Source organism: Magnolia sinica, chromosome 13 (assembly GCF_029962835.1).
Source record: "Magnolia sinica isolate HGM2019 chromosome 13, MsV1, whole genome shotgun sequence".
Classification (NCBI taxonomy): domain Eukaryota; kingdom Viridiplantae; phylum Streptophyta; class Magnoliopsida; order Magnoliales; family Magnoliaceae; genus Magnolia; species Magnolia sinica.
The window spans coordinates 42,752,181-42,896,359 of NC_080585.1; the positions used below are offsets into that span (position 1 = coordinate 42,752,181).

At 40.0% G+C, this 144,179-nt stretch overlaps 3 protein-coding genes and 2 long non-coding RNA genes across 7 annotated transcripts in view; 4 read left to right on the forward strand and 1 right to left on the reverse strand.

Moving 5' to 3' along the window:
- The window catches only part of LOC131223673 (glucan endo-1,3-beta-glucosidase 9), a 10,713-nt gene extending 4,340 nt beyond the window's left edge, over positions 1–6,373 (forward strand). The window contains exon 2 of the mRNA XM_058219129.1: positions 5,044–6,373. Coding sequence (XP_058075112.1) covers positions 5,044–6,157 — 1,114 coding nt within the window. The 3' untranslated portion in view covers positions 6,158–6,373. The remainder of the gene's footprint in view (positions 1–5,043) is intronic.
- Positions 6,374–9,024: 2,651 nt separating this feature from the next.
- On the forward strand, positions 9,025–10,511 carry LOC131224251 (transcription initiation factor TFIID subunit 15b-like). The gene is made up of 3 exons (XM_058219786.1): positions 9,025–9,154; positions 9,273–9,417; positions 9,845–10,511. Exons 1-3 carry the CDS (start codon positions 9,025–9,027, stop codon positions 10,302–10,304), a joined length of 735 nt encoding a protein of 244 aa, XP_058075769.1. The 3' UTR covers positions 10,305–10,511.
- Positions 10,512–32,379: 21,868 nt separating this feature from the next.
- LOC131223674 (uncharacterized) lies at positions 32,380–33,410 on the forward strand. The gene is made up of 3 exons (XR_009160621.1): positions 32,380–32,614; positions 32,748–32,793; positions 33,173–33,410. It is a non-coding gene; the product is annotated as an uncharacterized LOC131223674 (long non-coding RNA).
- A 13,610-nt stretch (positions 33,411–47,020) lies between these two features.
- Positions 47,021–98,542, reverse strand: LOC131223675 (protein FLX-like 1). Of its 3 annotated transcripts, none has more exons than XM_058219132.1 (4): positions 97,910–98,542; positions 86,470–86,642; positions 86,133–86,215; positions 47,021–47,398 (listed from the first exon to the last, which is right to left on the reverse strand). In XM_058219132.1, the coding sequence occupies exons 1-4, from the start codon at positions 98,458–98,460 to the stop codon at positions 47,393–47,395; spliced, it is 813 nt and encodes a 270-aa protein (XP_058075115.1). In that variant the 5' UTR covers positions 98,461–98,542; the 3' UTR covers positions 47,021–47,392. The 3 variants fall into 3 exon arrangements, with proteins under 3 accessions (XP_058075115.1, XP_058075113.1, XP_058075114.1); XM_058219130.1 differs by lacking the exon at positions 47,021–47,398 and adding an exon at positions 51,780–52,218; XM_058219131.1 differs by lacking the exon at positions 47,021–47,398 and adding an exon at positions 58,399–58,837.
- LOC131223676 (uncharacterized) lies at positions 50,351–58,382 on the forward strand. The gene is made up of 2 exons (XR_009160623.1): positions 50,351–51,610; positions 58,258–58,382. It is a non-coding gene; the product is annotated as an uncharacterized LOC131223676 (long non-coding RNA).
- Positions 98,543–144,179: the final 45,637 nt, after the last annotated feature.

Sequence of the window (144,179 nt, forward strand, 5' to 3'; positions counted from 1 at the left end):
CGGGTTTCAGGTATGTGGAAGGCGATTGCATTGATATCCACTAAGTTCAGCGAGGGGGTTTCCTTCTCACCGAGAGATTGAAGGCACGTTTGCTTTTGGGAGGATGTGTGGTGTGGAGGTAGATCACTATTAGAAGAGTTTATAAGGTTGGCTTGCTTTTTCCCAAAGAGGAACATTATAGTAGCTCATTGTTTTTCCACTTGTGGAGGTTCTTTGGTTTGGTCTCCACCTTGCCATAAGGATCTGTTGGACAAGGAAGTGGGTAATTTTGTTAGGGTTTTGGACCAGTTGTAGGGTTATTACCCCTTCTTGGGTGAGGACTTGATGGTGTGGCATATGCATAGTTCAAGTCGTTACATTGTTCCATATTTCTATAGCTTGATTCAAGAGGTACCTTTGGAAGCAAAATCGGATCACCATTTCTACTCATGGTCCTATGACGTCCCCATTAAGTTGCAGCGTTTGTTTGGTTGGTGGGTAGGAAAATGGTGTTGACCATAGATAACCTCCAAAAGAAATCCATGATCCTCCCCAACATTTGTCTTACATGCATGAACAATGCTGAGTAGATTAATCATGTTTTCATCCATTGCGCTTTCGCTCAGGTGTGGGAAGCTTCCTTGAAATCTTCGACATTTTGTAGGTGATGTCGAAGTCCTCCTTTGGGCTTGACATGGTGGAGGGATAGGAAAGAAGGGCAATATGGCGGCTCGTCTTAATTGCAGTGTTGTGGGTTATGTGGGGGGAACATAATAATTGTTGTTTTCATAATAGGAGTGGATCTGTGGAAGAGGTGGTGGAAGTGGTAGGATGAGCATCCAGCTTGAAGGTTATGGATGTTTGTAATCTTTTATCTTTCTTTGGATTGTATTCTTTTCCCGCCTAGCTTTTGCTTTAGCAGGTTCTTTTAATAAAATTTCGTTACCTTTCACAAAAAAAAGGAGCCTAAGAGAGTAAGAGATGGTAGACTAGATTGACCTCTTATTGCATCTTGAAGGAACCAATATTATCCAAGAGTTGTTGTTTTCATAATATAAGTGGATCTGTCGAAGAGGTGGTGTGGAATTTTAAGGTGGAATAGGTAGGATGGGTGTCCAGCTTGAAAACTGTGGATGTTTGGAATCTTTTATCTTTCTTTGGGTTGTATTCTTTCCCCACCTAGCTTTTGCTTTGGCGGGTTTTTTTTTTTTTTTTTTTTTTTTTTTTTTTTTTTTTTTTTTAAGAGACAACAAACTAGATTGACCTATTAGAGCATCTTGAAGGAACCAATATTGTCCAAGAGCTACAAGATAGAATGATTTGGAGATGCACAGATTAGAAGCTTCTTTGTCAAATCATTTTATGATTTAGGAAGGAGGGAAAGAAAGGAGCATTTGAGGTCTGCGCCCACCGGATGAGATAAGGTCCATCCCCCAATCACCCCATAACAGAGAAAATCATTATAAATGGGTGATGCATGCGTTTAAAGAATGGTGGATCTGTGGATCACTTAATCATACATTGTGCTTTTGCATCAACGGTGTGGTTCTTCGTTTGCAATTTGGTGTGCCATGTGTGGGAAAAGGACACATAATTTGTGTACATGTTGGTTACTGTATTCTATTACCATATTTATACGTGTACCATACATTTTACTTCTTTCCTTCCTTTCATTTCTTACATCAAGTAAGGACGCATTGGAAACAATGGCACACACTAGTGACCCATGCTCCTACCACAGGGTCATAAATACTAAATAGTAATCTTTGATGAAAATACTTTGTTTAAAGTTCAAAACACGAATTAAAATACCGTATCTTAAAGATGACATGAATGTAATATTGGAATCGTAAAGATGCTCTGAATGTCAAACTTTCCATGAATTTCATAAATAACAAAATTAAATAACCATCATCTCTTACAACACCATACCCAAGTGGATGGCCACGTTGCATTAACGCTCATGCACCGGTACCTCGTGGCGAGGTACCCATTTATAAGTTAGCTAGTCAGACTACTGCTCCAGTTGAACCCATGATGTATGTCCGCAGACACAATTGTACTCATACGTCGTATACAAAGGAGACTCCAAATAATCTAACGAGTTTTGGGATCTTTCATCCAATGGATACGATTGCTATACTTATTGGCTTAATGATTAGTATAAACTTTGATTTAGAAGTTAATCAAAGTATTTAGCTTGGAATTTTAAATATGATATTAAATTAAAACTTTAAAATTTTACACTAATGCAACTCTAGTATAAATAAATAAAATTATTTAAATATAAAGTGAAGATAAACATTTTCTATAAATTATTAAATGGAAATCGAAATTTAGAATAAAATAATCAATTTATATTCACAAATAATTAAATAAATTTAAAAATAAGATTTTTGGGACAAAAATGGTATTTCAGTATTGTCTAGGGGTTACGTTGAAAAATTCCAGCACCGTTACAGAAAACAACTTGATATTTTAGCAAATTTCATGGATTGAATTTTAACCATAGTGAATTTCTTCAAATTTTGTATAGAACTTGCATTATTGTATGGAAATCATGTCCCTTGGGTGAAAGACCCTAGAACCCGTTGAATCCTACGAAGTCTTCTTTGTGTATGGTGTATGGGTACAATTGTGGACATATGTCAAGGGGTATAGCTAGAGCAGTAGTTTAACCAGCTAACATATAAATGGGTCCCTCACCATGAGGTATCGGTGTGGGGGCATTAATGCAACGTGACCATTCACTTGGGTACGTTTTTGTAAGAGATGCTGGTTATTTAATTTTGTTATTTATGAAATTAATGGAAAGTTTGACATTCACAACATTTTTACGATTCCAGCATTGCATTCATGTCATCTTTAAGGTACAATATTTTAATTCATGTTTTGAACTTTAAACAAAGTATTTTCATCATTTACACATTCAATATAATTCTAGAATCTCATATTTGGGTTGAATATGATCCCACGAGCTGTTATGCTCACACCCACATTAACGATGTTTCAGGGCTCAGAGTTTAGTCAAGGGTGGCGGAGCGAAGATCTAGCTGCGCCTCTAGCTTTAATTACCTTTTTATTTGTACCCGATGGAAAAAATGTATAATGGAAAACTCAAAAGTTAAGACTGTTGTAATTAAACTCTGTGTTAAATGAATGTTTGGTTTATTGTAGTGAATTTTTTTTATTAAATTATGGTTGTGAATGATTGAAATTTAATCATGACTTGAAATTCAGAGTCGGGTCTAGCCAACTCAGGCACCAAATTTCGGGGCGTGACACTATTTGTATGAATCCTAACCCTTGAGTGACAAAACTAACGTAAAATGAATGGAACTAATGGAAAATGGACATATAACATGGGTTACATTCTTGCATGCAACACATGCGTGTACAACCACATGCTAAGTGGAACCTTGCCTTTTGCCCTAGTCCAGCCAGACATTGTGTGGTTGGTAGCTGTGATATCCCTTTCCATTCAAGAGTAATCATAGGGTCTTGAACAGTATCTAATTTACTGTTTGCTGAGGCTCCCAATTTCAAACATGTTGAGCCCATAGTTTGGCGATGAGAACATTGATCTGATGAACCCACCTTGGATTAGGGATCCCCCCCAAAAATTTACTAGATTGGAAGTTCCTATCCCTTCAATCTTTGGCCTTTTCTCCCAGTCCAGCTAGACATTGTGTGGTTGGTAGCTGTGATATCCCTTTCCATTCAGAGGAATTTTTGGGTCCTGAATAGTATCTAATTTACAGTTTGCCAAGGCTCCCAATTTCAAACATGTTGAGCCCTTAGTTTGGCGATGAGAACATTGATCTGATGGACCCACCTTGGATTGGGGATCCCCCCCAAAAATTTACTAGATTGGAAGTTCCTATCCCTTCAATCTTTGGCCTTTTCTCTAGTGAACGTGGATTGTTGTTGTATTGTTTCTTTGCTTTCTATTCATAGGCTGCAGGGACAGAGGCTAGGATCCTCCAATCAGGGTGCTTCTTGTGCAGCACCCATTCATGATGGCATCAGTCGATGGTCTGATCATCAAACCATAGACTCAACTTGTCAGGCATCTCCCTCTGTTATTATATTTTCATCAAGTTGGATGTAATTGATTATGGAATAAGCTTGAATTAAGGACATTACTAAAAACTAGATAGAAGTTACAGATCCCTGACACATTAGTATTGTTCATACTGGTGGGGCCAGTTGTTTGGTGATCTAACGCATTGACCTGATGGACCGTTACAAACAGGAGATTTCCCAAAACTCTCTATTGTTTTTCTGTTTTCGGCACTTGATTTATTTTTACTTTTCTTAACTGTCAACTTTAGGACAGAAATTAATCGAAGGGTTAGCTTCCAATGCGAGAGATATTTTGGGGTATCCACCTACCGTGGTGGGCCTCATCATATCAATTGTTTGAATAAATGAACCCCAGTCCCCACTTTTATGGCGTTTGGGCTGATCTCTTGAGAACATTATACATGTCCTGATGCATCAGAACCTGATTATTCCTTGAAAGTAGAACAGGGAATCACTTAATTATATTAGATATAGTCTTCAAGTTGAACTGGTTGGACCACAAGGAATGGTCCACCCACTGGATAACTTCCAACATTAAGTGCATGTGAAATAAATTGTCATCCTTAAATAATAATAAAAGCGAATGTGAAATCCAACCAGTCACCAGGAGGATCACCTGAAAAAATTAGTCCTATCCATCAGATGGGCCACACCATAGAAAACAGTGCTTGACCATGATAAATAGCATCATGCAATGTGGTGCACTTGATTAGTGGATATGGCTTCTTCATTATAAGTCCAACCTATTGAACGGGTTGGATGTCTCACACACATGAAAGGTTGAAGTGATCCCCTTTGGGTGAACCATAACTTATTGTCCAACTGTTTGGACTTTAGACCATCTCTTAGATACATAGTTTTTCTTTTCCTTCACACAAGACAAGGATGCTAATGTTCATTTCATTTTCCATGTTAATAAAGATAATGGCAATTATATTTTGAAATCTATGTATCTTCTACTAACAGAACAATTTACAGGTATATTGCTGTTGGAGATGAACCATTACTCCAAAGCTATGGAGAACAGTTCAAGCCCTTCATCGTTGGCGCAGCAACAAATATCCAGTTGGCTTTGATTGGAGCCAAATTAGCAAACAAGGTGAAAGTGGTCATTCCTTGCAATTCCGACATTTACCTTTCAAATTCTACCCTGCCATCGAAAGGGCACTTCAGGCCCGATCTCAACAAAACCATGACCCAGCTCCTCTCATTCCTCAGCAAGCACGGATCCCCTTTCGTTATCAATATCTACCCTTTCTTGAGTCTTCACCACAATAAGAACTTCTCCTTAGGCTATGCCCTCTTCCGCCCTACTGCACATCCACTGATAGATGGTCATAACACATACAAAAATAGCTTTGACGCAAGCATTGACACCCTGGTTGCAGCTTTGTCGAGGGTTGGGTTTGCTGATATGGATATCATTGTCGGGCAGATAGGATGGCCCACAGATGGAGCAATGAATGCTTCGTCTATTGTTGCTCAGAGCTTCATGAAAGGCCTAATGAGCCATCTACAGAGCAGAGCGGGGACACCACTTAGGCCTCGGAGACCACCGATCGATACATACATTTTTAGCCTCTTAGATGAAGATCGGAGAAGCATAGCCAATGGAAACTTTGAGAGACATTGGGGCGTATTCACTTTCGATGGTCAAGCCAAGTACCATGTGGATTTAGGCCAAGGTTCAAGAGATCTCGCAAACGCTCAGAATGTAGAATACCTTGCATCCAAATGGTGTGTGGTGGACAACAACAAGGACTTATCAAATGCCTCAGCCAGTGCTGTTGAGGCATGCTCCGTTGCTGACTGTACGACCTTATCTCTCGGAGGCTCCTGTTACACCATCGATTGGCCTGGGAATGTATCATATGCCTTTAATAGTTACTATCAGCAGCACGACCAACGGGCAGATAGCTGTGACTTTGGTGGGTTGGCTCTGATCACCATTGTTGATCCTTCAGTTGGAGAGTGCAGGTTCCCCGTCGGCCTCCGTACATCGTTGTCCACTTCCCTGCATGGGACACTTCATGCCTGGTGGACACTCTTTATAACTGCCTGCATTTCAGTATGGTCGCTTGGTTTCACATAGTATGCTAGCATGTTGGTATTTGTTTTTGATTGTTAGGTTGGATGTTGTTAGAGAGCCATATTGTGCAGTGATCTCTGATGACATGTTTGCCTCGGCCAAATCTGCTTATGCAAAGTTGTAGTTTTTTCCTTGTTGTACAAGGTTTAAGGTTCCTTTCAAAGCCTTTTTTTGTGCCATTGATAGTGATTGGATTTCAATGAGTTGCTACTTGTTTTAGAGCCTTCCAAAGCCTTTTTGATGAGTTATTGCCATTTGGGGGGTGCATGGACGAAAATACAAACTGTTGTAATTTATTTTTTTATCCACCAGTTTTCTTTTCATGCATGTATTTACCACCTAATGCATGGACCAATCTGATTTTGGGCCATGTGACATGCGTCTGGAGCCTATAGAGATGTGAAGAACCATGTTACACTTTTATTGTTCTGGCAATATCATTATATATATATATCTATCTATCTATCTATATATATATATATATATATATTTTAAATCACCTTTGTATCATACCAAGTATTGGATCCCTAAGTGACGTGTCATGTGTAATACTGAATTTATAGGGGATTTAACCTTCAAAATCCTATGCGATTGGAATGCTTCTTGCAGGGTGGCTCATTATTATTATTGTTTTTAAATTTTAGTTCTTTTCCCTGTTAGAGGGGGGTTGTTTTTGTATTTGGGATGATTTCTCATCATCTCTCTCTCTCTCTCTCTCTCTCTCTGTTTTTTTTTTTTCTTTTTTCTTTTTTGCCTTGTTTTCATTTAAATTGAGTAAAGAGGGTCTGTGGAACCTTGTAATACAAAAAGTAGTCTATCATTTTTATTTGTTTGTTGACTTTCATGATATCATGGCTTTAGATCCTCAACCCTTTTTTTCTTTCAGGGCCACCACTGTGGAGAAATTGGATATCGCACCAAAATCAGTTGTTGGAGTTCGAGTTGAGCTCCCTTCGACTAGTCGAGGGAGCCCAAATTTTTGTTTTATCATTCCGCTCTTAAGACCGCCTGGGAGCCCAAAATCTTGTTTTATCATTCCGCTCTTAAGACCGCCTGTAATTTTTTTTAGTTGTAAACACATTACACTTGAAAAGAGTTTCAAATGTAATCGATTTATATGCTATTCCATTTGGCTTTTAAGTGGTAATCTATTTACAGGTAAATAAATTATGTGTTTGGCTACTTGTAAAGTGTTTACAATGAATAAGTAGGTGTTTGTATCATATATCTTGGGTGATGAACCTTTCAAAGTCTGTAAATCACATAAAAAATGCTTGATTTTTTGAGGGCTCTAAGAGAGCATTAAAGTGTGAACACACTAAATGGATTGGATGTCTTTCACCTATCACAATGGCCCCAAATGTAATCTAGAAGTTTTTAATGGTGAATGTCCCATCTTTCCCTCGCGTGGTCCATTTTATAATGGACGAGTTTTTTTTTTTTTTTTTTTAGCCACAAGAGAGCATCAAGGGAAGTACATGATAGATAAATCGGATGTACCATACACATTATGGCAGGCCCCACATATCATGAGTGTATATTAATCATTGTGTTCTAACATACATAACGACTTTTTAGTTGAAAAGACTTTACCAATAATATGAAACATGATTTTTTATCTGATTTTAGATTACAGCTAAAAGATATTATTTATTTACAATCTATAAAAGCTTTATAGATAAATACATGCATCCAAATAATCCCTACAATTAGATTAATTTTAATCCTTTTACAATGACTTTATAGGCATCCAAACAACTCCTGACAGAACGTCCTAACATAAAGGTTTGGAATGTTATATTATTCGCATTCATGATAGGTGGAAAACTCAGACAACTCAACTCGACTAGACGAGATTTCAGGCTGAGTGTAGAATCTGTGATTCGGTCGGGACTCAACAAGAGTTGTGGCTTGAAAAACTCAATCAACCTAAAACAAGTCAGTGTGACTCAACCGAGTCAGTCACCCGTCCAATTGTTTAAGCTACCAAAGTTAAAAATTGAGTGAGGCTACAATCGACCTATCAAACTGGCTTGATTTTGGTTCAAGGGTGGCCCACACCTGATGAATGTTTTGGACCCCACACGGTGCTGATGAATAGCTTTGACTGGACCCCACACGGCTCTATCACTTTGGCATGTGTTATGCCAATCTCATGAGTAAAAAACCATAAGATGGGGATGCATCCAGCCAATAGTGTTCTGATTCATCTCTTCGTTGTTCTTTCTTCCCAGCCGTTTGGTAGCTGGCCACTGATCCAATGGTTATAGTAGTCTGGTCAGAGATATGTTTTTAGGAATTAGCCATCCATTGTAGGGCCGTTTAACGGTCTAGATCTACCAACCCATGGTCCCTCCATTAACAAAGTCATGGATAATGATAATTTTCTCCTTGAGGCTGGATCCATTACAAAGCCTTACAGGTTCAGCAAAAACTACCTTGTATTGGAGATTTGGAGTCCATCGTGATATTGCCATGAAATCCAATCTGTCCATCGTGTCCACACTCTCAGGTTCTCCTTATATCCCCAAAATCAGGGAGATCCAAAACACAGGAGCCTCTGATTTCTCATCCCAACCGTTCTTTGGGGTGTGGCCTGCTTGAATTTTGGATCGGACTGATTTTTGAGCATCAAGGAGAGAACGGTTGGGTGAAATTGATGGACGGATTCGATGCCATTAATAAACTAGGGCAGGCCCCACACATTCCATTTTTCTCATCCCAACCGTTCACTTTTGATGCCCTACCGCCCTGCTTTCCTCTTTTTGTTTTTCCCCCTTCTCTCTCTCTCTCTTTCTCTCTCTCTCTCTCTCGGAGAAAAGAAGCTATTTTCTTTTGAAAGAGGAGAAAAATCTCCTAATATCAAAGCCATGTCTGGGATGTACGGTTCCGGCGGAGCGGGCGACCTGCTCCGCCTCCCCATGGTGGCGGTGACTATGGTAGAGCCGGAGGCGGAGGCAGAGGCAAAGGATATGGTGGAAATTCTCAGAATCAAGGTCAGTATTGGGGTTAGGGTTTCTCTCTTTATCTCTCCATCTCTTTCTAGGGTTAGGGTTTCAGTAACAGTTCCTTTTCAATTCGCCAGGCGGCGGAGGATACGGAGGAGGAGGTTATTAAGGTGGCAGTGGAGGATATGGAGGAGGAGGAGGGTATCAAGGTGGTGGCGATCGAGGGAACCGAGGCGGTGGAGGAAATCGGGGTGGCGGTCGTGGCGGCGGCAACGACAGCGGTAGAGATGACGATTGGCTATGCCCTAACTCTAGGTGTGTTCCTTTACTTCTGCATATTTGTTTTTTTTTTTTTTTTTTTTTCTTTTGATGGCCTGCCTGTTGGAGATCTAGACTATCCATCTTGTGGGCTCTGCCATGGATGGAATATGACTCATAGAGCCCCACCTATCTTACTATCCTACCTGTCTGATAGTTGTCATGTAAATTGATGGTGAGGAAGTATGGTTGGCAGTCTACATGCTGTGATAGAAACCCACCAATTGGATGGTTTGGGATTGTTTTTGAATTCTGCATCCGCTATAAGGCCCACCAGAGGTAGGATCTGGATTGTTGGAAGATATGCCCACTTGTACAGAATGCTGGGCTGAGAAAAAGTCAGTATTTTGGTGTGGGGTTGTTTTTGTTTCTGCTCTTCTTTGTGTGGAAAACGAGTTCTTGAAACCTAAGTTTGTGGCTGCAGCTGTGGGAATCTGAACTTTGCGGGAAGAACTGAATGTAATAAATGTGGTACTCCGAGTCCTGCTGGAGCAGGAGATCAGGGCGGCGGCGGCGGCTATAATAGAGGAGGAGGAGGTAGTGGTGGGAACTGTGGCGGAAGAGGTGGCAGTTACAGCAGCGGCAGCGGAGGAAGGGGTAGTTCTTATGGCAGGGAAGATAGTGGATATGCTCAGGTTCCTCCCCCTCAACCGGCTTCTTATGGTGGTGCAGGTGCAGATGGAAATTACCCCCCACCCCCAAATTCTTATGGTGGAAATAGTAATTATGGTTCCGAGCCAGTTCTTCCGCCGAGCTATGCTGGTGGTGGGCCCAATTCATACCCTCCGAGCTGTGGCGCTCCTCCAAATAGTTATGGTGGAGATGGGTCAGGTGATATGTGGGGGAGCGGTCGAGGAGGGCCACTGGTTGTAGCTCCTGGCTGAGATGGTGGCGCCCCCCCTCGACCACCAGTTGGTGGCTATGGTGGTGCTCGGTTGGATCCTCCTGCGAAGATTAAGCAATGTGATGGGAATTGTGATGATACATGTGACAACTTTCGAATTTACATATCGAATTTGCCGCCGGATGTTAATTTGGACGAATTGAGAGAACTTTTTGGAGGGATTGGGCAGGTGAGACCTGTTTGTTTCTTTTTGTTTGTTGTCTTAAGTGCATGCTATATTATTATTTGCAGCTCTGAATTTAGAGATGAAGGGCTTTACATGTTACCATCAGCTGTACCCAATACATTTCTTCGGATTATGTTGATCTATCTGGTTATGCATAGTAGTTGCTCTATTAGAAATACAGCTTACCGTAGCACATTGCTGTTATGATGTATACTGAGTCTGTAATTCCATTTTGTTACAGCGTAGCTGTATTTGATACATTTTGTAACACTATCTCTTGATTCTAGAGAAGATGGATATTCTGCTGATATTTCTGGGTTTGAAGAAGTCCATTTTTGTTTTCTACTACCTTGAGAGTTAGAAGCACAATGGTGAAGCAGCAGTATATGAGAACCTGCTAACCGATAGCAATTAGCAAAGGAATTCATTAAGAATGCATAAACAAGTGACCATGTGAACTGGCAATGTATAAACAAGTGCTCCAGTGGTTCACATTCCAGAGGCAAAGGATGCAAACTTTAATCATAACTAATTTCCTGCTCTTTGCACATACTGATCGTAGGACCCGTTTGGTTACTATCAAAGTTCTACTCAGATAGGCTAATCTTGAACACATTTGTCCAGCTATAAGGCCAATCTGAATAGGTTTGCATGGATAGATTATTCTGCCATATTGACTGTTGTTCGTCGAACACTTTGTTTGGACAAACATATGTGGCTCTTGTAAAAATTTGGCACACCAGCAGGTGTGGACATGTGGCATGCTTGTATATCAGTATTGGCACGTGTGGCATGTGTCACCTGAAATCTGAAGATGCACAGTGGTACATGTGGGTCACTTGAATATGCACGGTGGCACGTGGGACAAGTAAAGTTTGGATGTGGCAGATGTGCTTAAGGATCGGTGGCTTTGCTTGTGGCACATTGACACTTGTGGCTCATATGACATGTGCGACGTATATGTACAACGAATAGCTAGTTATTCATGTAATTTATGAAAACTAGGTTAAAACTTGCTTTCGATCCAATCTAAAAAGAAGAAACCTTGCCTTCCATCCAGATAGCCTTGTGCAATGTAATGGTTGGTTTTTTAGACCCTTTTTTTTGGGTATTGGAATTGTTGCCACTATCTGAACAATGGTGGTTGACAAACCATGGATGGTATCCTTTTTTTTAATAAAAAAAGACAACGGATGGTGCCGCTATGAAAGGCTATCTTAATCAAACTTTTAGGGTAAGCAAAAGATCCATTGTAGTTACTTGAAAAGCTGACACATCATGGGGGCCTTCACTTTTATGAAGAACAATTCATGGTTGCCAAAAACTGTCCAGACTTGATGGGCTGAATATGCGTATAATTAGGATTTTCCATATGATTTCATTACCCAGAAATTATACTTAAATTCGAGTTTATCCTTATCTGTATAAAAAAGTTATTCATGAATTTCATATTTACGTCATCGATTGTACATTTGTACTTCATTCTCTCTTTGTTGGCTGCATTATTTTAGATGTAATTCTGGTTGGGTTGAGGTTGATATGCTTTCTTTAGATTATTTTTTTTAAAATTTTATTTTAATAATTAATTTTAATGGTTTTTCAAGAGCTTTCATTGAACTTTGCATTGCTTTGTTAAGACATACAAAATTTTAGAAAAAAAAACTCGAAAAAAGAGAATATGTTATCAATTCAAAAAACAGCGTAATCCTCTGTTTCCTCTGTAACTATGTGGGCAAATGGGTTGAGGGGGCGTCGGATTGATGGACCAAAGGTGCTAATGGGTTGGATCAAATTGGGTCAAGGAGGCCTCGGACTGATGGACCAGACCCATTTAGTAATTTGGTTGAATTGTTGGATCCATACCACCCATTAATTTTTTATTTTTTTTTAAAATTATTATTATTATTATTATTATTATTATTTTTAAACATTAAAGCCATTAAAATTTTGGTTGTGTCCATGGCTTTAAGACTCGTTTGAGTCTGCTCGGATCTGATACTACTTGATCTGGTTCGATTCTAGGAGTTGCCCTCCTGATGCTCCCCCAACTTGGGCGAGTCACAACTCGACTTGAAGACCTAACATGTTGATCCTAGTCACCTAGTCTTGAAACCATGTTTGGGTCTGTGTCGGGTCCAAGTTAATAAAGTTGACCCATTTATTTAATGGGTTGGGTTAGGTATAGGAGGACCTAGGCCCAACCCATTCATCTTATTTTGGATTTGAGTTGGGACTAGGTCAGGTATAAAAATTACAAGTGGTTCTGATGGCGTACACAACGTCATTACAAGGCGGAGCCCACATTCCATCTAGAAGTTCCTATGGTGGCATCACCCTCTCCAATGTCACCATGGTTCCCTTGGGAGTGTCCCATCTAAGTCATGGATTTGGTGATCTAGGACAATCCTTTTTCTTTTTTCTTTTTTGGTGTTGGTGGGCCCTTCATAGCTCAAAAAGATGGTAATTACCATGTGTACATGTGTGATGATTCCTGTTTTCACTCTTGAGATACCTGGTTGCTTTCACACACACACACACACACACACACACACACTTTTCTTGGGTCTGGGTTGGGTTTGGCCATGGGTCGGGTCCACTTTAGCATGACCCAAATTGGACCCATTTTAGAAACTGGTATTGGTTTGGATTGTTTTTAAGAGGACCTGAACTAACCCTTTTTACTAATTTGTTTTGAACTTTGGACCTAGACCCAACTATTATTAAGTTAGGTAACAGGTTTGACCTGACCCCTTTGCACCCCTATTTTTGATAGAAAGAAACCAAAACATGGACACAAAAAAACTGTGATTGCAACGGTAAATTCCGTTGTTTAGAAGTTCAATGGTCAAATTCCAAGAGCTGTTATCTTTCTAATAAAAAAATAAAGAATTCCAAGAGCCGTCTTTGTAATGTGGAAATTGACATTTAACATGTTTTTTTTTTTTTTTTCCTTTCTTGGAAGAGATAGATCATCTTCATCATCTAAGCCTTATCTCAATTAATTGGGATTGGCTAGATGAATCCTGTTCTGCCATTCAACTTTATCAAGGGCCATTACATTTAGTTTGACCATAGGTGATCAAGTCTTTTTGTACTACCTCGGTACATGTCCTTTTAGGCCTTCCCCATGCCCTTTTAGAACCTTCAACCTGCACCATTTCACTCCTAACCAGCGTGGCTCTTGGTCTTTGTTGCACATGACCAAACCATTTACCCATAGGTGATACTTCTAAGTTCCTTCGAATGCATTCATTTCTAATTCTATCCTTGTTGTGTCGCTTATCCATCTCATCATCCCAATTTCAGCTACACATCCGTATGAACACATTGTTCCTTAACTGCCTAACATTCTGTTCTATATAGCATGGCTGGTCTTATAGCTATCCTATAAAATTTCCCTTTCAGTTTGAGTGGCACATGACAATCACATAAAACTCTAGAGGACATGTCTATTTCTTCCACACAGCTTGAATTCTATGGGCAACATCCATTTCAATCTCTCCACTCATGAATTATTGACCCAAGGTGTCGAAAGTGGTCATTTTAGGGAAATTCTTGGTCAGCCATCTTAATTTCTCGTTTTCACTCCTATTATTACTAAAATTGCACTCCATGATAGTCTGTTTTAGTCCAGTTAATTTTAAATCCTATAGATTCGAAAGCATCTCTCCATAAATTTAGCTTTGTATTTTATGCTCTCTCTCCTCTTGTCAATCAAAACTATGTCATCGACAAAAAAACATACACCATGGGATGGCTTCCTGCAAATGCCCTTGTTAAATCGTCCATAACCAATGCGAAAAGGCACAGGCTTAATGCCTATCCCTGGTGTAAGCCTATAGTAATTTGGAAGAAATAGACATCCATGTACTTGAACAGGGAAAAGTTGATAATACCCATGGAAATCACGTCTTTTCCAAAGCTTTCAACATTCCCAAACAGTCCTCTCTGAGCAAGATTAGTTTTGCTCTATTTAAAAATGGTGGTGGCTATTAAATACAGCCCTTCCAAATTGCTGACATAGCAGTTCTGTAATGAATTATTCAGTTAGTCATTTTCTTTATCATTTTGCTTTCTGTTTTTGTTTTCTCCTCAATGCTTGAATGCGTTATTGCAGTATATTACCTTGGATACACACACACACACACACACACACACAGAGAGAGAGAGAGAGAGAGAGAGAGAGAGAGAGAGAGAGAGAGAGAGAGAGAGAGAGAGTACTATTTGCACCTTACAAAGATCAGTGGCCTTGGAATATAAAGATATACACAGATGATGGTGGAAAGAGCAAAGGAGATGCTGTTATGTCTTATGAAGATCCCTCTGCAGCCCATTCTGCAGGTGGATTTTATAACAGTAAGTCATGACATGGAACTTTTCAGTACCTGATCTGAGTATATTAATAATTTTCACTGGAAACTGTCTTAGCTTTTTTCTCTGCATCAGATTATGACTTGAGGGGCTACAAGATTAACGTTGCAATGGCCGAGAAGTCTGCGCCCAGGGCTCCACCTGCCTATGGCCATGGGTATATCTCTCTTTCAATACTTCTGTTTCTATCAGTCAATCTATCTATTATATAGCAATAATGACCATGAAGGATGTTGGGTGGACATGTTTGATATTGGTTGGAACTGTGGAAGTTGTTGGGACTTGAAGCTTATGGTTACCATTGATATTACTTCCAACTAAAGTTTCTCTGGGGGTTCAAAGATCCTGGGGATTCTTTACTGAAAATGAGAGTAATATGCCCATATGTTGTGGAATACACACCTTTATTACTCCCACTGATGTCTCTAAGGGGGTTGAAAGATCTTGGTGAATCTTTACTGAAAATGTGAGTAATATGCCCATGTATTGTGGAAAACAGGCCTGTTTGTAGATCAAGCCACTGGTGTTTCGCCTGCATTGGTTTTTCTATGATTGCATGCTCATCACCTCGTTATAGTTAGTTCTCTCATGCATGCAGCAACACCATGTAATTGCAAAGTACCGCCATCACAACCATTATTATTATTTATCATTGTTACTTTTAATATTTCAATGAGTATTGTTGATGCAAAAATTTGGATCACCCTCCGCCGAGCACTGCGTGCTCAGAGCAAACCCTGGTCTTGCACAGAACAGTAAACAAAGGAGACCCTAGCTCAAGCAGGGGACCCTCCGATGCCAAAGTCGGGCTAGGAAATCTGGGTCTATGTAGCGTAGAGTAGAGTGAGGGTGTGAGATATTGCATACCTATATCTGTAGAAATGATCTGTATTTATACCTGAGGGTTGCGATGGATGTGTCCGATAATCTCGGCACGGTCATCGCCACTACGCGAAGGCTACGCGTGCGCGGTCGTTGGCAGTTACCCGTAGATTGTGCTATGAGCATTACTCTAGTCATGCGTTACTGCTCTCGCTGATCACAACTTCACATCTGAGCCGATCTCATGGCTCGGATCTTACTCGACGACCCGAGCCCATGGGTAAGGAGATTATTGATATGCTAAGTAGAGAGGCTCGACTCAAAGGAATGTTGGATGCGTAGGTGAAGCTCTCCTACATTCTAAGTTGACATCATCGAGTCGGCGGGCCGCTGTACCTCGGAGATACTGCTTGTAGGATGTGCGATGACTCATTCCGAGTCTCGGGTCGGTGCCATAACTCTGCAAGAGCCCTCGGGTCGGACACTTACCTCAGGTTGGAGGCTTATCAGTCCGAGGCCTTGTTCATAAGTGCCAAAGTCGACCTTGATGCGGCTCGGTTCGGATTTACCCATAACAAGTATCACTATTATTAAATGCAGAAATTGATTAACATCAATGAGTTGGAAGTTATGATTTGGTTGTTTTGTACCTTGCTATCTTTTTGCTTTGAGCATTGTCCTTCCCTCTCTAGTACTCAGATCCAATCACTCTCCATTTCATGCAAACTATGATCGTAAATCATTTAGAACTATCATTACTAGGATTTGATTTGAATGGGTGTTTTGTAGTCATTAAATGCCTCAAGGTTTCACTGTATGGAGTGACATAGAGAAAGTGTTGTGCCTTGAAACATAAGTGTTTATATCATAACGGTTACAAAGGCTTATGCTTTATCTAGGCCTTCTATAAAACCTATCTTAGAGAATACCCACATTGTTGGTTTTGGGTCTTGTTGCATGGTTGCTTTTAGAAATCCGGTCTCTTTGGTTTGTTAACTCAAACTAATAATATGCACAAGATCCTTCGTTGTCCTGAGGAAATTTCTGGCAAGAAGTCAACATTCAAAAAAGTGAATTGTTGGGTGTTCAGCTTAATGAAGAAGAAATTAATGTTTATGCTCAGGTTTTTGGTTGCAAATCAATCGAACTTCTATGTATCTTGGTTCCCCATTGTGAATTGCATGTATGTGATGTGGTGGTGGAATGGTTTGAGCATAAATTATTCGGTTGGAAGAGCTGTTATTTGTCCTATGCAATTGTTGGGCATCAGAGTCTTGTCCTTCCCCATGGAAGCCTTCTTTTATACTTGATGAGCATGGTTACTTTTTCACTTTAGGGAGATTTGTTTCAATCATATTAGTTGTGATTTAAATTGTATCATCAGCTCCTTGGCTCTGGATCCATAGGCTCTTTTTGAGGGGACTCGTATCCATTGCCTCAATCATTTTGCTTTGTCTGCTGTACCCTTTGAGTTTTCTTATGAAGTATTGTTATTGATAAACAAGTTGTTTGTCCTTTGGTGGTCGCATTGCCTTAATTAAGGGCGTGTTGTCTGAACCGTTGTACTTTATATCAATGTTTAGGGTCAAGCTGGAGAGGATCTAGATGGTGGGTAAGAACCCCTAAAAAAGTTTCATCTAGTTGATTGGGGAGGAGTGTGCGAGGTGAAGGAGTTTGGACAGTTAGTTATAAGAGCGACTCTTACGAATCATACTCTTTTGGGAAAACGGTTGTGGAGATTTGGGGAGGAAGAGGATAGTCATTTGAAATGTGACTGCTAGTAAATATGGTATGGATGGAAGGGGGTTGGTTTACATTGCAGTCGTCTTAGCGTGGAGCTTTTGGGTTTTGGAAAACAGTGTTTTGGATGGCATACTTCTTCAAAAGGGAGATCTTTTGTTCTTGGGGATTATTCTCGTATTAGATTTTGAGAAGATAGGCGGCGTGGGGAGTACCCCCTTAATATTGCTTACCCTCACGTATATAGAATAGTCAGAGAGAGTGCAGTGCACAGATCTTAGTGTGTGTCCCAAGTTGGGGATCATTTTATTTGGGCTCCTCTCTTCTTGAATGAATCCATTGTTGCCCAATGAAACCGACCTGATGGCAAGGTGGTGCATTATTATAATGCACTGTGGCCTAACATCCAACAAGAATTGATGACTGTCTGATTAAACATTGTGGATGAGGTGTACTAAATGACACGAAGAAAACTGTAGGAGCACAAGTTAATGGCAAGGGGTAGGTGCTTTCAAGTCGGGAGGTATACACCCGCTCACGCTACTATTAGCAACCCCATAGCGCGTCCTATTGCCTTCCAACCAATCAATTCTTGAGGTAACTTGGGATAACAAAGTTGGCCAAAACTCTACCAGTAACAATAATGGTGTTAATCCACACCCCCACCCCGTTTTCAAAACGTTGATGCAAAAGGAAAGTCTATTATGTGAAATCAAGGGTGATCAACCAACACTTGCTTCAAGTGTGGTAGTCATGAACATTATGCAATGGAGTGACATTGCTCTCTCCAATTCTGCGAAGGACAAGAAAGAAGACTTTTACGAACATGATGATGTCCACAGAGGGGAAGATAGATAAGAATAGAGGAAGTTATGGATGGCCTAAGAGGGAATAAGTTGTCAGTTGTCACTGGTAGTTAGGAGAATCCTCATAGCGCCAAAACAAGAAGTCAAAGAAGATTGATTGAGGACCAATGTTTTCTATTCACAAGTATTATCTAGTGGTTGTCAAGGACATTATTGACAGAGGCAACAATATAAATGTGGCTTCACAAAGCGTGGTGCACAACCCCTGCAAGATCACAGACCACCCTTAGCCCTATAAGGTCACACGGGTTTAATTATATTCATTCCTGTGACCAAAAGGTGCTTAGTGAACTTTTCTTTGGGTCCTTGAGAAGAATCAATTTAGTGTACATCATCCCGATGAAAGTCATACATATATTTCTGGGATGCCCATGGATGTACGTCAAAGATGTGATTCATCAAGGCCACACGAATATGTACAACTTCATGTACAAAGGGAAGCTTGTCATTCTCAAACCTATGAGAGAAGAAACCAAAGGAGACAAGCTGTTTCGACAACATTCAATATGGCTTATTTTGTAGAAGAAAGTAAAGAGCAGGGGATCATCTATGCGTTTGTGGGACGCAGAGGCACGGTTAATTTAATTGATGAGGATTCTACACAACATCCTGAGATTCAGGAGTTACTGTCCCAATTTTAGGATTTAGTCCTTGATGAATAGTCAAGTGGGTTACCACCAATGTGTGATATTGAGCTTGGTCGAAGGGCGGAGGAATTATTCACCAAGGGCTTAGTTCATGAAAGCCTCAACCTATCTGTGGTGCCAACAATGTTGATGCCAAAGAAGGATGCTAGCTGCTGGATGCATGTTATAGCTGCCGTATCATCAATAAGATTATTGTAAAGTGCCTTTTTTGGTCCCATGTCTAGACAACATGTTAGATATGATGTCAAATGGTACAATCTTTTCGAAGATTGATTTGCTAAGTGGGTATAACCAAATAAGAACTCGCCTCGAGGACGAATGGAAGATCACATTCAAGGCAAATAGGTTGTATCAATGGCTAGTCATGCATTCAACCTGATATTCACCCACGACATTTGTGCAAGTGATGATGGAAATGCTACAACAGTATGGCCATTCATAGGTAAGTTTGTCATTGTATACTTTGATGACATTCTCTTCTACCTCTGTTCACGAGAGGAATATTTGATCCATCATGGCCCTAATTAATGAATGGAATGAAATAGACACTGTAGCCTTAAAAGAAATTAAGAAGATGACCAAAGTTTTATGCCCAACAGACTTTGACAAAGTCTTTGCTATGGTGTGTAAAGCTTCTCCTATGGGCATTGGTGGTTGCCTTTGTTATGAAGGGCACCTAGTTGCATATTCAGTGAGAAGCTCAACAATGCATGAAAATGGTATTCTACCCATGACGTTGAGTTCTACATTGGTAAAAACCCTAAAGCATTGGAGACATTATTTAGTGCATCAAGAATTCCTACTCTATTTTGACCGTGAAGCATTGATGTAATTGAACTCCCAGAAGAAGTTAAGTGTGTGATATGCAAGTGGAGCGTATGCATATGGAAATTTACCTTTAATCTCAAGCATCTAGTGAGCATAATGAACAAGGTAGCAAACACTCTTAGAAAGAAGATATCTTGACTACAAGATCAGTGTCCACAATGAGACTCAAGGTCAGATGACATGGTTTGCTCTCCATGATGCTTCTGTTTTACAGTACAAGATTGTGCATTGCAATGGGCTCTTTATAGGAGCTAGTGGCGTTGAGTTGCATTCTAGAGGCCTTGGTAGTCACTTTGGGATTGACATGAACATGATCATGGTTGAAGACCATTTCCATTGAAAGGGAATTATGAAAGACGAACAACCCTGGTCTAGCAATGCTGAGCATGTCAACTTGGCAAAGGGTGTATTAAAAACAAGGTGTCCCGTATCGGTATCGGTTGGCGTAACGGTGACCTCCAAAACCGATACGGATACGAGGGCGTAACGGTGATACGGGGGCGTAACGGCCCGTAACGGCGCAAAATTTTTTTTTTGCCAAAAAAATATGAAAAAATATGGATTAAATCCGGAATATTCTAAGCATTCCAAATATGCATTCATTTATAAATTGGAACATGTTTATGGTGGTGTAACGGTCCGCTCTTTAGTGAGAAGTTGTATCGGACTGTCTGATGAATTTATGAACCAGATAACCTGAATTTGACTACAAAATTCATATATTTAATTATCTAACTATCTACTATCAATGATAGATATATTAGAATGAATGTAATATGAAAATATCTTACATTTAGGTGTTTGCAATTATTTTTGAGGGCCAAAATTCATGCGTAAATAGAAAAAAATATAAAATGGCACCCCAAATATGTAAAATGCACATTAACATGTTCTACTATGATTAACACATCATATGGCATCATTAAAACAGCAAAAGAATCATTAAAAAATGATTTTTCGAATTTTCAAAAAAAGGGCCGAAAAAAATGCGTAAATAGAAAAAAATAAAAAATATATATAAAATGGCACCCCAAATATGTAAAATGCACATTAACATGTTCTACTATGATTAACACATCATATGGCATCATTAAAACAGCAAAAGAATCGTTAAAAAATGATTTTTCGAATTTTCAAAAAAAGGGCCGAAATAAATGCGTAAATATAAAAAAAAAAAAAATATATAAAATGGCACCCCAAATCTGTAAAATGCATATTAACATGTTCTACTATGATTAACACATCATATGGCATCATTAAAACAGCAAAAGAATCATTAAAAAATGATTTTTCGAATTTTCAAAAAAAGGGCCAAAATAAATGCGTAAATAGAAAAAAATATAAAAAATATATAAAATGGAACCCCAAATCTGTAAAATGCACATTAACATGTTCTACTATGATTAACACATCATATGACATCATTAAAACAGCAAAAGAATCATTTAAAAATGGTTTTTCGAATTTTCAAAAAAAGGGCCAAAATAAATGCGTAAATAGAAAAAAATATTAAAAAAATATAAAATGGCACCCCAAATCTGTAAAATGCACATTAACATGTTCTACTATGATTAATACATCAAATGGCATGATTAAAACAGCAAAACAACCATTAAAAACTGATTTTTCGAATTTTAAAAAAGGGGCCAAAATTCATGCGTAAATAGAAAAAAATATTAAAAAATTATTAAATGGCACCCCAAATCTGTAAAATGCACATTAACATGTTCTACTATGATTAACACATCATATGACATGATTAAAACAGCAAAATATATTAAAAAAAGTATAAATACCTATTTTTGACGAATTTCTGAAAAATGGCCCACCGAGCTTTGATTCAAAAAAATCTATAATATAATGTGTTTTTCTATCAAATACCTAGCTAAGGTTGGTCGAAATTAGTAGTAGAAGGACTTAGAAACAGTTTGAAAGCAAGAGGTTTCAAAAAAACGGCAAAAACAGAGCTAAAAAAAAAGTTACTGTTTCGGGCCCGTTTCGGGCCCGTAACGGCCCGTTAGGCCCGTATCGGTCCCGTATCGGCCGATACGGGTACAAAAAATCGAATCGGCCGTTTCGGCCCCGAAACGGGTAACGGTTCGCACCGTTACCGTTACGTATCGGCCGATACGGCCGATACGTAACCGATTTGGCATACCATGATTAAAAACACTCATTTGTGCACTTTGTTTTCAGTACCAAAGGGACCATGGGAAGATCTTAGCATGGACTTTGTCTTGAGATTATTAAGGACAAAATGATCCATTCTCCATGATGGCTCATTTCTTTCAATACAAGAACACGTCAGATGCCTCTCATTTCTCAGTCCGACAATATTGGGTGGTCTCTGGACTACATTTCATTCACCTAAATGATGAAGAAGTCAAGGAATTTACGGACCTTCAAGACTGCATTTCAAAGACTATGCCTCTCATTTCTCAGTTCAACAATATTGGGTGGTCTCTGGACAAATCGGGCTCTTTCTCCGTGAAGTCCCTATACACTCTCATATATCCTGCAGCGCATACTTATTGTGACGCCAATCCCTTCATCTGGAAATACCTGGTTCCTCCTAAATTCATCTGCTTCGGATGGCTCACGGGTCGCAATAGAATCCTTACGGTAGACAACTTGGCTAAGAGAGGCATGCAGATCGTAAATATCCGTTTGTGTTGTATGCAGGAGGCTGAATCTGTTAATCATCTGCTGGTTCGTTGCTCTTTCTTTTCTCCAATTTGAACTGATCTCTGTCAGAGGTTTTCGGTTTCTTGGTGCACCCTTGAATCTGCTGCCGAGTTCCTATCTTCTTGGAATGGCCTTAAGCTTGGGAAGCTCCAATCTGTCATTTGGTGCATGGCAATCCTTGCCATTTGGTGGGCTATTTGGACTGAAAGGAACGAGAGATGTTTTAACGATAATTCTTCCTCTGTTACATCTGTGGGTTCTAGGGCAAAGAAGATGGTTATCGAATGGGCTGTTAATGTTCAGGATCTGATAAGTTTTGATTTTAGCTTTTTAGGTAGCTAGGGCTCTTCTGCTATCTCAGTAGTTTCGCCTCTTTTTCTGTTTGCTTTTCTCTTTTTCTTTCCTTTGTATCCTCTTTCCTTTTTTAATGCATTTTTCAGTTTGTTGCCTTAAAATAATAAAAAAAAATAAAAAAATAAAAAAAAAGAACACGTCAGATGTGATGTACATTGCAGACCTTTTCTCAGAGAAGTGGTCCGATTGCACACTATTCCCAAAACCATTGTCTGATTAAGATATTAAGTTCATGAGACGGAAGTTGCAAATCAAAGCCTCAGAATTTTTTGCAATGTCTTGTCAGTGAGCACATTCACATGTGGAACGGTCTTTTCCAAGGTGTGTTTGTTTATAAACTGTACGATAGGATTATCTCTTTTTGAGTTTGTCATTGTTTAAACCTCGACAACCTATCAATCAGCCACCTCTCTCGATAACTACTATCAAGATGCTGGGGATTTTGTGCAACACGTCTAGGAGATGCATAAAGATATCATCTATAAGATTGTGACAAGCAATGAAAACTACTAAGGATACTGTGACATGAGGTAATTGTTTGCATAGTTCAACGAAGGCAATAAATTATGGTCCATCTTAGGCCTGAACTCATTCCTCATGGATCATATCACAAGCTACATCTGAGGAATGTGGGTCCCTACTTTGTCAAGAAACAACTTGAGAAAATAAATATCTTGTTAAACATTCCACCTAAACTGAAAATCAGTCATGTCTTCAATATGGAGGGTTTGATTGCTTACTTTGGAAACCACAAAGTTCATAATGAAGAAGAACAAGCAATTGAGATACCTAAAGTATTGCGGTAGTTTGATGAAGTAATCAAGGATGTAATCGATGATAAGATTGAGTCGACATGTTGAGGTGGGTATTTGAAGTTTTTGGTGAAATGGAAAGGTCATCCAAAATTTGGGCGTTGGTGGTTTTCCAATGAAGAGTTTCAACATATCAACCCTGAGCCATACAAGCAATAAATTATGATGAAGTTGACGGAGCCAAGTTCTTCAACGAAGGACGTTACACACAAGAGATCAAGAATGGGCCTCATTTGATCACACATTTGGAACATGTGCCCCCAACATGTTCACACATGCAAGCCATGATCACACGTGTGGGTAGTTTTTTTAGTTTTTAGTTTTTTTCCCCTTTCATTGTCCAGTTCTGATAATAAATGGAATAGCTAAAATACCATCACTTAAAAGTGGTAATAAATTAAGCAAGGAGGTTATTTTAGTACTTTCCCATAATAAGGGTTTCTCTCTTTGTTTAAGCCTATATAAGGCATAGCTTTGGGTGTGTGAAGGCGCTTTTGGCCTTTACTAACAAAGAAAATTTAGCTTCTAGCTCTATGCTTGCGCTGGAAGAGACGGGAAAACCTGTGATATCTAGTCAAACTTGAGAGCCTACAACCATATTTCTTGTTCTTGATTCGATGGCATCCCTTTTGGGATTTGCGTTAATGCTTATGCTAATTTGTGGTTTGCTGACCCGACAAAATCCCTTCTCATACATCTATATACACAGATGTGCCATTATTTGTTTCTTGAGTTTATTCAGTTGCTTTGATCATGAACCAAATTCACGGCATCTCTTTGGTTCTCTCCCTCTCTCTCAAGAAGAAGAAGAAGAAGAAGGCCTGAAGGGGATGTGATGCATTATGTAACTGGTACTCTCCGTATAGCGACTAAGGTACAAGGTTGATATGATCATAAAGGCCCCCTTTGACATGTTTATTTTCAAAATCTCTCCCTTTTCCACTTCTTTCTTCATTTCAACCATGGAGGAAGGTTAGGAACTACTTTTAGACTTGATTTAGACCTGTTTTTATGATAAAACACAACATTTGAGTGAGATTGACAAATCAAAGCAGAATGGACAATTTGGAAAACTATTGGAAGGGATCAACCATCACTCCTTTTTAAAAAATCTTCTTTTTGTTGTATTCATATGTATTGGGCCATGGTCCACCAGACCATGCTTGATTGTGCTCAATTAGGACATCGTTGGTTGACTTTCAGCAGGTGAAGCTAACAGACAACATTCTTAACAAGAATGGTTTTGATACACCATTAAATGCATGCTAAAACCACACAAAATGATAGATTCTGATGTTCTACGTTTTTCTATATTTCATTTTTTTATTTTTTTATTTTTTTATTTTTTGGTGCCAAGAAAATCCATCCGCTGTGTGTCCAATATGCTCTGTGTTGCATGGTTTGTAGGCGTGGCTGATATTCTCACTGATATCATTATCCAAAACCATGATGGAAATGTTTCTTGGATGTAAAAACTTGTTTAGGTTGTGTTATATGGTAAATCCATTTTCCAAATGAAAATACTCATTAGTAGGTAGTAGTAGGGTTATGAAATCATAAAAAAATAAATAAATACTAATCGTCAACATAACCTTGTCCTAACCATGTTGACTTTAAAAATCCTCTTTCCCTCGATGCAAGTGTCTTCACATGTCCAAAGCTGTCTTCTCCATGCCTCTTAAACAAAGAGAGAATCCCTAATAATGGAAAAAGACTAAAACACACCCTTGCTTAAGTTACTACAACCTTACGTGAGGGTATTTTGGTCATTGCACTCAAAAGAAATAAATTACCAAATAAAAAACTAGGCGCTAAAATATTGATGAGACCAAACGCGTCTGATCATTATGGGTCCACAAGTTCCAAACACATGATCAGGTGGGAGTGACTCTTGATCTCTTGCATGTAACATGCTTGGGTGCACATCATAGGGCTGTCTCTAGTTTCTTAGTACATGGACAAACTCTCACAGTCGGTCCATTATATTCCTATTGGGGATTTTGTTGGATTACTTTCAATGACCTCATTCTTGATCCCATCTTTCCTAGTCTTCCCACACATCCATCTCAACAACCTTATCTCTGCAACACCAATTTGTCCTCTCTCTTCTTTGTTTTTTTTCTTGCCTCCATGGTATTCCGTAACTGTAACAGTGGCCGTAATGGCCACCACTGTTACTGTTGTGATATGGACCGTACCTGTTACGGTCTTTAGAAAAGAAGAAGAAGAAGAAGCTGTATTGGCCCCATAATGCGTAACCTTTATGTAATGGTAGTTATTGTCCCGTAACGGCTGTTACGGCACACCTTGCTCTGCACCCAACACTTTCCCCTATATAGATTAGTTGATCAAACAGCTTTCTAGTAAAATTTCCTTTTGTTTCAATTGCATGAGGCGATACAAAACACAGCATTTTGGAGGCCGCACGCTCTACTTCATCCACCTAGTTACAATTTATCAGAAACATCCCATATATCTCCATTTGTTTTAATTATAGAGTCATGGTAACAATACAAACTGCTTCAAGAAATCTTTTGGCCATAAATTTTAATGGAAGTCTCATCTTTATATTTTCATACTAAATTAAACCAAATAATGTCTAGATTGCATTAACTATTTAACCTTTGGACTATAGAGCCTCTCTCCAGACATCCAACTTAGCATTTGATCCCTCTAGTCTTGTGAACAACTCAGAAACCACCATTTCATTCACAAACAATATACACCGAGGGATCTCATCTTTGGATGCTAGTGTGTAATTCATCTGTAAGTAGTATGAAATTGAAAATGGCTTAATGGCTGACCCCTATGAAAACTGGATGCTACAGGGAATTCATTCACCTCATCACAAGCCATTCTCACTCAATTAACGAGACCCATATACATTACTCTAGTCATTCATCATGGCTTTATTACTGCTATTTGAGATGGGTTTCTTCTACTCATGATTACTGGGCAAAAGTTTAATGACTGACAGTCTAACAACCATCAACTCTCTACTGGGCATGAGACCGGTTGGTGCATCACTACCAGATGAGTTTTTCCTACGAGTTTTTTCTACTGCATCCCTTAACATGCCTTTAAGAAATGATGAAGTCTTTTAAGATTTTGATGTGGGCCCCCCCATCTTTCACATGCAAGTTTTTCGGACTGGTTGGCACGTTACTACTGGTGGAGTTTTTTTTTTCTACGTTAGCCCTTATTATTCTTGTAAGATATTATGAAATCTACAAGTTTCTAAGTGGCCAAGTATGCGCCACTTGTAGTGATACAATGGCCAATTGCCAACGAAGAAACCACAATGCAAAAAAAAATTGGCTAGGATTGAGTTGTGGGTGGTGGGCTACCCTTAGTGCGAGTGTGGGACTAACCAAGGTATTCCAATACAGTTACATAATGGTAATGGTGGTAACTGTTACGCGTTATGAGACATAATGGTTGTAATGCCGTTATGGAAAAATTAACTTGTAACACTCAGTTATGGGGCCAAAATAGGGTTTTTTTTAAAAAAAAAAATTAATTTTAATTTTAATTTTATTTGTAAGGGCATCATAGTGTGAATTGTAACAGTAATGACAGTGGCCATTACGGACACCATTGCTGTTATGGAATACGTTGGGACTAACATATTTGATGGTGTTACCTTGGAGCCCAAAAGGGCAATTCGTGGGATTGTAAATGGGTTTCCAAGTTTGAAAAGTTTCAATTTTTTGATGTTCCAGAAGTTCCTAAAGTTAGTAGAGATTTTGGTTTGCTTTCTTATTAAATCAAAGTTGGTTTCTACATGTGCTTGATTAGCAAGTTAGTGTAAAGAGACGAGGAAAATCTTATACAAGTTTGGTCAGTAGGAGAAATATTATACAATGCTCAGGCCAAAAGTTTGCACAATACCATCGGGTTTCAATTTGTATGAGCATTCAATGTTGTCGATATATCCTGGGGCACCATCAGCATAACTAACTAGTTATGCTCTTCCCTCTATACTTCTTAATCAATTGTTCAAGACATTAAATAGCTTCCATAATCGGTTTACTTGGCTTGAAGCTAAAATGATTGTCGGCATCCTTTTTCTTGTCTGTCTTTGCTCTACCAGAGCTACATCGTGGTGTGACTCGTAAGGCAATCCCTACTATCGATGCAACTTACTGCATCTCCTTTATTCTTGTCAATGTGTATTCATGTTGCCCCTCATCTAGCATTTTCTGTCTCCATTGATATGTCATTGGTCCCCCACATACTTTTCTTTCTTTTCTTTGCTAGGGCTGCATTTACTAGATGTCCTCCTAATCACTGTGTCTGAATCTTCACATGTGCTCCTAATCCCCAAGGGTCTTGGTTGGTGGGAAGGAAGAGGGTGCTTACTATAGATAAATCTTCAAAGGAGGATGATGGTGCTTCCCAATATCTGTATTGTGTATGCAAAATGCGGAATCAGTTGACCGCTTTTGTTTATTCATTTGCCCTTTTGCTCATAGTTTGTGGGAGAGGTTCTTGCTTTTGTTTCACATGCCGTGGGCAATGCCAGGTTCTACTGAAATGCTTCGTTCGGCTTGGCATGGAGGTGGCATCGGGAAAGGAGGAAGGGTGGTGTGGCTTCTAGTGTTGCTAGTAGTTCTTTGGGCCATTTGGGGGAAAGAAACAGATGATGCTTTCAGAATAGATGTGGGATGGTGTTGGAGGTGTTCAAAAGGGCAAAGCTAGATGTAGCGGGCTAGGCCTCTTGTTCTAGGGTCTGTGACGATTGTTCCTTGTCTTCCTAGCTTGGGTTGTAGCTGCTTTCTGTTTTTTATTGGTCAGGTTGTTGCTGTTCGGTGTTTTTCTTGAATACTTTCTGAAAAAAACAAAAATAGAGGTAGTCATTTGCTACAAAATTAGACATTAAGAGTTCATAAGCCAAGATGGATGAAGTTATTGGAATATGTGTTTTTTGATACCTTCTACCTAGTACCACTCTCGCTTTAAATTGCACTGTCATTTTGAAGCAGCTGTTCCTGCTCCTGCACCCCAGTTGTTGTTGCAGTCCATTGCACTTTAGGCAACTATGTTTGAGGAGGAAAATATTGGTGACTGCTTTTTGACCCAGGTAGAAAGTGAGCCTAGTTTCATGATGGGGAGCTGATGGGTTTATTTAGGGAATCCATAATGACACCTAGATTAAGGAGTAAATTCTACTTTTGCTACTCTAGTGCTCAAAATAGATGGTGTCAGTTGATGATAGTGTCGGATGGTCACCTGATAGTAAGTATCAGAGTTGAAGTTCCATATTTATGTTTATGAGTGGAGGTAATGTGGACAATTAAACATATTTGTTTGGCAATGTGAACATTAAAAAGAAGAAGAATTGTATTAGGATGTGATGTTGAAGCTTAAAGAAGGTAAATCGATGATTCTCTGTGAGGTTGAAATGGAGACAGCACCTGATGATGCAGATTATGATGTTTTGGATTACATTGTGGGATGGGTTTTGGAGGATGGGGCTGTCAAATTGTGAATAGGCCTGGCCTGTCAGGTCTGGCCTGAACAGTTCAAAATCCGAGCTGAAGCCAACCCTGGCCCGGCCCAGCCCGGCCTGTTGACAGCCCTACTTGGAGATGGTGATGGGAACTTCGGCAGGAAACTTGAGGTCAAAGATGGCTCAAACTGTATTGCATGTCGTGATTCAAGTGAAGCAGAGGTAAACAAACACTTTTAAGTGTTGCAGTTTTTTCTTTTCGTCTTTTTCAGGAAGGTTAATTATTATAGGGGGTTTGACAAGTGTTATTAGATGTGCAACAAAAGTTAATTCCAATCCCTGGATGTTAAGCTGTCATTTTTTATTTTATTTTTCCAATTTTCTGAGTAGAGGCGACTATAGGTGCTTCATTTATTTTGTGAGTAGCGCAGCGAGGAAGATTATAGACACCTTAATCAAGTGTAGGAGGACTCAGTTTAGGAATCTTCTCCACTCTCCATAAGGGTTGCACTCGCGCTATGAAGTTTCACACTCGCATAAGTGCATCTTATTTTTGCCTTCGTGCTCTGAAGTTTTACATGCTTCTGCCAATTCAACATTAAAATCACATCTTGAAGGAGTGTGGCACTCTTGTGATATTCAAGTTTTAATGCTCACAGGTGTTGACTGAAATTCTACTCTGGCAAATAGTGCAACACTCTTAGCATGCCCCTTAGGGCTGTCGATGGGCTGGGCTTCAGGCTGCGTTTTAAACTCTTTGGCCAGGCTTTTGAGCCGGGCCTATTCAAATATTTGCATTTGCTAAGCCCAGGCCCAGTCCATTAGCAGCCCTAATACGCTTTTTCTTCATAAAACTCCCCTTTATTTGTTTCTTTTCATCTCTACTTTCATCTCGGCATATATACCCCCACCTCATCCCTTCATCAGGGGGCATTAACAAATCACACAACATTTTCCTTTTATGTTGCTGGGGAACTCTGTACTTGCGGCTGTCACTGGGCTGGATTGGCTTGTCGGGCTTCAGGCTAGGCTTGGGGTTGTGTCTTGAACCCAGCCTGTCCTATCCTGGCCTGGCCTGTTTAAGCTTTTGTCAATACCATGCGTAGTGGGCATGCCATGCACAAAAGTGGGTGTCTAGACGTGGACTTGGGCTTGAGATGGACTCAAACTCAGGCCATGTGTAATCATCACGGGCCCGGCTTTGGCCCGTCGCAAGCCCTGGCCAGACTCGGGCCAGGGTTTTACTTTGCAATCCAAGCTTGGACAGATCTCGCAAGGTATTTTGTATCGATAACGGTGGCCGTAATGGTCACCATCATTACCAATACGGGTATCAACCGTAACAGCTGATACAGGTGCATAATGACCGTTATGACCCTCTGTAACGGTTGATTATTATTATTATTTTTATTTTTTTGCCCCAAAATTTTTGGAAAAATATTTAGAAAATCCCGAATAATGTAAATATTCCAAATATGTATTCATTTTTAGTTTTGAACATGTTTATAGTAGCGTAATGGTCAAGTTTTTGGTTAGAGTGTTGCATATGGTTGTCTGGTGAATTTATGAACATGGTTAGGTGTCTCTAATATTTACACACCACAATCAAGCATTAGAACTAGAAACCGGAAAAAGGCATGGACGTCATAGATTCCATCCATCCAAATTGTTTTAATCTACAGTTTTAATACAAACTATAGTTAGAGTGGTTGAAGTTTGTTGTGATGTGCATGGTGTGCCGTATAGGCCATTACGTAAAGGTAACGGTAGCAACCATTACCCGTTACGGGGTCGTAACAATTGTCATAGCCTTATGGTAAAAATGACTTGTAACCATCATCAATTGCCCGTTATGCCCCCTTATAAAAGCTGTAACATCCTCGTAATGGTTTGTTATGGCGTAAATACAAGTTTCTTGGATTTTATTTTATTTTTCAACGTTACGAGCCAGATATAGGTTTTTCAACCACTCTTATTAAAACTATTAGTAAGAGTGGTTGAAGTTTGTTGTGCATGGTGTGCCGTAAAGGCCGTTACGGGATCATAATAGTTATCCATAGCCGTTATGGAAAAAATGACTTTTAACCATCATTAACTGCCTGTTACGCCCCCTTATAACGGTTGTAACATCCTCATAATGGTCTGTTATGGCGAAAATACAAGTTTCTTGGATTTTTTTTTTCAACGTTACGGGGCATAGTAAGAGTTGTTGAAGTCTACTGTGCATGGTGTGCTGTAAAGGCCGTCACGTAAAGGTAACGGTAGCAACCGTTACCCGTTACGGGGTCGTAACAATCGTCATAGCCGTTTTGGAAAAAATGACTCGTAACCATCATTAACTGCCTGTTACGCCCCCATATAAAGGCTGTAACATCCTCGTAATGGTTTGTTATGGTGCAAATACAAGTTTCTTGGATATATTTTTTTTTTTCAACATTACAGGGCAGATATAGGTTTTTGAGATTTTTCTTTTCAATCAAAAAGAGATCCGTAACAGCCATTACGACCCGTATCATAAAGGTAAAATTAGTGGCCGTTATGGCCACCATTACCGTTAGGAATACCTTGTTGCTGTGGAATAATCTAAGAAAGTTTTTGGAATGAGAAAATTGAAAAACGAGAAAAATGGATTTAAATAGAAAAAAGTAACCGTTTTTAAACCGTTACGGGTGTAACGGTTGTTACCTCCATAACGGCCGATATGGTCCCAAAAAACAAATGCCCTGTTTCACCCTCGTATTGTGTAACTGTCGCAACCGTTACCTATACTTGTCGGTCTTTACGACCGTATCATTACAGATACGGAACACCTTGAGACCTTGGCCCGTCCCGTTAACAACCCCATCTGTAGCAGTCTTTATTTATCTCCTGCAATCATTTTTCTATGTTTGCACTCTTGAATCTGGATCTTTTGGCATAAAAGAGAAGGCTGAGTTAATTATAAAGAAAACAAAGAAAATGCTAAGAGATTCAAATGCCAATGTTATCTGCCTGTTTCTTGTCCTGCCCTTGCATGTGATGCTAATGAACATGTTCCACAATTGTCAGTTATTCATTTATTTTTTTTTCGCCATATCATCATCAGGGGGCCTGGCTAGGATCAATCTAAGCCTGGTCTGTAACAGTTACTAAATCTAGGCCTGGGCTGGCCTATCTTGAGCCCATGTGCCAAGCCCTCAGGCCTGGGAGTTAGATTTAAGCTGATCATGGCAAGCTGTGCCCAAATGCTTGGCAGGCGAGCCCAGCCTGCTGATTGCAGCCCGTCAGAGAGTAGACAAACCTCTGATTTTATTTATTTATTTATCTTGTGGAACACTGGGGGAGGTAGAGGTGGTTATGGTGGGGACAGGCGCAGAGACAATTACGGGGATGGTGGAGGTTCTGGCCCTGACAGGCATCACCACGGGGGGCAAAGGTCACGTCCGTACTGAAGAATCCATGTTGAAGAGTTGCAGTGACAAGCATTTCATGTTAACTAAGAGTGTCAAAGGAGGGAATTCTCTCAATTGGTATTTGCAAGGTTGTACCAGAGCCAGAGACTTAAAAGGTAGGTTACGTGCTCTTCCGAGCAAGAACACCCCCTATTCTTCTCCTTTGCTTTGCTCTTTTCTTCTACAAGTTGGAGGGTTTTGATAGATTGGCTTGAGAAATTAATTTGAACTACGTGAATGTTTTTGTAGAGACAAGTGGATAATCTACAAATTGCTGGTAGGTTGAGATTTTCAGGTGAGTGCCACCCTTTTTTTAAATTGGATCTTCTCTGCCTGTATTGCCTGGGATTTTGTGTGGCAGATGATTGTGCATGTCATGCATGCATTTTCATGCGGGCATGGATGCGTATTAAACATTTGTTTGTGTGCATTCATGTTATGCATGCATGGATGCATACTAAGCATGCGTTCATGTGCTTGCATGCATGCATACTGAGCATTTGTTCATGTGCGTTCGTGTGCTTGTATGCAAGGTGATTTTTACAGTATGCTTGCATGCATCTCTACATTTTCTTTCTCGACCTCCAAAGTACTAAGGCATGTGGAAATGTATTTTCATTATGTATGTTGTTTCCATCTTGTAATTTGTAGCATATTTCTTTCCTCGTTAACAGAATGATGGGGCGGGAGATGCGATGCTATGCTCATCCCTGGCCATCATCATGTCTTCTTCATGGACGGATTCTCTCATCATATGAAGATGTGTTTACTAGAATATATACCACGCACATCTATATATAAGTGAGAATGGTGGCCACTCATCAGGTGAGGTCCATAAACCTTCTGCAGGCTGGAAAAATCAACATCAGTTATCAGGTGGGCTGTATGCTTCAACAAATATACTGTTGGTCATCCTGTCTACCGTTCATTTCTCTCATGCATGTATGAACATCCTGACAAGTGAATGGGCCTGGTATCTTTTACTGAATTTGTTCAGTGTGCCCCTTTGATGAATGACCCAAATCTCTACCTATCACCTCTTTGCCTGTGAGGTGTGCAACCGATGCTAAACTCTGGCAAGCACTATCAGATGCTTGAAAAAGGCTCACTTTGACAGGTAACTGAGCTGGTTTAGCTACTCACTTTGGATCAAGTGGGGGGCGCTTGTTGAGGGAAGTGCCACCTTCTCCATTTAGTTGAAGAAAAAGAAATAGGCCCTCTGGGGATTTTGCTTTGTTTTTATTATAAAAATCATCTCCCCACATTTAGTGCTGTCATTGAGATAGGTCTATATGCTAAGCCAAACCAAAATTTTGAACAAGGGTCAGCCCTCAGTTTGAAATATGGGCCAAAGACATTATCAGGTGGGAGGCTCGACAGCCCTGTGATACAGGGGAGACGTTCAAGTCCTAATGGGGTATTTTTATATTCTGTTAATAAGTTGGGAGAAGTGAGCTGCTGTGAGGTGGTGAAGATGTGGGCTACATATGGGGGGTTTTGGCCTAACAATGAACTTGTGCAAAACAGTCATGCTTGCTTTGTGGAATGCTTATGGATCATCAATCTGTGACGTATTCATGAGATGCAGACTTTGACTTGATAGGCATTGAGTTGCTGCTACTTGCTCATAGTGGGGGTAAATCAGCCTGATGGTGACATGGTGTGTCAAAATAGATCCGAGTCTGGTTAGCCCAAGGTGTCATAAAAAATTGTATTGAGTCCGACAAAAGTCTATGAGCTAACAGGAGCGGAGTGTCTGAAAACCATGAGCTAATCGGACATGGATCCTGCTCTCAGAATCTATGTGGTACCCACTCGGACATGGATCCTGCTCTCAGAATCTCCCACCCTGATGTTTGTGAAAAATCCACTCTGCCTCTGCTTTTTTTTTTTTTTTTTTTTTAATTTTATAAAAGATCATGTCAAGTCATGAACTCCAAAATGAGGGGGTTTCAAAACTCAATATAGCCGTATGACAGGAAACTGTGAGGATAGAATGTTCACCACTAAAACATCTGGTTGTTGATGAGGTGAATTTCTCACAAACAGCATCTAGCTTTTCAACTCTCTCTCTCTCTCTCTCTCTCTCTCTCTCTCTCTCTATCTCTGTTGTTTTGTTAATAATGAGGGTTGTATATTCAACATGATGGTTTGGGTTTCGAGAGGGTACATGGTGCATTTCCAACACGGAATGGATGGCTTGTGTACGAAGATTATTATTTAATGGTCCATATTGAAATCAACGATTTAAAGGTCAGGGTTATCAATGAAGCATGATTGATAGTAATGAGAACATGAATGGTTCAGATCAATCAATCCAGGTGGGAAAAGGCCACCATAAGGTATTGCTGTATGTACCTGATTGTCTTTTGCCCAGTTGTTACCCAAGTAGGGTTGTTGACAAAAGAAACTGTCCGCTCTAAGATTTCGTTACCACAAATGGTGTTAGAAGGATTTTAGAATACAAATGCATATCCGCTGGTTATTGACTGTGTGCGCCTCTTGCATGTGAGGGCATACTCTCAAAAGCTCATTCGAGTCTTTACCACTTGAGGCATGGGAACAGGTGCTTACGGCAATACTCTCAGTGGGCCCTACAACTGCCGTTTGTTGGATGCAAACATCAAGTTTCTTGTAATATGAGGGAGAAGAAGATTAGGTGTGGCGCTGACCATGGGCCCCACCTCGATGTGTAGTATATCCACCCACTCCATCCGTTTTTCCATATCATTTTTTTTTTTTGTGGGGGGGCGTGTATCTCAGGAAGACCACGCTACTGGAAATAGTGTTGATTGACCATTAAAAATTTTATTGTGCGACACAAGTTTTTGATCAAGCTGTTATTTTGTTTTTATATATCAACAGGTTGGATGGCAAACAAACATTACAGTGGGTCCTAGGAAGTGGTCCACCTGAGATTTGGATCTGTTTCATTTTTGGTCTCATGCCCTAAAATGTTAGGGGAAAACGGACGAATGGTGTAGATGTCTTACACATACATCAAGGTGGGAGTATCTTAGTTGATCGCTACCAGGCACACCGCATGTCGGTTTGAAGCTTTTGGCTGTTCTCTATATTGTGGGACGTGATGATTTGAATGGTCTGATGTTTGGTCAGTTTTTTTTTTAAAAGGTTAGCTTGTTAGTACACACCCATGTCAGTACACACCCCCATGATTGAATCTTTCTCTGGGATGTGTTGGATGGCATAGGGCATCATGGTGGTCCCTAAGTAGATATTTGTTGAGACATTCAGGTGTCTGCTATCCAAACCGTACATCAGATTCATCCAATATAGTGATTGTATGCTTTCTAAACTGCTGATCAGCTGCTACCATGAATACGTGACACCCCAAATTTCAGGTGCACCATACCATAGGATAAATAAATAAATAAATAAATAAATAAATCAAGTGATATGACTCAAGTAATGATTGTATTGGATTACATTGAAAGTCCCAATTTTATGCTGGGTTTGCATTTGGACAAATTATATCCCATAAAAAAATAAAAAAAAATAAATAAATAAAATCAGTTGGCCCCCACACAGTTTGGAACTTTTGGGTAGCTGTCAATTATTCTATGTGGTGTGTGTTGGACGTAGGCCAGTGGAGCCCACTTGTGAGCAATCACTAGTGGGTACGTCCCATGTTTTCTCCGGTCTCTTTCTTTGAATTAAATTTCAAATTCAAATATGAATTTGATTTTTAATTAAAGATAGAGATTTGATCGGATTATTTGGTCTTATCCCAATCCCACCCAAACTTTCCTTCCTCTGTTATAAAAAGGAATGTGTTTCTTTCGTGTAAAACAATTGAGTCATACGATAAACCGAGAGTATACAGAGAGATATTGTGTGCGCTATAGTCTATCCATTTTAGCTTGTCCTTGGGACGATCTGATCCATAGATCGCAATCCGGGGCCACTATATACCGTAAGATCAGAGGTGTGAATAGTTCCATCTGCTCCAGTAATAGATAGGCGGGCTGTTGAAGCACCGTTCTTCTGCTTTGTAAAGGTTCCAAACTTCGTGTAGACCGTTAGATCTTGAGGGCTCACCTTCCGCGCTTCTCAACAGTGGTATCAGAGCATTTAATGGCGAATCTCCGATTATTTTCATCTAAAAAGGTAAGTGGCCTATCCTTTCTTTTTAGATTGGAATCCAAGGCTTTCAAATGGTATTGGTTCATGTATACCATTTTGTTGATTTAAGGATTGATCCAAGTAATGTATCACATGTGTGTACATCACAATAGAAATATAATACATGCGTGTACATCACAAATATATGTTATACCATAACTTTTGTACATGTGGGGGGTCATAATGGCTAGTCTATATTATGCCATATATTAAGCATACGTAGAGATCGGTTTGACTGATGTTGTTATATTGAAATACAACATAGCTATTAGTGGCTAATGTTGTTGTATTGAAATACACCACTAGCTGATGTATTTGAAAAACGGAATGACTAAGTACACGCATTCTTATTCTGATAAGTGGGTCCATATATGATTACCGTACAATAAAGAATCCACGTGATGTACCCCATGAATATACATTACAACAGATATATACCCCCTCTTTAATGTTGAATGTGGACTGTTGTAGTGTTTTTCTATAATCGACCGTCCATTGGTAGACCACAGATGGAAAGGTTAAGATTGTCCCATGAAGGAAAGTTTGTAGGGTATAGTCCATCCATGGTGCAACTCAATCTACCAGCGGTGTGGATTACCAAACCATGAAAGTATGTAGCATATACCCCATACGTGTGCATCATACCAACTAAATAGTTGTTGAATTAAAGTCAACTGTTAGGAAGCGCGGAAGGTGAGCCCTTAAGATTTGACTGTCTATACGAAGTTTGGAACCTTCACAAAGCAGAAGAACGGTGCTTCAACAGCCCGCCTATCTACTACTGGAGCAAATGAAACTATTCACACCTCTGATCCTACGGTATATAGTGGTCCCGGATTGCGATCTATGGATAAGATCGTCCCAAGGACAAGCTAAAATGGACAGACTATAGCGCACACAATATCTCTCTGTATACTCTTGGTTTATCGTATGACTCAATTGCTTTACACGAGAGAAGCGCATTCCTTTTTATAACAGAGGAAGGAAAGTTTGGGTGGGATTGGGATAAGGTCAAATAATTTGATCAAATCCCCATCTTCAATTAAAAATCAAATTCATATTTGAATTTGAAATTTAATTCAAAGGAAGAGACCGGAGAAAACATAGGACGTACCCACTAATGATTGCTCATAAGTGGGCCCCACTGGCTTACGTCCAACATCTCTCATTCAATCACATTGTAGGATAGGCACATAAATTTGTCCATCTAACTTGCCTAATAACAATCAAAGAACCAAATATCGCGATCAAAAGAATCAGAGGCATGGGACCAGCTGGATCATCATAATCTTCTCACAGGTGCTTAAGCACTAAGTGACCACCTGACTAGTACTCAATAACTCAAGCTTTGCAATGCATGTCCTAATCCGCATGACCACACTGGATGAAGTTAACTCCCGATCTGGAGTACTCGGCCAACACACGCACTTATCCAACTTATTGAGTTATTCTGAAAATTTGATTTTTCACAAACTTCGACTAAAACCAATTCAAAGCAATACTTATATATATATATATATATATATATATATATATATATATATATATATTATTTTTAAGAAAAATACTGTTTGCAAAAGTCTAATAAAAAACAACTCGATACTATCGGCGGATAAGTCTTCAAGTGCGTATTTATAGTTCTAGAAACTTCGTGTAGTTGTCACGGGATCTTCCCCATGCAGATGTGTAATTTGGAATTCATCAAGCTGCTTTCCTAGCGTAACTGAGTCTGGCCAATCAAGGACCTTTCGTCATAGTACACTAAAGTAGCAATACTCAATCTCATCCTCATATACACAAGAGGAGGGTAGCTGAGGACACAAAGAGTCACCTACGGGACTGGCTACTCGCACGTTGTAGTGATTAGATCGAATCAAAGCAATCTGTAGGTAAAAGGTCCCAGCACGTGGCTGCAATCCACATCGTAAAGTAGACAATACTAGGTGAATGTCGGGTCTACAATACGCAGGTCATTCCACATGAGGTACGACTCATCTCATAAGCTCATAACCTGGCTTTAATTTCAGGCCATAACATTGATCGCATGTAACAGAATGGTGCGATTATGTTATTCGACTGTACCAGTCTCATCTACAATCTTTATAAGATTGTAGGTGGATACAACTCACTCATATCCTCATCCTCTATTATTCACAATAAAGGGAAGTCCATACCTCAATGTATGAACATAGCCCCAAATGTACCTCTCTTGTACATTCAAGGTTCGTCAATCGTGCGAGTGGGTGACCGGCCTGTCGATAAAAAATAGAAATCCTACATGATCTCAAGGTAAATGCTGATGATCTACATACCTAGTTTATATTAGTGTTCAATACTGAATAAAAGGAATATATTATTCATAAAAGATCGAATGTCTTATAAAACAAGTATAGCATTCAAACTTTCCTCAATCCCATCTGCCTGACGTGAACCTGAAATAGATCTCTAGCTATAGGTTTCGTCATGGGATCATTCATCATCTCCTTAGTAGGAATGTAGCTGAGGGCGACCTTTTTATCTCTCACTTGATCACGGACGTAATGATACTTGATTTCAATGTGCTTAGATTTCTGGTGGTGTTTAGGGTCCTTTGCCAAGTCAATGGCAGAAGTATTGTCTATCTTCAGCGATATAGGCTGACGAAAACTCGGTACAACACCCAGACTCAATAGAAATCTGTGAACCCATACACACTCTTGAACTGCAGCACAACATGCAATATACTTGGCCTCCATAGATGAAAGAGCTGTGGATGTCTGTTTCTTACTCGACCATGAGATAGCTCCTCCTCCGAGTAAGAATACATACCCTGAAGTAGACTTTTCCTCGTCAGCATCATTACCCCAAGCAGCATCTGAATATCCTTTGAGCTCGAGATTTATGCCTTCATAACACAACATTAGGCCTTTTGTTCCTCTGAGATAGCTGAATATATGTTTGATGGCTTGCCAATGAGACTGTCCCGGGTTACTTTGATAACGGCTGACTATGCCAACTGCATAGCTAATATCCGGTCTGGTGCAAAGCATAACATACATTAAGCTCCCTACTGCACTTGCATAAGGTACTGAGGATATAGCCAATTTCTCGGCTTCAGTCTGGGGACAAGATTTCCTGTCTAGCTTGGTAGCTTTATCCATAGGGGTTTCAACAACTTTTGAATTTTTTATCCTGAACCGCTCTAAAATCTTTTGTATATAGGTTGCTTGAGACAAGCCTAAAAATTTCTTAAGGCGATCCCTGATGATTTTTATCTCAAGAATAAAGTTGGCTTCACCGAGGTCTTTCATCTCAAAGTTCGAGAATAGCCAATTTTTAGTCGATATCAACAATTGCATGTCATTACCAGCTAACAGGATATCGTCTACATATAAAGATAGTATTAGAAAAGATCTTCCAGACCGTTTCATGTATACACAATGATTTTCTTCACTCATCGTGAATCTAAAAGTGGTGATGGCCAAGTGGAACCTCATGTACCATTATCTTAAAGATTGCTTCAGCCCATAGATAGATTTCAACAACTTGCAGACTTTCTTTGGATGCTTTTTGTCCACATAACCCATGGGCTGTTGCATGTATATCTCTTCATCCAAGTCACCATTTAAGAATGCGGTCTTTACATCCATCTGATATAACTCTAAGTTTAAACTTATGACAATGGACAAGATCATGCGGATTGAAGAGAACTTTGTAACAGGTGAAAAGGTCTCCTCGTAATCAATGCCTTTTTGTTATGTAAAACTTTTAGCAACTAATCATGCTTTATACTTGTCCACCGTACCATCTGTTTTTCTTTTGATCTTAAGTACCAATTTATTACCTATCGCTTTGCGATTGGAAAGCAGATTAACAAGTTCCCAGACTTTATTTTTTTCCATGGAAGCGATCTCTTCGTCCATAGCATTTACCCAATCGGCCGAGTAAGAAGATAATAATGCATCCGGTGTGGTCATGCGGACTAAGACAGGCATTGCAAAGCTTGGGTTATTGAGTACTAGTCAGGTGGTCACTTAGTACTTAAGCACCTGTGAGAAGATTATGGTGATCCAGCTGGTCCCACGCCTCTGATTCTTTTGATCGCGATGTTTGGTTCTTTGATTGTTATTAAGAAAGTTAGATGGAGAAATTTATGTGCCTATCCCATAATGTGATTGAGTGGGAGATGTTGGACGTAGGCCAGTGGGGTCCACTTGTGAGCAATCACTAGTGGGTACGTCCCATGTTTTCTCCGGTCTCTTCCTTTGAATTAAATTTCAAATTCAAATATGAATTTGATTTTTAATTGAAGATAGGGATTTGATCGGATTATTTAGCTTTATCCCAATCCCACCCAAACTTTCCTTCATCTGTTATAAAAAGGAATGTGCTTCTCTCGTGTAAAGCAATTGAGTCATACAATAAACCGAGAATATACAGAGAGATATTGTGTGCGCTATAGTCTGTCCATTTTAGCTTGTCCTTGGGACGATCTGATCCATAGATCGCAATCCGGGGCCACTATATACCGTAGGATCAGAGGTGTGAATAGTTCCATCTGCTCCAGTAGTAGATAGGCGGACCATTGAAGCACCGTTCTTCTGCTTTGTGAAGGTTCCAAACTTCGTGTAGACCATCAGATCTTGAGGACTCACCTTCTGCGCTTTCCAACAGTGTGGCCCATGTTATGATTAGAATAATCCTGATTTTTGAGAATCCAGACTGATAATTGGATCCTTCTGTTGGATGGGTTGGACGGAGCACACATAATGGCAGGCCCCCTAAAAAACGCCTCTTTTAAACTTGGGCGTACCGTCCCAAACTTTAAATTGTCTGTCATCAACCAATAAGATATACCATGCATACCAGTTTTGACGCCAACCAAATTGAACCAATATAATAAATCAAAACTGATTCTTAAACCTCAGAAGCCAAGACAGACTATCAATTAACAAATGAAAGAAATGAATGGTTAAGTGAGATTGACGACTAATGATCATTTTACATACATGCATTCCTGACTTGCTGACCAGAACATCCTTGGGCATCTAAAAAGCAGGGAATTTGGTAGGGAACATGTACATCTCATGCAAGTGCCTTTGACACTCCCAGGACGTGTTTAGTGGTCCTCATTGTCTATATAGCTTGGACAAATGGGGGCCTGTGATTTTTGTTGAATTGGGGATCCAATGTTCTTCATATATCTAAAAGTTGAAGTTAAATCTCTCTTTCTCAATATTTTGAGTTGAATGTCATTGAGGGGACATTACCAAGAGGTCCAAGGCCCACCAATTTTGGCTCCTCATGGACTAAGAGGCTTGTAAATAATTTAAACAGAGAGTCCTTAATACTTCTACAGAATAGTATAAACAATATGTATAATGGTGTGGATATCTTTGGAAGTTTCTAAAGTTTTAGAAAATGGTAATGGAACCCTGACTCCCAATGGTTGGAGATTATTGTGGCAGATAGAGTCAATTGGCAACAACATAGACACATTTTAAAAAAATGGTACAAGCATAGCATATGTATTGTGGTGTTGAGATCTTTGAAAGTTTCTAGATTTTTTATTTTAAAAAGTTTATTTAGAATAATCTAAATAAGTTGTAGAATATTCATGGTTGCTGGGCTATCCCATATGGCTTCATCTCAGGCTTCCTTATACAGCAACTGGAAGGTTCTTGTGCCTATATGAGATGGGAGATCTCATTTGGGAAGCACTTCATAAACCTGTACGCTGAGACTATAAAAGCATTTCGTTCAACTTGTTTCTTTGCATCCCATAGCATGTTTTGGTGCATAACACTTGGGGCCCGTTTGGCCGGTCGGATTGGAAGGGACTGGATGGTATTGGAAGGGATTGGAAGTTAAATCCTGGGATTGGCCAGGCGCGCCAAACAGAGTTGGTGATCTGATCCCAATCCCATGGATCTTAAGACAATACACTGAGGACACCATCATTACCTTTAAATCCCATCCAATCCACCCTAATCCGTTCAAATTTGCATGGGATGTGTTTGGTTGGAGGGATTGGAAGGGATGGGAAGGTTTAATCCCGAGATTGGCCGGGCATGCCAAACAGACTGGATATAGCAATCCAGGGATATAGCAATTCCATGGATCTCAAGACAATCCACTGACAACACCATCATTACCTAGAAATCCATGCCATCCACCCTAATACCATTCAATCCCTTCAGATCCACCCGGCCAAACGGGCCCTTGGTGTTTGCATTTGGGAGTTAGGCTGTCTCATCCAAAACGGGAGTGTGAGTGTCACACCATATATGCTTGAGGAAGCATTCAATCCATGATAAGTACCAGAGTGACATTTCGAGGGGGAGGTCGTGATGCTCTTGGAACACGAGAAATGCAACATCGATGAAAATGGCCAAGTCTATGAGAGAGAAGTCCAAGGATATGCAGTGATGGTAATGGAGCTATGACTCCCATTTCAAGGATTCGCCCAATGTTAATGGAGTTGTGACTCCCAGAGTTGGAGATAATTGTAGCTGATGAGGAAGGGTCAGATTGAGTCGATTGGCAACAACATAGCAAGAGAGAGTGATGTGAGGTTCCTTGATAAGTTGGTTGACACTTTATCTCAGGTGGGGAAAGCGATCAAGGCAAATGTGCTATGCTCTCACCATACTGGAATTTCTGGAATTAAGTTAATAACCCATGATTTTGCATATTTTGCATGCTCAATCACATAGATTTTGATTTCTAATTTTAAATTTGGAAAAAAAAAATCAAAATGTTCCAATTTAACTTGTAATTAGTGTAGCAAAATCCTGTGAGAGTGCTTGGAAGCTAATCTACAAATTGATGGAATTTTTAAAAACATTTGAAACCATCAAAATTATATATATATATATATATATATATATATATATATATATATATATATATATATATATATATATATATATATATATATATTACATTGAGGACAATGTTATTTGTCTTATATTTATGTATTTATGAGCATATGTTGATCTTAAAACCAGACAAACTCATTTATTTTCAAAACTAAATTTAACTTTTAAAAACATATTTTTTAAAAATAAATTCATTGTATATTGTAGAATAGAGTTGGCTTTTGAATGTGTTTATTGTATTTTCATACACATTTTTTTATAATTTAAATTATATGAATTTTTTTTCTTTTTAACTTATATGAATTGATTTTGAATATGGTTGCATCACTTCTATGGGACAACGTATAACATAGGACCTTGCACAAATGCAACTTATTATGTGTACTTTTTTTTTGGGTGATCTTTTGAGTCTTGCATATATACTAATGACGTTTTTGACATTTACTGAAGTTTCATTAAAAAATTCGACTAATTTCCCAAATATTTCTTAATATTTTTAAAAAATAACGATACATTACGCGATACGTGTTATTTCCCATGTGATACCCAACATGTTTCCGTCTCCCAAAGGTGCAATACATGCTTCCATCTTGATCTTGAAAACACTAAATGGAACGTAACTCATATTGATCAAGGTTAGAGCTAGAGCGCTGAAAGGGTCAATGGTAATTCACACACACACACACGTGTATATATATATGGAAAAAGGTACTATGAGGTTGACCTCATGGGAAGCTGTGGACCCCATTATGATCTATGTTGGACATCCACCCTATCAGTCTAATGCACCCTCAGGCCAATCCACGACTTAGGTGGGCCACATCACAGACAACAGTTGTGAGTGGATAACCATTCATTGAAACATTTATGATCCTTTATAAGGCCCACTGAGACGTGGTTCACACATCCATTGTGTGTGTCCCACTTGAGTGAGGGATCACACCAAGTTTCAGCCATATCCAAAACTCAAGTTTGCCTCACCAAGTGCTTTTAGATGTTTTAGGCATGATTTCACACGGTTTCAGATGGTATGACCCACTTGAGTTCCTATACAACAGATTTTTGAGATATCTCATAACCTTGATGGGACCCACCAAGTGCATGGTGTGGATATCTGGCATAGATCATGGTGGTACACGCATAGCTCGACCTCATGAGAAGCTCCCATGAGGTTGACCTTATAATACCATTTCCCAAGTGTGTGTAAGATCTCTCTCTGTTTTTTTTTTCTTCTTTTCTTTTCTTTTCTTTTTGGTTTCTAAAATATTAGTCCTCTTCACATACACAGCATGCACACAAACACAGACCAAGCCTTCCAACAAAAGGCTCTTCCCACCCCTGGTGGTGCTTCTCTTGAAAGATATGATAAGGTCTCCCACAACTGGTGGTGAAATCCCACTACGGCATGCGTGGGTGGGTGTGTCGGGTGGTGTGTTTAAATATATATTAAAAAAAAGGTCTCCCACAATTGGTGCATCCTCACCCCAATTGCTCATACATGAATATTGAATTCATGAAACCTCTATTTTGGAGGTATCTCCTAAATGGGATGCTCTTAAATCCTTTGGGTGACTCATCAGTCCATTGTTAAGAGTATCCGCAATATATTATCAAAATATTTACTGAAATTATCCATATCTCTAGGTACAGCTTAGCAATACTGATAGCACCAATGGTCTTGGAAATTCCAAGTAACAGCGATGTATCGTTAAATATTGTCAATGTATTGATATCATTAATATTTTTTACTGTGTAAATTTCAGGTGTTGATTGCATCGCCAATATTTTCACATGTGTAAATTCTAGGCATCACTTGCATTTCCAGTGCATTGACAATATTTTAATAATATCGCCAAAATCTATTTATTAAAAGAGATTTCATTTCAAAATTTTTTATGGGCACACGGTTATACGCAATGTTCAAATTGTTGATGACAATATCAATTATATCGTAATATTATTGTTATTGCAACATGAGCAATATCAAGACCATAATCTTTTGTTGTATTTCCAATTGTCGACGATTTCTCAAAAAATATTATGTTGTCGATATTCCGAAATATCGATGTATGTTTGGATGGTTAGATGAATGGATGAGATGATTGGATGGACTGGTTTCTTACGACAGCACACGCTTTTAGACTCCCATTGAATGGAAATTTATTATGTATACATTCTTTTTGCAATTTTTTTAATTCCAAAAATATGAAATATGTATTTTAGCATCTCTTGAAATTTCATTGAAAAACTTAACTGTCTTCCCCTTGTTTCCCCAATGTTTCACTGAATTTCCAATTATCGGCTATATTATCAGCGAGATCGATATTGTTTCTATATCCCTTGCCAACGAAACTTGTAGTGATATTGATACTTTGAACAACACTAGTCATCACCATACAATTTTGGAGATCTTCTATCTTCTGGATATCCGTAATTCTGGATTTTCTCCAACAAGAAGTAAATTACCACCTTGGGCAACGTCATGGATGAGAATGCATCTTCCCTAGCAACCAGTCACCTATATACTGGATACATAGGATTTTGATCAATGCATAAACAAGCGTGCACGCAATGAAGCAACTTCATACCCATACATTTCTCAACCAAATACCAAGCGATTCCCCGTTGTTTATGATGGAATGGAAAATCCAAAACTACTAAGCAAATCCACAAAAGAAAAGAAGAAAGAAAAGGAATACGAGTTCTCCAACTTGAATATAAAATAATAATAACAATAATAGAAAAGGTATACAATTCCTACACAAATGAATATTAGAAGGAAACTAAGCAAATCTAGAGCCTATGCAATCTAGACCATCCACTCAATCAAATCTTAGCCCTCCAATTAGAACCTCGCTAAAAGAAATTGTATATTCTAGAGCACACTTCTAGTTCTTCTACCCAAATAAATATTACTAAATTGTCACACAGCAACTAAAAGAGGAAAAAAAAAACCCTAAATTTCCATCATAGCATTGCACCTTGATTGTATTTTGGCCACATCTTACTCAATTGTAGCAATCACCTGAGCTTAGATTCCTTGAGAAAATCTCAATAGGCTTTCAAATGGAAACATGTTGTACCAACATCATTTGAACAGTTAACCAAGATAATCGCTTCAGTGATGCAGATAAGAGTACCATCTCAAGAATTGTGCATAGCTTGCACGCCTTTTCAGGCGAACATCTGTAGGATGTACTGTGACATCACATCACCTCGTCACATCTTCAATTTTTTATACACCCAAAACTCGAAGAATGAATCAGCCAAAAATATGGAAGCGCCAAACCTATTTAACATGGTTTTGGGATTTCAGATTACATCATCATTCTATTTCTGCCACAGCTGGGAAGAAACTTGTCCTCGCGTTTCCATCAGCAGCTATACCTCAAATTCAATCCATAGCTCAAGTGGTAGACTGAGTGAAGGATACCTCGTTTCAACATAGAGGTCTTGGTATCGACTCCCTAGTGGGGGTGGCTAACAGTGAAGTGCGAACTGACAGTGGGGTGTGATAACAAGCTAACAAAAAAAAAAAAAAATCCTTCTCTTTGATCATTTCCTCTTTCCAACCCTTCTTTAGAAAACACCGCCTCATTTACCTCTTTCTAGCATTGGAATGCATTGCAAAGGATAATGAAGTCTCTCGCTCATGGATCTTGATCTGGTGTATTGACTTTTTGTTGACAACTATTTTCAAAGTGAGAAAACATCACTCTATTCCTCATTTTCTCCATCATAAACACTGTAAAGTGGCTTCTCTTGTACTGCACACTCTCAGCAGCATCTTCTCCTCACACATCGATGTATGCGCCCCAACTTTTTCTAATCTCTGCTTCCCTCAATCCATTATTTTGTGCCCCATTGATCTATTTTTTTAAATACTTTGCTTCATCCCTGCTAGATTGATTTGATTAACACAAATGACAAACATGCTCTGAAGCAAAACTGATCCAGCAAAAGATCCGTATCTACCAAACTCATCTATAAAAGAGAATGAACAATGTAGCAAACAAACAGTTGAGAAAGGACAGGCAAGCATTTGAAAAAAAATAAATTGCAGGGTTTCCAATTTGGGGCAGATGTAATTCAAAAGTCTATTATTTAAGGGAAACTAAGCAACATACATGCGTGAATAGTCTAGGCCATCCACCCAATCTAATCGCCAGAGTACCTCTAATTTCTCTACACAAATAATAGTTAATAGACTGCCATCACATAAAAGGAAAACGTAAAACTTGGATTCCGAACATGGTGCCCCTATTCATATTTTGGTCATATCTTCCTCCACTGATCTTGGATTCACATTGCAATGCACTCGATGGATATGCCACCGAATAGTCATTCAAACAGGAAGGATTTCAGGTTATTGTAATGTTATTTGGACCTTGAACCAAGGTAATTTGACAAATTGGGTGCCATCTCAAGAACTGTATGGTGACACTTCTGAGCTGCATGTCTATATGGACCAGACAACCATTCCAAATTGCCGCATCTACAACATTGTATACACCCAGAACTCAAAGAACGATTCAATCATGAATATCAAATCAGCATGTAAAGAGTTGTTCATCGTGGTTTTGGAATCTGAATTCCATTGGTTTCTCATTCATTTTTCCAAACCTTCAGATTTCATTTGTTCCTTTCATTCCATTGCCTGTTATGTTAACTATGATTGTCATGCTCCAGTTGAGGGCATAGAACTTCAGCATGTACCAAATGATTCCTCCATTCTCTATCACTTTGATCCATAGGTCATGAAGCAATTACTACCTTTGGCACGCCATTTTCACCCGCAATCAAAATGGTTCTTTGGTAGAACCGTTGAACAAAGTCCCATTCAGTCTTTGTTTGGCCATGTTGTCTATGATGTTTACCTCAAAAATGTTTCCACTTAATTACACGCATTACTGCATTACCTGATTATGTCTTAATGAGATCCTCTAGGATGATTGGCTAAGAAGATCACCTCATCTCCATTTCCTACTTTCCTCCGTTGGGTGCCTCTAGTTTTGTGACGAGGGCGATTGAGTAATTGTTCCTCATGCTTGATGCTAGGGAGTTGAAGTGGTAGTTCCACTTTTCATTGAGAATATCAAATGCATTATTCCCCCACCTCCACCACCACCACCATCATCTAAGCCTTATCCCAACTAATTGGGATTGGCTATATGAATCCTTTTCCACCAATCCAATCTATCAAGAGCCACAACTTCAATTAAATCAAAGGCCATAAAGTCTTTTCTTACTACCTCAACCAACATCATTTTAGGCCCTTCCTTTGCCTTTTTAAGGCCTTTGTATCAACTCACTCCTAACCAGAGCAGTTCTTGGTCTCCATTGAACATGAACAAACCATCCAAGTCTTTTCCTCATCTAATTACCTTTGGTGATACTCCTAAATTCCCTCGAATGCATTATTTTCTAATCTTGTACTTCCTTTCTTGCCACTCATCCATCTCAACATCCTCATTTCAGCTACGCATCCTATGAACATTTCCTTAACTACGCAACATTCTATCCCATAAAGCATAACTGGTTTTATAGCCATCCTATAAAATTTCCCTCTCAGTTTGAGTGTTACATGCTGATCACATAAAACTCCATAGGCACATCTCCATTTCTTCAACCTCGCTTGAATTCTATGGACAACATCCTTCTCAATCTCTCCACTCTCACAAACTATTAACCCAAGATATCAAAAGTGGTCATTTTGGGAAACTTCTTGGTTAGAAATCTTAACTAATTCCTCATTCCAACTCCTATTGTTACTACAATTACAGTCCATGTACGCTGTTTTAGTCTGACTAATTTTAAATCCTTTAGATACTAAAGCACCCCTCCATAAATCTAGCTTTGTGTTTGTGCCCTCCCTCACCTTGTCAATCAAAACTATGTCATCTGCAAACAACATACACCATGGGGTCTCGAAAGGAGCCAACCTAGGACGAGCCTTGCTTACTAGACTTGTACAAGTGAGACAAAGAAGGGCCCTTGGATGTAAAGATTGGAACCATTTTGTACGTGTCCTAGACCAAAAATCAGGTTGGCCCATACATTAGATGGGCCAACAATATTCACTTTAAGTGGACCGGCAATCTTTATTTCAAACCATCAATTTTCTTTATACAAGTTTTTACTATTATAAGTTATAACAATAGATATTTTATTCAAAAATCCATCAAGATAATGGATAGGAATCATTAATAAAAAGAGATTTTCTTAAGATCCCTTGGCAAAAGTATCAGAAATGAAATTGGCTTCCTAGGAGATGAACAAATCGTTGGCTAACAACCAGAAGTCAATCTCCAAGAAGTGGAACTCATTAATAATTAAAGATTTCCTAAGGTCAAACAAAGAACAGATCTGGTATCATCCCTTGTCAAACCATCAACCACAGAGGCTCTGACCAAGGGATCTCCATTAAACATTTAACTTCCACCATCCAGTATGGGGGCTAGTGCAAGAATCTCAATTTTTTTGGGTGACTTGCACAAACATTAATAACCTCACATCAATCACATGAACAATAAGAAAGTAAACCCCCTAATAAGTCTCTGAAATGGGGATAGGAAGAAGCTTGATTTTTCACCTTCATGTAGAATGAATGCAAAGGATGATTACCGACATGCTTTTGTTCCCTTCCTTCAAAATGCCCCACATGATTGCATATAGTAATATGCTCTGAAGGATTTTACTTCTTCGCTAGAGGAACCCATAGATCATCCTTCCACCAGATCTAAGTCGACTTTGCAAGGACCCAATTGATGCAGAATCAACAAAAGATTGGATCTCCACACCAATAAAAATATGACCTAACCAACTCATCTCCACACCAATAAAAATATGACCTAACCAACTTTGAACCATTCCAACATATGAAACAAATGTTCAGGAGCATCATTTTTTATTTTTATTTTGGAGAATATCCATATAAGAATCTTATTTGACATCATTGTACAACAAAATGCGTTCAAAATAAGGCAGAGCAAGAGATTCCCACACCTTAGAGCATGAAGGCTTAGAAGGGCACGCTGTAGAAAGTACCTTTGGGAAACTTTGAGGAGAGACATCTGAAGGGAAGGAGCCCAAATGAGATAATTGACCCATTAAGAGGAGAAAACCTCATTTAGGATGTCGAGAAGATCAACCACCATTTCCACCTTATAATCCCAAAGGATCCTTCTAAAATCCAAACACTATACCGCCTCTCCTTGATTTCACAATAAGCCTGGACAAGAGTATTCCTTGAATAAATGGAGTACAATCTCGAAAATTTACGGGCAAGAGTGACATCTCCAACTTTTGAAAATCTATTCGTTTTGTTTTTATGCATTTTTTTAATGATAAAATCTACGACATGTATAATATTCTTCAAATACATTATCCACCAATTGACTTGATTGGCCTACCCTTTGGGCCAAGGCATGTTCATGGTTGCCCACGTCAGGGAATTGGCCTGGTGTTGCTCACATGTGCCACATTGGCAAATATGGGAAAGACCCTTATCCATCTCCTTTATGTGAGTTGGATTTGCAAAGTTCACAATGAATGATAATAATAATACCCTATTAAGCAACTCCTGGAAAGATTCAAGAAAGAATTCCTCCCAATATCGAGCTTTGATCATTGATCCAAGTATATTTCCTCCTTAGAGAGATCATCATAAAAACTCCAGTTACAACTTACAAGATGGATTCAACGAATCCTATCTTGAAACGATACTATCTTATAACTTCTGTCCTCCAGACACCTATCCCTATTGAAGTCACCAACTATGCATGAGCTACCGCTAAAATCTTCATTGTCTTATTGCAATTCTTCCCAAAAGGCAAATCACATCTCCCATGCAGAACATAAATTGCTGGCATTAACCAGTAACCACTAAGATGAGGCAATCAAGGAGACGACGAAAACCAAGTGATTTTTCACATGAGCTGACAGTGTGATTAAAACATAAATCTTTATCACAAAAGCACCTAATAGAAATATGATAGAAAGTCACAACTAGAATTTAATACTTAGTTCTGTAAAACATATCACAATGTTATTTAATTAATCCTTGTAACTATAGCTAGTGAAAAAAATGCAATTAAAATTAATAAAAAAGTATACATAGACATAACTACATCTAGTTTTCATTCTTTTTTTCTCTCTCTCTCTCTCTCTCTCTCTCTCTCTCTCTTTTTTTTTTGGTATATTTGTAGGCTTGGCCTTCTTTTAATAAAATTATTGTTATTCAAACAAAAAAGACATAACAAATGGAGATAGCCAAAAATAACAAAATCTTCGCGCACCAAATTTCCCCATATCATGTTGTTTCGAATTGCTTTGACATCAGTTATCAAAAAAGAAAAAGAAAGTCAACCCTTGATGTCCAAATTTGAAAATCGTTGAAAATGAAAGGGGGAGGTAAGACTTGAACCATTTTAGAGTAGAAACAAACAACCAAGGATATAAGTGGGGAAAGCTAGGCTTCTGGATATCGAAATACCTAATATTGTTTTTCCTAACATGAAACGCCTCTAATAGAACTTTGAGACTCTTTGGAGGCATTAAATGTTGGAACCAAGCACCTAGAATGAAACCTCTAAGCACAAATCATTGGAATACTGATTGATAGTTTATGTATGCAAAATAGTCTGTTGCATGTCATATGCACCATGTGAAACAGCTCCAGACCCATATTGAGAACCACCATCAGCAACAGCCTGAACCTGAAATGCAAACCATGTAACATTATGTAGTGTAACACACACATCCAATTGTTTAGAAATTAAAGTCTGAGGCACGCATGCCTAGCACTCTTCAACACATCTATAGGGATAAACCTTAGTTTTATTTTATTTCTTTGTTTTATAAAATTATTAACATGTTTTCTTATAGAACAGAATCTTCATTTTTCTTCTTCTTTATATAGGTGTAGCTGTGTAGGTAGGGAGTTCTATCACTGCCAGCAGGAGTTCTACACTCTCATTGCTAGCCCCAAGTTTAGATAAAGGAGGGACGTGTCGAGTAGGCAACTGGTGTGCAAACTTTTGCCACAACTTTTTTCTTAGGAATCCTGACAGTTTAAATTTCAAGCTCATACAAGGGAGTTGCTTGTAAGTGTTGTGCTATACAAGCACCTGAGAGTAGCAAGAAATCAACAGGGGTTAGCTAGGTTGTCCCTGGAAACAACATGCCACTATGGCACCCGATTGTGATGAGATATAGGCAAGGGTTCCCACGCCATTTGGATGAGTGTGGGTAAGGCTAGTCCCGGGGAATATGATTATTCTTGCCATGTGGAATTAAGAGATGGTGACATGTGAGAGTATAGAGTTAGTGGGCACGATGAAATGAAGGAGAGTTAGCATGGCTTGCCTATATGAGACCAAGTGAAGAAGCTAAGCATATTCATGGGTATAAACTTTGGTATATAGGAAAGAGTGAGAGTGACATTGATAGAAATGGGGTAGGGATAGTGCTAGACACATATTTAAAGGATAAAGTTGATGGAAATGAACTTTGGTATATAGGAAAGGACATCGATAGAAATATTGGTAGGGATAGTGCCAGACAAAGACTTGAAGGATGAAGTTGTAGATGTTAAGAGAGTAAGTGATAAGCTTGTATTAATAAACCTTGTGTTGAGAGGAGAGATAATTAATATCTACATGTGTCATAGCTAGGGTTTAAGGATAGAATCAAGGAAAATTATGGGAGGACATGAACAAACTAATGTAAGGAATTCCAAATGGAGAGAGGATATTGCTCATATACTTAAATGGTCACATCGGAAAAGATAGTAGAGGATATGAAAGGGTACATGGCGGAAATGGTTCGGGAGGAGAAATGAGATAAGTAGATTCCATCCTTGATTTTTTCTATGGCATACAATCTAGCTTTAACAAATACATATGTTAAAAAGAGAGACAAACATCCAATAACTTTCAAAAATGGATCATAAATAAGCTACATGAACTTCTTTCTAATTAAGAAAATGATCAATATATAAAGACTGCAAAGTTATACCAGGAGGGAGTTTGACAACACAATATAAGTTAACGATCATGGATGTTTATACAAAAAGATAGAAGACAAGAAGTGAAACTAATAGGTTCCAAAAACAAGATGGTGGAATTTAAAAGGAGAAAACAATGTTATTTAATAATAAATTGATGGAATAGGGATAGTAGAATGTTGAGGAAGAAGTTAATGTTAAGTGGAACGCAATTGTTGACTGCATTAGGAAAGTGACGAAAGAAGTTTTAGGAGTATCTAAAGGGAAAAGCCAGCCATATAAGGAAACTTCATAATGGAATGAAGAGACCCAAAAGGCTCTTAGCTAGAAACAATCATGTTTCTAGGCCTAGCAAGGGACTAGAAACGTAGGTCTAGGAACAAGGAAATTTGGAAGAATATAGAAATGCCAAAAAGAAGGCTCCAAAAGTAGTATGATACCCCTAAGACCAGACATGTTTTATGGGAAAGAATGTTGGCAGTCAAGGAACAACATGTTCATAAGATGAGTGTAACTGAAATGAGGATACAAGGATTGATAAGTGGCAAGACAAGGAAGGATACAATGAGAGATAAATGCATTTGAGGGAACTTGGGAGTAACACTAATATGTAATAAGATGAGGATAGGTAGACTAAAGATGGTTTGGCCATGTGCAATGGGGACGAAGAACTGCATTGGTTATAAGTGACTTGGTTCAAGTTGCTTTAAAAGGGCAAGGGGAGGGCTTGAAAAACTATGGGTGGAGGCAGTAAGAAAATATTAATGACCTATGGTGTGACTAAGGATATGGTCCTTGATATATTAGAATGACATATTCATATACCTGACAACAATTAGCTGGAATAAGGCTTAGATGATGATGATGATGAGGTAAGGAGTTATATTAAAGAGAAGGAAAACATTATATATATATATATATATATATATTATATGCATAAATTTTACTTAAGCAATAAAGCATCCTCATATAATAATGCCCTAACAAGCCCTCCCTCTGACAATGAGTCTACAACTTTATTACCTCATTCAATGTATGACAAATATATACCATCCAAATACTCCACCAAATTGAACACCTTGTCATGATGGAGAATTAACTTCCAATTAAGGTTCTTCTTTTCGGTAACGGTGGCCAACGAAGGTAGAGGGCAGCTTACCTTTAGGACATTGAAACAGTTCAACAAAACTGTCCAATTCTGCTTCTTCCATATTTATCCCGAAGATTTTTGACTTAGCCAGGTTGACTTTTAGGCCCGAGACTGCCTCAAAACAAAGGATGGTCGAGCGCAGGTTGCTGATTTTATCTTCTTTGGCTTCGCTGAATATTAACGTATCATCGGCGAACTGAATGTGGGAAATGGGGAGACTCATACCTTTTACCTTAAAGCCTCTAATGATACCTTCTTGTTGGCCCTTTGATAGCATCCTGGAAAGAGCTTCAGCTACTATTAAGAATAGGAAAAGAGATAACGGATCGCCCTGTCATAAACCTCTCGTACATCTGAAAAAGCCTTTAGGGGAGCCATTGAGGAGGACCGAGTAGTGCGCTGACCGAACACATTCCCCCATCCAGCTGATCCACTTGGTACTAAAGCCCATGCGTCCCAACATGTAATTGAGGAAAGACCAGTTGACGTGGTCATAAGCTTTTTCGATATCGAGCTTGAGCAGGAGTCCCTTCGCTCCAGATCTGTGATGTGAGTCCAAACACTCAGCTGCGATGAGGGCACTATCGATAATCTGTCCGCCCAGAATGAAAGTGCTTTGATTGTTGAAAATTATCTTGCCTAATACTCCTTTCAGCCGATTAGTAAGAACTTTTGCTAAAATTTTGTACGGGCCGCTAATCGGTCTGAAATCAGATAAGGAGTTAATTCCTGGGGATTTGGGGACAAGAGCTATAAAAGAAGCGCCCAAATCTCTAGAAATATGGCCTCTATTTTCAAATTCATTGATAAATTCCATCACGTCCCCTTATAGATCCTCCCAAAAGGTGCGAAAGAAAGCTATGGGGTATCTGTCAGGCCCGGGAGCTTTGTTGCCTTCCGTACTATCCAGAGCACTTTTAGCTTCCTCAACTGAAATGTTGTATTCTAGGAAAGAAGCTTCTTCGCAAGAAATGCCGTCGAACTACAGATTGTCAAGGTTCGGTCTGGTCCAGCCATCGTCTCGGAATAAAGAGGAAAAATGGTGAATGGATTCAGCTATAATTTTGTCTTTATCCTCTGTCTGGAGACCTTCTATCAGGAGACAGTTGATTTTGTTATATCTAGCCGAGCCGAGGCTATGGAGTGGAAAAATCTTGTGTTTTTATCACCTTCCTTTATCCATTTGCATCTGGATTTTTGTCTCCAAGTAATTTCTTCTTCTAACCCAAGATATCAAAAGTGGTCATTTTGGGAAACTTCTTGGTCAGAAATCTTAACTAATTCCTCATTCCAACTCCTATTGTTACTACAATTACAGTCCGTATACGTTGTTTTAGTCTGACTAATTTTAAATCTTTTAGATTCTAAAGCACCCCTCCATAAATCTACCTTTGTGTTTGTGCCCTCCCTCACCTTGTCAATCAAAACTATGTCATCTGCAAGCAACATACACCATGGGGTCTCGAAAGGAGCCAACCTAGGAAGAGCCTTGCTTACCAGACTTGTACAAGTGAGACAAAGAAGGGCCCTTGGATGTAAAGATTGGAACCATTCATCATGGAACCATTGTGTATGTGTCCTAGACCAAAAATCAGGTTGGCCCATACATTAGATGGGCCAACAATATTCATTTTAAGTGGACCAGCAATCTTTATTTCAAACCATCCATTTTCTTCATACAAGTTTTTACTATTATAAGTTATAACGACAGACATTTTATTCAAAAATCCATCAAGACAAATCATTAATAAAAAGCGATTTTCTTAAGATCCCTTGGCAAAAGTATCAGTAATGGAATTGGCTTCCTAGGAGATGAACAAATCGTTGGCTAACAACCAGAAGTCAATCTCCAAGAAGAGGAACTCATTAATAATTAAAGATTTCCTAAGGTCAAACAAAGAACAGTTCTGGTATCATCCCTTGTCAAACCATCAACCACAGAGGTTCTAACCAAGGGATCTCCATCAAACATTTAGCTTCCACCATCCAGTATGGGGGCTAGTGCAAGAATCTCAATTTTTTTGGGTGACTTGCACAAACATTAATAACCTCACATCAATCACATGAACAATAAGAAAGTAAACCCCCTAACAAGTCTTTGAAATGGGGATAGGAAGAAGCTTGATTTTTCACTTTCACGTAGAATGAATGCAAAGGATGATTACTGACATGCTTTTGTTCCCTTCCTTAAAAATGCCCCACATGATTGCATATAGTAATATGCTTTGAAGGATTTTACTTCTTCGCTAGAGGAACCCATAGATCATCCTTCCACCAGATCCAAGTCAATTTTGCAAGGACCCAATTGATACAGAATCAACAAAAGACTGGATCTCCACACCAATAAAAATATGACCTAACCAACTCTGAACCATTCCAACATATGAAACAAATGTTCAGGAGTATCAAATTTTTTATTTTTTATTTGGGAGAATATCCATATAAGAATCTTATTTGACATCATTGTACAACAAAATGCCTTCAAAATAAGGCAGAGCAAGAGAGGCTGAGAAGGGCACGCCGGAGAAAGTGCCTTTGGGAAACTTTGAGGAGAGAGATCTGAGGGGAAGGAGCCCAAATGAGATAATTGACCCATTAAGAGCAGAAAACCTCATTTAGGATGTCAAGAAGATCAACCACCATTTCCACCTTATAATCCCAAAGGATCATTCTAAAATCCAAACACTATATCGCCTCTCCTTGATTTCACAATAAGCCTTGACAAGAGTATTCCTTGAATAAACGGGGTACAATCTTGGAAATCTACGGGCAAGAGTGACATCTCCAACTTCTGGAAATCTATGTGTTTTGTTTTTATGCATTTTTTAAAATGATAAAATCTACGACACGTATAATATTCTTCAAATACATTATCCACCAATTGACTTGATCGGCTTGCCCTTTGGGCCAAGGCATGTTCATGGTTGCCCATGCCAGGGAATTGGCCTGGTGTTGCTCACATGTGCCACATTGGCAAATGTAGGAAAGACCCTTATCCATTTCCTTTATGTGAGTCGGATTTGTAAAGCTCACAATGAATGATAATAATAATCCCATATTAAGCGACTCCTGGAAAGATTCAAGAAAGAATTCCTCCGAATATCGAGCTTTGATCATTGATCCAAGTATATTTCCTCCTTGGAGAGATCATCACAAAAACTCCAGTTACAACTTACAAGATGGATTCAAAGAATCCCATCTTGAAACGATATTATCTTATAACTTTTGTCCTCCAGACACCTATCCCTATTGAAGTCACCAACTATGCATGAGCTGCCGCTAAAATTTTCATTGTTTTATTGCAATTCTTCCCAAAAGGCAAATCACATCTCTCATGCAGAACATAAATTGCTGGCATTAACCAATAACCACTAAGATGAGGTAATCAAGGAGACGACGAAAACCAAGTGATTTTTCACATGAGCTGACAGTGCGAATGAAACATAAATCTTCATCGCAAAAGAACCCAATAGAAATATGATAGAAAGTCACAACTAGGATTTAATATTTAGTTCTGTAAAACATATCACAAAGTGTCGTTTAATTAACCCTTGTAACTATAGCTAGTGAAAAAAATGCAATTAAAATTAAGAAAAAAAGGTATACATAGACATAACTACATCTAGTTTTCGTTCTTTTTCTCTCATTTTTTTTTGGTATATTTTTAGGCTTGGCCTTCTTTTAATAAAATTATGGCTATTCAAAAAAAAAAAAAAGACAACAAATGGAGACAACCAAAAATAGCAAAATCTTCGCGCACCAAATTTCCCCATATCATGTTGTTTCGAATTGCTTTGACATCAGTTATCAAAAAAGAAAAAGAAAGTCAACCCTTGATGTCCAGATTTGAAAATCATTGAAAATGAAAGGGGGTGGTAAGACTTGAACCATTTTAGGGTAGAAACAAACAACCAAGGATATAAGTGGGGAAAACGAGGCTTCTGGACATCGAAATACCTAATATTGTTCTTCTTAACATGAAACGCCTCTAATAGAACTTTGAGACTCTTTGGAGGCATTAAATGTTGGAACCAAGCACCTGGAATGAAACCTCTAAGCACGAATCACTGGAACACTGATTGATAGTTTATCTATGCAAAATAGTCCGTTGCATGTCATATGCACCATGTGAAACAGCTCCAGACCCATATTGAGAACCACCATCAGCAACAGCCGAAACCTGAAACGCAAACCATGTAACATTAGGTTGTGTAACACACACATCCAATTGTTTAGAAATTAAAGTCTAAGGCACACATGCCTAGCACTCTTTAGCACATCTACAGGGATAAACCCTAGTTTTATTTTATTTCTTTGTTTTATAAAATTATTAACAAGTTTTCTTATAGAACAAAATCTTCCTTTTTCTTCTTTTTTATATAGGTGTAGGCCTACAAATGACAATGTGTCGGAACTCAAAGGTGATGAAAAATCCATAGAAACTTCTTTTCTTTCTTTTTTTTCAAATGTTAGCATGGATTGCAATGAAAATCCATGTCTATGCATGATTCTCATGCATTGACATGGATTTATGGAGAAAAAATGATATTTAAGTGAAAATGGTGGAAATTGGCGACATTTTAAAAAAAAAAAAAAATCATTTTTATATTGAAAGTGTACATTTCAAAAAATATTGAAAAATGTGCTTTTCACTGTTATTAATGTGGAAATTTCATACATTAATCAGAGTTATCTATTGATTGGCTACAAATTTTATATATTTATTTTATCCTAACTTTTTTTACAACATATGGAGAGGCCCCTATAAAATAGAAACTTATTACGCATAGTTGTTGTTTGCAATATTTTGATTCCTACATGTGCCTTTTAACATCACCTGAGGTTTCACTTGAAAATTCCACCTTTTTTTTCCCAATGTTTCCCTCATATAGTGATATTTTTCCGAGTATCGACGATACCAATTCATATTTCTGTATCCCTGGTCATCAATACATGTAATGATATCAATACTCTGAACACTAGTTGTAGGTAAAAAAGCCTTTGCTTACACTTCATTGGCATTCCAAAATCTAAGTGGACCCCAGAATGTTAGTTTGATTCTCCCTAACATCTCTTACCACGGTGTTGAACTTAGATTCCCACTCAACCTGCGATCAAAATTGAGCTTAAAGCACCTTCAAAATGCTTTTTCCAAGTTCCACTAACTTCTGTTATCAAGTGTTGCTATTAATCCCAAAATTCCAATTATTTTATGCTAACTAACCATCAAACACTGAGCAATAGAACGCCAATGGTCAAACAACCATTCATCGTTGTGCACATAATACACATGATATCGAGTCCCACCCCATGATATTAGAATGTGGATGTGGTTGTAGATGAGGATCTTTTCCCCCATCATTGTCTAGCATAGGGTAATAATGTCCTTGTTTCTACTTCATTGGCATCCCAAAATCCAAGTGAACCCAGAACATTAGTTCAATTCTCCCTAACATCTCTTGCCAACATCCGTTAGTTGTTGGAATTGGATTAACACTCAAGTTGGAATCAAAATTGAGCCGTAAAGCACCTTCCAAATGCTCGTTCCAAGTCATTGGCAATTTCTCATTTCACTCCTTGCTATTAATCCCCAAATTTCAAGGATTGCATGCTCCACCAACCATTAAAAAAAAAAAAAAAAAAGCAAACAGATCGCAAATGGCCAAACAATGCCTCATCACCAAGCACATAAATCCAACAAAGGAAGTCTCACCCCATGATTTTCTAAGTGGTTATAGGTGAGGATCATTTCCATTGTCATCATCTAGCATAGGTGAGATGCTCAACCCAACCCCAAAACAACCCGCCCACACACCCTTTTTTTTTTATGATGACAGTGTCCCCGCCCCTTTAAGGTAAGACTATTATAGAAAGATTATGTTATGTATGTAGGTTAAGGTAGTGTTAGTGTGTGTGAGTACAAGTCTTTTGTGCTCCTTTGGAGTATGTTTTGTCCCCTCTTCTAAATATAATAAAAGTGAGTGCTAGGGTGTGTGTGCTCTAAGCATGTTTTACCCCCTTTCTCTCAAACTCTCGCTTCTCTCCTCTTCTTCCCTTTCCTTCCAAAACCTCTCAAATCTACTTGGTATCAGAGCCCGGTACTTCGCATTGACAGCAGCTACAAGAGATTGTTGATGTTAGCAATTGTACTGATCGTACAAACCCATTTTGATCAAGAAGGGCATGCATTTATAGATCTCAATTTTAGAAGAATTATGGTGATTTTTGTGGGATTTTTAGGAACCATCTGAGGTATGTCACACTCATTTTTCACTTTTAGCGGAAAACCCCCTAATCTCAATTTTTCTTCAATTTCTACCAAATCGTGGTTGTTTCTCTAGATTCTCATTACATGGTGGGTCGATTTGGCTGTGTTTGACTCTCCATTGAGTTGTTTTGGAAAGAAATAGGGATTTGAAGGTGTTGTGGAGCCAAAACTAGGGTCGATTGTGACTTTTCTTTCTTTTTCTTTTTCTTTTTCTTTTTTTCACAAGGACTCTTGTGTATGCGCTGGTGACTGATTCTCGTGGGTGAGACATGTTTGTGCTTAGTTCACCCTGTATATGACTCGTTTTGCTTAGTTCCTTCGCTTGACTATTTTTGGACACCTCAAGCCAACTTCTGAAACTGAGATTTCACAAGTTTTTGTGATTGTTGTTGTTCCTCAGCTCTCTCTTTGAATTTATTTGTTGTGTGAGCCGCATGGAGGACAAGATGTCGTCAGGTTCTGGTGTGGCACCTTCAGAATCTCATCCTTTGTTGATCACCACTGTTATGTTGAATGGTGATAACTATTTACAGTGGGCTCAATTTGTAAAATTGTTTTTGGGGGGCCAAGACAGACTTTCGTATATATTGGATGACGTTCCAAATTCTACATGTGCTAATTTTAAGTCTTGCACCAAGGAAAACTACCAAGCCATGGCTTGGTTGCTCAATAGTATGGAATCAACTGTGAGTAACTCCGTCATGTTTCTAACTTCAGCAAAAAGGATATGGGATACACTTCATGACATGTACTCAGAAGTTCATAATATATCAAGAATGTTTACATTGATCTCGGATATTGGAAGGTTTCAACAAGATTCATAATCCCTGAAGGAATACTTCTCTGTTGAGTTGGACCTCTATCATCCTCTTCCCTCTAATTGCACTACAGATTATGAGCTCATTTGGAAGCAACGTGAAGAAACTAGAAGTCTGCAGTTTCTTTTTGGGCTTGACCCTGAGTATCACGGTGTTCGGAGACAAATTATTGTCATGAATCATCTTCCCTCTTTAACAACTATCTACGCCATGTGTCAAAGGGTCACCACATCATTCGTCCCGATGGTTCCGTCGACTGTTATAAGGCGTGATTGGCCGCAAAGGGTTTTACTCAAACATATGGTGTGAACTACTTTGAGACCTCTCCAGTGGCAATTCTATTCGTATGGTTCTCTATGGCTATGAACTTGTCGTGGCCCTTATTTGAGTTGGATGTAAAAAATGCCTTTCTACATGGTGATCTTGTCGAAGAGGTTTATATGGATCAACTCTCAGGTTATTCCATCATGCCTCAAGGCTCTCACGATTCTCCCCTTGTGTGTCGACTAAAGAAATCAATTTATGGTCTCAAACAATCACCACGTGCCTGGTTTGACAAGTTCAGCAGTGCTCTTCTAGACTTTGGATTCGTTCGAAGCCAAGCTGATTCTTCTCTCTACTTGTGCCGTCGACCCACAGGCGTTATTGTTTTAATTGTCCATGCGTATGACATTGTGCAGTCTAGAAATGATACAAAGGGAATGATGGATGTCAAATCTTTTCTCAAAACTCGTTTTGAGATCAAGGACCTCAAGACTCTTCAGTACTTCTTGGGGATTGAAGTTGCTCAGTCGAAGTCAGGTGTGGTTCCCTCTCAAAGAAAATATGCTCTCGATCTCCTCTCCGAGATAGGGATGCTAGGATGCAAGCCTGCGGCTATGCCTATAGATACTACTTTGAAACTCTCTCCTAATGATGGTGTTTGCCTCTCTAATCCAGGGATGTATCGTCGGTTAGTTGGCCAACTTATTTATCTCACTATCATTTGGCCAGATCTTTCTTATGTCGTTGGCGTTGTCAGTCAATTCATGTATGCCCCTCGCACCACACATCTAACGGTTGTGTATCATATCCTTTGCTATCTCAAATCTTCCTCGGGTAAGGGTTTCCTCCTTCAACCGCACGGTCATCTACATCTTTCAGGCTACTTTGACGTTGATTGTGCTAGAAGTCTACATGATCATCGATCTACCATTAGATATTGTCCATTTGTTGGTGGCAATCTTGTTAGCTGGAAGAGTAAGAAGCAGTCTGTTGTTGCTCACTCTTCTGTTGAAGTCGGGTATAGGGCAATGGCTCCTGCAACATGTTACTTATGTGGCTTTGCACCCTGTTACAAGAACTGGGATGTCCTACTTCTAGTCCCATCCCTTTGCATTGTGATAATCAGGTTGCCATTCACATTGCCAGCAATCCCGTGTTTCATGAGCGCACAAAGCACATCGAGGTTGGTTGTCACTTCATTAGGGAGAAAGTGGCTTAACAAGGAAATTGCAACTCCCTTCATTCGCTCTAGGGAACAACTAGCCGACGTCTTAACCGAGTCTCTTAGCTGAGATGCTCTTTTCCGTATTTCTGGCAAGTTGGCCATGATTAACATTTATGCTCCAACTCGAGGGGAAGTATAGAAAGATTATGTTACGTATGTAGGTTAAGGTAGTGTTAGTTTGTGTGAGCACCCGTCTTTTGTGCTCCTCTGGAGTATGTTTTGTCCCCTCTTTTAAATATAATAAAAGTGAGTGCTATGGTGCGTGTGCTCTAAGCACGTTTTACCCCTCCATCTTCTCTCCTCTTCTTCTCTTCTCTTCTTACATTTCCTTACAAAACCTCTCAAATCTACTACTATTCCCTACGGATGCATGCAATCGCATGCCAACCACACCCTTAAAATTTTATAAAAGAAACAAAAACAAAATAGAAAACACCCACCTTGGCTAGCATTATAAAAGTACTATTGAAAAACATGCTTGGAGATCCCATTTCGAAATTTCTCTATCCACCTTGCATCTTAGCTGCAAATTTGCAGGAACCATCCACATGAGTTGGTGCTCTCACTCATGCCTCCTAGGCATTTACACTTGCTGACATTTGGCACAGACACTTCTCACTCCTACTTGCTTCCTCTCATGCTTTATTCAAGGCTATCATCCCCCAATGACACTTGCTTCCTCAAGTCTACTAGCAAGTCAATTAGTTTATAGTTTCTACTTACAATAGATACGTGCTTACTTAAGTGATGCAGGACGGATGGTCTAAGCTAAGATGAAGCAATAAAATCAAACGACGGATTAATTAGAGAAATCAAAGCATGAAATAAAGCTAATCTATCACATATTTAAAGAATTCAAGTATTAAATAAGCTCGAGTTCGAACCAAACAATAACCCCGCAATAAGATCTTAGAAGATATTAATCAATTAGGACCTATGGTAGAGCTTCATCTAGCATAGGGATTCATCTTAATTTAAAGGGAATCACTTGTCCTTGTTAGGGTATGGTAGGTTGGGGTTAAATTTGAGGAATAGGAAACTAGGGTTTTAGGATTAGGAAAACTATGATTTGAGAATTAGGGTTTCGAGAGTTGGGAGATTTTGGGTTTAAGGGTTCTATGATTCGAGAAGCAAGGATTTGGAAATTAGGGCTTTTGGAAATTAGGGTTTGTGGAATCTAGGTTCCAAGGTTAGGGTTTTAGGCTTTAGGCTTAGGGTTAGGGATTTAAGGAGGAAGGATCAAGGATCAAAAGAGGGAAAGGAAGGGAGAGATGGTTTGGCCATACGGTCACGTTCGTACGGTTGTACGGGCAAGAGTGGGGGGTCCATGCGGTTGTACGGCTTGGGTACGGTCTAGGTTTAGATGGTTTTGAGGTGGTGGCGATGGGATTTGAGACAAAACGAAAGGAAAATGAAGAAATAGAGAGAAGAAGAAAAAAGTGAAGAGAATACCTTGAAATAAGAGAATAAGAGAGATAAGTTGGAATCACTCCATGGCTTCACACCATCTCTAATCACAGGAGGTTTTCTTTGCTCAAAGCAAGAAAGAGTATTTTATTTCAATGCCTAATAATGCTAGGGCATTCACACGCCTACCCCTTTATAGTCTTTTTGGGTGTTTTTACAAAAATACTCATATTGCTATAAAAAAATCTAAAATACCCCCTAAATCAACTAAAACATAAAACAATCCACAAAATAAATTAAATAACTAAGAAAACAACTAGACTAATGTCCCATGTCCACTGCCAAAATGGCCCAATGATCAAGATGGACCAAGGGTCCGGATGATCCAACGTGCGAAATCCAATGGTTTGATGAGAGCGTCCACTCAATCCATCGGTCTAGATGTGTTCAATAAGCTCCTGTATGCAGCCCATATGCATCTTCTCAATGTAGGATCTTCAAAAATGCATAAACATACATGTGGGGTCTTCCAACGCGTCTACGTACTCGATCCAAGCTCCGTATAATGATCACCAACCATAGAGATGCCGAAACCGAGGCCAAAGATCTCCTCCTCTAGTATAATCTGAATGGTTGCTCGGATGTCCTCATTAACTCCCCTCGGCTGAGAAAATTTTGCCTCTAACGAAATAAAACTGCAATAATGCTCTAGGAGCTCCAGGTCTAGCCTCTAAAGCTCGATCTCTGTAATCCACGTACTAAATGACTCTGACATGTTCTTCCACTTGACGAGATATTTCTAGTAACTTCATTGTCTGGTAAAAACCAGTTGTTTATCCAAGATACATTCTATCTCCTCTTTTGGTAAAATACACTTTCCCAAAATATGGGCATGCGGAATATTCTCCCTTCAATTGTTCAAACCTAGTGACTTCTACACTCAAGGATTGGAGTAACGCCACTCAACAACTAAGGGCATCGTGTACTCCTAGAGAGACCATACCCACTTGGCATGCCTTGGGTTTAGCTTCTTATGGGAGTTAAGGTATCTCAAAGCCTCATGGTCAGAAAACAATAACTCTTGTGGTAGTAGGTAATGTCGCAGGGACTAAACTGCCACGTAGAATTCCTTGTTATAGATAGAATGTCGTTGCTTCACCTCATTCAACTTTTCACTAAAATAGGCGACAAGGTGCCCTTCTTGGCTAAGTACTCCACCTATACCTACTCCAAATGTATCACACGCAACTTCAAAGAGTTTAGAAAAGTCAGGAAGGGGCATGATAGGAGCCTCACTTATCTTACCCTTAATCTCTTTGAACGCTTTGGAGGCCACATTAGTCCATTTAAACTCTCCCTTCTTAATGCAATCCGTGATGGGAGCCATAATGGAACTAAAGCCTCGAATGAACTGCCTATAAAAGGTCGATAAATTGTGGAAGCTACGCACCTCATGAATGTTCTGTAGATTAGGCCAACTTACTATGGCTTTGACTTTCTCGGGATCTACAGACATGCCCACAGATCAAGCGATGGACCCTAAGAAGATAACTTTGTCAGACATGAAAGAACACTTCTTTAAGTTGGCATATAATTTCCGTCCTAAGGACCCCACAAACTTGCCTCAAATAGTAGAGGTGTTGTTCCTTGGAGGTACTATAAATGAGCATGTCGTCAAAATATATCACCAGGAACTTACCCATAAAACGTACTCGGAGCGTTGGTCAAGCCAAAAGGCATAACTAGCCACTCATATAGCTCATCCTTCGCCTTAAGGGTTGTCTTTCATTCATCTCCTAGGCGAATACGTATATGACGATACCCACTTTTGAGGTCAATCCTAGAAAGGATCGTGGCACTGGCCATCATATCCAACATATCGTCAACACGCGGTATAAGAAACCGATACTTAACCGTGATCTTGTTGATGGCCCAACTGCCCATGCACATGCGCCAAGTGTCATCTTTCTTAGGCATGAGGAGAGCTAGCATGGCACATTGGCTCAAACTCTTTTGAATGAACCATTTTCTAAGAAGCTCATCCACTTGCTTCTTCAACTCTGCATCTTCCGCGAGGTTCATTCGGTAGTGAGAAAGGTTTGGTAGAGTCAACCCGGGGACAAGATCTATAGCATGCTAAATGTCCCACATGGGTGGAAGCTCATCCAGTAGGTCTTCAGGGAAAACATTGCTAAACTCCTATAACACCGAATTCACTTCAGGTCGTAACTCTATGCTAACCTCATGTGTGACCTCTCTTACCACGAGGGCATACAACATCAAATCAGCTTTAGTCTCTCACATTCAAACTGCTTAGTGTTTATAATGTAGAGAGATCTACGTTGGGACTTCCTCACATATTTTGGATCACCCTTCTTGACGTCCTTCTTCTCTAGGGTGCTTTTGGGTAGAAGAGGATTTAACTTTATTCTCTTACATTCATACATAAATGAACACGTATTCGAACAGTCGATTAATGTCACATCACGATCATACAGCCAAGGTCTGCCCAAAATGATGTGGCCTATGTCCATAGGCAAAACATCACACCACAATGTTTCTTCGTGGGAAGCGAACTAAATGGGGAATAAGACACCGTCGAGAAAACGGTATCAAGGATGTATCAACCCATGAAACTCGATAGGGCTAAGGGTGAGGAACGAATTTCAAACCCAAACAAGATACAGTGCTAGCGGAGACCAGTGATCGAAATATCAGTATCGCATTACATATCGCATCCTTGGGATACAGATACGTATCAGTTATCGCATGGGATATAATGTTTGTATTGGGTAATTTATCATACTTTTTGGGAAACATTATATAAATGGTTGAATTTTTCAATGAAACTTCAGGGATTGTTAAAAAAGACCTTAATATATACTTTTAAATTATAACATCTTAGAAAAGAAGTGTGCATAATAGGTTTCCTTCGTATAAGGTCCTAAGCTATGCATTGTCTAACTGAACTACTGCAGCTATATTCAAATTGAATGCATAACATTTAAAGTGTGTGTGATGATCATTTCATCAAACACTCCTAAATACTTCGAAATTAGTCTCAATTGACAGCTAGTTGAATGAAATTTTTGAAAAAAATAATAATTTTTAATTAAAAAATGATTTTTATTTTTCGAAAATTAACAAGGAGTTAACAAATCAGTAGACAACCCTCATGCATGATTGATTTCATGTTTACAGTGCACCATTGCAGGCAATTTGGGAGAAATTGGAGAATTTTTAAAATTTCCCGAATTTTTCCAAAATCGAACCACCTACACTCAAATTTCAAAATTAGTGTATGTGATGATTATTTCACCAAATACTCCTAAATGCTTTGAAATTAGTCTCAATTGATAGCTGGTTGAAGGAAAATTTCAAGAAAAAAAATCGAGAAATGAATAACTAATGAAATATCGAAATCGAAGCTCCAACTCCATGTTCTTTCATGCAAAACATGAAGAACCAATGGATTTGTAACCATTTGACATTGACTTAACATAATTTCAACAAAAAAAGGATTGGAAATTGAAATGCTCATCGAATCGAACATTTGGGATATATCGACATTACCTGTGCGTTTTGTATCGCACAAGTGGAATACAAGATACATCGCGGGATATATCGGCCTATATCGTCTATATTTAAAACACTGGTGGAGGCCACATTGGTGCAACTGCCACTATCAATTATCACCTTGCAATTTTTGTCACCACAATTGACGTGAGTGTGGAAAATTGTATTCCTGCGCCAATCATCACTCTCTTTGACTTGGGCTAAGGCACATCTAACAACTGCAAGTGGCGCGGTTTCAACTCCTTCAATTTCTTCATCACTAGCACCAATTTCGGGCTGATATTCTTCTTCTTCACAATTGCCCTGATCATTCGCATCATCATCAAACTCGCCAATTACGAGGGCCTTACCCTGCTCTTTCGTAGGGCACTGGTATGTGAAATGACCATATCCTTGCCAGTTGTAACACCGTGTTTGCGCACCTACCCTTAAGCTGGTACTAGCTAGACCTTTGCCCTTAACATACCTACTAGTGGATTGTGTACCAGTAGGGGCTTTGGATTGATTTCCAAAACTAGGCTTAGCTCCTTGTGGAGTGGCCTTAACATTGGATTCACGAGAGTCAAATCGCCTCACGAATTACAATTTCAGATACTGCTCAAGTTCTCGCACAACTTGATAGGCATGCTCTAGGGTGCTGACATCGTGAGGAAAGAGCTCATGCTGAAGCTCGGGTCAGAGGCTCATTATGAAACGGCAAAGGGTCACTAACAAATCCTCCTTGATGTTACAACACATCATATATTTGTCAAACTTGGCGATGTAATCAGCCAGGGACATTGATCCATAGTGAAGCGATTGTCGCTGATCCAAAAGCTTCTAGCAGTAAGAGAGAGGAAGATACCTTTCCTTTAAGATCTCTTTCATCTCAGCCCACAGTGAGACTGAGTCATCTCCAAACCTCTCCAACTTCTGCTCGACATTCGTCCAAAACAACTTAGCTTGGCCCACCAACTTCATCTTGGCGAACCTCACCCAAAGGTGATCAGACATATCATACCACTCAAAATAATGATCCATGTCCCCAAGTTAGTCAAGGAAAGCCTTGGGGTCTAAACAACCATCATAACTCGGTGCCTCAACTTTCACACTTGTCATTACTCACTCATCAGGATGATGATGGTCTTGAATCTCTTGATACTCTCCAAGGGGTTGCTGGGTACACACCCCACCATGGTCAACACCTCGGCCTTTTCCACGCCCTTCAACTTGGTTTCTTCCAACTTCACCTCCCACTTGAGATTGATCATCTTCCCCATTGTCGGGATTTGCCTGAGGGAAGCTTCCAACTAGGTTATGCGAGTATTAGTCATGGCCAATTGGTTGTTGGTGGTCCTACCTTGGGCCACAAGGGCCATAAGATGGTTTACTCATGGCATTGATAACCTTCGTAAGATGTTCCAAACTCATTGTGGGTTGTAGACCAAAACCACGCTTAGTACGAGTGGGCATAAACTAGAGATCTAACGAGGAACCTAAGAACTAAAGACTATCTAGATGCGATGTGATGAAAATGGAGAGATTGTTAACCCTAGACACGACAATATGAAAACATATGCTAAATGCAATATAAAAACCCTATGCTAAACCATAGTCTCTGATACCAAAATTTGATGCATGACGGATGGTCTAAGCTAAGATGAAGCAATAAAATCAAATAACGGATTAATTAGAGAAATCAAAGCACGAAATAAAGCTAATCTATCACAAATTTAAAGAATTCAAGTATTAAATAAGCTCAAGTTCGAACCAAATAATAATCCCATAATGAGATCTTAGAAAGGTAGAGCTTCCATCTAGCATAGGGATTAATCTTAATTCAAAGGGAATCACTTGTCCTTGTTAGGGTTTGGCAGGTTAGGGTTAAATTTGAGGACTAGGGAATTAGAGTTTTAGGATTAGGGAATTAGGGTAGGACTGTAGACTAGAAAAAAGAAAAAAGAAAAAAGATCAAGGCTGCAAATATAGAAAAAGGAGAAAAGAATATGAGAGAGAGAAATAGAACAAAGAGAAAAGGGGTATAGACTATAGAGAGAGAGAGAGATGGGCACGCCAAAGGGATAAAAAATGGCAAAGGAAGGAGACTTACAAAAGATGACGAATTGAATGTCTGTTTGAATCTTCAATTTACAAAAGAAGAAAAAATTGAGTACGAAAGAAACCCCTAGGAGAAGCCTTATTTTTGGTATTATGGGAAAAGGGACTCCTCTATATAGGAAGGAAGAAAGAGGCACTTGAAGGAGTGACATAGAACATAGGAGGTAATCTACCAACTTTACTAACTTTTTCTTTCTCTTTCTTGGTTTTTTTTTTTTCAAGTGCAACTTTCATATCACCCATTACAATATTACTTGAGGTCTTAAATGTACCAATATAAAAGCATATAATGAAAAATTTTCTGATTATTGTAAGCCAAAGAAGCATGGGGGTTTAGGCATAAGGTCTCTGCAAATTTCATAGCTTAGTGTTTTTGAGAAAATGGATATGGAAGTTTGGGGAAGAAAAGGTTTGTTTTTGGAGGAGCGTGGTTGCTATTATAGCTTGGGGGATAGAGAATGGTTCGCATTGCACTCAGCCCAGATGCATCAGCTTTTGGAAAGTTTCCATAGAAAATTAATCTAAGAAGGATATTCTGTTCAGCCCTGGTGATGGCGACAGTATCCGGTTTTGGGAGGATTTGTGGTGTGGAAGTAGGCCCTTTTGTTTGGCTTTTCCTCACCTTCAAAGAGAGTTCCCTGAGGGGGGCAATGTCAGTGTGTTTCCTTTGCTGGTGAGCAGGTGATTTTGTCTCCTTTTAGTAGTGTTTTTTTTAAGGTTCTTTAAAAAAAAAAAAAATGAACTCTATGACTTTGTAAGCCTTTTGGAAGTCCTTCATAATCGAAGTTTATTGGTTGGGAACTTGGGATCAGGGATAAATGGGAGTGGGATGCTGAAAGTTCAGGCAGTTACTCTGTCAAATCTTTCTATTTGCTATGATTGTCGGACCTCAGAATATGGAGAGATCAAATTTGTCACAATTTGAAGTATGTGGCTCCTCTGTGTGTTTTGGCTTTTGGTTGGCTGGTGGGAAAATATAAGGTGCTTACATTAGAACACTTAAGCAAGACGATTATTCCCAACAGATGCTTCTTATGCCGATAGGACAAGAATCTGTCAACCACCGTTCACACATTGCAGTTACATTCAAAAGATCTGGTGGGGCTTTTTAGATCTCTTTATTGTCATGTGGGTCACGCCGCGCTTGACTGTGAATATTTGGATTGAGGCATTATCTGTAATGGGAAGCAAAGGAAAATTCTGTAGCAGCTTTTTGAAGTATATCTAGGCTACTGATTGGTGATCCTTTAAGGCAAAGAATCAAAGATGTTGATTGGGCCACTTCTTTTGCCCTTGTAAATGATTCGGTGATTTAGTGTGAGGGTTCTAAGGGGGCGATTTCTGTTTCTTGAGGTACCAATGATTTCTCATCATCGGCTTCATGCTTTTACCTTTTATTTTTAGCTTATTAAATACATCATTACTAAAAAAGAACAGAGAATGACATAATTGCTCTTCACCTGAAGCAGGCACACCGTATGTAAAAGGAGTAAATATTAAAGCGAGTCTATATAAAACAACAGCTTCAACCCTTATTTACATTAACAAACAATAACATGTTTTCTTCCAGGCATATCAATAACACTCTGAATTGTGATTCTTTTCCAAACCTGTATTCTCAGTTTGCAAAAGTAGAAGAAGAAAGGCTTAATGAGGAAGAAAGGTGGTTTGCTATGTTATAGCAGTTTAATAGATCATAAACACCTAACTGCTGGGATGGAGGGATCAGGCTAAGGTGACTAAAAGACAATAGACCTAAAAGTCCAAAGGCAACTCTTGGCCAAGCACAAGGTGAACGATGTCTTATTATTCTAGAATAGATGTGGTTTAGGAAAGGCTATGGAGCAACTAGTAATAGGATTTGCTTCCTCCACTCCTCTTAGAAGATCCAATATTAGCTTGATCATCTCCCCTTCTATTTCTGGTAATAACTCCATTGACCAGAAGAATTCTCAGAACAGCTAAGTTGTATTTCTCTTGAACTTCGCTAGGTGGTAAATCAGCTTTGAAAGCATCACCTCTTTAAGAAAATATCACAAGTCCATGCATAAACTTGGTGTTTAGTTCAAATAATGTTGATCATTTTTGTCATCGATGCTACTTGAGAAAAACAGAGGCATTATGACAGGCTCTAATTTGTTCCCTTCTTACAAAAGAAGATAACAAAAACCCCAAAAACTCTTTAAGATGTCAAAACATGGAGTCCTATCAAGTAAAGGTGTCGCCACACTCGTTGATGGAGGTTTCGAATCATCTGCTGGGAAGAGTGCCTTGAAGAAACTTTTAGAGGAGAGATCATCCTCATTCAAAGAGCAGACATGCTCATTAGGAGTATGAAGGAGATAAATGACAGGATCTAATTTGTTCCTTTATTACAAAGGAAGATAGGCAAGAACAAAAACCCCAAAAACTCTTTAAGATGTCAAAACATGGAGTCCTATCAAGTAAAGGTGTCACCACACTCGTTGAAGGAGGTTTCGAATCATCAGCTGGGAAGAGTGCCTTGAAGAAACTTTTAGAGGAGAGACATCCTCATTCAAAGAGCGGACATGCTCATTAGGCTTATTAAAGAGTCCCATGGCAGATGCAACCCTCAAATTATCTGCCTCCAGGAAACTAAGGTGCAGAAGTTCGACGATCGACTGATGGGCACTCTCTGGAAGGCTAAGGACGTTAGATGGATGACTCTTGATGCAGTTGGCAGTGTGGGCCGAATTCTCTTAGCGTGGAAATCTTCTCTATGGGTGCTTCAGAACAGCTGGATTGGGACTTTCTCAGTTTCGGTGATTCTGCAGGAGATTTCTTCTAGTTATTCCATATTTGCTCTGTTTACGGTCCAACCAATGATGCTCTCAGGAAAGATTTATGGAATGAGTTGAGCACTGTTAGACAATATTTTGCTGGCCCTTGTTGTTTTGTTGGGGACTTCAATGTGATCAGAATCGCAGAAGAAAAATCTAATATTACTAGGACCAACGCAGTGATGCGAGCATTTTCTTCTTGGATCGACAATCATGATCTCATGGATCTTCCTCTGCTTGGGTCAAGATACAATTGGACTAATGGGAGGTTGGATCCAATCCTTGCTAGATTGGATAGATTTTTACTATCTCCTGATTGGCTGGATATCTTCCCCTCTACTTCTCAGTCCATTCTTCCAAGAACTACCTCTAACCATTGGCCCCTGATTCTTTCAGCTGAGGAATTAAATTGGGGTGCGAAGCCTTTCCGGTTTGATATCTCTTGGTTTAAAATTTCAGGTTTCCATAAGATGATTTCTGATTGGTGGGTGGATTTACAAGTTAAAGGTTTTGCAGGATATAGACTATGTTCCGAACTTAGGCTGTTGAAAGATAAGTTACAGCAGTGGCAGCATTTGATTATGCGTAACAGGGAAGCGGACATGGAATCCACTCTCGCTGAGCTGCAATTGCTGGATGCGCGGGCTGAAGACAGTTCAATGTCATCTGATATGTTGGCCAGGAGAATTCAGCTCATCCAAGTTCTCTCTGACAGTGTTCTTCAAAATGAGATCTCTTGGAGGCAAAAATCTCGTGCGAGATGGATAAAAGAAGGGGACAAGAATACAAAATATTTTCACTCCATAGCCAGTATGCATGCAAGAGCAAACAAGATCAGCAGTATTATAGTTAATGGTACTCATATTGAAGATAAGGATCAATATGCAGATGGGGCCGTTTCTTACTTCAGCTGTCTATTACAAGATAAAGACTGGGACAGACCTCGGCTGGATCATCTTCAGCTAGATAGTATTTCTTCAGAAGATGTTTCTTTTCTTGAAGCTCCTTTCTCTGTGGAAGAAGTTAAGAAGGCAGTTGGTTCTTTACGTGGGGACAAGGCTCCGAGGCCAGACGGGTACCCTATTATGTTTTTCCAAAATTTTCGGGAGACGATTCAAGTCGACGTTATGGACTTATTCAAGGAATTTCATGATAGAGGGAGATTATTAAAAGGTTTGGGGGCATCCTTTATAGCCTTAATCCCTAAATTCTCGGGAGCAGCGGCCTTCGGCAATTTCAGACCTATTAGTTTACTGGGGGGTTCTTACAAAATTCTGGCGAAAGTAATGGCTTCCCGTTTGAGGAAGGTTATGGGTTCCATCATTTCCTCTAATCAATGTGCATTTATTCCGGGTAGACAGATCATTGATTATGCCCTTATTGCAAATGAATGTCTCAATTCTAGCCATAAATCCGGGTTGAAAAGTATTTTCTGCAGTTTGGACATTGAAAAGGCCTACGATCATATAGACTGGGCCTTCTTGCAATATATGTTGAAGCGGATGGGTTTCGGCGATAAATGGAGAGGGTGGATAGGCGAATGTATCGGCTCAGCTCATTTCTCTATTATCCTCAATGGATCCCCGAAAGGTTTTTTTTAAAAGTTCGAGAGGCTTAAGGCAAGGTGACCCTCTGTCCCCCTTTCCTCTTTCTCATCGTAGGCGAGGCTCTTTCCAGGACGTTACACAAAGGTCAAGATGCAGGTATCCTACAAGGAATAAGTGTGAAAGGTATGTCCTCCCCTATCTCGCACATGCAGTATGCGGATGACATTTTGATTTTCTCTAAAGCAAATCGGGCGAAAGTTGACAACTTGCGCACAACGATTCATTGTTTTGAAGTCGTATCTGGCTTAAGAGTGAACATATCTAAGGCCAAGTTGTTCGGGGTCAACATGGAGAAAGAGTAGGTCTGCAAGTATGCGGTTCTATTTGGTTGTTCCCCGGATTTCTTCCCGACTACATATGTGGGTCTCCCTTTGTGCATGGGTCTGCCCCCTAAGTCTCTTTGGGCAAAAGTCATTCACAGGTTCCAGAATTATCTTGCCAGATGGAAATGTTGCTATTTATCTCTTGGATGTCGTTTAACCCTTATCAAGGCTACCCTCTCCAATTTACCTTTATATTTTATGTCCTTATATAGATGTCCGTACTCAGTTTTGGCCTCCTTAGACAAGCTTAGATGTGATTTTTTATGGCATGGGAAAGAGGATAAGAAGAGATTTCATCTTGTTGAATGGTATCAGGTTTGTAAGCATTTTAAAGGAGGAGGAGCGGGTATAAAAGACTTAAAGATGATGAACCGAGCTCTCCTTGGTAAGTGGACTTGGAGGTTTGGGACGGAAGACGATTGCCTTTGGAACAAGATCATTAAAAGCAAGTATGGCACTTCGGTGGGTGGATGGTGGACAAAAGACTCTTCCTCATACAGGGCCTTGGCCATTTGGAAGGGAATTCTTCATATGAAAAAAGATATGATAAAGGGTGTTGGGTTTGAGATGGGTAAAGGAGATAGAATTCGTTTTTGGAAAGATATTTGGCCAGGAGAAATGCCTCTCAAAGACAGGTTCCCGAACATGTTTTGCTTGGCGTTAAACCAAAACATCTCTGTAGCTGATTGCCACTCAGTTATGAATGGGAAGACAACTTGGAATTTGCTGTACAGAAGAAACGTCCAAGACTGCGAGGTTGCTGATTTCGTGCATCTGCTTGGCTATATTTATAAAACTGATCCTAATTGTTTGAGCGAAGATAGAATCATATGGAGATTGGAAAAGTCTTCCATATTTTCAGTTAAGTCTTTATACAATTTGATTCATTCCAGTTCTAGTATTTCAGAAGATCATCTTTATCATCATGTTTGGAAATATTCAGCCCCTCCAAAGGTTGTGGCTTTTGGGTGGCTGGTCGGAAAAAAGAAAATCCTGATGACAGATAATCTGAGGAAAAGAGGGATGGTCTTAACAAATATCTGCTTATGTTGTATGGGGGATGAAGAATCGGTTGATCATCTTCTCGTTCATTGTCCTTATATTGCTAGTATTTGGGCAGATTTTGTCTCTTGCTTCAGAGTTAATTGGTGTATTTTGGAATCGGTGGACCTTCTTCTCAAAGCTTGGCATGGGATCAGAATAGGAAAGAAAAAGACTCAAGTTTGGAGAATGGCGATCCTTGCAATATGGTGGTCGGTGTGGGAAGAAAGAAATGACAGATGCTTTAGAGGTGTTTCTAATCCGGCAGTTTTTGTTGCTTCTAAAGCAAAGCGTTTGTTGTTAGAATGGGCTGTTCAAGTAGATGTTTTAAAGGATTTTGATTTTCTTTTTCTTGGAGTTTAGTTTGTTTCCGCCTTCTCAGCGGAAAGCTGCTCCAGCTTTTGTTCTTTTCTGTTCTTCTCCTTTTAATATATAATCGTTATCTTTCAAAAAAAAAAAAGCGCCACCATTTCCACTTCATAGTCCCAAATATTACTCTAGAACTTCACAACACCACCACCCTCAAGTACGCTATTTCATATGGGAGTGGCAGTAGGTTGGGTTGGCTCATGGGTCAACTGGCCTACCTACTGTTGAGACGGGCTTAAACCAAGCTAAACGGGTAGTGGGTTGGGATCGGGCAAGAAAATGTGACCCATTTAAGTAAATAAGTCAAGCTTGGGTTGAACCCTACATGACCCGACCATCCGTGCATATAGATTATCCAGTTCAGCTAGATGACCCGACCCGTCCATATAGGTTATCCGGTTCAGCCAAATGACCCTACCCAACCTAGAACTTGAAACAAACTGATGGAATATAAGTATTGCACATAGATATCATTTATGTAGTGTGTATGCAACCACTAACCGGGGGCAAACCTATTGCCCCATATTTCCATATAAACATGGGTTGGTAGGTCGGTCGGGTGGTTGAATCCAACCTAATTATAGTTAAATGGGTTGGGTCACATTAAGCTTGGGCTTAAAGAATTTTAAGCAGGTTGGGAAGGGCCCAAGGAAATGGGTCGTCAGTCAAGTTCAGGCCAGAATTCTTGGTTGTTTCGTAAACAGGTCAGGTTTAGGTTGACCACGACCAGTGTTTAAATTATCGGCGACAATATCGAATTGTCGCCGATAATATCGGTATCGCTGGCTCAACGATACCAAAAAACCATTTATTTGAATCGCTGCCAGATATCGTCGATAATGTCGCCGATATTTTCAAAGGGTGGGAACTGTAGCCAACAAGAGATGTTTTCGGCGATAAAATCGTCAAAATCAAAAACAAAAAACGCAAGAAAATACCTGTTTTTCGCCAGGATCTGGTTGAAAACACGAATTTCAAGAGCTTCACGGCTACTGAGTGCGGATCGGCAACTTTCCGATAAGATTCAACCCAAAAAAATCGGCTTTTCCGTTGAAAAATCCTCCGGCAGCTTCTCAAGAAAAAATCGGCTTGCGGGCTATGAAAATCTCGAGATTTTATTGGAAAATAAAGGTTTTTATTATTATTTTGGGATGAGGGAGAGGGATTTTCGGGTTGAAAATCCAGAGATTTTGGTGGGAAGGAGAGGATTTTCGGGTTTTTACGGAAATTGGGGACGAGATTTCATTTTAAACGGGGGTTTGGGTTTTGACGGTGCAGGTCGGTGCTCTGTGGGCCCCACCATGATGCATTTGTTGTATCCATTCTGTCCATTAATTTTTAAATATAATTTTAGAGCTTGATACAAAAAAATAGGTAGATCTAAAACTCAGGTAGACCACACCACGGGAAAACAGTAGTCATTAAATGTCCACCATTTAAAACATCCTGGGGCCCACTGTAATGTTTATTTGATATCCAAGCTGTTGATTAGGTCTTAAATACCTGGGAGAAGGGAAAAAAGAAATATCAGCTTGATCCAAAACTTTCGTAGCCCGCAAGAAGTTTTTAATGGTAGACCGTAAACGTTCAATCAACATTGTGTGGTCCACTTGAGATTTTGATCCATCTCATTTTTGGATTGTTATCATAAAATGATCTATAAAAATGGACCGATGGAATGGATTAAACATATGCATCATGGTGGGACCACAGAGCATGGACCAATGGCAAGGCTTTAAATCAGACTGCGTACTGAGCTACTCAGTATGCTTTTATAGCAGTGAGTCAACTCATTTGGGCCCACTGTTAATGTATGTGATTTATCCACACCTTCTATCCATTTTTTCTGCTAATTTTAGTGGTTGATCCCAAAATTTAAGTAAATCCAAAGCTCAAATGGACCATACCATGGGAATTAGTGTGGAATAATGATTTCCACCGTTGAAACCTTATTAGGGCCCATGATTATGTTTATTTGTTATCCAACCTGTTCATAAGGTTGAACGGACCTCGATGAAGCGAAAACATGAATATCAGTTTGAGGAAAAGCTTTCGTGGCCTCCACGAATTTTTTAATGGTAAAGGTTCAATCACATTGTTTCCTGTGATGTGATCCACTTGAGCGTTTTATATTCTTTCGTTTTGTGGTAAAGCCATAAAATTATGTATTAAAATGGATGAACAGAGTGGATAAAATAAATAAATATTGGTGGACCCCATAGTGTTTACTCAGTACACTAAGGGTACTGAATAACTCAGTAAGCAATCCGCTTCCTACCGGAACCGGATTGGCTGGTGTACCTCACACCAGCTATATATCTGGTGTATTGATGTCAACAAGTTCTGTGGATCTGATCATGAGGTATGTGTTATATCCAAACCGTCCATCCATTTGGTGTGATCGTCTTAAGGCTTGAGACGAAAAATAAGATAGATCTAACAATCAAGTAGACCACACTGGAAAAAAAAAAAAAAAGCAGTGGGAGATTAAACATCTACCATTGAAACCCTTTTTGGGGTCACAGCAGTTTTAGATCAATATGAAATTTGTTTTTCCTCTTCATTCTGGCCTTTGTGATCTTATGGACAGATTGGATGGAAAATAAACGTTATGGCAGGCCCTATGAATTGTTTAACGGTGAAAATCAATATCTCTGCTGCTATTTGTGGTGTGGTCCAGATGATCTTTGGATATGATTTGTTTTTTGGATAATGCTCTAAAATGATCTATAAAAATAGATGAACGATATAGATATAATAAATACATCACTATAGGCCCATGTAACTTTGATCTACTTTGAACCGTCCGTACAAGAGGAGTGTCAGTGCTCGTCTTCGCACAACACGTACCTATAGCAGCTATATAGCTGGTGCGTGGTACACCAGCCAATCCGCTTCCGCTTTGTGCACCTCCGTACAACCATGATGCATGTGTTGTATCCATACCATCCATCCATTTGGAGAGATCGTTTTATGACATGAGAAAAATAATGAGACAGATATAAAGCTTAAGTGGACCCCACCATAGAAAACAATGGAGACAGTGACATCCACCGTTCAAAACTTCTTAGGGGTCACAGAAGTTTCCAATCAAGCTTATATTTTTGCTTTCACTTCATCTATCTCTATGTTAACTTGTGAATAGGCTGGATCTAAAAAATACATCATGGTGAGCCCTATAAATGTTTCAACTGAATAGGCTGGATCTAAAAAATACATCATGGTGGGCCCTATAAATGTTTCAACGATGGGTTGACTAATCCCACGGTTTTCTGTGGTGGGTCCACTTGAACTTTAGATTTACCTCATTATTCTTGTAAGTTTGCATGTGTATTATATAAACTCATTTTGATTACTATTTGAGTGATTTCTTACGACAACGCATGCCTTTTGGCCCCCATTAAATGGAAACTTATTATTTAATGCATTTTTTTTTACAAATTTTTCATCCCTGAATATGTAAATATGTGTATTTAGGCATGTCCTGAAGTTTCACTGAAAAATTCCACCATTTTCTCCATGTTTCCCCCTTTTTCCCTGCATTTTCGGTTATTGGCGATAACGATATTATATCTTTATCTCCGGCCAGCGAAACTTATAGCGATACCGATAACTCGAACACTGACCATAACTAACCCAAACCCAACCCATGGCCACCCCTAAATTTTCATAGGTATCTTTAATAAGGACTCATTTGGATGGTTGAAAATTGTTTGTGAAGAAGTTTCATTTCACTGAAGAACCTTTTTGATGAAATGCATGGAAATGGAAATGGAAAAGAATGTTTAGAAACACTTCCATTTCTATTTGAAAAGTAACACATCCATAACATAACATGACACCATTTTAATTTTAAATGGTAGGAAGACAAAAAAATAATAATTCCATTTTAAACACTTGGCACATAAGCACATGTGGGACTTTTAAAGCTGTATGATGACGTACGAGCAATATGTGGAACATATGAGGCGCTTGAACCAAAATGGTGGCACATGTGGGATGACTGATGCTTTATAGTGGCACATGAGGTATAGTGGCACATTAGCACATGGGACATAGGGTGCTTGAAGATGAACAATGATGGATGCATGTGGCACATGTGAGAGGCTTGAAGTTGTACGGTGGAGTGCTTGAAGATGGATGGTGGCTCATGTGGAGCACTCAAAGATGGATAACGTAACATTGGCAAATGTGGGAGCCTGAAGCAGGATGGGGGCACATGTGGACCATTGAAGATGGATGATCATACATGCAGCACATGGAGACCTCTAAAAAAAAGTGGCACATGGGACAAATTCACATCTAAGGAGCTCATCGCATTTCTCAATATGGAAATGTATTATGTTTTAAGTGAAAATGTAAATACTGATTTTTCATTGGAATGGAAATGAGATATAAATCCATTTTCACGAAAATGGAACGTAATCGGACCGTTACGGGCCATTTTTTTCGTAACTCCCGCTACAACTTACAACCATGTAAGGCGTAACGGTTCCCAGCATTACCATTACTTAATACATAGCCGTTTTTTAATACCTAGATGACTTCACTCAAAAACCTCTTATGGGTTACCATCTTTGGAAGTAAACTCAAGGTTACTTTTATAAGATGTGTGTGATGCTTTTTTTTTACAGATAAAAGGATGTAAAAACCTCAAGGAAGAAATCCAATAGAGCTTATTGGCTCACACCCTCTCCAACATTATTACCAAGGTAAAGATGGTCATAATAGCCACTGCAATTACCATGAAGATACGGGTTGAAACGATCATTACAACCTATGTAACACCTATTACAACCAATTTATAAAAATATAAAAAATAAAATAAAAAGTATTGGACTCTAACGCCCATTACGGCAATTTTTTCTGTAACAGATCCCACTATTACCATTGCGTAATACATAACCGTTTTTTAATACCTTTATGACTTCACTCAAAAACCTCTTGCGGGTTACCATCTTTGGAAGTAAACTCAAGGCTACTTTTATAAGATGTGTGATTCTTTTTTTTTACTGATAAAAGGCATGTTTGCTTTACCAGTTACTACACTAATGTAAAGGAAAAGTGCAATGATTACAAATTACCTTACCTATCTCCTAACAACATCTACATTTGACCAGCTAGTCCCGCAGTTGTTTATCGGTGGTAAATTCGTAATAATAGCATTTTTGCATTACTTTAATGTCAAATCATCACTAACATACATTGATGTCGCTGCTTGGATTCAAGATTTTCATAGTAATTACATGAAAAAATGCAATGATTACAAATTCCTATACTTGTCTCTTGAATACATCTGCATTTGACCAATAATTCTCATGTTTCCTTTGGCAGTGGTAAAATCGTAATAATGACACATTTCCCTTACATTACCAAGGAAACCGGCGTGGTTTTGAATGTCGGTATCAGTGTTTCAAATAGCGCCCGTAGTGTACGCTACGTAGCGTAGCGTGGCCGTAGCGCTACGTAGCGTCCCAAATAGCGTAAATCCCCTGTAGCATACGCTACGGGGGTCGTAGCGTCCGTAACGTAAGCTACAATGTATTTTTTTACTGTTTTATTTTTTTATTCTTTTTTTCACGTTTTCTTTGTTTCTAATGTTGAGGAATGTGACACTTGCATTGTACTTGATACTTTTAACCCATGGGATTTTTATTTCTTTTCATAATTGTGACTTGTGGTTTCAATTAGACATTATTAATTAAAGTGGTTAGCTTAGAAAGTTGTTGATGTGATAATTATTTAATTTGGCTTATATATGTGGATTGGCTTTTGATAAATGATAACTAATAACTTTTTTGAACATGCTTATAATTTATAAAATGAATCATCTTTTAGGCATTTTTATATTTTTTTCTTTTTTTCAACTATTGTCCTATTTTTAAATTAAAAAATAGAAGTATCGTGTAGCTTACGCTACACGCTACGTATTTACGCTACACGTTACAGAGGTCTGAGCGCTACGCATCACACTACCGCTATTTAAAACACGGGTTGGTATCAGTCGGCATATCGGCCCAACAAAAAAAATGATACAATACAGCGCCGCGTATCAGTTTCGGGGTTGTATCGGCCCGGAATTTTTTTTAAGCCAAAGAAGTAAGGAAAATATCAGAAAAATATGAGAATAATTAGATATTAAAAAATCAATCCTTTTTGTTTTTTGTATTTTGGACATGCATATGATGGTGTATTAAACGATTGTTGATGAGAATGTTATCTGTCGGTTTGACTTGTTGAAGGTAAACTAAATGGGCCCTAATTGAACACAAATCAAGCATGATTTGGTGAACTAGGGCACATTTGATGCAGGACATGAAATTCAAATATGATGTGCAAGATGGTCAGGCTTAAGATCACGTTAGTTCAGAAACAGTTACACAAAATTCCATATCCCACACAAAAGTTCAAACATTCAATCAAGCGGAATCTATGCAGGTCCAGGCCTACACATGTTAGGGCTGGATCAATAAAAATTATGGACCAAACGATACTCAAAGGGAAGTAAATTCATCCACACATGCACAAAAATGTCCCTAATCCAAGGGATTCACAGGTTTCAGTTCAGAGAACCCTAGGATTAGAAAATTGGAGCAAATCAATTGAAAATAATGCAATATATGGTTAGGGTTATGGAAAGTACAAGAGGGATGAAAGAGGGGGAAAACTGGACCTAGCGACAGTCCACGCATGTGGACTGCGGGCCAAACCCGAAGCACGTTCGTAGGGGCCTAGCCACACGTGCAAGGGGGCCCCGAACCCGGAAACTGACTCCTTGAGTCTGGTCGGCCAAGGGTGGGCTCCAAAACCTCCAATTTTTAGACCGATCCGATATACAGTCTGTGCGTAGTGCTCTGCCAAAGTTTTAGCCCTCCTGCAGGGCCAGGGCCAGGTTCAGAAATTTTGCTGCAGAAAGAAAAATTGCTACAATAGAGAACGGATTTGAAGCATAGATGATTGTAGGGGAAGAGAAGTGTGGATGGTAGAAGATGGGGGTGGATCGGGATAGGTGTGGCTTCGCACCACGGTAGTCAGCCCTTCGAGGAAGGGAGGGTTTCACACCCAATTGGATTTCCACAACTTAGAAACTCAGAGTAGAAAAAGCACAGGAATTTTTATTAATCTTCAATGAATAAAAAAGACTACAAGGGGTGCCTATTTATAATAAAACTCTATACCCCAAAACTCGCGCCATGTGCGCAACCTATTACTTGGCGACGAAGTAATAAAAAATAACAACTAATCAAAGCAATCTAAACCGTCCATGATACTGCTAATAACAATAATAGCAAAACCCAAAGTACTAAATTAATTGGAATAATGGGCCACAATCATGAGAACCCATGGTGGGATTCACATGACTATCAGGTCTACTCCAACAAACCAAAACGCAGCCCTCTAACTAGGAAGCCCTCCCTGGACGTCGCCATCGATCCAAATCAATAGTGAGGCCATCCTCCTCCTTGCATACGTGCATATGTGGGGGGGAGGGGGGGGCATGTGCGCGAAATGTCCCCATCAACATTACATTGAAATACAATAAAAAGAAAATGAAAATATCAAAAAGAAAGTGAAGGTTTACCTTTCTTTCATTTTCCCATAATGGTCCGCTTCGCTTTAATTTGTCGAATTCCATTCAAATCATTTGTTTTGATCCCAAAATAAGTCTAAATCTAGCCTAAATTGAGTTTTTTTAAAGCTTCTTCCATGGTTTAAATGAAACATGGTTTAAATGAAAAGAGAGAGAGAGAGAGAGAGAGAGAGACATGAGTAAAATTTTGTAAAAAAAAAAAAATCAAAATTGGGCTTTTATGGGCGTATCGGCCACGTATCGGTGCCAATATGCCTCGTATCAGTCGATACAGGCCAATACAGGCCGGATATGGATCAATTTTTCCGTATCAGGTCAATACAAGCCCGTATCGTGTATCGTCTCGTGCCGATACAGATACAATATGGCCGTATCGGCCAATACGATATCGACATTCATATCTATGGAAATCGGCGAAACAAACAAGCGAAAATCATTCGGCACTCACCTCATCATGTTGATCTCCATCTTTCCAAGGGTGTTTCAAAAGATAATATTCCATACCACTGCACCCTCAATAACTTCAAAGAAGTCCCTAATGAGGACCCCTTTTCAACGAAAAGAGTAAGAAACAAAAAGGAAACCTCCAAGACGATGGCTCAATTCCAAACACAAATCTCCTTGAAATAAAATTTTATTCCAAATCAAAACCGAGAAATAATACCATTCACCTAATCCTTTTTCTCTTTGAAAAGCAAACCATTCACCTAATCCTTGCTTTCCAAGTCGCTATGTTCTCCCCTTGTAGAAGTATCAAACTTATTTATCACTTGCAAAAGTACCGAACTTACCACTCGCTTTCCAAATCCTCTTCTTCTTTTTTTCTTTTTTCCTTTTTTCTCCTTTTTTTATCAGCACTCTTTCCAAATCCTCTAGAGATTGTCTTGAGAAACTAGCATCCTTCTAAAGATGTGCATTTGCTTCAAATGATGTTCACCCACAAGGAGGTTGGCTCCACCCCAACTCTCCACCAGCACTCGCTAAGAAGTTCCCATTTCTATTCCTTTAATATGCCAATCCCAATCCCTCTTCCTTCTTCAAATTTCTTCTCCTCTTTCCAATTCATAAGATGATATTTATGCTTTGTTCCCCTCCCTCCCCAAAGGAAATTCCTTTAAATTCTTGCCTAATTATAACTCAATGGTGATTCCTACTAATACACCATTCGATGACCATTGAAAAGAGTGACACCCAAATGAAGCCTTGGACAATTAACATCTATGAGAAAATACATTTGTCCTAAGACATAACAGAAAATAATAAATCATAATCGCTCATCTTCTTGTATTTTAAATCACCAAGTCTTCTACATTGGAGCTTCCATAACTTGGAGAAAATGAGGATAGAATGACAACACCACGTTTAGAACACAATAGGAAGTTACTAAAGTGGGAGGTAATGCAATCTTCTCAGAGGACCACAAATGAGGTCTGTAAATAAACGAGTGAATGTCACAAATAGAATGCTTATCTTGAAAATCCATCCCGCTAAGCATCATCATCATAGCCTTGTCCCAGCTATTGCGGGTCAACCTTACGAATCTTGTTTTCGCCAATCATTCTATCAAAGGCCCCATCTTCAAAACCATCCTACCAAGCAAATTATCCAAAAAGAAAGAAGAAGAAGACGAAGAAGTTCACCAGCCTTTTTTATATCAACTTTGAATTACATGCGTGGCATTCATTCTCTAAACCTTGATTCCACACTTGTTAGCTATTAGCACATCATGCCATCTATGATATGCCACCTCGTGACAAAGGCCCCTTGTGCAGGGAGGGGGATTTACAATCCAGTCCTTATCAACACACTATTTATATGGTTCTAATCTGTTTTACTTATCTGTATGCATTTTTCTATATTGAACTCGAATACACCAACATTTATACCATGCCGTAAGGATGCATCTACACGTTAGACCCCTCATGGTCAATGTGTCCGCACACTTTGTTTGTTTTCCAGAATTACTAAGTTTTTGAGTCTGAGGTAGATAGTTATTAATCTTAACAACAGTAACAAGAAAGGATTTCCAAATGAGTAATATTTTGCAGGAATAGAAGTCGAGTGAAATGACCAAACAAGGAGACACACCTGATACGTGCCATAAGCATCAGCATATGAACTTCCACCATATCCCATCTCAGGGTTTCCATAACTTCCAGCATATCCAGGACCTGAAAATGCCAGAGCTCAGGCTATGAGGGGAAAAACATTCAAGAATAAGCACTGGGGATCCACAGTGCTTTATGATCTACGGAGTGTGGATGCACAGAAGAACACTTCATCTGCACATAGTGAAGATTACATGTAAAAATGAAGCCTGCATTACAGCAAGGTAGCAAGCTGCCTTAAGCTACTAAAGGTGAGACTAGTGAGAAAAAGCAAGCGAAGTGGGACAACTGTCAGCATGTTTTAGAAAATATATTACCTGGGTTTGCTGCTGCTGCAGCAGCAGCTGCTGCACGTGCTCTCTTCTCTGCATTAGCAAGTTCAGCACGTAGTTTTTCAACCTCACGAGCCATGGAAATCATATTCTTCTCCATTGCCTGACTTTGTTCAAGGTTGTCAGCATGTGCCTTTTTTTCATACTCAACAGCAGCCCTGTCCATACAATAAAGCATCAGTGGAGAGTATCATTCATTTAGAGATCACTATCCCTGAAGAAAGCAATCGGGCAGAAAGTTATCGTCTTGCACCGTGTTACTGTATGGCAAGACAATTATATATCATGGACCAGATCTGTTGCTGTATGGCTATATGGCCTACCTAATCATGCCATTAGAGAGTGTGTCAGGACCTTTATCGTTGTAACCCATTTACAGTTTGGGCCATATGGCTCACAAGATATGTGAGTCTTCTTTATGTAAAAGACCATCATTTGTCTTTACCTTGTAATTAGGGCACCCCTTTTCATTAATAAAGATCCATCCCTCCCCTCCTTCAATTTGGTTTTTTCCCTGTAATTAGGGCACCCCTTCTCATTAATAAAGATCCCACCCTCCCCTCCTTCAATTTGGCTTTTTCTTTGTAGTTAGGACACCCCTTCTCATTAAAAATGATCCCTCCTCTCTTACTTTCTCTCTTCTTCTCTCTCTGCACCATATAGTCTACATGCATTAGGGTACTCTTGATCCGTTTCTCTTCCGTCTTTGTTTTCTTCCATCATCCCTTTCAATCTTTCATACGCTGGTCTGAGTGTTCGTGGCTGGTCTGTGTGTTCAATCTTTCATACGCTGGTCTGTGTGCCTCTGTAAGCTCGCTTTTGGTCTCCAGGCTGTAGTGCGGTGTGTATGGTTGTGGAAATGGAACCGTGTCAGTGTTGGCCATGTATTTGTAAATTGGTTATCTTTGATTTGCCTATCGGATTGAATGGTTCTTACCTTTCACAATGGAAATAAAAGTTGATAATAGGGCCGGGCATCTTAATCCATTTGATCCCCTCGGAATTCAAATGACATCAGTCTTAAGTTGAATAGAGAATCATCTTTCGTGGTCAAAGTCTATTCAAGTTTTCGCAACAACAAAAAGGAAATTGAAATACTTGACTACAACTAAACTCGAGGAGCATTATAGTAAATATGATGTGTCAACACATGATAATGCCCAAGAAATGACTTGATTGTGAATAGTATGGAAAAGCCTGTGAGTGTAAATGTTATATTTTTTGGATACGCAAAGGCAATTTGGTAAGTCTTACGAGAGATATATTCTTAAGACAAGAACACTTCTCATATCTATTTGTTGTTCAAAGAAATATCTGCCTTCCAACAAGGTGATTCTAATGGTGATAAATTTAGCCTACTCAGTTGGTCTGAGGTCTGTAAACCCATCTCGGGGGGTGGTGCAAGCATCCAGGACTTAGTTGCTTTCAATTCAGCCCTTTTGGAAAATGGCTTTGGCGTTGTTTTATTTTTTTTCCTACTTCCTAGTGGAGAAAGATCCTTGCTTGTAAGTACAGCATTGAAAGGAAGGGGAGCTTCTTCTGTGTCGAAAGCTATTTGTTTCATAAGGCCTCATATGCAAAATCAGTTTTCCTTTGCCTTGGGAAATGGCTTGAAAATCTGGTTCTTGATGGATCCCCGGATCTCCAATAGGCCCCTACTATCTCTTTTTCCCAGTCTAGCACGTGTTGCCCCGAACATCTCTATTTCAGTTGCTTCCTATTTTTCTGATGAAGGGTTTGGCGACCCCTATTAAATTCTGAGTTCGAGGAGTTGTTGAGGCTTCTAGAGCTTCTGCAAAACATCCGTCCCTCCCCCAGTGTGGTTGACTCGATCTATTAGACTTTGGCTGCCTTCGGTGTTCAAGCACTCCAGCTCGCCTCCGGCATCTACTACTTTAGTCTTTCCCTCCTTCATCTGGACGTATGGTGCCCCTCCAAAATTTGCGGCATTCGTTTGGCTCTTAGCCAGAGGGAGAACCCTCACCATATAACCTTCAAGGGCAGGGTATGATCCTATTCCTACCCAACATTTGCCTATTTTGTCTAAAGGATGTGGAATCCATTAACCACCTGTTCATCCACTATTTGTTTGCCCATGGGATCTGGTCAACCATTTTGGATCATGTGCACACTCCCTAGCCGATGCCGCTCTCTGTTCTCGACCTTCTCTTCGTTTGGCATGGTGCTAGTGGACAAGTGGTCCCAAAAGCTCGCTAACACTATCTTTCAAGGCCTAGCTCCCCGGTTCAAGTTGCACAGTTTTTTTAAGTTTGTTTTGCCTATTTGTATAGAGGCTTTTCTTTGCTTTCTTTTGTAGTTGTTTTTCTTTGTTTTCTTTCTGTTTTTGTTGTTTCTTTTGCTTCCTTCCTTTATTTTGGTTTTTGCCGCTTTTGGTGCTTAATAAACTTTTCTTCAATCTTTAAAAAAAAAAAAAAAATCACTTTGTGAGCATTATTCCTATTGGTGAGAAAGAGTACCATTACTGGTCTCTTGCAATGTACCCAATGTTGTCAAGTCGCATAAGCGATCTTGTTCGACCTAATGGGGTTGTGCGCTTATGCGATGGCACAACCGCTTTTTTTCCAGGAAAAAAAAAAAAGGAAATTTCAAGGAAAATGGAAAAATTATATATATATATATATGTAAAAATACTACAAGTGAAGGGAATTGTTTTTTATAGTTTATTAGACTATTAGACTATATCAAGTCAACTAACAACTATTCAAATGAATGCATATACTCAAAAAAACAACATATAAATGTTATTGATGTCTTTTTTCTTTTTTTTTTGAAAGGTTGTTATTGATGTCATTTTAAGAGAGAATGAGAGTAATAGAGTGAGAGAGAGAGAGAGGGTAAGAGAGCTAAGATACCAGAGAGATTGAGAGATGAGAATATTAAAGTGAGAGAGAGAGAGTAAGAAAGTAATAGAGTTACGAAAATAGGGGGTAGGAGTGCATATAGGCAAAATGCGAGAGAATGAATCAAGGAAAAAAAAAACTCCCCAACGGTAAGAAATCTAACCGTTGGGGGGTCATGCTATACAATTAGGGTTTCATCTCCCTAATTTTTCTAATGCCCATGCCTCCCTGATTGATTTTTTTAAAGGGAAAATAGATTTATTAAAAGCCCAACGGGAAGAGAACTATAAGAGAGGGAGCGAATCCCTGATTACAAAATCAAGCATATCCCTTCCTCTCCTAGTCAACTCATCAGCTACATCATTAGCCTCTCCTGATATAAACAAAAGAAACTGAAATAGTACCTTTGAGCTCTCTGATCTCATCAATCCATCTTGCAAGGCGCCATGGGCCAATGGATGGTGAATTCACCCAATTGATCGCTAAGGAGTCACTTTCAACAATTGATAAATGAGCATTTTTGCTTCTCAACTACTAAAGTCCAAACCAAAAGGCCCAAACCTCGGCTTCATTTGAATCCACCACACCAATAGGACTGATATAAGCCTCAATCACCGCCCCTTCACTATTTCTAATTGCCCCACCCACACCCGTTGGACCTGGGTTCCCAACTGAACTGCTACCAAAGTTTAATTTCCAATGGCCTACCAGGGTGGTTCCACCTGTACCTAACTCTTATCGGAATGCTTCTCTCCTACATGACTCCCGACCATCCTCTATGAAGCTCAACAACTTGAAGACTGTTAAACTCTTTAACACTCTGCAGCCCATGAGATGATTTTGATCTTCACATATGCAGCAATTGATTCGAGAGATCTGGCTTTGTTCTAAACTACACGATTGTTGCATTCCTCCCAATAAAGGAACCAATGGTCAACTATTAATCATAAAAATATAATAATAATAATAATAACAAATGCTGACTATTTCTTCATTACGAAGGCAGACAAAGCACACCTTTTTTAAACCAAAAAAGAAAAAGAAAAAAGGTTCTTCACCTAAAATGGCTTACAGTGAGAATTTATCCTTTCCCACAAGCCATCCTAAGGCCGCCATCCTAGGTGGGCCCGGATAACACCAAAAAATTTGATAGTACAGGCATTCACATTGCTATCACCCTCCACTATTGCAGAAGAAATTTGACAGAAAACACACCGAACTTTTTGAGACCACTTCCAATAGTTGAATTCACCCAAACATGGGGACCATTTATGAATCCTCTCTATAAGGCCAATGAATTCCTCCATTTCCACATTGCTAAGATCTGATGTCCAAACTACCTGACCCCTCAAGTTCGTAACATTGGGATACCAAAGCTTCCCTATCCGTCACCACATGAAGCAAACAAGGAAAAGCATGATCAAGAAAGCCACCTTCACACCAAACATCCTTCCAAGATCTTGGACAATTACCATCCCAACTAAGTGATTGGTAACTTTAAGACTACTTCCACCCTTCATACTGCTTTTACGCAATTTAAATTTTAAGGACAGACATAAACTCATAGTATGTCTCAAGCTTGAGAGGTTTCCAGCAAAAACCTCTACCAAGATCCACTCCATAAAGGTAGGTCCTTACCATGTTCTGAAGAAGTTAAGAGATAACGCATACTTGATCAAGCTTCCACTAGATATGAAGACAATGTCGAAGACCTTACAACTTACCTTGGACACAACAACGACGAGAGAACAGAAGAATGAGCAATGCAAATACCCAAAGTACCACGCTAGTTCGAGAAAGTCAATGAAGTTGTGTTGAACAATCAGAAGTTTCGACATGGCAAGGAAGGTATGAGAAATATCTTGTCAAATGGAATGGTAGGCTAAAAGATCAAATAGCACACTGGTTTCCTCGAGGACTTTAAACCAAGAAGTTTACAAAGAGTACACCGCGGCAAATGCCATGAAGCCGAGTTCTTTCAAGCCATTGAAATGGATGCAATTGCACCGCATCCCACAGATGCATGTTCCATACGCGGTCTAGTTTAGCCTTAATGCTACGTAGCTTATGAAACTAGCTTAAGTTGCAAGTAGCTGATGCTACATAATAATTTGTATACGCTACACGCTACATAGGTCACATTACAAGTTATTTTTCACTACAACATTAAAATCAATTTATGTTTTCAATGATTTGTTACATTTTACTATTCATTGCCCTTTCCTATTACTTTAGGTTACTTTTGGTAGCACCAAGTGTTCGAAGTATTAGTATCATTACAAGTTTCACTAGTTGGGGATATGGAAACAATATCGTTATCACCAATACTATCATCGATTCCCGGAAATGCAGGGAAACATTGGGGAAATGGTAGAATTTTTCAGTGAAACTTCAAGAGATGCTAAAATACACATATTTGCATATTTAAGAATCAAATAATAAGTTTCCCTTTAATGGGGCCTAAAAGCATTGACTTGGGGAAACATGGAGGAAATGGTGGATCCATCCATCCATCCATACATGCACTTACATACATACGAACACACATGCATGATCCATCCATCCATGCATGCGTGTGCATACACACACGCACATATACACGTCCATCCAACCATCCATCTATCCATCCATCTATGCATGCATACATATACACACTTACAAACATGCATTTCATCATACAACCATGTGCCCATAAAAAAATTTGAAATAAAACTTTTTTAATAAAGAGATTTTTTGTGATATCGATACACTGGCGATACATTGGTGATATTATCGAAATATCACCGATGCACTGGCAATACAAGTGACACCTGGAATTTACACAGTCAAAAATATTAGCAATACATTGGTAATATCGATACATTGGCAATACAGGATATACCCGAAATTAATACATACAAAAATATTGGTGATACCTTAGCAATATTAATACATTGGCGATAGTTAATGATATATTGCCGATACCTAAAATTTCTAATACTACCAATGTTATCAGTATCATACCAGTGTTATTGGTATCGCCAAGCTCGAGATACAGATGATATCAAGGATATTTCAATAATATTGGGGATACTACGAACAACACTAAATATCAGGAAATTTTGTTAAATTTCATTGTTAGTCAGTCCAATTTGGTCACATAATATCATGAAATTGGTGCAACCAAGCACAACCATAATTTAAAAATCTAGAGCAGTGTGTAGCAAGCTTACACCTCAGTCCTCATGCTTCAAAGGGGTGTACGGCGAATGTGATGCTAATTGCTACTTAAAACACTGGTTTGTATGCAGTATACACATGCATGATTTAGTTACAAAGTTTATGATAAATGAAAGTCTTTGCATTCTTTTCTCTTTGTTATATTTAGAAATCTAGAATAGAATTTTTTTTTAGGAAGGTTATTTTAAGTCACAAAGGAAACTACGTGCATATATTTATAAATAAGGCGATGCAGGACAATTAACCACTTGCTCTAAAAGCTCGAACTGTTAGAGTATGGCGAATTAATCCCTTTATCTCATAACCCAGGCCCCACATCTCATGGGTTTAGGACCTCGGTCGAACCCCCTTCGTGGGCCCCAAATCACATGGGCCGCCCACCCCGAGTGTGTCCCCGCATCCCACGGGCTACCCCACTCGAGTCCGGTGTAAAATGCGCATTAATCACCCCTGGTGAGGAGTCTCGAACATGAGACCTCCCCCGTGGGCCCCAAATCACATGGGTCACCCACCCCAAATGTGCCCCTGCATCCCACAGGCGACCCCACTTGAGCCCAGTGTGAAAATGCCCCTGCATTATAAGGCCTTGCGGCCCTACAATATATGATTCTCACTTTGGTTTCTTATGGTAGGAGTATCGGGAAGGTAAGTAGTAGCAATCTCTAGTTTATGATTAGAGGATTGTTAGTGTTGAAAGATTATCTATAGGGTGGTGCAACCCGATTATAGAGTCAATGAGACATCGACACCTAAATCGCAAAGAAATGGACAAGAGTACACTCACGTGAATTTTTTAGTAGAGAGGAGAGATACTTTATTGATATCAAACTTCTTACAATACATGGCAAAAACTCACACTTAAAATTTTTTGAAATGCTTAACTCCTGCAACCCCCTCTTACAATTAAGACATTGATTTTAAATCAATATAATCTCAATCATAGTTTATTTCAAACTAATCTAATCTACCTAAGATGGTACAAGCCTAATAATAGTGAAAGAAAATACAGAAAATAATCCTTAACATCTTCAATCACATATTTAAATCAACCCCATATGATCCGTCACATCCTACCATAGTTCTGACAAAATCCCAATCATAGTTGATTTCAAATTAATTCAATCCACCTAAAATGGTAAGCCTAATAATAGTGAAAGCAAATACAGAAAATAATCCTCGACATCTTCAATCACATATTTAAATCAACCCAATATGATCCATTACATCCTCCCATATCTCTTACAAATAGCAAATTGTAGCTCTTGATGTTTAGGCCCCAAATTTACGAATAAATAGTCCGAAAATCAGCACATGTTGGGCCCTAGGGTGGCCATTTTGGTCTTTATTATAAAGGGCATTATAAATTTGTAGTTAAGGGCATGTTTGGTTGCACCAACTTTCCTACAAATTTCATGAAAATCTGCACCAAATTAGACTGATTAATCATGAAAATTCATGATATTTAGTGCAACCAAACGCACCCTAGATTATCAAGTTACTTGATCTAGTACCAATTTGGTGAAGAGGGAGAAGGGCATAAGTTTCATCTAGTGAAGTGGGAAGAGGTTTGTAAGCCTTCGGTGAAGGAGCAAGTCTAAAGAAGTTGGAGGCTATGAACGCTGCATTGCTAGGTAAATGGCTTTGGAAGTTTGATATGGAGGATGGTAATCGTTGAAGAGAAGTAATATCTAGGTAGTACGGGATTATGGAGGAAGCAATGTTCACAATATCGATACTATCGGCCGATATTATCGGTATCGCGGTCCAGCGATACGAAACCCTTCAGAAGATACTAAAAAATTGAAATTTTTTACAGAATACTTTGTATCGATCGAAATATCACCAAATATCGTTCGATATTGCTAAATATTGTTCTAAATAGCATGCGACATCAACGATACTATCACTTTTATCGGGATTTTATTACTCTTTTCAAGAAATTTGCTATACAACACCTACTGGGGCTACTGTAGCCAACTCCGGAATGTTGGGAGAGCATCATTATCCGGAAAATTTTAAAAACTTTCGATAGTAGATTTTGGTACCTGTAAAGAAGATCACCCTGATCAGAAGCTGCGTTTGATAGGCCATGCGAATCAAAGCCTCTGATTTGGAGAGATTTGGGCGCGAAATCCGTCAAAATCCTCGAAATCATCGGCATTTGGGAGAGATTTACTTCGAAAAAAAAGGGCCCCGAGCCCTTATTTACAGGAAGCGGATGCACTGGTGTATCGCACATCACCGACCAGGATGATGTGTTGACATCACCAAGTTATGTGGATCCCATCATGAGGTATATGTTATAACCAAACCGTTCGTCCATTTGGCGAGCTCGTCGTAAGGCTTTAGCCGAAAAATAAGACAGAACCAAAGATCAAGTGGACCACACACGAAAAAGCAGCGGGATATTGAACGTCTACCATTGAAACCCTTTTGGGGGTCATAGAAGTTTTGGATCGTATGATATTTATTTTTCCTCTTCATCAAGGTCTTTGTGACCTCATGAACAGATTGGATGCAAAACAAACGTTATGGTGGGCCCTACGAATGTTATAACGGTGAGAATCATTGTCCTCACTGCTATTTGTGGTGTGGTCCAATTGAGGTTTGGATGTGACTCATTTTTGGGCTCATGATCTAAAATGATCTCTCCAAATGGATGAACGATGTGGATATAATAAATACATTATTGTGGGGCCCATGTAACTCTGATCTCCTTTGAACTGTTTGTACAACTCGAGGTCGACGATCATCAACGCTCGTCTTGGCGGCTTCGCATGAAGTTCATGCGCTGGAAACTTAGGTGGGGTCCACCATGATGTTTGTGAGAAATCCACCCTGTCCATCTGGTTTTTGAGCACATTTTAAGACATGGGGCCAAAAATGAGCCGGATCCAAGACTCGAGTGGGCCGAAAACGTGAGGGTTGAAGGTCCACAGTTGAAATATTCGTGGGGCCACAGAAGTTTTGAATCGGTCTAATATTTGTGTTTTCAATTCATCCTAGTAGTACTGACTTTATGAATGGTATAGATGGAATGTAAACATCACTGTCGACCCAGGAAGGTTTCAACAGTAGGAATTTCCCTACCCACCTTTTTCTTTAGCGCAACCCACTTGAGTCTTGGATCCTGCTCAATTTTTGCCTCAAGTCTTAAAATAAGCTCACAAAACTGATGGATGGAGTAGATTAATTTCTCACAAACATCACGGTGTGCCCCTCCCTGCGAAAGGATTTAGTAGGAAATTCGCGTCCCATCTTCGCACGACACATATCCATACCTCGCTGGTGTGTGGTACACCAGCCAATCCACACCCTCCATCCATTTTCACAAATCATTTTAAGGCATGAGCCTAAAAAGGAGATAGATGTAAGATCAAGTGTACCACACCACAAGAAAATGTGGTGGCAATGATGTCCACCATTGAAGCTTTTTAGGGCCCACCGTGATGTTTATTTGCCATCCAATCTATTCATGAGGTTTGACGAACCTGGATGGGAAAACATAAATATTAGCTTTATTCAAAAAATTTATAGCCCCAAAAAAGTTTAATGGTGATCATTCAATGACCACTATTTTGTGTGGTGTGGTCCACCTCAGATTTTGATCTGCCTTATTTTTCGGCCCATGCCCTAAAATGATATGTTAAAATGAATTCCAATTGCGGTTTGGATGTGACTCATTTTCATACATGTCTTTATATATTTATAAATGGTATGCATCATATTTGAATATATTTACCTTAGTTCAATCAGATAACACATAACTTAGTATCTTATACAAAGGAAATTTATTATGTGCACTTCTTTTTTGATATTTTATGATTTAAAAGTGTGTATTAAGGTCTTTTTAAATAATCCCTGAAGTTTCATTAAAAAATTCAACCATTTTGCTAATGTTTCCCCATGTTTCCCAAAAAGTATGATAAATTATGCGATACAAACGATATATCCCGTGCGATAACCGATACGTATTTGTATACCAATGTTGTGATACATTGCACAATACCGATATTTCGAACACTGGGAGGAAGGATGGTGGACAAGGGACTCATCTTTATACAGAGCTTCTTTGTCATGGAAGGACGTGGTTAGGGCGAGGGATAAGTATAAGGAGGATATTGGCTTTTCCCTAGGTGATGCTATAAGGATCTGTTTTGGGAAGATACTTGGTAGAGAAAACACATTGAGAAGACTTTCTAAGTCTCTCCTCAGAAGTGAATATTCTTGTCGCTCGATGCATTTTAGTTTCAGGTGATGGGGCAGTTCAAGCTCCCCCTTGTCGTGGGGCTTTGCTAGATAGGGAATTGGATGATTTTTTCCATCTCTTAGAGCAGCTCTACAATGTTAGTCCTCCTTTGGGTAACAAGGATACAATGGTGTGGAATAAAGAGAAGCCTAGTTGGTTCTCGGTTAGATCTCTGTAAAGGTTGATCGTCAAGCCTTTGACAGGAGAGCATGTTTTTCATACTATCTTCCTTTAGCACTATGCCCCCTCCCTCCCCAAAGGTAGCGGCTCTAGCATGGTGACGCAGGACAACTAACCACTTGCTCTAAAAGCTTGAACTGATAGAGCATGGCAAATTAATCCCTTTATCTCATAGCCCAGGCCCCACATCCATGGGTTAGGTCTTCAGCCGAACCCTCCTCGTGGGCCCTAAATCACATGGGTTCCACCTCACACAAGCCACCCACCCTGAGTGTGCCCCCACATCCTACAGGCCACCAAACTCAGGCCTAGTGTGAAAATGGCCATACATTACATGGTGTGGGAAGAAATAAAGTGCTCACAATCGATAATCTTCAGAAGACGAAGATTGCGATTCCTAATGTCTATGTGATGTGTATGAAGAATGCAAAGTCAATTGATCATCTGTTCATCCATTGTCCCTTTGTTAAGGAAGTGGAGCAAAGTTTCTTTGCCTTATTTAGAGTGTCTTGGGTGATGCCAACTTCTATTGAGAGCTTTTTCGGCCTGGCATGGAGAAGAAGTCGTCTAGGGAGGTCAGTTTGGAGGCTGTCTATGTTGGCAGGCATTTGGTTGGGCCCTATGGGGGGAAAGGAATAACCGGTGTTTTCACAACAATAGTAGGGTGGCTTCAGAGGTTTTTAGTAGGGCAAAATTGGAGGTAACGGGTTGGGTCTTAGCCTAAAAGGCTTTTGGAAGGTTTTCCTTTTCTTCTTTCTCTTGGTCTGCGATGGTTTTTTCTTTTTTCTTTTTCTTGTGGGCTTCGGCCTTCCTTAATAAATTCATTACCTTTCAAAAACTTATAAATAAAAAAAAAATCCAAATCATATTACAGCTATCGACATCACATTCCCCAAATAAAAGTTAGAAAGCTAACCTGCCCCTCAGAAGCTCCTTCTGCATGGTCTCGATTTCAACCTTGATGGTGGGCACCTGCTGCAGCTCCGTGCGGGCCCGTGCAAGCTCCCCCGTGAGGGTCTGCAGTTGTGCTGCAAGCTCCTGCCGTGCAGAACCCAGCTTCTGCACGTCCGACCGCACCTGAGCCAGCTCGGCAGCGGCAGCATCGGTCGACCGGACCTCGTCTTCGAGCTTCAGGGACCGTTCGTAGACCTCCCTGACCTGCGCATCCCTCTCAGCCTTGATCTTGGAAGCGGCAGCAGACAAGTGGCGAAGCTCGAGCTGCGCGGCGGAGAGCTCCTGCTTGAGAGCCACGTGGGTGGCAGCGAGGCGTTGGTTGTCGACGAGGAGGGTCTGGATTGGGTGATGGTGGTGGACCGGGACGCGAGGTTCGAGGAGAGAGGGGTGGTGGGGCCGGGCGGGGTAAGGGTGGAAGCGAGGATCTTCGAGAAGGAGAGGGTGGGGTGCTCTTCCGTAGGGTAGATCACGGGCCACCTGATGATGGGAAGGGAGATGGTTTCTCCCGGCCATTGCCTGGGAAGAAATGAATAAAAGAGCTGAAAAAAACGGAGGGGAGGCGCACTTCGTATTTTGGATGGTCGACCGAACTTTAAAAATCAAAATAAAATTAAAAAATGCCAGCTTTTTTGTTCGATCCATCCAACGGTGGAGACAGTGGGGCCGCACGACGTGTCGGGATCGGATACCTGCAATTTGCAATTGAGTGTGGATTAATCTATCCAAAGACCATGGTTTTAAGACTCGGACGAGTCAATGAGAGTCAGCTCGAACTCGGTTAGACTCGCCGGTCCAGTTCGATTACATGAGTAACCCCGACTCGCTTAAGTTCAACCCGGCTCTGGCGAGTTTTTAACCATACTCATTACCAAGTTATTTCCATAATCATGGTTTACACTAGTCATGGGCAAAAATGAATTGATCAAAAAGATGAGGTTGGCTCATATATCAATATACATCGCGTGGTTGGTCGATGTGTGGTCGGCTGGCGCCAACTATAATCAAGGAGCTCCTCAACGACCAAGACTAGTATTGATTGATCAATAAGAGATTTGCCTGCCTAATGGCCTCATCTGCTAGAATATGAAGTATCTCTGCTTCTTGTGAAAGGGGACGAGCTTCGAGCCTTCTCACGGTTTCATTCATTTTCGAGCTCCTGTTGAGCTCCTACCGAGGTCTTCTGAAGGTTATTTGAGCCGTAATCCCATACACGTAGTTGTACGACTCAAAATCTATAATGAAGTCCCTACACCGTATGTTAAGATGAAGAGGATGGTCATTGAGAATGTCACCTATGCTCCACCAAGAAAAGGAGCTCAGCTTCAGTGCTCAGACACGGCCTTCACAGGCAAGTCGATAATCTAGTCAAGGCATAAGGATCCAATGCCGAAGACCTGACCCCTGCAAGTATTGGGAGGAAGTTCAACCATAGCGTATAGGAGAGCCCCCAGCTCAAGGAGCTCTTCCTCAGCATGGCTATAAACTTGGATGCTCGACCTCAGTCTTCTACTGTATGTGCTTTCCAACCCTGACCAACTGATCTTATCAACACTAAAGATCTCATGAAACGGTTACAAAGTAGCTGCTGAACGCATGCCTATAATTTAGGGATTGTTTCTCTCTACACAATTGACTTTTGGCCTTAAATAGAGGCCCCATCTATGGTGAAAGGTATGCACCAGTAAACTCTCAACACTACTAGATCCATATTGCTTTATGACTTAGGCATTGGAGGGCCCCCCTGTTGCAAGCAAGGTCTCTTTTATGGTCTTTGTGTACAGGTACTCCAAGGTCAAGAGAGGGTTAACCAGATTTATGTATCAACAGTTTCAAAGAGGGTTAACCAGATTCATGCATCAACAGTTTGGCATCGTCTGTGGAAAAGACATTGAAGCCATTCTCATCTCATCGAAGCTCTACGATGGCAAAAAGGAGGAAGAAAGCCCTAGTTGCAATCGATGCGGCCCTACTTGCTCCACCAGAGTCATCCCCCGATCAAGGTGGTTAATCCTCTCAACAGTGAGCTGATTCTGCCCTAGCGGCACCTGCCCCCATATCTCGTAATTGGGGAGGTCGGCTCGTCTATTTGGAAAACTAAGTCGAAACTCTGAACAACAGTATGAATAGGTTGATGCAAATTCTATATAGACAAAACCCTCTCCATAGTCACAAGGTAGAAGAGGATGCTGCCACCGAGTAGTCTTGTCCTCCGCGCGACCCCGCAATCCCATAGGAGGTTAGACCACAGTCAGCGCAGCCTAGCCAAATGCCTGCCCAAACCGCAAGAATAGCCACTCTCACCGCCTCTGACCTGCGTCACACACTGGAGAATCGAAGGCGTGGAAGACTCCTAAGGCGGTAGGAGAGAATGAAGTCCCCTAAGAAGCAGAACTCAAAGTGTTGAGGGGTTAGATCGGTGAAATGCACTAAGAATATTGCACACAGGTTCCGACCTCAATAAAGGATATGCTGGAGGAGACCGAGCCACCCTTCACCTGTGATATCGTGAAAGCTCAGCTCCCGCCTAGATTCAGGATGTCGCAGGATCACTCCCTACTCCGAATCTACCGACCCGACTGAGCATCTCGAATCCTTCGAGGCGTGGATGGAACTTCATGGCACCTCTACCTTGGTGATGTGCATGGCGTTCTCCTTAACTTTGTCAGGAGCAGCCCGGAAATGGTTTCAACAGTTAAAATCAAAATCCATCAGCTCTTTCGCGCGGCTCAGTAAGGTCTTCATCACCCAATTTATTGGATGCAAAGATAGGCGAAAACCAGCATCCCACCTCCTCACCATTAGGGGTGTACACGAACCGAGCTAGCTCGGTTAACTCACTCGATTCGACTCGGTTGGAAGCTGGGTTCGAGCCAAGTCGAGCTAATTTTTTTAGCTCGAAAATGAGTTCGAGCCGAGTTCGACTTGACTCGGATTGAGCCCAACTCGAATCAAACTCGGATTGAACCAGTTCGATGACTCGGTTACTTTGATATTGATGTTACTCACTAAGTGTTTGATGAAATGACTTAACGAAGTGTGGTTGGTGGCAAGGAAGGTATGTATATGAAACAAATACCTTTTTTTCTTGATTTTTTATGTTGCTTAGAAGGTGTTTGATAAAAATACCTGTAAAACCACTACTATTGTTTTACAAACAGTGAGATTTTGAAGGTGAAATTGCGATAATGACCGCTTTAGTTGAAGTAGGAATATGCTAATATGTCCTAAAGGGGGGTGAATAGGACTTTTATAATATTTTATAACAATTCAAAATCCTATCACTCTAATTCTAATAGCAAGCATACATTAAGATTACTCAAAAGTAACTCTACAGGCTTCCAAGCCCGGTAGAGGATCCAATCACAAACTATTTGAGAAATGAACAATGTGCAAATTAGTTTATGATGGATATGACTATGTGTGTGAGGTGTATCTCAAATAATCAAATATGAAAATGCTTAAGGAAATCACATAAGTAATGGAAGACAATAGCAATCTCAAACACAGTCATTTTTATAGTAGTTCGACTACTTGTCTACTCTACTCCTGGCAACCGCACTCAACCCTTGAGTGTACTAGATTTCACTAAGGAGGTTTCACACGGTTTACCTCAAACTCGAGGTTTTAAATCAAGTTCACCTCTAACCAGTACAACCTACACCTAGGCTGACAATTTATACTCCCACGAGCAAGGGTCAACACATAGCACCCAATTTTAGGTACACTAGCCAAGGATCCACACAAGGAACCTCTCACGTTTATGCTTTCACGAGTAAGGGTCAACACAGAGCACCCACTTTTTAGGCACACTGGCCAAGGACCTCCTACAAGGCCCTAAATGTTTATGCTCTCCATAGAGCAAGGGTCGACACAAAGCACCCACTGCGTATACTCCCGCCGAAGGCCTCCTAGAGGACTTGCAAGGGGTGAGAAATACCTTAAATCCAATCCTACAAAAGAATGATCACAAAGGTCTTCTGGACTTTATTGACTTACAGATAAGTAGAAGAGCCTCATTCAGCGCATTATTGAAGATCTTCCTCCTTTGTTGATGAAGAATCTTCTGCTTCCTTGAATCGTAACTCAGAAGATGTACCAATACATGGCGACGGGTTGGGTCAAGGCTATAATGGAATCCTACTCTCCTAAATGTTTTCCTATAAGGAAGATAGAGCGATTCCAATCATCTATGCATTCAAGGCATCCCAGCTAAATGATTTGCCATTAGGGTAGTTACTGGAGGATCCTTGAATGCGAAAGTTCATTCCCCAATCCACTCTATTGAATGTCAATGATGAGGGTAGATTGGAGGATGAACTTCCATGAGAGAGAAGGCTTAGGGTATATGATCTAGGGTTAAACACACTAAAGCACTCTCTGTTTTCTCTCTACCAGTAATTGAAGACAAGTTCACTATATATAGGCAAAAGGTTCCAATGGATATAAAACAGTCACATTTATGACAAAGTTCAATATCATCGAGCGTATACTCTCGATTGCATCAACTACCCGCTCGATGACACGAACTCAAATGTTATACACTTTTGAAACCTTTTGCCAGTTGGTCGAGGAAATCGAACATGCGTCAATGTCATCGAACTTCGAACTCCGATTTCATCGACACAAGGTTCGATTCCTCGACACTTTAAAAAGTGAGAGAGACTTGTCATTGAAATCTTTCAGGTTAAAAGAATGATTGAGGCACACTCAAGATCATCGGAATTTGAATGTCGTTGATATTGATAGTCGTGTCGATGCATCGATAAATCCGATGGATTTTCCAGTTAAGCTTGCTGGACAGTTTATGTCCATTCTCGATGCCATCGACTCGGCCTCGATATCATCAATATTTAAATATCGATTCTATCGAGTGACCCTCGATCCGAGATAAAAACCACCTGAAAAATATTGCTAGTAACTGAGTGTCCAAGACTGACATCATCGAAGGTGTAACATACCGAATTTTTTCCCAACTTGGCAATGGACGTCCTTGGACGTAGAACTGCCCTAGGACATTATTCTGTTGTAATTAAGGCGTAATTTAATTAAGTATTAATAACTTGGATTACTCTCTATACAAACTACAAAGGCCCAAGTACCACCTCAAGCAGAAATCAAATATGACCAAATCCTTTAGAAACTAAACGAGAATTAATTTAGCGCTAAACTAGATTCTCTATGCAATGGGCCCTAATCACTTTAAATACAAACTGCAAGATCCAAAATAAGTAGAATCGATACCGCTATAATACGCTAAAACTTAGGATCAATCTCTAAACCCAGTTGCTCTCGGAAGTACCTTGAAACTCCGTATCGGACCTAGACCGCACGTTGAAAGTTCGATAACCGCAAAACTATACAGCTATGACCGCATTACTGGACTTGACAACCCCCTCAGAAATCAAGTCTTAATTATATCTAGAAATGCATAACTTGAGCCTGGAGCAAAGTGTGTGAGGAACGTGGATATCTTTAGAAATAAAATCTGAATTTAAGTAATCTAAGTCGTGTCACTTGCGGGCCAAATATAAGGATTCAGACCGTCAGAATCTGACCTAAATACACCCTCAAATTAGGGAAATGTCTCATACATGGCAATGCACTTGTGGCCCTAATTGAGTGCCCGTGACCGTTGAACTGACACTGGTCCGCCACGGTCAATCTGTAAACCCGATTGGAGCGAAAACTCAACCTGACCTAGATCCATGGTCAGGGAGCTTAAGTCCGACAACACGTGAAAAAGGAGCCACCAGAAGTGCTCCTTTGGGCTGAAACAGACGCCCTTTGGATATAACCTAAGTATACCTTGGCCCTGGGGCCATTCCCATCAGTTCTGGGCTTATATAAGGGCCTTAAACCCTCTCTCTCATTCCATACGATTTAGTAACCATAGGAGAGAGAAGAGAGCAAAGAGAGAAGGAAAGAGAGAGAAAGTGGAAGAGAGTTCGTGGTATCCGAGCCCATCTCTCCACGTGCTGAATCGAGCTATCTGTATCGCTATACTGGCGATTCTGATTTCATTTTCAGGTAAGAAATCCTAACCCTAACCTGATTTAGAGGTTCAAAGAGAACAGAAGGTGGAATAGCTAACCTATTCCCTGTTATAGGTTGTCGTTGTGCCGTAGACAAACGTGTTGTGTTCAAACTGAGTTCATTACGCGTTTACCGACTTAAGGTGCGGACTATAAATGTTTAGGTTATAGTTTTCCAGGCTTTCAATGTTAGTTAATGATTTATGACTGACTTGATTGCTACCACATGTGCTTATATATGAGGGTTTCCGTATAATACACATATATGTGAACTATGTTAATTGTATAATGCATTCCATGTGTTTGTTGAAATGTTTGAATGAGCATGGAATTATGATTTGTGCTTGCCATGATTTTTGATTGGGAATACTTGATTGTTGTACGTATGGCAACTCCTATATGGAGGGATTTCCTATAATATGCGTTATAACTAATATATTACATGTATGTAATGTGTAATCTATGTGTTTGTTAAAATGCCTGAACGAAAAAAATGCGTGATGTAATGTATCCAATGAGGGTGTTGAGATAGGATTTTCAATCCCCTTATCTAGGGTTACAGTTTTCCTTCATGTAGTCTATTTTACTACTATGTGATTTGTGAATTAAATGCTCAGGTACGTTAACATGTATTCTATGTGTTTGTTGAGATGCTGATATAGGATCTATATTTAATTGTGTTGTTACATGCTGTCTTAGCTATTATATTTGAATGCTATTGATCTGGAGTGTGTTTGGGGCTACGTAGTAGTCCAAGTAATCGGTAATGATTTACGATCGGTGGCTGAACTGTTTTAGCCACGACAGATGCGTGCGGTAAATCAGAGTCGTACGTCACTTGATGACAGTGGCTAGGCCACGCGGAATGCTTATGCACTCCATGTCGATTAAATCTACGTGCGCTCGTACTAGTCGAGCTCGTCAAGTAACCTGATTGACCTAATGTATGTTCACCATGTATAGACGCTACTGCTTGAATTAAGGTACCAAACTCACCAGTGAAAACTCCTTTAACCTTGGTACCTCGATCCGCTAAAACTCATGAGCTGGACATGGTGGTATGGGACACCGTGTTCGAGTTGTCGGCCTACGATGGGGTTATGAGCCTCCCCGTAGTGACCAGTGAGCAACCCAAACTCGTGAGTCGAATACGGTAGTATGAGACACTGTTTTCAAGCTATCGGCCTACCCTTGCACAGCCTGACTGTGGTCCCCAGTCAGGTTGGTGACGAGCCTTCGAAAATAGATTGTCAGTTGGTAGGGTGTGGGTGGTAGTGACCTCGAGTGTACTCTGAGACTACGTTGAGGCGATGAGTCTTTCCGTAGCAACTAGAGTACAAACTAGGCCTGCACTGATAAGGTGACGAGCCCTTTGCAGTGACGTAGAACCACAACATCGTATGAGGATTGCTAGGACTAACAACCCTAGAAAGAATCATTATTTGGGAATTGATATAAGGGAGGTACCTTAGCTTCCTAATCCTGCTGTATGAAAAGGACTAATAAGAACTTGGTAATCACGCTCATGTACCACATACGTGTGCGTTGGCAGAGTAGGTCAAGCACTGAGGAACTGTTTCATGCGCGATCGTGAGATGAAGTCCCTGAGGGAGCGCAGGCGAGGGCATGCATCATTATTTCATATCATTCTTGCATTAATTACAATACTTAGGGATGTTTACTTGTATTGCGTTATCATTACTGCTTGACTGAATTGATAACATGTTAACCTTTGCTTTATTGTTCCACTAAGTTGATCACTCACTCCCACGTTATGGGACGGTGTTGTACACACCAACCAGACCTTGTTGTAGGTTCAGATGATGGTGTAGCCTGTGAGGTGTAGCCGAACTTTGAGGATGGCGAGGAGGCATTCTCATATGTGAAGTATTCAGGCGGATTTACGTAGACCGTTCTGAATCGACAGGGCTTCAGGGCTAATACTTTGTAGAGGACTACTACTCTTTTGACATTTTGTATTTTAAATCAATACTTGTAACTATTTAACCTGGCAATGTGTTCATACCTTGGGGACCTACAATGGTATATATATTGTATTTACTTATCACAGTCTTCCGCCTGCGTAAATTCAACTGTCCCTAGAGTATGATCTGCTGATTTAGCTTAATCTCATTCATGTTTTATGCACCAACATAGACAACATCAAATCATCAATATGTATGTTGCATAAGTGATGCGTTGAACTCGGGAGTTGGGCACCTACTCGACCCCCGACTTTCACGGCGTTACAGAAGGTCATCTGATATCATCGACATTTAAATTCCGAGGATATCAAGGAGAACTTCGATATATCAAAGATTTTATGATTTTCCTTAGAAAAACAGGGACACAATATCTCTACTGTCGATTTTATCGTGTCAACTTCGATAGACTCGAGATTCAAAGATCGATGATATCGATATGTATATTGATACATTGATAAATCCGTTCAGAAATATATGTGATTGCTGGACATCTTTTATCCTCATTTCAATGGTATCGATTGGTCATCGAGGACATCGATAGCAAGGTTCGATTTCATTGAACACCCTGTCGATAAATCGACAAAGGTAGAAAACTTAGAGATTTTTCTATAGTTTGAAAAAGTTTTCTAACCCAAAAACCCTATGATGTTCTAATCAATTTTAAGGGTTTTAATTACTTAGTGTTTTGAGACAAGGGATGTGAGGCTAAGATTTACTTGAGGCGAGTTCGGGCCCACATCCAGTTGAGGCAGATGGTTGATTGATCTTCCTATGGAGCTTCTCTGTCTAGCGGACTCAACACACATGCTAATTGACAAACCAGGGCACTTTCAGAAGGTGCAGTCCATGTGTTTGTGAAAATGCTGCATAGGCGAACTCGACTCGAACTGGCCCGAGCTACTGACCTAACTGAGCTGAGCTGGCCAGTCGGCTCGAGGACCGAGCCGAACTGAGTTTGAGCTGGGGGTTAACTAATGGCCGAGCTGAGTTGAGTCGAGGCTAGCTCAACTTAGTTAAACTCGGTGTACACCCCTACTCACCATTACTCGCAGGGAGGATGAGCTGTTGAAAGATTACATCAAAGACTTTAACCAAGAAGCAATGCATGTGGAGGGCTATTCAGATCAAATAACCCTAGCTTCCATGATGAACGGTCTGAAGGTGGGAAGATTTCTCTTCTCGATCAGCAAAAATCCTCTGATGACGTTGGCCGACCTCCTCAACCAAGAAAAAAATACTCCAATGTCGAGGAGCTCTTTAGCTCTTGAAAGGCCACCCGGAGTGCCAAGAGTTCGAATAAGGACAAAAAATGCAGTGAGGAAGTGCAGTCGCACGCCTTCAACAACAAGAGGAGAAAGGATGAGGACTTGAGCAAGGGCCAGCGCCCCCAGCCGAAGGCTAGAAAGTAGGTTCCGCAACTACACTCCTCCGAACATCACCCCGGAGTAGGTCCTTATGAAAGTTCGTGATAAAAGAATCATGAGGTGGCCAAACAAGATGAAAATCGACGCTTACAAGCGGGACAAAAGGAAGTATTGTCACTTCCACCACGACCACAGTTATGCCACCAATGACTGCTTCAACCTCAGGGTGGAGATTGAATCCCTCATTCGCAACGAACATCTCCAGGAGTATATCAGCAAAAAGGAAGAATGGCCAGATCGAAGGAACGAGCAACATGGCAATGGAAACGACAATTAGGCTACAGGAGAGGAGATTCAAACCGAGCTCGCAAGGCTCATGCCCGAAGCATCAACTATAACAACCCGAAACATCACGTCCACCTCACCTATCAACCACCAAAAGGGCAAGAGATGGTCCCCTGAGAACTAACGTTCACCAAAGAGGGCGCCTGTGGAGTCCATCACCCCCATGGCGATGCCTTAATAGTGGCCACGACTATAGCCAACCACAAGGTGTTTTCAATTTTGGTGGACAGCGACAACTCGGCTGACATCCACTTCGTTGTCACCTTTGACAAAATGGGGATTGAAAGATCTGAACTATGACCCATTCGAATCCCTCTGCTCGGGTTCAGAGGAGAAAATGTCACTTCCGAAGGGTCTATACTCCTTCAAGTCACTGCAGAAAAGGGACATAATTAGACGACGACAATAATCGACTATCTTGTGGTCGACTGTCCTTCCGTCTACAACGTCATCCTCAGATGACTGTCCCTCAACACCATGCGAGCAGTGGTTTCAACTAAGCACGATTTCAGATAGGTCAGAGGAGACCAACAAGAAGCCTGCCAATGTTACTCCACGACTTTGAGAGTAGGGGCACAACACCGAGCCATGGCCATCACTTCCCTCAACCCTCGGAAAGAGTCACATGAGAGAGGATCTCCTATGGAAGACCTGGTAGTTGTCCCCCCTTCGTGAGTTCGACCCAACTGGCACTGTACAGGTCAGCTCGTTGCTAGCCCTAAGTCTGCGGGACGAAGTCATAAACCTCCTGCAATGCAACATCGACATCTTCGTATGGTCCCATCAGGACATGTTCGGCATCAGCTCGGAAGTAATGATCCACAAGTTAAATGTCAATCCAGACCACCGATGGGTGAGGTAGAAGCGATGAGCGTTCAAGCCAGAGCAATACGCCATCATTGGAGAGGAGGTCGACAAGCTCTTGAGAGCTGAATTCATCGAGGAGATTTACTATCTTGAATGGATCGCCAACATCGTCTTGGTGAGAAAGTCCAACGGGAAATGGTGGGTTTGTGTTGACTACACCAACCTGAATAAGGCTTGTCCAAAGGATATGTAACACCCCGAAAATCGGGCGTCAAGCATAGACTCAACTCTCGAGTTCCAACGCATCACTTATGCAACATAGATAATGATGATTAAATATCATTTATATTAGTGCCTTAAACATGAATGTGATTATACCAAACAACGTACATACTCCAGGGGTAATTAAAGTAAGCTAGTGGAAGACTGTGATACGTATAGATACTATTCAAAAATAATAGCAAGCCCTCAGAGTATGAATGTCACTAAGTTAAATAATTACAAGTTCAGTTCTAAAATGTACAAAATAAGAAAGTGTAATGTTCTCTATCCCAAAACCCTATAGCCCCGTCAGCGTAACTCTAGGTCTACATAGACCCACCAGAGAGTTGCATATAGGAGAACTCATCCTCATCATCATAATAGTCCGGTTCTACCTCATAAGCATCGCTATCACCTACAACTAAGACAGAGTCTGGTTGGTGTTTAAAACACTGTCCCAGAACGTAGGAATGAGTGATCAACTCAGTGGAGCTATAAGGCAAAGGTTAACATGTTATCAATTTAATCACGCAGTAATGATAAAGCAATACAAATAAGCATCTCTAAGTACTCTAGTTAATGCAATCATGATATGTATTAATGATGCATGCCCTTGCCTATACTCCCTCTGCGAACTTCATCTAACGGTCACGACATGCACCCCTTCCTCTGTGCTCAACACCAACGCCAAAGGCACATGCAGTGCGATGTTATGAGCGTGATTATCTAGTTCTTATTAGTCCTTTTTCACACAGCAGGATTGGGAAGCTAAGACACCTCCCTTTATATCATATACCCAAACATTGATCCATCTAAGGTCGTCAATCCTAGCAATCACATATGATAGGCAGTTTTTAGGTCGCTACAAAGGGCTCGTCACCTCAATGCAGGCCTAGTTTATACTCCACTTGCTACAGAAAGACTCGTCGCCTCAGCGCAGTCTCAAAGTATGCTCGAGGTTACTACAAATGGCTCGTCACCTAGTTGTAGGTCGACAGCTCGAATACAGTGTCCCATACTACCGTATTCGGTTCACGAGTTTGGGTTGCTCACTGGACACTACGGGGAGGTTCGTCGCCCCAGCGTAGGCCAACAGCACGGCCACGGTGTCTCATACCACCATGCGCGGCTTATGAGTCTTAGCAGATCGAGGTACCAAAGTTAAAGGGGTTTTGCACTGGTAAGTTGGTACCTTAGATTCAAATATTAACGTCCATACATGGTGAACATATATCGGGTCAACCGGGTTACTTGACAAGCTCGACTAGTACGAGCATACATTGAGCCGATCGACATGGAGCGCGTAAACACTCCGTGTGGTTTAACAACTATCGATAAGCAGCATACGACTCGGATTCATCGGGCGTGTCTTTCCTGGCTAAGTAGTATGACCACTTATCGTAAACTATTACCGATTGCCTAGACTACGTCGTAGCCCTAATCACATTCTAAACAATAGCATTCACATTAAGCTAAACAACATGTGGCAACTGAACTCAAATACAAATCTCATATGATCATTTCAACAAACACATAGGGTACATGTTAGCATACATAGGCATTTCAACCATAAAACATGCAGTAGCGATGCAGGTTACATAAAGGAAACTATAGTCGTAGTTAAGGGAATTGAGAATCTTATCACAATACCCTTATTACATACATTTAAGCAAACATTTCCTCATTCAGGTATTTTATCAAACACTTAGCCTACACATATTACACACATGTAATAGACTAGTTACAACATACATCCCGGCAAGCCCCTTTTTCAAAAGAGTTGCCACATACACAACAAACATATATCCATAGCTAATAATCGTGGCAAGCACAAATTCAAATTCCATATTCATTCAGACATATTAACAAATACATAGAATATACTATATTCAACATAGTTCATATATATGTGTAAAGTGCGAGAAACATCGTATCTAAGCGTGTGATAGCATTCAAGTCAGTCATAAATCATTAGCTGACATTAAAAGCCTTGAAAACCGTAACCTAAACATTTATAGTCCGCACTTTTCACCGGTAAACTCGTAACGAACTCAGTTCGTTCTTTAATTTGTCGTCTACAGCACAACGGCAACCTAAAGTATGAAATAAGTTAGCTAATTCATCATTCACTCTATTTGAAACCCTAAAACAGATTAGGGTTATGTTTTCTTACCCAAAAACGGCATCAAAATCGCCGGTATAGCGATACAGATGTGGTGGTTAAGCATGTGGAGCGAGGGGATTGAATCCCAGGAACAAGCTCTAGCTTTCTTTCTCACTTTCTCTCTCTTTCCTTCTCTTTTCTCTCCCTTCTCTCTCCTAGGGTTAGGAATTCGTATGGAATGAGAGAGAGGTGGGTTTAGGCCCTTATATAGGCCTAGAACTTATGAGAATAGCCCCAAGGCCATGATATACTTAGGTTATAGCCAAAAGTAGACTGTTTCGATCCAACGGAATTGTTCTAGAGGCCCCTTATCCACATGCGGTCGAACTTAAGCTTCCTGACATTAGATCTAGGTTAGGCTAAGACTTCGGTCTGATTGGGTTTACAGATCGACCGCGGAGGGTCAGTTTCAGTTTAATGGTTACCAGTACTCGATTAGAGCCACAAGTGCACTGACATGTGTTGAAAATTTTCCCTGATCTGAGGGTATAATTGGGTCAGATTCCGACGGTCTGAATCCTTAGATTTGGCCTGCAAGTGAAACGACTCAATTCACTTAAGTTTCAGTTCGTTTCCTAAAGATATTCACATTTCTCACACACTTCGCTCCGGGCTCAAGTTGTGCGTTTCTGGATACTATTAGGACTTAGTTTCCAAGGTGATTGTCAAGTCTAGTAATGCGGTCATAATCGTATAGTTTTGGGGTAATCAGACTTTCGATGTGTGGTGCAGGTCTGATACGGAGTTTCAAGGTGCTCCCAAGAGCGACTAGGTTTAGAGATGGATCCTAAGTTTCAGGGTAAAGTAGCGCCAATGATTCTACTTGTTTTGGGTCTTATAGATCGTATTTAAAGCAATTAGTGCTAATTTCATAAGTAATCCGGTTTAGCACTTAGCTAATTCTCGTCTAATTTCTAAAGGATTTGGTCCTTAATGATTTCTGCCTGAGGTGGTACTCGGATCTTTGTACAGATTTCTGCCTGTATCTGTAGCAGCACATACGTAGGCACGCACAACTTCTCTCCCTGCCTAGCTTGGTACAGAAAGTCTACCATCAGGCGTGTGCACTCGCTGTGATTGCTGCACCTGGGATACACGTATGTGAAAATGTGGTGGAGCAGGCGGAAGTTGTCGGTCATATTGGATGCTAGGAGACTATTGTTTGAATTTCAGTGGGCAAGTTAGCCATAAAGGAATCGCGTGCGACGATCTCTTTCACATGTATTTCGAAGATTCTTCTCGCTAGCATGGACCTCGCCAAGCAGCACTCCCATAAGTCAAGTTATCAAGCCAGCATTGACTGTGAGATCTCGCCTTCCCATGAGAAATTTGAATTGCAAAGGCTCCAGCGTTGGCTCTTGAATGTGCGCGTAGAAGGCTTGGACAGTGTTCACCTTCGCAAGAGACTTGCCCTCAAATACAGAACCCCACTCGGCGTCGACCAGGCGGTCCATCACCAGATATTTTTCAAAGAGCTTCTCGTCCACATGTGCTTCAAAAAAATCCCTACGGCCCTGGAATCGTCCTTGGGACAGATCTGCCAGTAGGGCTCTCTCGAGGGGAGCCTAAGGATCGAGGTCTCGCTTTGTCCTTATCTCTCGATTGATGCTTGTACTAGCGGTAGCGCCTCTCGGTCTCCTTGAACGAGTAGGGCGACTAGGCCTAGCCTCATCTGTAGGAGCCCTCTTCTTCCCCATGAGGGAAAGAAGTGTGGAAAGTGAAAATAGGGCCGTCACAAGCTCAAAAAGAGCTATTAGAGGGAATAAAATGGGGAAATAGGATGGGTTGTTGGATTCCAAGATTTTGAGGCACAAAGTGGTGTTGACGTGCTCAAAATGAGAGGAAATGAAGGAAGTAGGAGAGAGGTTTTGGTAAAAAATGGAGGGGCGTAAGTCTTGTAGGAAAATGAGAAAATGGTAGAATTGAGGGGAGATTTGAGAGAGGAAAAGGGTTTTTAGATTGAAAGGAAAGCTTGGAGGGGTGAAAAATGAAAGAGGGGAGAAAATGGAACAAATAGGAGGGGTCCCACGTGATTCCGTGGGCCCTACAGCGCCCCACTAGCGACGGCCCGATAGGTCCGGTACACCCGACCGGCGAGGGCTCGTCGATCCGGCGATGCCATCGCCGGTCCCTGGACTGACCGGTGATGGCTCGCCCCCTGGGCGATGCCATCCCCCCTGGGGTGCCAGAAACATGCGGGGTCCACTCTGGGTCCCCCCGATTTGTACGATTTTGGCCCCAGAGTTCGTTAGAGTCATTTCGGGTCCTATCTCATGTACATTCATGTTTTCTATGTCGTTTGAGGTTGGAATAAGTTAAATCTTCGTCTAAACCCGTCAATTACCAGTCTAGAAGTGATCCGGGATCACCTCAAGTGATCACGGGTGTGTACGGGCCCGCTCTCAGCAGTTAATTTCGGTTAATTTCGCCGATTGGCGAAATTGGGAATCCTATGCATGTTCCTACGTTTCAACTCTCCCTCCTAAGTCAAAGTACGTCAGTGTGCATCGTGTGACCATAACCCAGGTCCAGTTTAATCCAAATCATGCTCTAATACCAACTTGTAATGCCCTGAAAATCAGGAGTCGAGCATAGACTCAACTCTCGAGTTCCAACGCATCACTTATGCAACATAGATAATGATGATTAAATGTCGTCTGTATTAGTGCTTTAAACATGAATGAGATTATACCAAACAACATATCATACTCCAGGGGCAATTAAAGTATGCTAGCGAAAGACTGTGATACGTATATAAACTATTCAAAAATAATAGCAAGCCCTTAGAGTATGAATGTCACTAGGTTAAATAATTACAAGTTTAGTTCCAAAATGTACAAAATAAGAAAGTGTAATGTTCTCTATCCCAAAACCCTGTAGCCTCGTCAGCGCAACTCTAGGTCTACATGGACCCGCCAGAGAGTTGCATATAGGAGAACTCCTTCTCGTCATCATAATAGTCCGGCTCTGCCTCATAAGCATCGCCATCACCTACAGCTAAGACAGATTCTGGTTGGTGTTTAAAACACTGTCCCAGAACGTAGGAATGAGTGATCAACTCAATGGAGCTATAAGGCAAAGGTTAACATGTTATCAATTTAATCATGCAGTAATGATAAAGCAATACAAACAAGCATCCCTAAGTACTTTGGTTAATGTAATCATGATATGTATTAATGATGCATGCCCTCACCTACACTCCCTCTGCAAACTTCATCTAACGGTCGCGGCATGCACCCCTTCCTCTGTGCTCAACACCAACGCCAAAGGCACATGCAGTGCGATGTTATTTGCGTGATTACCTAGTTCTTATTAGTCTTTTTTCATACAACAGGATTGGGAAGCTAAGACACCTCCCTTTATATCATATACCCAAACATTGATCCATCTAGGGTCGTCAATCTTAGCAGTCACATACGATAGGCAGTTTTTAGGTCGCTACAAAGGGCTCGTCTCCTCAATGCAGGCCTAGTTTATACTCCAGTTGCTATGGAAAGACTCGTCACCTCAGGTAGTCTCAGAGTATGCTCGAGGTCACTACGAATGGCTCGTCACCTAGTTGTAGGCCGACAGCTCGAATACAGTGTCCCATACCACTGTATTTGGCTCACTAGTCTGGGTTGCTCACTGGACACTACGGAAAGGTTCGTCGCCTCAGTGTAGGCCGACAGCATGGCCACAGTGTCCCATACCACCATGCCCGTCTCATGAGTCTTAGTGGATCGAGGTACCAAAGTTAAATGGGTTTTGCACTGGTAAGTTGGTACCATAGATTCAAACAGTAGCGTCCATACATGGTGAACATACATCGGGTCAACTAGGTTACTTGACAAGCTCGACTAGTACGAGCATACGTCGAGCCGATCGACATGGAGCGCGTAAATACTCCGTGTGGTCTAACAACTACTGACAAGCAGCGTACGACTCAAATTTATCGGGCGTGTCTGTCATGGCTAAGTAGTACGACCGCTTATTGTAAACCATTACCGATTGCCTAGAATACGTCGTAGCCCTAATCACATTCCAAACAATAGCATTCACATTAAGCCAAATAGCATGTGGCAATTGAACTCAGATACAAATCTCATATGAGCATTTCAATAAACACATAGGGTACATGTTAGCATACATAGGCATTTTAACCATAAGGCATGTAGTAGCGATGTAGGTTACATAAAAGAAACTATAGCTGTAATTAAGGGAATTGAGAATCCTATCACAACACCCTCATTACATATATTTAAACAAACATTTCCTCATTCAGGCATTTTATCAAACACTTAGCCTACACATATTACACAGCTGTAATAAACTAGTTACAACATACATCCTGGCAAGCCCCTTTTTCAAAAGAGTTGCCACATACACAACAAGCATATATCCATAGCTAATAATCATGACAAGCACAAATTTAAATTCCATATTCATTCAGACATATCAACAAACACATAGAATACATTATATTCAACATAGTTCATATATATGTGTAAAGTGCGGGAACATCGTATCTAAGCATGTGATAGCATTCAAGTCAGTCATAAATCATTAGCTGACATTGAAAGCCTTAAAAACCGTAACCTACACATTTATAATCCATACCTTTTGCCAGTAAACTCGTAACGAACTCAGTTCGTTCTTCAATTTGTCGTCTACGGCACAACGACTACCTAAAGTATGAAATAGGTTAGCTAGTTCATCATTCGCTCTATTGGAAACCCTAAAACAGATTAGGGTTAGGTTTTCTTACCCAAAAATGGTGTCAAAATTGCTGGTATAGCGATACAGATGTGGTGGTTAAGCACGTGGAGCGAGGGGATTGAATCCCGGGAACAAACTCCAGCTTTCTCTCTCACTTTCTCTCTCTTTCCTTCTCTTTTCTCTCTCTTCTCTCTCCTAGGGTTAGGAATTTGTATGGAATGAGAGAGGGGTGGGTTTAGGCCCTTATATAGGCCCAAAACTGATGGAAATGGCCCCAGGGCCATGGTATACTTAAGTTATAGCCAATAGTGGACTGTTCCGATCCAATGGAGCTGTTCTGGAGGCCCCTTATCCACATGCAGTCAAACTTAAGCTTCCTAACATTGGATCTAGGTCAGGCTAAGACTTTGGTCCGATCGGGTTTACAGATCCACTGTGGAGGGCCAATTTCAGTTCAACGGTCACCGGTACTCAATTAGGGCCACAAGTGCACTGACATGAGTTAGAAATTTTTCCTGATTTGAGGGTATAATTGGGTCAGATTCTGACGATCTGAATCCTTAGATTTAGCTTGCAAGTGAAACGACTTAATTCACTTAAATTTCAGTTCGTTTCCTAAAGATATTCGCGTTTCTCTCACACTTTGCTTCGGTCTCAAGTTGTGCGTTTCTAAATACTATTAGGACTTGATTTCTGAGGTGGTTGTCAAGTCCAGTGATGCGGTCATAACCGTATAGTTTTGGGGTAATCGGACTTTCGACGTGAGGTCCAGGTCTGATACGAAGTTTCAAGGTGCTCCCAAGAGCGACTGGGTTTAAAGATGGATCCTAAGTTTTAGGGTAAAGTAGCTCTAATGATTCTACTCATTTTGGGTCTTATAGATCGTATTTAAAGCGATTAATGCTAATTTTACAAGTAATCTGGTTTAACACTTAGCTAATTCTCGTCTAATTTCTAAAGGATTTGGTCCTTAGTGATTTCTACCTGAGGTGGTACTCAGGTCTTTGTACAGATTTTTCGAGACGTTACAGGATAGTTTCCCCCTCCCAAGGATCGATCAGCTGGTTGACAGTACAGTAGGGCACGAACTCTTAAGCTTTATGGATCTGTATTCAGGCTATAACCAGATCGTCATGCACCCACATGACAAGCAGAAGACGACATTTGTCACTACAAGGGGCTCTATTGTTACAAGGTTATGCCCTTCTGGCTGAAAAACACTGGGGCCATATACCAGTGGCTCGTCAACAAAATGTTCGCCCGGTAGATCGGACACTCCATGGAAGTTTACGCCGACGACATGCTTGTCAAGAGCCTCAAAAAAGTGGGTCATACCGCTGACCTCGAGGAGATGTTCGCCATCCTAAAAGCATATCAAATGAAGCTGAACCCGAACAAGTGCACCCTTAACATCAGCTCGAGAAAATTCCTTGACTTTCTGGTAAATCAAAGCGGAATTGAGGCAAACCCTGACAAAATACAAGCTTTGCTAAACATGAGCTCACCCAGAATGATGAAAGAGATTTAGTGCCTCACCGGTAGGGTTGCCACCCTTAATCATTTCATCTATCAAGCTACTGATAAGTGCCTTCCATTCTTCCAACAATTGAAAGGTAAAATGAAGAGAGAATGGACTAAGGACTGGGAGCAAGCATTTCAACAACTCAAACGGTTCTTGGCTTCACCTTCATTACTCTCTAGGCCTGAGCAAGGGGAACTGTTGCTGCTCTATCTTGCGGTCTTCGACGCAGCAATCAGATTGGCCCTCATACAGGAGCAAGGAAAGAAACAACTCCTAGTCTACTATGTCAACAAAGCACTGGTCCCAGCCAAGACCAGATACCCCACATCGAGAAGCTTGCCCCAACTTTGATAGTGTCATCTTATCACCTCTGCCCTTACTTCCAAGCCCACACGATCATAATCCTGATCAATCAACCTCTCCGTCAAGTACTCTAGAAGCTCGAGCTATCGGGAAGGCTCACGAAATGGGCGATCAAGCTCAACAAGTTCAACATTAAATATCAGCCCTAGACCGCCATTAAGGGTCAAGCTGTGGCCGACTTCATTATTGAATTCACTAACAGCCAACTTGGAAGCTCCAACTGATCTGAACAACGAAGCTAACTAGCAGGTCTGGACATTGCATGTCGATGACTCTTCCAACTCTAAGGGCAGTTGGGTCGGGATAGTCCTCCAGGCACTCGACCAAACCTTCACATAATATGCCTTAAGGTTTGGATTCTAAACGTCAAATAACGTGGTATAGTACGAAGCACTGCTCGCCAGACTCAGGTTGGTGGTAGCAATGGGGGCCCAAACTCATTGTCAACCAGGTCGCCAATGAGTATCAAACTAAGGAAGAAAAAATGATCTCATATCTTCAGGAAACCCAAGAACTCATCGGTAAGTTTCGAAAATGTGAAGTAGTCCTGGTTCCTACGACGAAAAATTCCAAGGCGGATGCACTAGCAAAGTTGGCCACGACAACTAAGGATGACATCCCAAAATCGATCTCCATCGAGTTTCTGCTAGATCCAAGCATCAGCGAGCCTAACCTAGAAATGGCTTGTCTCGTTTTCTTAGTCCCATGCTGGATGGACCCGATCATTGAGTATCTTCAGGGAGGTAAATTACCCGAAGGCAGACTTGAGGCACACAAGATCAGGGCCAGGTTAGCTCAGAACACCTTGGTAGCAAACATCCTCTACAGAAAAGGTTTTTCTTTACCTTATTTGAGGTGCCTCTGACCTGAAGAGGCTGAATACGTCTTAAAGGAGATACGTGAAGGAATTTGCGACAACCACTCTTGCAGTCACGCCCTTGCCCATAAGGTCATCCGACAAGGATACTTTCGGCCAACCATCTGGGAAGATGCCAGACGGTATACCCGACGTTGCAACAAGTGTCAAAGATTTGCAGCAATACCTCATCAACCACTTGAACAGTTGATCCCCATAACCGGACCATGGTCGTTCACCCAATGGGGAATAAACATCATAGGCTTATTGCCAATGGGCAAAGGTCATTCCAAGTTCGCAGTCGTTGCACTCGACTACTCACCAAATGGGCCAAGGACGAGCCACTGGCTAAGATTACCGAGAAGAGGATCATCAACTTTGTTTGAAAAAATATCATCTGCCAGTATGAGATCCCGCATACAATCATCTCAAATAATGGTAAGCAGTTCAATAATGATTGGTTTTGAAGCATATGTGAGAGGCTTAGAATTCATAATGCTTATTCGTCACCTCAGCATCCTCAAGCTAATAGCCAAGAGGAGGCGGTTAACAAGATCATTAAAAACCATCTCAGAACTAAGCTCGAAAAGGCCAAAGGGGCCTGGGCTGAGGAGCTTCCCTATGTCCTCTGGGCATATCGAACTACTGCTTAAACGTCTATAAGAGAAACTCCCTTCTCCCTAACCTTCAGAGCAGAGGCCGTCATTCTAGTCAAGATAGGGCTCCCTACTGCATGAGTTTAATCATACGATGAATCTTGAAATGTTGAGAAAATGACTTTTAGCCTTGATCTACTTGAAGAGGAAATGGAGTAAGCACAGCTGAAGACCTTGACTCGCTAGCAATAGGTTTCTTGGTTCTACAACTCTCAAGTAAGGTGTGAAGGTCCCAGGTAAGAGACCTTATCCTTCGTAAAACCTTCTAAAATACCAAGGAGCCTAGTTCGAAAACCCTAGGACCAAACTGGGAAGGGCCCTACGAGATAACAAGGATGACCTGACCAGGGATGTATAAACTTGAAGATATGGATGGGTGACCTCTATCGCACTCGTGGAATGTAGAACACTTGAAGATCTACTATCTGTGAAGACCGATCAGGTCTCAGGTCGGTAATGATTAACCTATAAACTCAGGATGACTTATCTACTTGTATTATGAAATCTATAATAAAAGTTCATGAGATCAGGAAATATTAATTTCTACTTGTTAATTTAGCTACTCGGACTACACGACCTACTACGAGGATTTTCCTTAGTGCAAGGGAAAATAATCCTCTTGACAAGTTGCTCGGCCTATTGTGAATAGGTGACATAGTTAATTCTTCTTATGTCCTACAAGGGTAAGGCTTCCCCAAAGAAAAGGGAAGAACTCCTCCCAAACACTTCGACCATCAGGATGGCATGATCGATCTACTAATGTAATTAACATGGGACACCCGACCTACTAAAATTTAAAAATATAGCACACGAAGAATATGCACACCAAAAGTATACTTTCATTGATTAAAAAAAGATACTACATCAAGAGGAGTACAGGGAAAAAGGGTTAGGAGAAGATAATCCCCCTGAGGAGGCCGTTCGGCTTCTATTGAGGTCAAGGCTTCAGCTTCTACTGGGGTCGGGTCCTTGGCTCCTTGTGGGGTCGGGTCCTCGGCAGAACCGTCTTCAAGGGTGCTTTAGTCGAGCTCAGGGTATCTTTCTTTGATGTTCGCAAGACATTTATTATAGCCGCAGTTATAAAGAGGCTCCTTTTTGTTTGCTTACTCTTTTGAGTCCTTGAATTCCTCCACCGCTGCTGGTCGAGCCAATAGGATGGATACCTCGACTTTGGCCTACTTCGCTGCTGAGTAGACCTTCACCTCAGCCAGTTCGGCCTTCAACCTAGCAGCCTTAGCCTTCGCCCTATCCAGGTGCGGCCGCATCACCTCTAGCTCGGCCTTCGCCTGAGCTACCTTCTTCTTGCCCTCCTCCGCCTAGATCTTCAAAGCTGTCAGCTCCTCCTTAGATTTCTCCTAGGCAGATCGAAGCTGATCAGCCTTGGCGGTCTTAGCAAGAAGCTTCACATCTATCTCCTTGCTCTCCTCCTTGACACGTATCATCACTCGGCAAGCAGACAAGATAACTAGGGCGAGATGAAGAGAAAACAAAGAAGTACATAAGATAACATCAAATTGTGAAGAGCAAGTATAATGCAATGAAAGACATCTACTTATAAAAAGTCACGGCCACCTCACCTAAGAAGGTGACCGGATGCATCTGCATCAAGGCCATGATCTTGGCCTCAGGAACATGTCGGGCCACCCAGGGGACAAGACCTTGCATGTCGTACCCTTGTAGAAAGGGGCCCTCCTGACCTTCGTCTACCTTCTGACCAAATGAATTGCTCTCTTAAGCTTGGGTCGAGGGGGGCTAAGCCTAGTGGTAGGAACGACCTCCTGTGTCGGGGAAGTTTCCAAATCGACCACCTCCAGAGCCACTAGAGGATTTATGCTGGTGGGGACGTCTTGAACACCCCCTTCGATGGCAGTAGAGCTCGATTGCTCCACCGTGGGATGACCAACTCCTGATGTCGATCTCCCTCACATGATTGTGAAAGAGCTCGTTGCTTGGCGAGGGGGGGGGGGGGTATAATCGCCCTCCTCTTGAAAGGCAGTTACTTCTGGGCCAACTTGGCATTATAAGGGACATGAGCTCTTTTGGAGGGACGAGGGAGATTAGCCATTCCTATGCTGCCACAAATACCGATCAAAATTGAAGAAAAAAACGAGTTTCAAAGTTCAGAAGAAGCCAGTGTCTTTACCTCCCGAGATAGATGGAGCAAGACCGAACTGATGAAGGAGCTCGATAGTGATCAACAGCTTTCAAGATCTCTCAAAAGCGTTTACCAACCTCACATGAGTAATCCGATTACGTTTTGACTCGGTTACCATAGCAGGTTTCCTGGGTAGAACTGTAAAAAACCACTATAGTTAAAAATAAAACAAAATGAATACAAGCTACAAAGTCAGTAGTTCGGATATACTCGACTTGAGTTGCCAAAGCGGGTAGGAACCTGCGGTCGTAGTCCAGTAGCCGTTGGAGCTTCCCAGTCTCTAGACGCCTAATACCACTCGTCCTTCCAATTTTTGTTGGAAGACGGGTTGTCGGTAATGAGGGCCTTACCCTTGCATGGCCAGGCCGATAAGTAATACCAACCCATGTGCTTAGGGTTGGACTTCGCCTGGTAGAGATGGAGGAACTCATCGACAGTCAGCTTAGAATTCCCAAGCTGAAACCACATAATAAAAGCCCCTAGCAAGGCCTTCCAAGTATTTTGAATTTATTTGGCCAGGGGCCAACCTTAAACGAGTTAAGACCTCCCTAACAATGCGATGAAAGGCAAGTCTGAGGCCGTACTACAAGGCAACTAGATACACGACCACCTTGCCCTCACCAAGATCACTTGGAATTTCACCAAGTATAGGAGCTTGGAGTACCACCAAGTCAGGGATGTGGTAAACTGACCTGATTTGGACTAGGTCATATTCCTTAAGTCTTGACCTGAACAAGCCTATCTCTTCAGATCCCTCAACCTCTCTCTCTCTCTCTCTCTCTCTCTCTCTCTCTCTCTCTCTCTGCCGAAGCAGACCCCGCCTCAGCATTTACAGGTCGCTCAGCCGAGGACCGAGCTGCCACCCTCTCTGTTGAAACAAAAAATTGGGAATGGTGGATCATGGGAAGCCTCTAATGGTGAATCCCAATCTTCCGGCTTCGAATTGTCCTGGAAAGCCATGTGTTCATCCCATTTGTCCGACATATTCGATATTTTTGACCGAAAAGTGGCAGGAAAGTAGAAACGAGAAAGAAAAAATGAAAAGAGAGGGAAAATGGAGAAGAACGGGGGAAGTAGAGGTCGCAAGAGGAGAAGATTTCCGACTTACTGTAAATCGCCAAGTTCGAGAAGTCGAGGAGAAGTAGCAGAGGCAAATGGCTGTGGTCGCTAGGGGATTCCCATTTTTATAGGAAGCTCAGCCACATGCATTGATTGCTTGCATTTAATGCAGCAACCGAAAAGGTTCCTCGTCATGTGCACACAGCTACATGGAGGCCTCCCACTCGCTAGATAACCCGACTTCCAAGGTAACGCCACGCGTCCACAACCCATAGGTCGAGAACTGAAAATGTGCCTTGTCAGCGCATGCCACCTCGACTGCGCCGTACCATCATTGCAGATCCTCCCTGATCTTCATGTCTATCACCCCTCTTCGCATTAATGGTGAACTAAATCGACCTTCCATGCGCCGAATGTTATTGATCTGACCTCGCTACACTGAGTTACTTCTTGAGTTTACATAGTCAGCTCAGAAGTAGGGGGCCATTGTTATGGGCAAAAATGAACTAATCAGGAAGATGAGGTTGGCTCAGATATCAGTATACATCACATAGTCGGTCGGTGCGTGGTCGGCAAGCTCCTCAATGGCCAAAGTAGTATTGATTGAACACTAGGAGATCTGCTCGCCTGATGGCCTTGTCCGCTAGAAGATGAAGTATCTCCACTTCTTGTGAAAGGGGACGAGCTCCGAGCCCTGTCATAGTCCCATCCATTTCTGAGCTCCCATTGAGCTCTTACTAAGGTCTTCTGAAGGTTATTCGAGTCATAATCCCGTACGCAGGGCTGTGTGGCTCGGAATCTATAATGAAGTCCCTACACCGTATGATAAGATGAAGAGGATGGTCATCCTCGATGTCACCTATGCTCCATCAAGGAAGGGAGCTCAACTTTAGTGCTAGGACACGGCCTTCACGAGTAGGTCGGTAATCAGGTCAAGGCATAATGATCCAATGCCAAAGACTTGACCCGATAGCGCAGACTGCAAGTATTGGGGTGAAGTTTGAACATAGCCTATAGGAAAGCCCAGCTCAAGGGCTCTTCCTCAGCACGGCTGTGAAGATCATCTCGGATGCTCAACCTTGGTCTTCTACTATATGTGCTTTCCAACTTGGACCAATTGATCTTTTTAACAACAAAGATCTCGTGAAATGGTTGTGAAGCAACTACTGAACGCATGCTTATAATTTAGGGAGTGTTTCTCCCCACATAATCGACTTTTAGCCTATAAATAGAAGCCCAATCTAGGGTGAAAGGTACGCACTAGTAAACCCTCAACACTACTGGATCCAGATTGCTTTCTAACTTAGGCATCGTAGGGTCCCCTTGTTACCGTCAGGGTCTCCTTTGTGGTCTTTGTGTGCTGGTACTTGGAGGTCGAAAGAGGGTTAACCAGATTTCTACATCAACAGTTTCAGAGAGAGTTAACTAGATTTCTACATCAACAACACTCATCCCTACACATCCATGCAGACCAATGAATTGCCACCACATATCAGCACTATGTATAATGGATGAAATACTACTTGCACTTTGAGGATATCTTTTGCCACATATCTTTCAGCCACACATCACCCGCTAAAAGTAGAATGTCTTGGAGTCGTATGTAGGCTTACAGGTAAGACGCTACGACGAAGGACGAGTAGCACTCACAATAATGGTACGATGACTACAAAGGTTAGATAAGCTGATTACTCTCAAACGAAAGGAATCAAAGGATACCGTGAGTATTCCAAGTCCGGTTAGGATATAAACTAATCTCGTAACCTTTAAGGATCACTGTAGCCAGGCATGGACGATCACCCTCCCAATGTATATAAGGAGCACCCAATAAAGAGCTTCAGGCCCTCACCAAACACAATCTCTATACATAGTGCAACGCTGATTATGTTAATTATAACATTTAGTTCCTCCACTTCTATACGACCCCGCTGCAAGAATGTTCGAAGTTTAAGGTGGTTTAGATTTTTTTTGTCTAGCGTCATCGTTGCAGTACACGTAAGAGTAGTGTTAAATCTGAAATCCACCATCATCGGACAATTGAGTCCTTACTTGAAGATCACACTAAGTCACATCCTATTGACCATCCGCCTCAATTGTTTGTCCATACTGGCGATTACATATATTTATCATTTTTTTTACTTCTTTTATTTCATCATTGATTGTACTGAATGCTATTATAAAAAAATTGGTGATTCAACACTTAGTTTTTAATTCTTCTAATCCTTTACTGCATCATTGAGAAACCTAAGGCCTGCAATCACCATTGAAAAAAAAGTCATTAATTATAGGCAAAAGGTTCTCATTTAGAAGGATTAACCCTCCCCATCTAAATCGCTTGATTGTTGCACATTGATCGTTGGATAGTCGGGTCAACTTTCATAGGTTTGATCCTATGACCAATTTAACGAATGGGGTCGCAACGTTGAATTGAACTCGAGTTGAGTACAACTCTGGCACACCCGCATTTATCTTAATCGCATATATTTGACTGAGTAATGGATGTTCTTTAACACATGTGGCCTCATGTTTAATTGAATAACAACACTTGCTAGAAGAGAAGAACTTTGATGCTTAGGCAACGCGTGACGGATGATATACATGCATTTCAAAATACTCTAAAATTATACACATGGTATTACAAGTACTCAAATTAAAATGTCCAAATTATGATACCAATGTAGATGTATAATGGACCAAAATTTAAGATTACTTGATTATTTGGCTATTGGATTGGTGGATATATATTGGACAGTCCTATGTCCACATGTATGCATCCATGAATTAGCAGTTAGGATGGTTAGGCCGTCTGATCTTGGGAAAAAACAGTAGGTTGCACAATCTAATTAGTTTATTTGAGTTAATTAAGGTATTGTAGTTTTCCAACCTAAGAGATCCATTATTGGATTTCCTCTATCAACAAGAGGGCCTATTACATGGCCCAAAATCCTATGACTCAGCCCCATCGGATAACTTCATTGTCTATTGTAATAAATCAAGTTGTATTATAGCAAACATCTCTACCATATACAATGCAAGTAGCTTTGCCCAATTTCACCCCAAGAGTGTGAACATGCAATGGGCACCTATACTCATACCTTGGCATTAGATGTCCATTAAGGTATCATGTATCTATTTACAATTTTGAAGTTTTAAAAGAAAAGAAAAAAAGTAACCATTGACTTAAAACTATGGTCCTTATATATATATATATATATATTGTTGGACATCCACTTTCATAATGGAGGAACCTTATTGGACAGGTTAGATGGCAAACACAATACATAAACATGTTGATAGGTTGGATGGCATGCACACTCACACACTCTATGTGTACAAATTATGAGTGGAACCACATATCCACTGGCTCACTTTGCTTGTATTAAATGGTGTATGTTGCATTATATAGCCACTATAGGTGAAAATTTATGTTGATATGGAGCGGTATCATGGGATGGGCAAGTTTTAATTGTTGAGTTCTGTGGCCTACCAGGCATGTGTGATTTTTTTTTGTCGGCTGCGATAATATTATAGACCACAGCTATGAGGTCGACCTTATGGGAACTTTCCATGAGTTCAAGCTCAGTGAACCCCACCATAATGTGTGTTGGATACTCACACGGTGCATTTGGGGTCCCCCTAGGTTACGAGAGGTCTAAAAAATCAATTGTGTCCAAAACTCAGGTGGTCCACCCCATCTGAAATCATGCCTAAAACATCCTAAAGCACTTGGTGGGGCCCACTTGAGTATTGGAATGACCTAAAATTTGGTGTAACCCCTCATCCAAGTGAGGCACACACAATGGATGGGTTAGATATTTGAACTACATACCGGTGGGCCAGGTAAAAAATCACAAAAGTTTCAATGGGTGAGCATTCACTCTCAATTGTTGTCTATGGTACAGTCCACCCGAGTCATCGATTTGCCTGATTTTTAGGCCCATGGACCACCATAGAAGGGTGCATCTACTTGATGGTGTAAAAGTCTGACATACATTATGGTGAGGCCCATGGAGCTCAATCTCATGGAAAGTTTTGATGAGGTCGACCTCATAACACATTTTCTCAATTTGTAGTTTATCTATTTTCTATTAGTAAAATTATGTTTTGATTTTTGCCCGTGAGATGTTTTATATATAGGCACATTTCTTAGGGTTTTTCAGATGCTATATGTGCATATTCATATGTTGTTGGTAGGCTATGGTCCACCTTTTGCATGGTATTGACCCCTTTTGTTTGGGTGCAGAGATAAATTAAAATCATGCATTATGTGAGATGCATGTGCATTATAAGTGCACATATGGCCTTAAGAGCTAGATAATTAAGATGTGATCTTCATAAGATCGATGTTACTTAATTTATATCTGGCCAAGTAACAAAAGTTTATAATAACAGGCTCTATTATGAGATGACTGATGGTGATACACATGTAATTATCACTTGTCCAACAATAATTTCATATGTCACAATGTGTGACTCATATTACACATGTTATAGACTACTAATGTAAAAGTGATGGGACCCATCTCCATTCTTATTGATATGTGTGTTGGCTAGTTCAGTAACTTCTTTGCCCTTGGTACTCAACATTTATATAGTAAGTCAAGATAAGGTGAGGCAACTTTGGTGTGCATTCTCAAGGTCATGCAAATCTATTCAATTGGGTCAAAAGTACAGTAGAAAAACAACCACGTTAAAGCTAAGTCCAAGAGTGGGTTCGAGAAAGATCAATACCTAGTTACACATTAATGAAGCTTATTCTTTGGATACATATTTTAGTGCTTAATCAATGGATATTGCAAACATTTCAGAATAATATTTATCTTATGAGAAACTCTCAAGTCTAAACAATTTGACCATATAACTACTTTGGTTATTAGTGATTAGTTAATGTTGTTTTTAGTAATAAATAAATGGAATGAAAAAAGAATTATAAGTTTAATAAATAAAAATATTAATAAATGCAAGCATATATAAAAAAAATTTTCAAGTCATGAATTAACTCATTTTTGCCTAATATTTATTAACATTAATTCAAATTAATAAAATCTAAACTGGTTAGACCCAAGATATAGTCCTACCGGTTGGACAAGAGAGTGCCTCTTATCTCATATTTATTAAATCTTTTATAAAAATGTGATTTAGTTAACTTGTTTACAAAATATGTGCAAACTTCATGTTGGAATAAATTTGTTTAATGGATGAACATTGGGTTTTGATCATTTGCTTGTGCGGGATTAGAACATGCTCAATATAGAGTAATTCATTAAGATCCAAGGTAGGCAAATGCTGAAATATGATGTTTCATTTCTGGTCATTAATTGAATTTGATGCAATTTGATCTCGGTTGTGCAGATGCCTTGCATTCTACAAGGCACGGTAGATAGTGAGAATCCACGGTAGATAGTGAGAATCCACAGTCGATTGTGACTCACTGTGATGTTCATGGTCAAACGTGGAAATCTACAATTGATCATGACTTGTTGTGATGTTCACGGTCAACCCGTGGTGCAACCATTGGGTTTCGTGATTTTGCGGGAAACAGGGTATTTATAAGTCCAGTTTTTCATTAGGGCTTTATTCAATATGAGTGTTTCTTTTCAATGAGCTTGGATTTGCCAAGGGAGAGAATTTTTTACACTTGTAAAGGGTTTGAAAAGGAATTTTATCAAGGGATCTAGGGGTTTCCTAAAGGTATGCATCGCAAGGGGAGATTGGGTACATTTGTAATTGAAGAAGGAGAGTTTGTACAAATTTAAGATTTTCATTATAGTGGATTCTTGTCACTTTGTGCTGTGGTTTTTCCCGCAAGAATTTTTCACATAAAATATCATGTTTATGAATTGTTTGCCTTTTGATTTGGTTATCCTACATTATTATATTATTCTATCTTCATTTATTGTGCTTATGCAAAGTGCACGGATTGATAGTAGTGTTAGATCCAAAATTCTAACACCTAGGGTTTGATCTGGGTTTATTGTTGGCTTAAATTTACATAATTGTGCATGATATAGAGCGGCTTCACTCACAATAAAGTGGTATCGGAGCTTGAGCTTGATCTTCATCTTGAGCTTGAGCTTAATCTTCAACTTAAGCTTGAGCTTGGTTTTCATCTTGATCTTGAACCAACTTAAAGATCACTTGCTAAGATGTTTTGACAAGATGAAATTTGACAAATAAGGTATAAAGCGTGCTTTAAACATTATAGCACTTACAGTGACTTATAAGTGAATTCCTCCCATTAAACACCACATGTAAATCCTTCCCACTTACAAAACTTATAGGTATTCAAATGACCCCTAAGGATTCCTTCTTTAGAGACTTAGTCCATTTCCACCACCTCTCCCAAGCATGACTTGGCAACTTTAATTGCGTGAACCGCTCTTGTGAAGAGTGAAATATGATTGATAAGCATCCATCAAACATTATTATGATATTCCTCCAATTCCAACCACCTATAGATGTGACGAATCGAACCCTTATTAAAGAAACATCCTCCTTAAACACCGCCTTCACTTCAACCTTATTGTTTAGCTAGATTAATACCCTATCACCACAATAAGCTTTATAAAATCTCAAAAGGAATCAAATTCTCATTTTTTGTCATCTTTCATTCCACCTCTTGAATTGAGGATGAATCATAAGCTATGAACCTAGTAACTTTTCAATCCAGCATATTCCTTCTTCCATGTATGACTGTAGTTCCTACTTATTGATGGCTACACCGTGTCGATCTTATGGGCCTATGAGGTACAACAATGGGAAGAAGAAAGAAGAGAGAAGAGGTTAGGGGAGAGAGAGATGGAGAGTTACTTGGGAGCGTAAGATGCTCAGGGTTAGGTTGGAAATCCTAATCCTCCTCATTGTTTATAGTATTAGATACCATGTAAATACCATGAATGGGCTCGATGCACTTTATTACAACTCTGTACATTTCAACACTCCGCTCAAGTTGAAGCATCCTAATGATGCCCCGCTTGGAACAATGGCTAACATAAAACATAATAATCTAATATAAGAAAGAAATTATCTAACACTACTCAGACAAACTTCGCCCCCTCATCTTCCACTACCCATACTCCTTGGAAGTTCCCTTGGTGATGATGGCTTTCACCCCCTTACCGAAGCTAATCCCCCTCCTACATTTGGAAATCCTTTCTCAAGGGAGATTTGGGTCAAGACTTTTGGCTGTTGTCTTTGGCCATTCCGAACAGGGTTTCTTTGAGCTCTTCATCATCTCATGGCTATACCTAGCCTTTTGCACCCTAATGATTTTACCCTAATTAGATTATCATCCACCTTATTGACCATCAACATCACCGCTTCTTTATATCGAATACGAATGAAACCGAAACCCCTTGGTGGACCTAAGCTCCCATTCTTAAGAACTACTACCTCCCCCACCTTGCCTACTCCTTCGAACCATTTTTTAATTTCACCCTAGGTTAGAAGGAGAGAAAAACCTCTCAAACTCATTTTCTGTAACTCTCCATTCGTCAGAATTGATTAAATAAAGTTACTTCTTCTTCGAGGTGATGCCATAACATGGAAGAATCCGTCATTCTTATTCTCTTATAAAATCTACTTAGGGCACGTTGCCTCCTTTTAGTCTCTTCCTCTCTGAGTTAGGGGTGCAATTCTTTCACAAGAAACATGGTGGGTTGGAATACTAAATGTATTTTGCAAATTGGTAGGTGCAAAAGTAAAGAAAACCTTCCAAATGCAAAAACAAGTAGATAGTTTAGACAATTATAATCATGTACCAGTCTTCAATTGCGAGTGATAGATATGTATCACAAAACAATTCTTGATGTCAATAGTTAAGAACATAATAAAACTTTAAATCATAAAAAAATGATTTTTTAATTGGCTAAAATCATAATGAGGCAAAGCTTACAGTCAAGGAGTACCCTTCAAAAGTAAATTACTTCAATTTTTTATTTTCTCAACATCACACTTTTTTTCCACCATTATTTTTCTCACTTATCATCTTTTTCTCCATCTTTAATAATGGTATATTTTTTAGCGTAAGTTATGTGTTAGTGACTACCAGGGAATTTTCCTTACATACATTAAATTTGTACAAGTGGGGCCCATGGTTTGGTGATCTAGACCATTGAGCGTGTGATTCCCAGTGAAGATGGACCATGATCGAAGACTAAACTTTTCAAAGTTGGCACATGTTGTGTATAAATACTTAGTTAAGAAGAAATACATACAAAATCTACATTCAATCGAGCAAGGCCAGAGATTGAGTAGCTAGATCTTCCAATTTGAGTGATTTTGGGGGTATGATTTATCCATGATGATGGCCATCGAATCAATGGCTCAGATAACTCGTTGAACTTGACATTAATACTTTATGGTCCATTTGGTTGCTAAATTAAGGGTTTCTTAAAAAATTCATTTAGTGAAAAAGTTGTCTTCTATTGTAGAGAGAGTGATCTAGGAGTGTGACCCTGACCGTGGGGCCCACTTTGATATATGAGTTGTATATCCATGCCATCCATTTGTTTTGCCAGCTTATTTTACGGCATGGTCCTAAAAAAGCAGATACAAATCTTAGGTGGACCACAGAGTAAGGATTGAATTACCACATAGTAGATAGTTTGTATGACCTAATCAACAAGTTGGACAGCAAATAAACGTTATAGTAGACCTAAGAAGTTTTTAATGATGGTCGTTCAATGAACTCTATTTCCTATGGTGTGGTCTACCTAAGATTTGTATCTGCTTCATTTTTAGATTGTTTACACCTGGCCCGACATAACCTAGGCTAACAAATGAGATGTTGCCACGTATCCACACACTTGTACAAAAACGGGAGAGAAACATACTCACATCAAGAAAAGATTGTAGATGCTTATCTGTTGCGACATGTACCGTGTTAAAAGTCAGACGCACGGAGCCATATGCATGACCAAAACCTAAAAGGCAATCGTCTCTCACATGACACATGACCAACAAAGAAAGGGCATGCTTGACCCTTTGGATGTAAAAGAAGTTTCACTAACTTATCGTTGTTGGACTCTCCATAACTAATAATGGCATGGCATGGCCGATCTAAGATTTAATACAAAAGTGAAATACCTCTAGAGCATATACAAGATCTTTGTAGAAGTCATAAGAAAACCATAATAAATGACAAGAAGCCATCCGAAGATAGAAACATATCACTCACGATGACATAATACAGCAAGGACTTTAGAATCAAGTAGTATATGGACGCTACGTAATCGAAAAAATCTTATGCAAGTCACGAGATTTTACGCATGACCACCATTTCTCTGAAAACTATAAAAGCAACACTCGAAGATTAGTATAAGGCTCACGCCAATACAATCACACAAACTTTCAGCTCTACCTTGTTTATCTCTTCCATCATTCATAGATATCTATTATTTTAATATTAGTTTCCTCCACTTCTGTCTAGCACCATGCTATAGTAAGTCTGAAGCCTTTAGTTTCTTAACTTAGTTCTGTTACTATCTAGTGCATCACTACAGTACGCCAGTAGATTAGTATAAATATCCATGACCCTGTCATTGAATCGAGATAACTGAGTCTTTACTTAAAAATTCTTTTGTCACGTACTACTAACTTTACACCGTGACTGTCTCACGACCATCTCACGACCATCTAGGTCTAGAGTACCGTTAAGACCATGGTCATTTTTGCTAGCACAAATTTTCGTAAGTGATCTCTTATGCTTATTTATTTTTCTTTGCTAATTATACCACATTAATATTTTGATTAATAAATCAACAATCAAGTCATTATTTTTTATTTTTCATCTCTTAATCTTTTATTGAGAAACATTATTTATCACTATTGAAAGAAAGGTCCTTGTCTTTAAGGCAAAAATGACTCATTTAGAAGGACTAACACTCCCCTTCATTAATCGCCTGATCACTTTCAATAATCAATGGTTAAGTTACGAGGCTAATCTTCACAGTTCTTATCTTAATCCAACTAATTCGGCACATATTGTCACAAACGTTAAGTTTAATTCGAGTCAAATACAACTCTGGCAAGCCCGACATCTAATCTATTCACACATGTTTAACCAAAATTGGGTCATCCATTATACATGTGGCCATTTGTCTAGATTGAACAACAACAGGGACCATGCCCTAAAATAATTTTCAAAATGGATGGACGACATGGATATACAACACATACATTAAGATGGACCCCACGGTCAGGTTCACACCCACTTGGCTCGATCCGGGGTCGCCACTAATTTGCATTTTTTACCTAGAGGGACTTTGAACATTGCATACGAATCCTCAAAATTTGATGAGCAAAACATATTTTTGTATGGCATAGGTCTCAAAGATCTAAATCATTAATCAGGTAAGGTGTAATAATGTTGTTAATGTGTGCTTGGATAAATAGATCCAACCTAATTTTGATGGGTCCAAGTCTAATTTTTTACATGACAAGTAGTTGGGTTAGGTATGGGTCTCATATTTTATAACATGATTAAATTGGGTCTAGTCAATTCCATTCACTTGACCCCGTTCAAATCAGGTTGGGTGGGATCAACTCAATTTAATAATAACATTATATGTATAATATTAAAAATATATATTAATTATTATAGCATTACAATAAAGATTTCCTAACGAACATGCATGTAAGAGAGATCATTTACACTACATGTGTCAAATTGGCACATGTGTAAGACTTTATTCATCTTTGGGGTCAGCCCAATCATCTAAATACTCTTATTTGACCCCAAATCTAACTAGAAGCCTATACTTAAAGACTCGTAGATCCAAAGATCTCATTTGAGTAAACCTTATAGCTTACAACCCTAAAAGTGGATTGTAATCCTATACATGACCTGTTTTATTCATCTTCTAAAACACCCAAGCTTGCAAGCCAACATGTTGTATATGTAAAATCCACTTTGCCCTCTACTTCTATCCTATATTATAGGATTTAGGGAAAAATATTTATCACTCCCCGCACTTTGGATACTGATTATGCACCCTTAGACCCAAATTACGGTCCATGATTAATGCACAAAGTGTACATAAATCCACACATCATACGATGGTTAAGAGGCACAATTATATGTATTCTAAATTATCAAAACATTAACATTCATACACCCAAATCTTTCCACTTTATTTAATTATACTTCATCCATAACATTCTCATTCATAAAATAAATTCTCAAATTGGTCTAAGTCCACCCATTCAAGAATTTATTCAACTAAAATAATTAATCACTGTCTAATAAAGTTACAACTATAAATATTTTCAAATCTAATCAAACTAACACTAGTTAGAATGAATGTAAACTAAAACTCCTAAAATCAATCTCAAAATTAATTTAGCAGTCTAATGCAGTGAGCTCGTCTTCTGCCAAATATGACCATTGGTCTTGAGTTTCATCCACCAACCCGGCTTCATTTTCTAGTACCTGATTAGATCATCCTCAATCATCCATCTTTGTATGCTTGTTAATCCACAACGTTAGCTGGCCAGGCTAGTGAGTGAACTCAACAGGGTTCATACATAGCATAATATAAGATAACACAACCAAACTATATTATATGTATGCAACATGAGCATGAATGCAAAAATGTCATAAGATGCATACCAAGTGGGATGATCGTCCACTTTCTTAGGTTAGATATCCGTCAACCCGAAACTAAACCCGTCAGACATCCACCTAGGTAGGCATGACCAATTTGTACTCGTCAAACATCCACCTAGGTAGGCATGGGCAATCTGTACATCTACCTCATGAGTAGGCTTCCACTATCGTGGCTTCTGGCAATGAATCTACTAGGCATAACCATCCAGGGAGATCCCTTGAGAATTTAAGGCACAAGGTGTGCATGCATTCTCAATGGATGCATGTAATGTGTGCTATATGCATCGATATGTACAATCAACTAGATACAACTCTCTTTGAGAGGAAACACTAATTCATAAAGTCAATGATTGACATATGTACATGTTTGACATTGATCTTAACCTTCTAAGGCATATATCATAAAGCAATTATCATAATTATACAACGTTTTAACTATCATACAATGACCATTTCAATCAGAACAATCTCAACCATCAAATCATCTATCTTAATCATGTATAAGTGAGACACGTTGGGATTCACTCACCTATTTGTGGTAGGGTCAAATCTTTCAATTAATATGACACTTTGAAATGTATACTTCGAATCCCTAATAAGATTATTTAACATTCAACAAGTTTAATCACATATTCTACTAACAAGTGGGGTCCACCTTTGATCAAAGTAAAATGACCCAATACTAATTCTTTAAATTACATTTGGAAAACATTAGGGTTTGTCCATCAATGCAGTCAATCGATTAAGATAGCTCAGGGCCCTCAATCGATAGATGTGTACACGAGTCGAACCAAGTTGAGCTTGGCACAGCTCGACTCGGCTCAGCCACTAGCTGACCCTAGCTCGAACTCGGCTTAGTCCTCGGGCCTGACTGGCCAGCTCAGCTCGGTTTGGTCAGCAGCTAGGGCCAGTTTGAGCCGAGTTCAAGCTAAGTTGATCCTCTGTGACATTTTCTCAAACACATGGAGTGCACCTTCAATTTCTCATGAAATGTAAAACAACAGCATCGGTTTATAGGTATTTCATCAAACACTCATAGGCAACATAAAAAATCAAGATACAAGGGTATTTATTTCATATCCATACCTTCCTCCCACCAGCTGACACTTCGTTAAGTTATTTCATCAAATACTTGCTGAGCAACATTAATATTAAAATAACCAAGTCACCGAACTGGTTTGATCTAAGTTCGATTTGAGTTGGGGTTCGATTCGAGTTGAGTCGAGCTCAGGCAAGCTCGCTCAAAAAATTAGCTCAAACTCAGTTTCGAACCGAGTCAAATCAAGATTTTTTGAGTCGAGTCGAGTGAGCTAACCAAGCTAACTCGGTTCGTGTATAGCCAATGTTCGAAATATCTCCATATTATCTTTATCTTTAGCTCAGCGATACCGATAACAATGGTAGTGATACCGATAAAGTCAGTAGTACCAAAAATTTCAAGTATTAACAATGTCGTTAAGTATTACTAACGTATCAATATCGCTAATATAATCGCCAATATTTTCAACTATATAAATTCTAGGTGTCACTTGTATTACCAATGCATTATTATCGTTAATGTATCACCAATATTTTTAACTATGTAAATTCTAGGTAATGCTTATATCATAAGTGTAAGGCCCGTATCCTAGACCGTACCATTCCTGAGACTCACGCAGTCCTCCTTATAGAATTTCAGCAACCCGCAACCTATAATCAGTATTTGCATTTAACCTTAAGTTGTATCCTGTAGATCTGAGTCGACTTGACCTGAGACTTGTACCCTAGCGACCGCGCCATCGCCGCGGTTCCAATGTCGCATCTCGCGCATTGATGCGATACCCGGGCCAGGAGTTGTGGGCCCGTGTATATTTTGAAAAAATACTGTGCATTTACAAAACCCAAGAGAATCTCTATCAAACATTACATCAATCAATCAAAGTACAACCCATCACTCACCCTTACCTCTCCCACCAACTAGTCAAAGCAACCCATGCTTAGCCCATTCATCTCATCCCAAAAGTCAATGAGACCCATGCTTCCCATGTCATACACACCACTCCTCTCTCTCTCATTTTCTCACTCCATTCCAAGCAATTCTCAAGGAGAAGAAACGTCCAAGCTTTCCATGAGAAGAGCCAAGTGTGGCCCACTCCCTACCCCAAAATATCTCATCTCCACCCTTCAAATCTCATCATCCTTCATCAAAGGGAGAGCTTAGGAGCCAAGGATTCCAAGGAGCGAAATTGGTGGGTGTTTTGTAGGGTTAGATTGTAATTTTATGATGAACCAAGTGGGGCCTACTGATTGATAGTATGGATTCTATTTAGGATCCATCTTGATATATGTATTGTAATCCTAGGAGGGCACATAGTAGCGGGGTCCCTTCATCGCATGCCGTGTCTCTCTCCCTGTTTCCCTGATTGATGGCCCACCTTGATGCATGATTTTATCCACGCTGTCCATTTAGTGGACCGCATCCGCTGTCCAAATCAGGGACCGACCTTACTGCCGCATCTAGCCGGCCCACCGCGACTGTCCGTTTAGACAAGCCCGAACGAAGGGAAAATACAATTACCAGCTTGATCAGTGGGGTGGCCTACTAATGTGGACCCCACCATATATATATGTGTGTGTGTTGTATGTGCGCCGTCCAGCAGCAGGCGCTGTTGGACATAGGCAAAACACAAACATCAGTTGATTCAAATCTCTAGTGGGCCACACCACGTGGACCCACCCTGTTGTATGTGAAATCCAGGCCATCCATCTTTTGGATGGTGGGCCAACAGCCCACCCAGCAGCTATGGTTGCTGCTGACATCAACAATTTTCGTGGTCCCAACACGAGGTATGTGTATATCCCAGCCGTCCGTCCATTTGCTGGACGGTGAGACCCAGCCGCACATGTGAGGTCCTCACTATCCAGCTGGACGTGGCCCCCACTAGATGTATGTATTTTATACACACACCGTCCATCCAAGGTGGGACACCACCTGATGTATGTATATCCACGCTGTCCACCATCCAATAATGGACGGTGGAGCCCACCGATGTATGTTTTGTCCATGCTATCCACACGTGGATAGTGCGGCCCTCATGATGCATGTGTTGTATCCATATCGTCCAACCATTGCAGGGACGGTGGGTCCCATGCAGCTATCAGCTGCTGGTTGACATCAGCAAGCTCCATAGACCCCATGATGTATATGTTCTTCCAGCCGTCCATCCCTGGCTTGGGGTCCACCTTGATGACACGTGTGTCCCACCGCGTGGGACCACCGTAATGCATGTGATTCATCTACACCGTCTAGTTTGTTATATCCTCACCGTCCATTTGGACGTGATGCAGATTCAAACCTCTACTGGGCCATGTGTGTGGGACCCACCGTGATATATGTATTTTATTCCCACCGTCCAGTACTGACGGTGGGGTCCCAATGTGATGTATGTGTTATAAATCTGCATCGATGGTGGGACTCACATGATGTACGTGTTTCATATCCACGCGGTCCACTCGATGGGGCCCATCTACCACGAGCAAGGCCCACCTACTAAGTAATGTAGGGCCCACCTTGTTGTAAGTATTTCATATATGCCGTCCACTTATGTGGCTTGCCATAATGTATGAATCCTATATCTACACTGTCCAATGTTGGGACGGTGGGTCCCACCGCATGATGTATGTGTTTTAACCTCGCCGTCCATCAGTTTGCTGTGGGGCCAACCGTAATGTTTATGTTTGATCCAAATCACCCATATGTGACGCCCAACTTGATGTGTATGAGGCCCATATGAGAGGCCCAATCTGAAATGTATGAGGCCCATATGTGAGGCCCAATCTGGTGTGTATGAGGCTCATATGTGAGGCCCAATCCGGTGTGTATGAGGCTCATATGTGAGGCCCAATCCGGTGTGTATGAGGCCCGTATGTGAGGTCCAACCCGATGTGGTGTATGAGGCCCATTTGATGAGGCTCGATGTGATGTATATGTGGCCCATGCGATGCGACCCACTTGATGTATATGAGACCCATGTGATGCGGCCCATTGTGATATGTGATGCCCATTATGTTGTATGTGAGGCCATGAGCCCAACTATATGTTTGGCCCTATGAGGGCCACTCGGGAGCATTGTTAGTTGAATGTCCACATTGATGGGCAATGATGGTTAAATGTCCATATTGTGACCCTCCCTTAGGCCTTATTAGGCCCATTCTTGATATGAGTAGGCCGTCTAGGCCCATCCTTGATATGAGGAGAACACATCATCATTATATAACATGCTTAGTATAGCTCCACAATCCATGCCCATGCGCATTATATGTATGCTTGATATGAGGAGTGATTGATCATAGCACATGCCATTGGGCAGATTATTATGTGACTTCTTGAGAGGCGGAGTTGCTCCATATGAGCGTGCGGTACAAGTAGGTTTGATGCATGACTGGATGGTATGACTCATGCATCTCACATTTTGGGATATGACTACTGTACGCCCTAGTGATATCAGGACTGTAGCCTCCACAGGCATACCTGGATGGCCAGATGGGACACTGAAAATCTTTTTCTACATGGGGTGCTATAGATGTCCCTGGGTGAAAGTTCCTAAACCTCTATGGCCAGAAGACGCTCCAGCGTCTAGACTAAGTGGATACATGAGCGCGTGAGTACCAAATACTAGTAGACAGCATCTCCTACTGTGTCGTGGTCGGTTGGAAGGGGGTGTGGCCTTACCCACTCGAGGGAGTAGGCATATTTAGGTTGAGTTTGACTAGCTTATAAATGGGTCTATTATCGACATGCCGGGTAGATATTGGCTGAGTACTGGTCAGGCAGATAGTGAGGTCTCTTCCACTAACCTAGTTGTGCCCTTGATGAGGCGGTAGGTGACGTTGAACGTACTAGACCTCGGTGATGATCCCAGAGATGTACGGTACTGATTGCAGACTTATTGAGCAGGAGTTGCATACTCAACATTTTACTCATTCATTCATTCATTCACTATCCACTCGGGCTAGTGGTGCATAACTAATTATTATGTGTACCTTTACAATGACCAGGATTTTTATTGGGGCACGCGACCAACCTGAGATCAGGAGTTTACCATATTGAGTCTGGCTATCCAAATTTAGGTATGAGACTGGTTTGGATAGAAGTCTCTTGTGATGGACCCCATAGCCTACGATACTACGTACTATCATCCCGACTTCACACTCCAGCTTGGTCATTTCATTCGCATCGCATATTGCATTGCATCCTTAGCACATAGCATTTGGTTTACTATGTTTCTACATTCCATAGCCTAAATAAGGTTGATGGTATTATAGACTTGCTAGGATCTGCATATTGCATTACATTCGTGGTATATAACATTTTGGGTTGTTATGTTTTTGAATTTATATGGCCTAGATGAGGTTGACGGTATTCGTGGACTCGTCAGGATTTGCATATTGCTTTCATCCTCAGTATATGATATTTAGCTTACTATGTCTCCACATTGCATAACTGATTTACATTGCTTCCTTAATATATGATATTGGCTTATTATATTTTTGTATCACATAGCCTGGATAAGGCTGATGGTATTTATGGACTTACCAGCATGTTTCCACATTGCTCTAATATTGCATACTTGACACTTACCTCGTGCACACACTTACACCACCCTCTAAGCTTTCTATAAGCTTATACATGATAAATGCGTGTAGGTGGCGTTAAGTTATAACAGCGTTGAGCTTGGAGTGTGCAGCTGTCTTTTGGAGCTTTGATTTTCGACATATATATTTCCCTTTCAGCACTGTATTCAACTGTTTATATTAGTGGATATGTGATGATGATATTGCCTTTGTGATTTGGGTAAACTTGTGGTTATGCTTATTACGAGATAAATGTACATTGGAAAATCCTCCTTGTAGGATCCTAAGATCGGAATCTGGCGTATGAGCACTAGAAGTTGAGAATGGGGAATGACTGAGGTTGTCGGCACCAGATTCGGTGATCAAAATTTTGTGAGCCCGATTTTTGAGTTTGGGGCATGACAATAAGTGTATCGATGATATTTTAATAGTAAATTTTTATTTCAATTTTTTTTCTTGGGCACGTGATTGCAAGTAGTGTTCAATTTATCATTGATATTATCGATATCGCAACATATGCGATATTGAGACCAGTGTTCGAAATATCGATATCACATTACGTATTGCATTCTTGAGATTTGGATATGTATTAGTTATCGCATGGGATATATTAGTTATATCATGTAATGTATCATTATTATTGGAAACATGGGGAAACATTGGGAAATTGGTTTAATTTTTTAATGAAACTTCAGTGTTGTTAAAGAAGACATCAAACACTTATAAATCAAAACATTACAAAAAACTAGTACACGTAATAGGTTTTTTTTATATATGGGGTCCTAATCTATGCGTTGTCTAACTAAATTGATGTAAGTATATTCAATGTATATTCATATAATTTATAAACGTAAGAAGATGTGTGGAAATACAATCAATACATTCAAAATCAAAAGAAGAATCACTAGATTAGGTTTCATACATGTTCGATTTGATGTTTGGACACAAAGATTGCAAACAATTTGTGAGAAATTGAGAAATTATATATTTTTTTAAATTTCTGCAACTCGGCCCATTTCCTCCAAATCTCGAAATTGAAGCTCTCAATCCATGATTTTTCATGCAAAACATAAAAACTCATATATTTGTAACAATTTGACACTAATTTAACATGATTTACAGAAAATAAAAGGATCAAAATTTGAAAATGCTTACCAAATCAAACATGTGAGATATATCGCACTACTTGTGCATTTTGTATTACACTGGTGGGATACAAGAAATATCGCGGGATATATTGGGCGATATCGTCGATATTTAAAATATTGATTGAGACCACAATCTTTCATTTCATTTCCAATTGTTGATGATTTCATGGTGAAATATCATATGTTGTTGATATTTTGCAAAATCGATGGATGTTTGGATGGAAGGTTGGATGGTTAAATATGCCAGATGGGATGGGTGGACTAATTTCTTACAACTGCACATGATTTTAAGGCCTTAGTAAATGAAAACTTGTTATGTATGCATTCTTTTTACAATTTTTTAATTTCTAAATATGCAAATATGTCTATTTTAACATCTCCTGAAGTTTCACTGAAAATTCCACCGTTTTCCCCATGTTTCCCCTCATTTTCGGTTATCAGCGATATTATTGGCAATATTGATATTGTTTTTGTATCTCTGGCTAGTGAAACATGTAGTGATACTGATACTTCAAACACTGTGTATAGCTCTATTGATCGATCTTCCGATCGCTCGACCATGGCTAGATAAAATTTGAATTTAATTTTGAAAGTCTCTGAAAACTTTTGGCCATTCTCGATCGATCAAATCTTACTCGTCGATCAATCGAACTTGGCCGGATTAAATCCATTTGCTCACTAGACAATTTGATTGTCATTGATAGAATGTGATTGATCAGGATCAATGGAGGATCCCCTCGATCAATCAAATATCGAGTTTGATTAATTGAACCAGGTTCTGAATTTTGGAATTTGGTCGTTGGATAAAAATCAACCCTCTTCGATCGATCGATTGATTAATTGAAGTCAGACTGGTTCTGTCTGCTACATGAACTGCTTTTTTTTAAAATTCTAGGATTTTTCTACTTCTTCCTTAGTTTGATGGATTCCATTAATCACATAATTGGGTCTCACTCATTCATTGATTTTTCTCATAGTCAAAATTGGAGAAACCAAGGATTGCTAAAGTGTAAATATCTGGCATCTACAATCGGTCGATGAAACTATTATCGACAAAACTATCATTAACTATAAAATTTCACAGGTCATTGTGGGAAATCTATTCGTTAATCCAATCTAAGATTTGAGGCTCTAACACAATTTGGCCTCTAGATCCATAAAATTCAGATTTTCTTAGACTGAAACAACTGGATTTCTCACAATTGATCATCATTGTTGCATAAACTTGTTCAAAAAATGTCTTTTGTTGTTCAAAACTTTTCCCTTATATTTTATATATATATATATATATATATATAATGTAGGGTGAATCCACCACATCCATTCGTTGAATCCATGATTTTTTAGGTAGAAAATTATAGAAAAAAATAAGAAAAGAACATGAAAACTTTCCAGCGTAGGCTCTTCTTCTTCTTCTTCTTCTTCTTCTTCTCTCTCTCTCTCTCTCTCTCTCTCTCTCTCTCTCTCTCTCTCTCTCTCCTTGCTCTTTGGCTTAGGGTTTTCTATAGGAATTTCCCGCCACTTTTTCCTTTAAATAGAGAAAGCCATAATTCTAGAAGATTCCATTAGGAATTGCTGAATTTAGTAAAAATATAATTTCTACTATGTGAAGAATTGACCTAGTAACCTATCCCTCTACCAAGAGCACCTTTACTAACTAAGCTAAGTGCTTGGTTTTTTAAATAAAAATAATCAAATTATTAATTTATTTAGTCAAGGTCTTAATTGAGTCACAAAAAATCAGGGTCATTACAATATTGATGAGATTCATAACTCAGGCGAGTCACATCATAGACAACAATCGGGACATGTGGATGTTGTCCCAAGCGCTTTTGAAGGGTGAGCACACTTGAGAGTGTTGCGTTTGGTGTTGTTGTTGTTGCTTGGGTTTGTTGATGGGTATGTCGTGGGCTAAGGATGGTATGTTTGAAATATTTGGAGTTGTCACTAGCAAATGGGAGGCCTAGAACTATAGTTGGCTAAACCTATAAAATTGCCTTAGGTTGGAGAACTGGATACCTCCCAACTTAAGATGACTATTAGATAAGGTCTGTGATCAAAGATTTTAGGTGAGGACTTACGTGACGGTTGAGGGAAGGGGCTAGGCACCTTTAACCGCCCGTGCTTACACGAGGTCTCTACTTTACAAGATTTAGAACTTTTAAAGAATTTTAGGGGTTCCAAAGAGCCTTATAGTAATTAATTGCCGATTACCAACAACATCAAAAACCAATTAGTATGCCACTATCTGTCCAAATAACCACTAAGGAGATCACAATGTCTTAATTTAAAGTTGGTTTGGAGGAGATAGTAATTGTGAGAAAAAAAATGATAAATGCAATATGTTATTGATTCAACAATATATGAAATATTAACAACTAATATGTACTACTCACTCAAATGATTGTTAAGGAGATCATGATGTGTCAACTTAGGATGAATTGAAGGAGATGGTAACTACTAGAAAAGAAAAATAAATATGTGGATGATAAAATATACAAAAAAATTTTAAGCAAGACTTGACTTCTAATACGACAGGATTCAAAAGTTTAGAAAAGTGTAGACCAAACAATCAAGGGTTACTCGAACTCTAAGCAAGGCTGTAAGAGAGAGGAGATGCAAAATGTACATAAAAAAATAAATAAAATGGATGATCGAATTGCCACCAGTGCACTTAGAGATGTGGGGAAAGGAAAGGAGAGCTAAGACACTCCTCCTTAGAGGAGATTATCATAGATCTCAAATCCCAACCCTGCTTCATTGATCTTAGATTATAGAGATAACTTGGATGCTAGTGTGGAATGGATTGAAATGCTTAGATGGATGGGACACACTCTCATCCTACTCTCACTCTTACTCTTGTTCTCTCCCTTGCTCTTACTCTCACTCTGGCAACAATTGTCCTCTCTTTTAAAGCTAAGGGTTTGTTAGGTATCTTAAATAAGAGGAGTGAGCCTCTATTCATAGTGCTTGGCCTGGTAATTTGTACAATTTGGAGGGTAAACATTACTATATAGCATGATCTAAGTGATTAGAGTACACATGCCATCATGGATTTGCTTTGATAAATGATAAAATAGGTGATTTTACTATTTGGGAAGATAGAATGACCGTTCCACCCTCAACAACATTCGGATTGCCACTTGGTTGATATTCCTTTACAATTGTTTAGGAAAATCATGGGGGAGATCTTAAGATCTGTCCGAATTTATAAAGATTTATACAACAATGGTATTACCGCATATACATAGTTTTAAACTTTTGGCCTTAACAACTTTAGGGGTCAAATTTACTGTGTGGGCTTGGCTAGCAGCATTGCTACCACCTGCGTGCTTATTGTAATTATGTGACATGTTTTTGTCCTTGCAAATGACATGGGTGTAATTATTATCACCATTATAATGGGGATTCTCTCTCTAAATTTGCTTATAAAGCTTAATGGCCCATTTTTGTGGACTGGGTTTTGGACTGGTTGGGTGGACTTCTTAATGGATTTCAAGCTTATAAGTTATTTGTTCTGATTCAAAATAGGTGCACAGTTTGCTAGGATAAGGTGTCTACCGAATGAGATGGCAACTATAGGCTTGTGTGCAAGG

Excerpts from the sequence above, each read along its gene's own strand:
- LOC131223675 (XM_058219130.1), bottom strand. The coding sequence starts at position 98,460 with ATGGCCGGGAGAAACCATCTCCCTTCCCATCATCAGGTGGCCCGTGAT. Across the intron at positions 86,643-97,909 it reads AAGGAGCTTCTGAGGGGCAG|GGCTGCTGTTGAGTATGAAA; the intron begins GTTAGCTTTCTA and ends TTGTATGGACAG. Across the intron at positions 86,216-86,469 it reads TGCAGCAGCAGCAAACCCAG|GTCCTGGATATGCTGGAAGT; the intron begins GTAATATATTTT and ends TGGCATTTTCAG.
- LOC131224251 (XM_058219786.1), top strand. The coding sequence starts at position 9,025 with ATGTCTGGGATGTACGGTTCCGGCGGAGCGGGCGACCTGCTCCGCCTC. Across the intron at positions 9,155-9,272 it reads AATTCTCAGAATCAAGGTCA|GTGGCAGTGGAGGATATGGA; the intron begins GTATTGGGGTTA and ends GAGGTTATTAAG. Across the intron at positions 9,418-9,844 it reads TGGCTATGCCCTAACTCTAG|CTGTGGGAATCTGAACTTTG; the intron begins GTGTGTTCCTTT and ends TTGTGGCTGCAG.